This window comes from Convolutriloba macropyga, chromosome 1 (genome assembly GCF_964194025.1).
Source record: "Convolutriloba macropyga chromosome 1, txConMacr16.3, whole genome shotgun sequence".
NCBI lineage: Eukaryota > Metazoa > Xenacoelomorpha > Acoela > Convolutidae > Convolutriloba > Convolutriloba macropyga.
In genome coordinates, this window is record NC_134468.1 from 51,306,680 (window position 1) to 51,450,858 (window position 144,179).

A 144,179-nucleotide genomic window follows, 5' to 3' on the forward strand; every position below is an offset into this window, starting at 1 on the left:
CAGCTTTACACTGTCTGCTCAAAATGTAGAAATGTCTCCTTCTCTCTCTCTCTCTCTCTCTGTGTGTGTCTCTCTCTCTCTCTCTCCCCTTCTCTGTCTGTTTCTATCTCTCATTCAGCAAAGAATCAAATTTTCATTTCAGTGCTCCTTTTAAGTACACTCAATCCTCACAAAATGCATGAGCTGATTCGGTTCCTTTTATATGGACTTCTCATATGAACACAATTCGAAAAGATTTGGGAGATTTACTTCCAAACCTTCGGAAGAGCCAGTTGTGGCACCTTGAAAAATACCAACAACTGTGAATAGTGGACTATGATTTTCAAAAATTCTGCTTCTTCAAGGAAGATCTAGTAATGGGAGACATGGGGATGAAAACCAAATTCAATTCGACTACGATGCTAGCGTGGAACGCTTTCTGGAACAGTGTCACAAAGTGGGAGAGATTAGCATTGGACAAAATCCCAGACTATTTGTTATTTTACTTCAAAACAATATAGGAAAATCCAGGGTCAACTTGTGAACAAATTCGACTCTTTTATCGAAAGAGAACAACGACTTGAAACTGGTGACGTACGTCAGCTATACTGTGGAAGAATTCAGTGAGTTCATTCAAAATCGGAAGGAAATTTCTAAAATTCAACAATGTACATTTCAATTAAGGTTGTGTTGCCCACACGTTTGTCTTTTGAATTTACAATTTTTTGTTCACTTATTTATTTTTTCAACCTGAAATTGACATGGAACAATGTTTCCTCTAGAATTATTTTTATTTCTACTAATAACTCTACGAACTAACAAAATCTTCTTATACAGCTCTGGAAGCTTTAAGTTTTCCCAAAATTGGAAAAAAATTTCAGTGATTCCAATTTCGCGGAACTTGAGTCGATTATGTATAATGGACAACGACGTACTACTTTAAAGTTTCAATGTGATAAACAAGAAATTTCCATTTCAAGACACCGTTGTAACGAAATTCAATGCAGGCTTTTCAACAAAAACTGAAATAAAAAGAGGAAAACGAAAAATTGTCGGATCACCTTTTTCATCTTTTTTCTCATCTAGAGTTTATCAAAAAGACTAGTATCACCTTAGACAACTAAACAGAGTTGGACACTTTCACACTTTTAAACAATTTTAATTGTTTCAGTAAAAATTTGCCACTGCTTCTCAACAGCGAAAAACAAAGAAATTGACTGCTGGCAGAAAGTGAAATTCGGGACCAAAAGATCAACTTAGACGAAATTGATCAACATTTTCCCCGCGTAGGACTTATTGGACAAGATATCACAATTCTGGACTTTTTTCTAGAAAGACCTAAAGTATTCCGTCTACATGTAATATTACACGAATCTACTGGAGCTGTATAAGCAACAACAAAAAATGGGCCTGGTTATTGTTACATGTTACCTCAATTTCTGAGCTCATGTCTCTTGTGACACATTAGCGGACTTTTCCTTTGCATCTATGGAAAATACTTTCATAATCGTTTTTTCCAGATACTAGAATGTTGATCATTTTTCTTAATATTCTAGAAAGAATGCTATTCGTTGTACTAGATACTGAACGTTTGGAAAGATTAATTGTTAAAGAGGAGAAATTTTATGGACGGCATTGCACTTGGATACAGTTGTGTCCCATCTGAAGACTACAAAAAACAGCTTGATTATCCAGCGTTGACTTCTTTTATATATCAACCTTTCTCACCAACAACATTTTGCAAAATGACTTGAGATGTGCAAAATTTATCACCATACTTGTGGAAGGATGTGGAAAAACTTGACGTTCTCGTTTGCCAGAAGTTTTTAAAGCTACTAGTAAACAATGGTGCTGATTGGGATTGCAGCAACTATCCATATCGACCCAAAATTTTGCGTGTTGAAGAAAATGCTTACGCTTACAGGATATAGGTTTTGAATTTTTTGAAAGTACCTAATACTTGCAAGTTAAATACTTGTTAGTTGTATATATGATTGTAATTTTCGTATTTTTAGTTAGTTGTTTTCTGAGTTGTGTCAGAGAATGAACCGGTTAAAAAAGATCTACAACTGTTGCACTCTCCTGATTTTTATTCATTCTTAATCTTGCTGCTGATTCTGGAACTTTTTTCAATTTATATGCTTCTTTTCAGCGATTCTTATAATGAAACAGTTTTTTGGTTGTGTGTTTTGTTCATTTCATTGACATATTCATTACTAACTACCATTTTTTTTGTGTGCACGTTTCAATTCAGTTGCACACTTTCTTTATTTACACTCAATACTCACCAAAAGCAGGAACTGATTCGGCTCGTTTTTATATGGACTTTGGACCCAATTCAAAAAGATTTGGGTTCACAAACAGACAAATTCATACTGGACAAACCTTCCAAGTCTTTAGAAAATCCAGTTGAAGCAATTTTGAAAATACGAGTATTTGCCAATAGGGGACTACAATTGTCAAAAATTCTGCTTCCTCGAGGAGGATCTACTAAAATGAGAAATGATGATGAAAAAAAACCTCAATTTAACAAGGATACAAGCATGGAACGCGTGCTGGAACAGTGTCACAAAGTGAAAAAGATTAGCATGGGACGAAATCTCAGACTGTAGGTTATTTTCCTCAAAAAAGTTAATGTCAGTCCATGTTCAACTTGTGTGCATATTCGAATGTTCTATCGAGAGGAGAACAACAATTTGAAACAGGTGACCTATGACAGCTACACTGTGGATGAGTACAGTGAGTTAATTCAAAATCTGAAGGACATTTCTAATATTCAACAATGTTCATTTCAATTAATGCTGTGTTACCCACACTTTGGTCATTTGAGTTTCCAAGTTTTGTTCACTTTTTTTCAACCTGAAAATGAGTTGGAAAAATGTTTCTTCTAGAAATTTTTTTACTTCTACCTGGAACTCTTAAGAAAAAAATCAATAGCATTCCATGTTAAACTTCACTACGAGCTAAGAAAGTCTTCTTATAAAGTTCGTGAAGCTTTAAATTTTCCCAAAATTGGAAAATATGACAGTGAATCCAATTTCTCAGAACTTGATTCGATTATGTATAATGGACTACGACGTACTAATTTAAAGTTTCAATGTGATAAACAAGAAATTTCCATTTCAAGACACCGTTGTAACGAAATTCAATGCAGGCTTTTCAACAAAAACTGAAATAAAAAGAGGAAAACGAAAAATTGTCGGATCACCTTTTTCATCTTTTTTCTCATCTAGAGTTTATCAAAAAGACTAGTATCACCTTAGACAACTAAACAGAGTTGGACACTTTCACACTTTTAAACAATTTTAATTGTTTCAGTAAAAATTTGCCACTGCTTCTCAACAGCGAAAAACAAAGAAATTGACTGCTGGCAGAAAGTGAAATTCGGGACCAAAAGATCAACTTAGACGAAATTGATCAACATTTTCCCCGCGTAGGACTTATTGGACAAGATATCACAATTCTGGACTTTTTTCTAGAAAGACCTAAAGTATTCCGTCTACATGTAATATTACACGAATCTACTGGAGCTGTATAAGCAACAACAAAAAATGGGCCTGGTTATTGTTACATGTTACCTCAATTTCTGAGCTCATGTCTCTTGTGACACATTAGCGGACTTTTCCTTTGCATCTATGTAAAATACTTTCATAATCGTTTTTTCCAGATACTAGAATGTTGATCATTTTTCAAAATATTCTAGAAAGAATGCTACTCGTTGTACTAGATACTGAACGTTTGGAAAGATTAATTGTTAAAGAGGAGAAATTTTATGGACGGCATTGCACTTGGATACAGTTGTATCCCACCTGAAAACTACAAAACAACTTTTCAAGCAAAAGGGAACACAAAAATGCACGGCATCAATTGGAATAATGGAAAGCTTGATTATCCAGCGTTGACTTCTTTTATATATCAACCTTTCTCACCAACAACATTTTGCAAAATGACTTGAGATGTGCAAAATTTATCACCATACTTGTGGAAGGATGTGGAAAAACTTGACGTTCTCGTTTGCCAGAAGTTTTTAAAGCTACTAGTAAACAATGGTGCTGATTGGGATTGCAGCAACTATCCATATCGACCCAAAATTTTGCGTGTTGAAGAAAGAATGCTTACGCTTACAGGATATAAGTTTTGAATTTTTTGATAGTACCTAATACTTGCAAGTTAAATACTTGTTAGTTGTATATATGATTGTAATTTTCTTATTTTTAGTTAGTTTTTTTCTGAGTTGTGTCAGAGAATGAACCGGTTAAAAAAGATCTACAACTGTTGCACTCTCCTGATTTTTATTCATTCTTAATCTTGCTGCTGATTCTGGAACTTTTTTCAATTTATATGCTTCTTTTCAGCGATTCTTATAATGAAACAGTTTTTTGGTTGTGTGTTTTGTTCATTTCATTGACATATTCATTACTAACTACCATTTTTTTTGTTGTGCACGTTTCAATTCAGTTGCACACTTTCTTTATTTACATTCAATACTCACCAAAAGCAGGAACTGATTCGGCTCGTTTTTATATGGACTTTGGACCCAATTCAAAAAGATTTGGGTTCACAAACAGACAAATTCATACTGGAACAACCTTCCAAGTCTTTAGAAAATCCAGTTGAAGCAATTTTGAAAATACGAGTATTTGCCAATAGGGGACTACAGTTGTCAAAAATTCTGCTTCCTCGAGGAGGATCTACTAAAATGAGAAATGATGATGAAAAAAAACCTCAATTTAACAAGGATACAAGCATGGAACGCGTGCTGGAACAGTGTCACAAAGTGAAAAAGATTAGCATGGGACGAAATCTCAGACTGTAGGTTATTTTCCTCAAAAAAGATAATTTCAGTCCATGTTCAACTTGTGTGCATATTCGAATGTTCTATCGAGAGGAGAACAACAATTTGAAACAGGTGACCTATGACAGCTACACTGTGGATGAGTACAGTGAGTTAATTCAAAATCTGAAGGACATTTCTAATATTCAACAATGTTCATTTCAATTAATGCTGTGTTACCCACACTTTGGTCATTTGAGTTTCCAAGTTTTGTTCACTTTTTTTCAACCTGAAAATGAGTTGGAAAAATGTTTCTTCTAGAAATTTTTTTACTTCTACCTGTAACTCTTAAGAAAAAAATCAATAGCATTCCATGTTAGACTTCACTACGAGCTAAGAAAGTCTTCTTATACAGTTCGTGAAGCTTTAAATTTTCCCAAAATTGGAAAATATGACAGTGAATCCAATTTCTCAGAACTTGATTCGATCATGCATAATGGAATACGACTTACTTCTTATAAATTTCAATGTGATAAGCAAGAAATTCACATTTCACGACTCCGTTGGAACGGAATTCAATGGAGTCTTTTTTGACAATAACTAAATTACAAAGGGGAATAAAATAATTGTTGGGTCACCCTACTGATCTTCTTGCTCATGCAGATACTATCAAAAAGACTAGTATCACTTTAGACAAATAAACACTACGAGTTTTCATTTAGAATTGTGATTTTTGTGCATAATTGCCCATTTTGCTGTTGATTAGTTTTGGTAAATTGTCGCATTCCTTAACAATCTTAAAAAACTTTACAAAATATGTAACTGAACATATTTATTGGTCTGATAACTTATGGTTTTAAGAGCTGCGCCACCGGTCTTTTGCAGAATTTGATAGAGTTTTTGTTTTTGCCATGCATTTCGTTAATTTTTGTGGTCGTATGCCAAATATTGGGTAATTAAAGGTCTCAATGGCCGACGACAGACACAAATGAACTTAATAGCTGATATCGGTATATAGCTAATGGTTTTATTGAGTTTCAGTTTAACTTCTTTCAAAAAAAAAATAAAAGTTTTCAACTTATCGGTTTTTGTTCTGGTTTGCGTTTTTTTCGTATTTAACAATTTTGTACCATTTTAGTAACAGCTGCATTATTGAGTGATCTCTTCAATGTTTTGTTGAACCAAACAAAAAATTTTCTGTTGGTTAAACTTTTTAACTGATGTCTTCAGGGCTTAGACAATTTGTTTCAGAAGAATATTGTGAAATTTAGATAATTTTCAAATTTTGTGCTTTTTGGTGTCATTATGAAAATCGTTTTAAAAGAAGCCTTTTTAATATTTAAAGAAGATGCAGATACAGATTTAATTTTCTTGTGGTTACTTTTCAGAAATTTAATGGTTTCATAACTTTGGTTTCGTAAAGTTTTTTTGTGAAATTTGTTTAGCTCAATTTGTGTTTAATGTTATTTTTTAGTCTTATGACTAAGTCACACTAATAACAGAACAATTAGATTTCGAATAGCTGCTAAATAAACTGTCTACTTTTTTAGTCCAAAGGCAATGGTGGCTATGAATTTTGAAATGGATTTTGCCAATCTCATTTCTGTTAACGTGTAGCTTGGTATCTCTATAGCCAAGTCACATCCATTATCTATTGAACTAGAATTCGCTCTTTATAAGGGTTTTAATTTACTCAAATGGTCTTTGTTCTTGGTACAACCAGTTTTCATAAAACATTCGTGCTTTTTGCATGTTCGCCCAATTTTGTAGGTTTTTTTTCTTTTTAAAGTATCACATTGATGGGCGGTCGTCTCATCATTTCAAACCCGCATTCAAAAATTCTGTTTGTTCAAATTATTTTCTTTTAGCCTGTATTTGTCGTTCTTTTGTAGTCGTTTGAAATACCCTGGATAATGAAGGGTCTCAATCGCTCTCTATGGAGGAACAGAAGAATCTCTCAATGATTTCAATTGATGCATGAAGTTTCTAATTAGTTTGACATTAATTCTTCGTTAAAAACGCATCGTTTCATTAAACTTTGCCCTGGCGCTCATTTCTTGTCGACTTGTAACCAATTCGCATTCAGGAAAAGTCCCATATTTTTTGTTATGAAGTACAGGTTAATCTTTTGTTCATGTTTCATCTGACGCGATTTTCATTTAGTTATTAATGGTTGTCAAAAAATGCAGGTCGTAATCAATGTTTATTTGGTTAATCAATGTTTATTTAATTTTTATCGCCGTCTTTGCTGGTAGTCATATTATGGTAGTCACAGGTCTCATCGGCCCTCTAATTTAGATTGCTTTATTCATTTAGTAGTTTGTTGATCGATATGTTATATTGGTAGACAATTAAGTGGAAAACGTAGAGGAGCGGGGTCGGAACTTTGTGCGAAAGCACATCACCGCGCCTCCCTGTTTTTTGTTGCTTTAAGATAATAATCCGAAAACTTGTCCGTACACGAAAAGGTTACATGAGCTATTATATTTATCTTTTTAAGGAAAAAGGGAACCACAAATCGTTGAGTTAGGTTAACTTTCAGTTAGGTTAACGTACCATTTTGCAGAATGTAGAAATCAACTACGACAAACATAGTTGTAACCAGAAAAATAGATTTCAACACAGAATCTTAGAATTTCATTTCGGTGTGTTCTTTTTCAGTGCACATTATCCACGAACATGGGGCCTGTCATTTGTAGTTGAGATTAATTTTTCGGATGAAAGAATTCATAATGGAGGTATTTTTCGCTAAAAATGCAGAAAAACAAGAAATGCATTCTTTTTGTCATGCAAACAAGCATTCTCCATCCTTTTTAAGATAAACTGTTAACCTCTCTTCTTAATGGTTTCGGTTTAGGAATTAAAAGCGCGTTATTCTTGAGATGTCTTATTTAATGATCTTATATAGCTTCTCACCTGATCGGGATACCATTCTCTCCAAGGTTAATGTAGGAACTTTCTGCGCGCAGTACTGGGCAACCCGAATCCTCTTGTTTTAATTCTCTTGAGATTAAACACTACCCTAACAGATAACTGTTGCCAAAATAGACTGGACCAAACAATAAATTTTTGATCAATTTACATTTTGCATTGCTCATGAATGCGAAATTCGATGAGAAAATGAAGCAACAGAAATTTTTCAAAGCAACAAAGTGAGTTTATTTTATTTGCTATTCAAAGTTGTACTTTATCTGTTAGTAGAAGAAAGATAAATTTCAAGAACAAAGTTTTTTAATCAGCAGAAGATAAATGAGTCGCCGTCAAAGCGTGATCTGAATAAATAAATTTGATTACATTTAGGCCGATTTCAGTAAATCAGCCCAGACTTTAGCCTTTTCTGTGTATTCTTCATTTTGAATCTTGATGTGAACTTTCCATGGCAACTCGGATCCTTTTTCCACAACAACCGTCATGCTTCGGTCTTCGCCTGTTACAGCGTTATCTCTGATAATTTTTTCAATTTGCTTGTAACCATATCCGCCGTCTTTCTCCATAATTATATCATGCACCTCATTCAGAATAACTGGAATAGCCATCTTGCAAAAGCCATGGAAATCTTTGCTTAGGATTCTGAGAGAGGGAAGTTTCACATGGTCCACAAATCCATAGTCTATCATGCGTACTTTGTAATCATGTGAGTCATCTGCAGGAGTTTCCACAATCTCGGCTCTGTACCACACATCCTCATCCACCTCACTCTTGCAAGCAACAATTGCTCCTGGTTTTGCAGATTCTTCCCTCACTGCAAACTTGCAGGACTGGATGTCAATGGCAGCGTACTTCTCGGCCAAACCGCCTTGGATTGTGTCTACTATTTCGTAGTTGTCCTTCAGCTGGTAGTATGCGCATTCCAGTGCAAACGTCGAAATATCTCCCTCCATTTCTGAGCCACTTTCAATTTCTGGTATTTTTGTTTTTAGTTCCCATATCGGCTCTTGCAGACTCCGCACAAAACTGGCTACAGTCTCGTCTGTGTTTACAGTAGACAATTCAGCTTCAATGGGTTCTGAGGGTTTTTCGGACGTCACCTTGATCTTTAACTTTGCTATTCCCTCACTATCGGCAAGGAAGTCCAACAGATCGTCCTTAATTTCAGCAGAGAAACTTGGAACATTATTTGCAACTTTGAAGCAGAATTTTGGTAGAGATTTTGCCATTGTTTCCAATGCAGATCCAGGGACTACCTGGAAGCACTTGGTCTTGTCCACTTGGCTGAATTCTCCGTAATCAACTAACAACGCATTGATGACTTCCGTTTCACTTGCGATACTTTTAATCTCAGCTCTGTAATATTGCCCATCTGTGTGCATTACAATGCAATGCTTGCCCACTTTGGGTCTTCGGATTTGTTTCATCATTGCAGTCTCCTCGTCTTTCTTTTCCAAGATGAAATTATTGATGCACTCCAAGAACTCATCGGCTTTTCCTTGATACTCAATGGGTGATACAAAGAACGTTTCATTGTCCACGTCTTTGACTTCCACTTCCAACCAGGAATCTTCCATCTTTTTCAAGTTGTCCATTTGGATGCTAAATAGATCGAACACATTTGACTTTTGGCTATTCTGTTTGAAAGAAGCGAAGCCATATTCATCAACTGCAATCTGACATACACTTCTGTCGTCTTTAAGCAGGATATCAGCAACAGCAACTCGAGTACTTCCATCGAACAGAGCAATAGTCACATTCAACAGTTGATCTTCATACAGATTCAGAATATTGGACATTTGTTCACTATCCTCAGGTTCGATCCAGTCCTCGTCTTTCTCGTCCGGAACAATCGATGCCAATTCGACAATGATGCTTTGCGGTTCCATAGCTGTAACGAAGTCATCAACCAATGGGGCAATCTGACTCTTCTTAATGGTTTCTTTCGTTCCCCAGTCGTACATGAACACTTCTACTGTTTCTTCTTCTTCTGATTCGACCGCTTGTATTCTTTCCACAGAAGCACGATGCCACAATTCGTCAACATCGGACAGTGCCCCACACAGAGCACCAATTTTCAAGTTTCCCTCGAACTTTAATTGCTCTTTTAACTTATCGTTGGAGTAAAACACTTTCAAGTTCTGCTCAAGCTCGACCAATTGGTCATTGGTATCCGCAATTTGGAACAACACTCTACTTGGGGACTCGGCCTGTACCAACACGCACGACACGATTGATCCGTCAGTCACATTTCCACAAGATTCTGACAAGTCAAGAAACGACATTTTTGACACTGCAGCAACAGTCGCAAGTTTTTTCTCAATCAAAAATGTTGATAAATCTATTTTCTGGTCCATTTCTAATAAAACTTTTGGCACATTTGATGAGGGATCAGGTTGTAGTGATGACATGGGATAAAGCTGAACTTCGCCGGAGGCGGGAACAACGGAATTAACAAGTGCGGAGAACTGAGCACGGTCAGTGTTTGAATACCTGCGCCTTGACACATCTAAATCACCAGCTCCTTGTTCGCTTTCATCTTCTGACACCTTGCTTTCAATTCCGAAGAGGCACACTTCGATAGCAAATGCAGCATCTTTGCAGAACTCTGCTTTGAGCTTTTTCAAGGCACCTTTGTTTACAGTTGATTGAACTCCTGTGTCAATATCCATAATTTCAGCATTACTTTCCTCTCCGCCTTGGAGGTCAGCGATTTGACCTCTCTGCCATTTCCCTTCCTCATTTGAAGTCTCACAGAATGCACAGAAAGCATCTTTTACTGGATTAGCTAGAACTTGTCTTCCTGGTTGAAGCGCATTGTAAAATTTGTTCATTTCAGCAAGTAGTTTGTTCATTTTCTGCCATGATTCAGCAGCTTGAACGAACAGCTGATCAGGACAAATAGCAGAAGATATCATGCACTTCAATCTTGCATTGCTATCTGTCAGCTGGAAAGTTCCCTTTTCTGCAAAAGCAGCCTGGGAGTTTCCAGTAACAAAATCTTTTAGCGATTTTTCTCTGAAGGTTAAGCTTCCAATCACTACAGGGTAATAGCCTTCCAGGTCGATTGAGGTAATGTTGGCAGTTACTTCTTCGTCTTGGTTGAACACAATCACTTTCTGAAGCTCCTCCAATGAGTCAATGTCAATTTCGTCCAAATCTAAATCTTCAGTTGCCATGGACAACGCATAGCATGGCTTAGTGTACAGCCACTCAGGCATTTGCTTCACATCGTCTAAATTATCAATAAACTCACGGTGTCCAAAGTCTATTGCTCTCGCTTCAGCCCCCCTAATTCCTCCTTTCTCTACAATATCCAAGATCTCTACTCGGGTCCAACTTCCAACGATTTCAGATCGCACAAGACCAATTTTTCCTACTTTGGGACGTCTAAGTTTTCTGTATTTGGCACTGTTTTTTGTAATGGTTTCATTCATTTCGTTAAGGTCTGCATCGTTAGTATCGAGTTGTATCCACGCAAAGTTTTTGTCCAATCTTTGAACGTCTTTATTTTTATTTTCTGATTCATTGACTTTTTTCCATATACCGGGTGACGTTACAATTCCCTCTTCATTCTGCTCAAAATGCCATCGGAAGTTGGCAGGTTCAATGGCTGATACCCAAATGACTACCTCTGAATTATCTTCCAAACCAAACTGTGACTGGACTACTTTTCTCACTTCAGCTTCCGGACTTCCTGGTTTCCTAGCCACTTGTTCGTTTTCCAAATCTACCGCTAAGCTCTCACCATCCACAGTGACATCGACTAAATTAGCTTCACTTTGTAGAACAGAGGCCTGTTTCAGATTTATAGCAACGTTTGTAGCGTTAGACAGTATCTCCGAGAGAATTTCGTTGTCATCTTCAACCCACTGGCTACCTTCGAAGGGTATGACATTGTCCATTGTGCATTTGATTGCTTGCGGGGGCAGCTCACAGAACTCTTTCGGAATGTGTCGAAGTTTCTCAATCTTAACGTCACCAGTGTTGCCCCAGTCAATGAATTGCACCGTGGCTGATTCACTCTCTTCGTCCGCAGAAATCACAAGTGCTCTGTACCATTGCAAATCATCTATATCGGGAGACTCAGCCACGCATGTTTTTAATTCTTTCAAATTTTCCACATCTACCTCCGGGAAAAATTCTTTGGACGCTCTTAGATCTTCTTCCAGTATTTGCAACATCTCATTCGATTCCTGGATTTGGAATGTGATATCAGCCGGACTTTCGCTCAGAATGTATGTCACTGGAACGCTTGTTCTGCAATCGACATGTAGGTCCGGATACGCTGTCGGAGCCTCGGGAACTTGGACAATATCTTCCCCTATGAGCGTTTCCGTGAGTGTTTTTTCCTTAGATTCATCCAAGAAAATATCAACCGCTTGTGGTTTAGATGACCTGCTCACTACAACCACATTCAACGGAACTCGATCTACAGCTTTTACAAGTTGCAATACGCGAGAAGAAACAGTTGATTTATCGTCACTGGAATCTTGTACCTGGAACAATTTGCACTCGGTAACGAATGTTGGGGACTTTTGTGCAAATTCTTTGCTCAGTTTCCGGCACAGTTCAATCTTACAGTTACTCAAACAGGCGCCAGTGTCTAACAGTCTAAGATTGCATGTTTTATCTCCGGGAGATACCTTTTCAACAACAGCACGGCACCATTTATTATCTAACGGATTAGCATCAGGTATAACATTGTGGACAACGTGGCAACCAGGTAAGAAATCTTCCATTTCAATTTTTAACTCTTCGGGATTTGAAAGATGGTTGTAAAACTTGGTCATTTCTATGTTAAACTCTTCTCGTTTAGCCATATCACTTTGAAAAATGAGATTAAACTTGTCTACAGTTTCAAAGTTGACAAGCAATAAATCAGCTGCTTCCGATTCTGTGAATTTAGCTAACTCAACTTTCGGATGTTCTCTGATTTGATTAATTCTGTCAATCAACGGAACCTCATTCAAAACCAGGTCAACAACTATTGGCGAGTTTTCAGGAATTTCGTTAACTTTAATAAGACACTTTTCCGGCTGTTCCGCATTTAAGACTAGGGAATTTGTCAGCCCTTGAAGAACATCCCAGTTTATCAAGTTTTGAACATCTGATGAGAAATCGAACCTGATGCAACAGCACGGCACTTGGATTAAGTCTTGGGTCACTTCGTAAATTTCAGACTTTTTGCATATTTGTTTATTTCGGTAATCAAGGAAGACAACGTTCACAGTTTCATCTTCCGATAATCCAAGTATTCGAGCTCTGTAATATTGGTCATCTTCAGTAAATTTAGTGACACAGATTTTTCCAACTTTTGGTCGGCGAATCAAATTCTTCCGCAGAGATTCATGTTTTCTGTATTCGAGCAACAATTGTGCAACACGGTCTAGATTGTCACTAAATTGGGCATACAGACCTTCTTTGGTCAAAGCTGCAACACAGATCTCCCTCTGTTCTTGCATAGAAATCGCGTAGATATCTGTCGCTACGCCGTTGCCCTCCGCAATCGTGGGCCAGTCTACTTCATCAGTTCCAAAATTTCTGCAAATGCCAGCTTCAATTAACTGGTCTTTCAAATTAAGGTCTCGCGGACAGATCAAAACTCCAACAGCTGGTACGTCTCCTTGTTGCATTTCTATTTGGAAAACTTTCAATTCGTTCTCTCCCAGAATTTCTTCGATGACTGTTCCATCCGATTCTAAGTACTCTGTGTCTTCGTCAGGGACAATCCCATACAGTTGTGCCTTTAGAGCTTGAGGTCTCAGAACTTCAACAAAAGCCTTTTTGATTTGCTTCAATTTTTTAAGGTCTAGGGTCGCCTCCCTTGCCCAGTCAACCATGTATACTTCACACGAGGTTTCATTCACCGATTTCACTCGAGCTCTGCAGTAAGCTTCGAATTCTTCGTCGTTTGCTATTACGAGAACACCTTCGGAAATATTCTCGGCTGCGATATCAATCGATTCGTCCTCTGCTCCTTCGAACTGTTTGTAGAAGTGGTTGAGGTCCTCTTGCAAGATCGTGAACAAAGTATTCTCTTCACCTCCGATTTGAAAGGCTAAGTCTTTAGGGCTTTTAGTCGAAAGAGCGAAGCATGACAAGCTGTTTTTCTGCTCGGTAGGAAACTTTGCAATCTCAGGCAGTTCAACTCCTTCAGCATCTTCATCTTGAGCAAGTTCCAGCTCCTTCAGGGTATCGGTGATCCAGACGTCATCAATCAAAATATCCATTTTGTAAGGTACGGAGACTCTCAACTGCATTTCACAGGCAAACTTTTTCTCAATTGACTCTGAATCTTGAAGTAGTAAAGTTGTAGACAGATGCGATGCAAATTGTTCGACCTTCTCGTGCATCGGCACACAGTTGAATAGAGAACAGCATAATGCAAAGGCAGGTTGTTTGGCCAAATCGTGATCCAGTTTCCAACACTGATTAATAGGACAATCAATGGTGTTCCCGTAATCAATTAGCAACACCCGATACTCATTTGTATTGTCAAGTTTTTCAATCAGCTTAGCTCTGTAGTATTCTTCGTCTTCGCTCCATTTAACAACTAAATAATCACTTACTTCTATCACTTCAATCTGCAGTTTTTCGGGGTGAATATTTTCATACACTTCTCTAATCTTCTGCATTAACGAGTCCAGCTCAGCCGACACTGCAGTGTTTTGTACAAAAATAAAAACCTCGTTTTCCGCTTGTTCAACGTGAGTAACATTCACCTCAATAGACCTGCAACTACTCAAATCTTGAGCAGTAACAATTGGATTGCTGTTGACGAAATTTATGATATCTATTAGGTCCTTTCCTTGGAAAGCAACTTGCGAATCTAATGCTGCTACTTTTTCTTCCAACTGATTATGTTTGGTTGCAGACAAGGTCACTTTCTGTGACACCAGATTATCTTGGAGATAGTTGAGAACGTCCCAGTTCATCAAAGCACTCATTTGGGGTACACTTACCCTCAAAGCATGGCGCGGCTGCTCCAGCCATTCATTGCATAAATGCTTGTTCCATTCGCAAAGTTCACTCTGTTTTGTTTCCTCTGTGTTTCCAAAATCAACAAACCTAACTGTAACTTTTCCATCCTTTTCTGAATCGATTATTTCTGCTCGATAGAACGATTCATCTTCAGAAAACTTGGCTACACAAATTTTTCCTGGATGAGGACGCCTCAATTTAGCTTCTGGTTCTGCTATGTATGAATCAGTATAAATGGCCGCGATTCCACTTTGAATGTTTTCAATTTGCGACAATTTTTCATCGCATACTTGTAACCACAGGAATTCATTGTCAACGGCCGAAACAACCATTTCAACAGTATTGCTCTTAAAATCATTGCCAAACAAGGACCATTTGTATGAAGAGTTTGAAACTAGAGAACTAGCTTTCGATTCTTTGCTTGCGATTTCATTTTCAATTAAGTGAGTCGAATAACTCTTTCCGTTAAATAGAACACCTGAGCTTTCTAAGTCTTCGATGGCGCAGACGTGGCTCTTGACATGTTTCTCTGCTATTTTACTTTCGACCTCAACAAATGAATCACCCTCAATTGGTCCCAGCTCTTTGATTTCAAATTCGCAGCTCAGAGACGGAATTTGAGTTAAAAATCTGGGCAGCACTTTAAGTTGAACGTTTTCGTCAACGCAAATCTCTGTACCAAAATCGATCAAGCTCAATTTCATATCTTCACTCTCGTTGTCTGTAATACTACTCAGTTTTCCTCTGTAATACTTCTCATTCACAAAGCAAGCAAACATTTCACTTTCTGCAATGTTCTCTTTGTCAACATCACCAAGTGATTCCCAGCTCAATTCCATTTCAAGGCTTAAGTTGTTCAGTTCAGTTTCATTTCTCACTAAGCAGTATGAAAAATTAAGAGGTGTCGCAAAGTTTGTAATGTTAATTAGTTGTGCAGATTGGTCAATTTGTGGCAGCGTCGGATACGAGAATTCTTTTCCAGCTTCCACCACAGATTCGGCCTTCAAGTCCAAAGAGACAAGATTAACTCTTCCCAAATGCAGAAGAGTCATGTCAGTTTCGCTCCCCATTACATCACTCACCTTCTCCTTTTCTGTATCTACAAACGAACATAGCAAGACGAAAACGGGGCACTCCATTCCTGAGAACTGTGGCATCAATTTCCTCAGCATTTCTACCGAAACCACCTCAATTAGACCGAAATCCAAACTTACAACTTTCACTTTTTCGTCCCCAAGCACTGAGATGATTTCACATCGCTGATAATCCGGATTTCCTGGTCCAGACTGAAATTTGGCAACCACGAAAGCACCAACTGTCTTATCTTCTGGGCCACAAAGCAAGGGATTCAACAGCTGCGCGTTGGGAAGGTAGATTTCTTGATCATGTTTCTGATAGAAAGCGTTCAGTTGCTTCTGAACTTGATCACGTTTCTCGATGTATTCTGTTGGAATTGCCGATACTACTGCAGTTTCACTCTCGGCGACATCAGTACTAAGTCGCACTTCTCCAATGACTTTAACCTTGATTTGATCAGATTCGATAGATACGTTTTCAACAACTGGCTTCGAGCACAGCCGCAAAAGTAAATCTCCAAAAGCTTGGCCATTAACAGTTGCATCGGATAATTTCTTATTTGGATACGAAACAGTGTTGTTTACTTCAGGAAGTGAGAGGTAAAACATAGTGAATGGTGAAATTAACGAATGCAAGAAATTTGGCAAAATATTGACACACTTAGCAAGTACAGGCACAGATGCTATGCTCTGAGGATAGACATACACCTTTTCTGACATCTCGCAAACACCAGAATCAATAGCTCTCAAAATGTGAGAAGCTTCATTTGACTTTTCGCTGGAATGCAAAAGAACTGCTCGTTTCATGTTTGCCGGGGTTTCTTTCCCTGAGCTCAGCACCGTATAGATGTAACCAACTTCAGGCTTCTTGATTACATATTGGTCTAGATTGTCTATTTTTTGAACAAATGAGGTAATTTTAGAACGCAACTCTACCAGACCAGCTTCGTATTGCTCTGTAGCAACCCACAAGTTTTCGGAATCACAGGCCAAAATTTTTCCAGCAGTTGTGCGGTCATTTTCAGCTGTCTGGTCGATAAAAGGAATGACATTATGATTTGCGTTTTCGAGAGCGGCATCGGATTCTTGCATTACAGCCAGATTCTGTTCAAGCAATAACTCTGATACATTACCCAGGGGCGTTTTAATTTGGACAGTTACATAATTTGACTTGTCACGTGAGATAAACACAACATCGACGTCACATCTTTCCACGTAATTTTTGAACTTATTGAACCCTGTTAGCGTCCACTCACCAGCTGAATCATTCCAAGTAGTCGGTCCAATGACTCCGTGAAGGCGACACTTAATCGCTAGTTTGCACATTGCACTGAGGTCGTCGTTCAAAGACAAAAGCCTTTCGGGAGGAATGTTAGTCTTTCTGTAGCCTGCGTCGCAGTAAAACAAATCGCACTTTGCGGGCCCTGAGCTGCTGTTACTAGTGGTTGCTATAGCATCCGACAGAGGTTGGTCACTAAGCCTTCTGACTTCCACTCGACTTCCTTTACTGGGTCCCGATGGAAGCAAGTAAGAAAAACCAGGAGACACATTCTCGGGTCTGCACACTTTTGACGCTTCAACTGTTAAATACTTCTTAATAAACTCGTTCAGTTTCTCTAATTCACTGTTGATAACAACGTAAAAGCTTGACGGACTATCAATTTGAAATATCTTGCACTTGACTGTAGAATCAGTTGGCAGAAACAGGTCGTATTCGTAGATTGTCCTGCTTCTCCCAGTTTTCGGAACTACAGCACTAGAAGGCTTACTGTTGGAAGATTTGGGTGAAGCAAAAACACTTCCACTTTTATCAGAAGACGTGCTTGATTGTCTAGAGGATCTCTGATTTCTTCCGCCTCCTCTTCCACCGTCAAATCCACCGCCTGTATCACTCCCATTTCCAAATCCACGTCCACCATCACAACCGCCAAAGCCTCCACCACCTCTGTCACTTCGGCCTCCAGGGCCACCACCCCGTCCACCTCCAAATCCACCTCTTCCACCCTCAAATCCTCCTCTCCCACCAGATCCGCCCCTTCCTCCTTCAAATCCACCTCTTCCACCTACAAATCCACCTCTGCCACCTTCAAATTCACCTCTTCCTCCTTCAAACCCTCCTCTGCCACCTCTTCCGCCGTCAAATCCTCCTCTGCCACCTCTTCCGCCGTCAAATCCTCCTCTGCCACCTCTTCCGCCGTCAAATCCTCCTCTGCCACCTCTCCCACCTTCGAATCCGCCTCGTCCACCATCAACTCCTCTTGCACCAAGCCTTGCCGGATCAAACCCACCTCTATTACCAGTGAATCCTCCATCTTGTGGCTTCTGGGGTCTGTTAAACCCTGCATGGTCGCCTCCGAGCCCTCTAGTTGATCCATCGTTCTCATTTCTCCTGGGTGGTCTTCCACCCTGTTCTGAACCGGAGGAGCTCTGTCGGCTAAATCTGCCTCCATCCCCAGAATCATCACCCCGAGTATCTCCAAACCCACTACCCGCAGCATCAAACTCTCCCTTCCCTCCCTGGTCTCTCTGCCTATCAGATAGGAAGCCTCCTTGAACACCTCTGTCATTGCCAAAAGTTCCTCTGTCAGTTCTTTGCCCGTCAAAGCCACCAGTTCTTCTGTCAGCAAAGTTTCCGCGATTACTTGCACTTTCTCTATTGAAACCTTCAGATCCCCTATATCCACCTGGTTTTCCTGAAGGCGGCAGTCCATCACGATCACGGTTGAATTGAGATCGACCACCTTGTTCAGAGGGAGGCCCATCTCGTCTGGGGCGATCATCATCCGGAAACCCAGGCCCTCTACGTTCACTGCCCGATCCAAAGGCTGCATTGTCTCTATGAGGTCTATCACGCGGCTCAAAACCACCCGACCGCTGTCTGCTGTCAACCCCATTTGTTTGTCGGCTACTGCCAGAGGCACCAGGCCCAGAATCAGATCCTGCCAACTTTTTTACGGGACCGGGCGGGCTGTTCGTTTGGTTGAGAGGACCTAGGCGAGACGTATCGAAACCTTTCGGTGACAGCTGCTGTTTTCTGGTTTGATTGATAACTTGTCGAACATCGAAGCTCCCAGTAGGCGATAAATGTCCATTTTGTTTTGGACTTATTATCGGACTAGCTGGCTTTGTCAGTAGTTTCAGGACGTCTTCCCCAGAAGTGTCTGTAAGACTTACCAGAAATTTAGCACTTGCATCATCGTAAAGTTCAAACAGAACATTGAATTCCCGCTGGTCAATGTTTGCGAGGAATCGATCTTTCTTGGAGTCTTCCAACTGTTGCCAGAATGCTGGGCTGATCTTTTTGATTTGAGAATGGATAGCCAGTGGCGGGTACTGATACAAAGATCCGTCTAGCTTGCGTATATGTTCACATTCCACAACCTCTTTGTTACCGTAATCTATGAAATGTACCCACCATGTAGTTTCATTCGCAGAGTTAAGAACACGCGCTCGGTACCAGTTATCATCCTCTGTAAACTTTGCAGCACATACAACTCCAGGCTTCACTTCCATTCTGTTCCCATCACTGTTTCGGTAGATTCTCTCCATCTAAACAAAGTCTTGACAACTGTAAACGAAAGAACGGAAACAATGGGTTTAAATAAACTTAAGTAAACGAAAAAAGAAAACGAGAACGAAGTGGAGTAACAAATCCTTCCGTTAAGCGTTCAAAAATGGAACAAATTGCCCTCTTCAATAAGAACTTTTAACAGTAAAACCTGCTTTAAAAATGTTTTAACCGAGTTTTTGCTCGATCAACACAAGAAAGTACCCGTTAATAGACAAATAGGAGCCTTCAAATCCTATTTTTACCTATGAAAACGAACAGCCACAATTTGAAGATTATTATATTAACAACAATGCTGATTAATTTATTTAACATTTTAGAGCATGTAGATATCTAACCTTAGGGTTATAGTGTGAGTAATTTACATGTTTAAAAAAAAGTAGTAGTAGCTAAGCAAGAGTGGGGGGGGGGGGGGTTAAAAGGATGTACCTATATATTAACATTATGTATAGCCTCTTTTCATCCAATTTCCAAAGGTGTACCTAAAAAAGTGAGAACAATAGACCTGACATCTTATCATAATTATCCAGGGGTAATTATCTTAATTACCCCAGGAGAAATGCATCCAGTTCTGATTTTCTGCTCTAATGCACTTCAGCAAATCTTATATACTTAATGAAATCTATCTGCAGAACTTTCACTTTCATACACTTTATTTGCGCATAACCTCTTCAATTATAAAATTTGTGTTTGTTTTCGATATTTAATGAAGTTTTGTTCCGAATAATTTCATATTTTAGGAAGTTTATCACAAAAACTTCAAAAAATTTTTTTTTCAATTTGTTTTACTCATAATGATGTGAAAGCATGCAAGAAACGGATTTTTTGAAAGTTTCTGGTTTGTTTCTCGGTAGTTTCAGTTTCAAAAACCCGAAACAGTAAACGATTTTTTCATATAATGTTCAAATAATTGATTAAAGGTTTTTTAACGCTGATTTCAATGGAAAATAATAAAGCACCGAAAACCACCACTAAAAGTTATTTTTGTTTTTTTTTGTAGTTTCAGATTCCGAAACCTGTATCTATTTTTTGTCTTGTACGTTACAGTACAACTTTATAGAGTATTTATAAAGTATAAATCAATGCTGGTAATTTCACGTTCAATGATAGATTATAGGTTTGGGTTTTTTGTAGTTTGTTTCATACCTCAAACTACAAAATAATCTCCTCGAGAATGGTAGGCTATATTAACTGTCTATTGGTTGTTTATATACAAAGAACTTGGTGATTTGTTTAACCCTAAGAAGTTACACTTTTTGGTTTTTTCTAATTTTCAGCTTCTGAAACTTCAAACTATTTTTTTTGGAAATATGTGTTACAGTACATCTTAATAGCGTCATTTTAACGCAGAATCCAATGCTCATAATTGAAACGTCGAGAAAATAGTACACATTTGCAGTTTAATATTCTGAAACCTGAAACAAAAAAAATTTAAGCTATATGATCCAAATCAACGTTATATGTTTTTTTTTAAAGACAAAGACGACAAAATTAAAGTTGATAAATAGCTCCAAGTGATTGTATTTTTCAGTTTTCCAAACAATTTACTCTCCAATTACCCAACTCTAACCAAAAAACACCAAAAAATACCAAATGCATGCCAACAAAAACCCCAATTCACGCCCAAAAATAACAAAAAAAACCCAATTTCAAGTCAAAAATACCCAATCCAAGCCAAAAATACCCAATTCACGCCCAGAGACAATCAACTTATGCCAAAAATACTCAATTTCAAATCAAAAATTACCAAAATGAAAAAAGCGCCTAAATAATCGTTCTTTTGAGAATAAAATTCTTTGGAGAAAGCGATGGAGCAAAATGGTCTGGTAATAATTTTTAATTAAATTCCAAAAACTGAACATAGCTGGCAGATTGCCAGAAAATAGCCGCAATAGCTTCGTAGATCTGCAGTCTAAAAAAAAAACAGTAAAAGACAGGCCAAAAAATTCGACTTTTCATTGAAGGCTGATATGTTATATTTTTAATTACAATCTGTACAAGCTTTTGCTGCTTCTATTAGCTGCTCTCAATTAACCTTCACTTAGAGTGACACACCCATTTGACCTTACCTCTTTGAATTAAAGTAAATAAAAGTCAATTTCAAAGTGAGGAAGTCATTTTTGGGACTGAGGTAAGTCAAGTTTGACCAAAAATTTAATCACGCGAATGAACAAAAAACTTCGCTCCACAAAGAGTGAAAAATGAGGTCACGCACGCAATTCAGTTGAAATAGCATGAGCGAATGAACAAGAAGTGGCTGTGACGTCATATTGTCGTAACAAAAATCAAAAATCATGACGACGAAAAAAAAACATACAGGACAAGTCCTGACGTACAATTCAAAATATTTTCATTGACTAAACAAAAAAACTAGACCTAGACGGACTACGAGTGAATTGGGAAAACCATTTCTAAAAAAATCAGATAAAAAAAACAGAAAATCAATTTCAAAATGCCGCTAGCAAGAACAAACCTCTAGCGAGTAATGTCAATCTGATTCCAACAAAAACCAAGAACTCTGGACGGATTGGGAAAACCGTTTAGAAAAAAATCCGATCCAAGAAATCGAAAAAAACAGTAAAAATCAGAGTGAAATTGCCGCATGTGAACAAAAAACCACTAGCGAGAAAGCGAATTTTTGTTCAAACACCGTCTTCTCACTCCAAAATTAGAGCGAAAACATCACGCCAAAAAACCACTCGCTTTTTTGCTCCAATTTCTGTTTCGACGAGACCAAAATCACTACTCCAATTTGACTTTAAAATTCATGAAAATGTGTGAACAGATCTTAAAAAAACAGCCAAAAGAATTCCGGAAACGAATCGAAGGAGAAAATTGCCCATAATAATGACTGTAATATCCGTGCACTGTGTACGGTTACGGGTTGGTTTGGGGATTTTTCTAAAGCACTTTAAAACCTCCGGGTTACTGATGAAAATCTTCTAAGTCTAAGACTTTAATTAATTATGAAGCTGTAAATATTAAAACTGTTCAATATAGAGTTAGACTTATTGGTCGAAAATACAATAAGTTTCAAAAGATTTCAAGGTGTAAAGCTAATAAGAGAAAGGCAGCTCAAATATATGAGTTTCAGTTTTGAATACGGTCATTGGTTTCGGTCCTATCAATGGCTGATTAATCTCTTTGGGATTTTCTCAAAGTTATTTTCTACCGCACGGGTCCCTGTTAGTTAAACTAACAGATAACAGGTGTACCTGCCTGACTAATCCCGTCAAGAACAAACATTCCATGACGTCTCCCGCCAAGATGACATTCACTGATGATGCCCAACATTATTTATGATGCTTTCTTTATATTGTTAAAATCCGGTTTACTCTTAGTAACCATCTCTTTTTGTTCTCCCATTTATTGTGAAAATTTCGAATTGTGCGTTCACTATTTATTTTATGAGCATGTCATACTTTAAATTCAATGGTTTACTACACTGCCTCCCTCTTAGAAAATGTGAGTGTTCCACTCACTCACAAGAGTTTCAAAGGTCCATTTTTGAGTTAATATATTCCTCTGCTTTTTCAATCCCGTGCTTGTCATAAATATTACGGGCCTCTTCATCTTCCATAATTTTCTTTGCCTGAGGAATAATTTTGAACAGGTCTTCCCGACCACCCTTGTCCACATGACAGAGCATTGCCAACGTTTTGAAATGTCTCTGGATAGTACTGGTTGTGGCCCCCTGTGGCAGGAATAGAAGCTCATAAAAGTTCGGAGGTCGACTGAAAGGGCTCTGCGCGTTGATCGCCTCCAGTCTCCTCTGGATGACCTTCTTTGAGGTCTGTTCTGTTCTTACCTGGTCCTTAGTTTTCTGATATCTATCTAGGCATTCTCCCTCCAACTCCCGAGCTACACACTCCCGCTCATCCACCAGAGCGATACATTCTCTTGTCTTTGTTTCGGCTACATTCGTAACCTCCGCCAACTCTTTCTTCAAAATTTCCACCTGCTTCCTGCAGGATTCCCGCTGATTCCCAGCGAATTCAAGCAGTCGTTTGGTCTCAAGCAATTGATCGCTTAACCTTTGACTTTCAAGTTTTAACTGCCGGAGCTCCTCTTCGAGCCGAGCCCCAGCAGTTCCCAGCATCTTCTGCTGTTCCTCGATTCTCTGATGCATCCCATTTAACTCCATAACACTAATTGCGGCTCTATCCACTATATTGGGTGGTTGCAGCTCCGTCAATGGCACCACGTATCTTTTATTCGAGGTTACTCCAACAATCCGATACACTTGGTGCCTGACTATCGACCTGACCTCGAACAACTCGGGTAGACAGTAGCAATATTCGCCGATTTTTGGTTCTGCCATTCCTACATATCATACATTTAAATTAATCTAATGTGTCGATCTCAAATTCTGTCATATCTGGTACAGATTTAGCCTTTTTTTGCTTTTATAACTACAATGTCTATTACCATCACACAGTTCAACTGTTCTTTTTCTTGTCAATTTTTGTTCCTTAGTACGTTGTTTTAGAAGATTAAAAAAACCTAGTTCCCCCATTGGGTTAATGGGTTGCAGAGCAATCACAGGATTGGTGCCACTGGGTAGCATATCGATTAAAAAAACACACGTACCAAACAAAATATTTTTAATCCAAAAAAAATAGTCATCAAACTGATGGTTATTTCCCTGGCCACATGCCAAACTTGTTTCACTTGACTACCCAGGTATTCAAAAATCAGCAATTCATGCCACTGTTGATTGTACTTCCAGTCCGTGTTGATATACTCTAGAGTCTCATGCTCATACAAACCTCCTTGTCCCAGGAAAACTTCTCTTTCTGTAATCGTTTTGCTCGAATGCCTTAATCTTTGGGCCCTCTTGCTGAGTTCAAGGTCTTATTCATTGAAAAACCCTTTCATTGGCGCAGAGGTTGACAAATTGACGTTAACTCTGTAATTAGGCATATCATTGGGTTCTTGACAACTGTAAACGAAAGAACGGAAACAATGGGTTTAAATAAACTTAAGTAAACGAAAAAAGAAAACGAGAACGAAGTGGAGTAACAAATCCTTAATCTTTAAAAGCGTTCAAAAATGGAACAAATTGCCCTCTTCAATAAGAACTTTTAACAGTAAAACCTGCTTTAAAAATGTTTTAACCGAGTTTTTGCTCGATCAACACAAGAAAGTACCCGTTAATAGACAAATAGGAGCCTTCAAATCCTATTTTTACCTATGAAAACGAACAGCCACAATTTGAAGATTATTATATTAATAACAATGCTGATTAATTTATTTAACATTTTAGAGCATGTAGATATCTAACCTTAGGGTTATAGTGTGAGTAATTTACATGTTTCAAAAAAAAGTAGTAGTAGCTAAGCAAGAGTGGGGGGGGGGGGGGGGGGTTAAAAGGACGTACCTATATATTAACATTATGTATAGCCTCTTTTCATCCAATTTCCAAAGGTGTACCTAAAAAAGTGAGAACAATAGACCTGACATCTTATCATAATTATCCAGGGGTAATTATCTTAATTACCCCAGGAGAAATGCATCCAGTTCTGATTTTCTGCTCTAATGCACTTCAGCAAATCTTATATACTTAATGAAATCTATCTGCAGAACTTTCACTTTCATACACTTTATTTGCGCATAACCTCTTCAATTATAAAATTTGTGTTTGTTTTCGATATTTAATGAAGTTTTGTTCCGAATAATTTCATATTTTAGGAAGTTTATCACAAAAACTTCAAAAAATTTTTTTTTCAATTTGTTTTACTCATAATGATGTGAAAGCATGCAAGAAACGGATTTTTTGAAAGTTTCTGGTTTGTTTCTCGGTAGTTTCAGTTTCAAAAACCCGAAACAGTAAACGATTTTTTCATATAATGTTCAAATAATTGATTAAAGGTTTTTTAACGCTGATTTCAATGGAAAATAATAAAGCACCGAAAACCACCACTAAAAGTTATTTTTGTTTTTTTTTGTAGTTTCAGATTCCGAAACCTGTATTTATTTTTTGTCTTGTACGTTACAGTACAACTTTATAGAGTATTTATAAAGTATAAATCAATGCTGGTAATTTCACGTTCAATGATAGATTAAAGGTTTGGGTTTTTTGTAGTTTGTTTCTCATACCTCAAACTACAAAATAATCTCCTCGAGAATGGTAGGCTATATTAACTGTCTATTGGTTGTTTATATACAAATAATTTGGTGATTTTTTTTAACCCTAAGAAGTTACACTTTTTGGTTTTTTCTAAGTTTCAGCTTCTGAAACTTCAAACTATTTTTTTTGGAAATATGTGTTACATTACATCTTAATAGCGTAATTTTAACGCAGAATCCAATGGTCATAATTGAAACGTCGAGAAAACAGTACACATTTGCAGTTTAATATTCTGAAACCTGAAACAAAAAAAAATTTAAGCTATATGATCCAAATCAACGTTATATGTTTTTTTTAAAGACAAAGACGACAAAATTAAAGTTTATAAATAGCGCCAAGTGATTGTATTTTTCAGTTTTCCCAACAATTTACTCTCCAATTACCCAACTCTAACCAAAAAACACCAAAAAATACCAAATGCATGCCAACAAAAACCCCAATTCACGCCCAAAAATAACAAAAAAAAACCCAATTTCAAGTCAAAAATACCCAATTCAAGCCAAAAATACCCAATTCACGCCCAGAGACAATCAACTTATGCCAAAAATACTCAATTTCAAATCAAAAATTACCAAAATGAAAAAAGCGCCTAAATAATCGTTCTTTTGAGAATAAAATTCTTTGGAAAAAGCGATGGAGCAAAATGGTCTGGTAATAATTTTTAATTAAATTCCAAAAACTGAACATAGCTGGCAGATTGCCAGAAAATAGCCGCAATAGCTTCGTAGATCTGCAGTCTAAAAAAAACAGTAAAAGACAGACCAAAAAATTCGACTTTTCATTGAAGGCTGATATGTTATATTTTTAATTACAATCTGTACAAGCTTTTGCTGCTTCTATTAGCTGCTCTCAATTAACCTTCACTTAGAGTGACACACCCATTTGACCTTACCTCTTTGAATTAAAGTAAATAAAAGTCAATTTCAAAGTGAGGAAGTCATTTTTGGGACTGAGGTAAGTCAAGTTTGACCAAAAATTTAATCACGCGAATGAACAAAAAACTTCGCTCCACAAAGAGTGAAAAATGAGGTCACGCACGCAATTCAGTTGAAATAGCATGAGCGAATGAACAAGAAGTGGCTGTGACGTCATATTGTCGTAACAAAAATCAAAAATCATGACGACGAAAAAAAAACATACAGGACAAGTCCTGACGTACAATTCAAAATATTTTCATTGACTAAACAAAAAACTAGACCTAGACGGACTACGAGTGAATTGGGAAAACCATTTCTAAAAAAATCAGATAAAAAAACAGAAAATCAATTTCAAAATGCCGCTAGCAAGAACAAACCTCTAGCGAGAAATGTCAATCTGATTCCAACAAAAACCAAGAACTCTGGACGGATTGGGAAAACCGTTTAGAAAAAAATCCGATCCAAGAAATCGAAAAAACAGTAAAAATCAGAGTGAAATTGCCGCATGTGAACAAAAAACCACTAGCGAGAAAGCGAATTTTTGTTCAAACACCGTCTTCTCACTCTAAAATTAGAGCGAAAACATCAAGCCAAAAAACCACTCGCTTTTTTGCTCCAATTCCTGTTTCGACGAGACCAAAATCACTACTCCAATTTGACTTTAAAATTCATGAAAATGTGTGAACAGATCTTAAAAAAACAGCCAAAAGAATTCCGGAAACGAATCGAAGGAGAAAATTGCCCATAATAATGACTGTAATATCCGTGCACTGTGTACGGTTACGGGTTGGTTTGGGGATTTTTCTAAAGCACTTTAAAACCTCCGGGTTACTGATGAAAATCTTCTAAGTCTAAGACTTTAATTAATTATGAAGCTGTAAATATTAAAACTGTTCAATATAGAGTTAGACTTATTGGTCGAAAATACAATAAGTTTCAAAAGATTTCAAGGTGTAAAGCTAATAAGAGAAAGGCAGCTCAAATATATGAGTTTCAGTTTTGAATACGGTCTTTGGTTTCGGTCCTATCAATGGCTGATTAATCTCTTTGGGATTTTCTCAAAGTTATTTTCTACCGCACGGGTCCCTGTTAGTTAAACTAACAGATAACAGGTGTACCTGCCTGACTAATCCCGTCAAGAACAAACATTCCATGACGTCTCCCGCCAAGATGACATTCACTGATGATGCCCAACATTATTTATGATGCTTTCTTTATATTGTTAAAATCCGGTTTACTCTTAGTAACCATCTCTTTTTGTTCTCCCATTTATTGTGAAAATTTCGAATTGTGCGTTCACTATGTATTTTATGAGCATGTCATACTTTAAATTCAATGGTTTACTACACTGCCTCCCTCTTAGAAAATGTGAGTGTTCCACTCACTCACAAGAGTTTCAAAGGTCCATTTTTGAGTTAATATATTCCTCTGCTTTTTCAATCCCGTGCTTGTCATAAATATTACGGGCCTCTTCATCTTCCATAATTTTCTTTGCCTGAGGAATAATTTTGAACAGGTCTTCCCGACCACCCTTGTCCACATGACAGAGCATTGCCAACGTTTTGAAATGTCTCTGGATAGTACTGGTTGTGGCCCCCTGTGGCAGGAATAGAAGCTCATAAAAGTTCGGAAGTCGACTGAAAGGGCTCTGCGCGTTGATCGCCTCCAGTCTCCTCTGGATGACCTTCTTTGAGGTCTGTTCTGTTCTCACCTGGTCCATAGTTTTCTGATATCTATCTAGGCATTCTCCCTCCAACTCCCGAGCTACACACTCCCGCTCATCCACCAGAGCGATACATTCTCTTGTCTTTGTTTCGGCTACATTCGTAACCTCCGCCAACTCTTTCTTCAATATTTCCACCTGCTTCCTGCAGGATTCCCGCTGATTCCCAGCGAATTCAAGCAGTCGTTTGGTCTCAAGCAATTGATCGCTTAACCTTTGACTTTCAAGTTTTAACTGCCGGAGCTCCTCTTCGAGCCGAGCCCCAGCAGTTCCCAGCATCTTCTGCTGTTCCTCGATTCTCTGATGCATCCCATTTAACTCCATAACACTAATTGCGGCTCTATCCACTATATTGGGTGGTTGCAGCTCCGTCAATGGCACCACGTATCTTTTATTTGAGGTTACTCCAACAATCCGATACACTTGGTGCCTGACTATCGACCTGACCTCGAACAACTCGGGTAGACAGTAGCAATATTCGCCGATTTTTGGTTCTGCCATTCCTACATATCATACATTTAAATTAATCTAATGTGTCGATCTCAAATTCTGTCATATCTGGTACAGATTTAGCCTTTTTTGCTTTTATAACTACAATGTCTGTATTACCATCACACAGTTCAACTGTTCTTTTTCTTGTCAATTTTTGTTCCTTAGTACGTTGTTTTAGATGATTAAAATAACCTAGTTCCCCCATTGGGTTAATGAGTTGCAGAGCAATCACAGGATTGGTGCCACTGCGTAGCATATCGATTAAAAAAACACACGTACCAAACAAAATATTTTTAATCCAAAAAAAATAGTCATCAAACTGATGGTTATTTCCCTGGCCACATGCCAAACTTGTTTCACTTGACTACCCAGGTATTCAAAAATCAGCAATTCATGCCACTGGTGATTGTACTTCCAGTCCGTGTTGATATACTCTAGAGTCTCATGCTCATACAAACCTCCTTGTCCCAGGAAAACTTCTCTTTCTGTAATCGTTTTGCTCGAATGCCTTAATCTTTGGGCCCTCTTGCTGAGTTCAAGGTCTTATTCATTGAAAAACCCTTCCATTGGCGCAGAGGTTGACAAATTGACGTTAACTCTGTAATTAGGCATATCATTGGGTTTATCAATCAGTTGTATTTGTCTGCCATATGTTATCCATGACCCATTCTGCAGTTCAAGAGCGTTCGGGTACATGGGGTTGCAATTAATTAGTGTGAAATTTCTATAGAATACTCTAGAAATAGGGTCCATGTATCTAATTCCTCCGGAACTGTTGTCAGAAGACACCCTAATTGGTACTTCCTCGGTACAAAACTGGTTTTCGACAACATGTACGATAACTTTAGCGCACCTGTGGACATAAAGTATTCCTCCCGCTCTTTCTGCGTGTGTTCCCAGAGCTTTTTTAATGATTTAGGAAAATTTGATGTGAGTTTCCGTTAATTGGTGTCGTTAAAATCATAGCTCTGTGCAGTGTTTCTATGAGACAATTTAATAACTCTATTTGTTTCAGATTTTCAAACATGCCTCGAAAATCCCACACAAAAAGTTGGTCGAGTTTTATGTCCCTGAGATCTGTATCGGATATCTGTTGGCGAACAATTTTGTTCCGTGGCCGTCGTTTCCTTCTGTTTTGTCCTGTTTTTCAACTGAACAACTAAATTTCTTTCTGTCTAATGTGCTCGTCAAGGACTTTTTGTTCCCAGCAAGGACTATTTTTGCTGTTATCGAGTCTGAAAATTTAACTATCGTTAGGACAATTGGTTGTTTGTCTCGGTCAAAAAAAATGTACTGAATCTAATTCAAATGTGTCTCCTTGATATAACAAGGTCTGCTCCTGTTTCAGAGGGTCTTTAAAAAATAACAATGTTCCTTCATTCGCTTCTCTAGTTTCAATGAACAAAGTCTCCATGAAAATTTCAGCATTTATCATAATATTACCTTTCTGTGTTTCACCTTTTGGATTGATCCACTCCACGGGGTAGACATAATTCACTCCTTTTTCATCTCCGCCTTTCATGAATGTTTTTGATACCTTCTGAACAAACTCTGCGTCGGTTCTGTCAACATTCATCTCATTAAGGACTTCTTTAGGAGCATTGAATTCAAAGTCACCAAGACCCGGTAACCGCGCTTTGTGTCCCTGCCATAGGCTTTGGCAGACTGATTCTTTTATTGGGTAAAACGTTAGAATTATTTGTGATTTTTCGTTTAAGTAAACTGCGTCGTCATAACAACCACTTTTTTCAGCATACTTACCGTATATGCAGCCCTGTACATGCAGTATTTTAGTTTACTCCTGCTGCTCTCGGCGTAGATGAGTCCTCCTTTATTTAAATGCTCCTCATTTATGTGTGACGTTTTGCATTTTGTCCGTTCCGTCATGGCAAATTTTTGCATCTGCAGAATGTTCTCAAAATCATACCCCACAATCTCTAAGGATTGTGAAAAACCTACTATGCTATCCAACTGGAGACGTTTCCAGTTCAGCTGCACGTTCCAATGTGAGTTCCATGCCCTCTGACTGTTGTCGTATCACCTTTTAAAAAAATACATCATTATCAAATTTTTCATCTGAATCGTTATCCTTGAATAAGAAATAGTCTTTGAGTTTCGGTGGTCTTGTTATTCCCGACGTACTTCTTGTTTGATATCGTCGTTTGGTAACACTTTGCGAAGTAGAAGCCGTGCTTCTATTTGGAAATTCTTCGCCTTCACTCCTTTCGGATGTTGCCACCAGGCTATACCGCTTCTGCTGTGTGGCTACTTTAGGCGCAGGTATCTTTGTGCTTCTGCTTTTGTTGTTTGTGTTAGTATTTATTGATTCTCTTGTACTCCCACCCATTGGTGTTTCAAACAACTCCTCCTTGACTGTCTCATTGTGAGCTTCAGTACTATGATTAATTTGACTATTATTCTCTTCAGGATTCACTTCTCTTCTTCCTGTGTCATTCAATTTTGGAGTGACTACCTCAATTCCCACAAAATCATTGTCCTCCGTAAGGTCATTTTGGGATATTCTCTATTCACTTTTTGCCTTCTTAGGTTCTTTTATATCAGTGGTAGCACTTCTACTGTTAAAACGTTTGAGTCGATCGTAGTGGACCTTTTGTTGTTTTTTCGTTTTCACATCCTCAATAACAAAGTTTAGACCGTTGATTATTTCACGCATTACTTGCTGTCCACTCTAAAAGGATTAAAATTTCTTTGTCTGGCCAGTTTTTATTGTGGGGTTGAACACCATTACTAGATCACCTACTTCATATTGTGGTCCAAATGTGCTACGGTCATAGTAGGTTTTTTGTCTTTCTTGTTCCACATCCATGTTTTCCCGACCCAGTTTATGGCACGTCTGTAGTTCGTCTTTCAAGCAACCAGCGTAATCACTCAAGGTCGGGTAGATTTTGGTTTGTATTGTTTGATATATGCAATCAATCGGTAGCGCGCATGATCGTCCAAAAAGGAGGTAAAAGGGGCTGTACTTGGTAACAGAGTGAATTGATGATCTGTACGCCATCATTACTAGCGGAAGATAGTCGCTCCAGGTGTTGTGATGTTCACCCACAAGGTTTGCAAGGCTCTCTTCGATTGTTCGATTGGTGCGCTCTATCATTGCGTTTCCTTGAGGATGATAAGCTGTTGTTGATGTCCTGTTAATTCCCAGCTCTTTACACATGTTCTTGAAAAAATTCGACATGAAGTTACTGTCCTTGTCGCTAAGGAGATTTGCCGGACAACCAAACCTTGAAACCCATACGTTTAAAAATCCTTAGCTACCGTTGAAGCTTCTTGGTTGCTCATGGGAAATGCTTCATACCATTTTGTAAACTGATCTCCAATTAACAGAATGTATTTGTTTCCACTTGACTCAGGTAAAGGTCCCATAATGTCCAAGGCGACTTGCCAAAACGGATGACTTGGTTTCCACGTTGTCAGGCTGTGTATGTGTTTCTGGTGTGGAGACTTCTTTTGACAGGATACTTCGCAAGAACTTACCCACTCGTGAACATCCTTTTTCATCCCGGGCCAGTAGAATCGTTCTCGAACCCGATCAAATGTCTTGGCCATACCAAAATGTCCACAATGTTCATGAAGGAAAGGTAGAATTTCTTTTACAAGTGATCTTTGAATGACTATTTGTGTTTTGTTAAATTCGTCAAAACGTTTCTGTTTCTTGATTAGATCATTTTCAATTTGTAAGTTTCTGAAATCAGTCCAAAGTTTCCACAGGGCTCTAGAGGCTCCTGCCATGTTTTTCTTTGAGGGCGTCTCCCATTCCCAACCCAGTTTCTTAGTATAATGAGGTCGGCTGCATTTTTTTGATGCTCAACTAGTTGTTCAACAGATTTCCCTAGTCCAATGGACCAGATGTTTTTGTCTTCCGTATTTACTTGGTTCACTTGATCGTAGTTTTTGACTTGTTCTTCTGTCTATGGAACTCTCGACAGACAGTCTGCGTGAGGGATCTTTTTTCCCGCTTCGTGTTTGATTTCAAAATCAAACTTTCCGAGCTTTTCTATCCATCTGGCCAATAATCCGTCTGTTTCCTTAAAACTATATAACCATGTGAGGGCCCTATGGTCGGTAACATTTAAAAACTTTTGTCCCAGAAGATAATTTCTGAAGTGTTGAGTGCAATAAACTATTGCAAAAAGTTCTCGTTTTGTCGCAGAGTAGTTTCGTTGACTCTTGCTGAGCGTTTTGCTTGCGTATGCAATAACTCTTTCACCCCATTGATGTCTTTTGGGAAATAATTGCGCCAATGCCAAACAGAGGCGTCGGTGGTTAACGTATAGGGATCCAAGTCATTTGGATGACCCAATATTGGTGCTTTCTGTAATGCTTGTTTTAGTTGTTCAACTGCTGATTCACACTCTTTGCTCCAAGAAAAACGTTCTTTTTTGTTTAATAGCTTATAAAGCGGCTCTGCTATTTTTCCAATATCTTGTATGAATCTTCTGTAAAAACCAACTAGTCCTAATATTGCCCTCAATTCTTTTATTGTTCGTGGACTTTTCATTTTACTAACTGCCGCTACTTTCTCCGGATCCACTTCTAAGCCTTGATTTGATACAGTATGTCCCAGGAAATGAATTTTTTCCTGAAAAAATCTACATTTTTGAGCCTTTTATTTTCAATCCAGCGTCTTTAAGTCGTCCAAGTACGAGATTTAGACGGTTGAGATGCTCCTCAAAGGATCTACCGAAGATGATTATGTCATCCAGGTATACTAAAGCCACTTCATAAGAGAGTCCCACCATGATCAATTCCATTAAATTTAAGAAAGCTCCTGGCGCTGACGCCAAACCCATGGGTAGTCTCTTCCACTTGTAGAGTCCCATAGGAGTTACAAAAGCTGTAACGTTCTGCGACTCTTCATCCAGCGCCATTTGGAAATATCCCGATGTCAAATCGATATTGGAAAAGTAACAATTTCTGTCTAGAGAGTCAATAACGTCATTTATTCTTGGTAGCGGCCAACTGGTTTTCTCGATTTGTTTGTTCAAGCCTCTGTAATCTACAACTAGTCTGTAGCTGCCATCTTTCTTTTCCACCAATATTGATGGCACTGCCCAATACGAATGGGTTGGTTCAATTAATTTTGCGTCCTCTAGATCTTCGACAATTTTATTCATTGCTTTTCTTTTATCAAAACTCATACTGCAATAACTTCTGAATGGCTGTGCATCTTTGTTGAGTTTAATTTGGTGTTCAATTTTGTCACAATATCCTATGTCAATCGAGTTTTGGGAGAAAACTTGTTGATGTCTCATGAACAATTCCTGTACTTTCTCTTTCTGCTGCTTATGTAGATTAGAACCTTCCAAATTTGCGTGTTTTCACATTTGAAAAGTTTCCAATGTTTTTGGCTTATATTGATCTGTGAAAATTCCATTCACAACTAAGTTCTATTTGTTTTCAATATAAGTTCCTACTTTAGTGCTTTTATACACGGTCACTGGTGCGTCCGTAAGATTTAAGACTATCATACTAGAAGCATCTTTCATTGATATCATACAGGCGGCTAAAAGCAAACCAGTCTTTAGTTCAATATCTTCAATAGCTTCAACTAACCCTTCCACTCCCGGAATTTCTTCTCCGTTTTCATCAGCTAATCTAATTCTCATTAGAATTTCGTTTTTACTCTGTATATAAGTGTTTTGTCCCGCAACTGCAAAAACCTGAACACCTTGCGTTTTCTCTGTGGTAAGCGGTATTGAAAATTTAAAGTGACTGCTCTATAGTTTCTCTTCTTGTAAGTTCAATACACATTTGTTGGTTTTCAGGAAATCAATTCCCAGCAGACAATCTATACCTTTGTCTGGCGTTATCAAAAATTCTTGTTCACCCTCCGGTAGTCTTGGTTGCAACTGTACCAACAGCGTTACTCTTCCTATTATTTTGACAGCTGAGTTATTGGCTGTTAAAACTCGTTTTGTGTATGTTTGTACAATTCCCGGTTTGCCCAGTTTTTCGTATGTGGACCAGCTCAAAAGCGATATACTACTTCCACTGTCTATCAATCCAACCTATCTGTTCCCATGAAGTATGATTTCTTCGTTTAGACATTTAATTGTGTTTGTCGAACAAACTCTAATGACATTACAGTTCTCGGTGGCTTTCTTTTTAAAAGGGCAGTTTCTTTTCAAGTGTTGGGAACTTCCACATAGGAAACAATTTCGACTATTCCTCGAAATGTGTCCTTCTTGTCGACAGGCTCTGCACTTGAAACCCTGCCTGTCGTTCCTTCTAGACGGTTCATCTCTTCCGAAAGATCTGTCTCGGTGACTCGGTCCTGGCGTTGGCAATCGCCGCCGATCGTTGAACCCACGATCTTGTTTCTGTTTTCACGTCTGTCGTCACCCCACCGTCCCCGGGAACTGCTTCGCTCCCTAGATTGATTTCGACGGTTCTCTCGCTGTTTGTCATCTACTGACAATTGGTTCACAAGCCTGGTGACGGCCTCCACTAAATCTTTCATTTCATCCCGTCTTATTACCGCAACTTTTGGTGTTTGCTCTTCCTCTTCTATTCTTGTTACAGCTTCTAGATGCAATGCTCGTTCCAAAACTTTCAACTTTCATATCATTGTCGCCGATTTGCTTTCTGAGATCTAACCTCACCTGACTATGGTTGATTCCTTCTAGAAATCCTCTCAAAACGAGATGGTCTCTAATGTCTTGCGACTCCGTTGGGTAAGCTTTCAAAGCCAACTGCTTTAAATCTCCCAGAAAATCTGTCAGTTTTTCTGGTTGCTGTACGCGGCGAGCTAGCCGTCACCGGAAAACGACCGGTTTTTTGCTATAGAGTTCTCGAAAAGCTTTAACGCATTCATCATAATTTTCTTTTGTAGCTTGCGGTAGAGTGCGATAGAACTCTACGGCAGATTTTTGTAGCCTAAGTGCAAAGTGATTCGGCCGTTCATCAACTTCGCGGGCCGGATCTCCTTCAGTTCTTTTCCACTTTTGTAGTTCCGTTAATAGCTCAAAATGCGTCACGTAGCTTTCCAAGTCGTTTGAACCGGTAAACGCTTCAGGTAATAGCATTCTAGAGGTCAAGCCCGTTGCCATTTTACTGTTCCCCTACTTGTATCGTGCCCTTTTCAAACTTTGTTTAGTTGTTGAAAATAATAGTTTCTATAAAATAATTACCAAGTAGATCGTCACTGGTAGGTGTTTTCTAATTTTATCTTTGAATTTCTATCACACTCTCTTTATTTTAATGTTTAAAAACTTTTGTTTATAAAACCTAACGCTTATTTCAATATGGTATTTCCTTTTTACTTATTATTTTTTTTCATAATTTTTAACAAAATTTTAATTTACAGTCTTATAATTGACTGTCTCACCTAAATTCTCTTTATTATTTTAATATGATACTAGCTGAATTCCGATTTTTCCTGTTTTATCGATGTTTATAATATACATATTTTTTCTAATTACGACAAGGATGATATTAGGTGCTTTAATTTTCTTTTATTTTCTCCTGCTTAACGTTACCTGATCAACTTTTTTTTGCTTTTTTTAATTAATGGTAGTTTCAGAAAAACTCAATATATAACTTTCAGAGTACAAAACAACGCAATTGCTTTAATTGATTTTACAACGCAAATATCCTGCAGTTTTTTTTCCGATTGCTATGCCGCTCGTTATCTACAAGTCACTTTCGCAACTAAGATCGTATGAGAAAAAAATTCCTAGACTAACAAGACTAACGCAGTGGCGATCAGTTTCGATTACCAACGACAACAACTAGAGAAAACTTTTTTTTGTACTCACTTGGTATGATGCGGTCTTTCCACGCAAAGAAATTTTCTCTATTCACCAACGAGAAGTTAGCCCCACGCGAGTAAATTCTCACTTGCGACTGATTCCGTTGTGACTTCTGCAACTGACTCCCACAAACTTTCGTGGAAATTGGTGGAACTGGTGATTTGTTATCACAAATCTTGTGTTTTCTCGAGATTAATTCTCGGGTTCTCGGGATTAAAGTGCTTTTTATTCGCGTCTTCCTACCGACAAATTTGTTACAAGTTTTCAAAATATTAACTTTTTTTAAATCTCTGTCTCCAGTGTAATATCCGTGCACTGTGTACGGTTACGGGTTGGGTTGGGGATTTTTCTAAAGCACTTTAAAACCTCGGGGTTACTGATGAAAATCTTCTAAGTCTAAGACTTTAATTAATTATGAAGCTGTAAATATTAAAACTGTTCAATATAGAGTTAGACTTATTGGTCGAAAATACAATAAGTTTCAAAAGATTTCAAGGAGTAAAGCTAATAAGAGAAAGGCAGCTCAAATATATGAGGTTTAGTTTTGAATACGGTCTTTGGTTTCGGTCCTATCAATGGTTGATTAATCTTAGGTTATTTTTACCCATTTTCTTTAATCTTTGGGATTTTCTCTAAGCTATTTTCTACCGCACGGGTCCCTGTTAGTTAAACTAACAGATAACAGGTGTACCTGGCTGACTAATCCCGTCAAGAACAAATATTCCAAGACGTCTCCCGCCAAGATGACATTCAGTGATGATGCCCATCATTATTTATGATGCTTTCTTTATATTGTTAAAATCCGGTTTACTCTTAGTAACCATCTCTTTTTGTTCTCCCATTTATTATGAAAATTTTGAATTGTGCGTTCACTATGTATTTTATGAGCATGTCATACATTAAGTTCTATGGTTTACTACATGACTAAACACCTAGAACAACTATTGTGAATCCTAAACCTCCACAAATGCCATAAAAAGTAAGCAAGAAAAGAAACGGCAATCAAAAACAAATTGACCAACAATACTAGAAAAATGATTCTTTTTAATATTACGAGGAAACATAAAGCCGAATAAAGTTGCATTGCAATTAGAGCAATGAAAAGCTCGCAAAATAATGGGCAAGTCATAATAGGCTATAAAACTTGTCTAAGATTTTAAAATACTGCAAAAAAGAAAAATGGTTGAAAATTTCTCAATTTTTCTGTCATTTTTCCTCAGAAAAAATGTATTATACCAACAAAACTTTAATCAATTGGTATCTGAAAATTCCTTAGGTAACAAGCTTCTATTCAAATCCCACTTAAAGCAGTAAAAAAACAGGCAAAAAATTCATTAAATTTCGTCTAAAATTCATCAAAACTGATCAAAAACCACCAAATTAGCATTAAACTCAAATTAACTAATTGAAACCTTCAATTCCCATCAAAACAAGCCTAAAACTAATACAATATCATAATCAAACCTTATAACCAAAAAAAGTTGCAAAAAAGTGCTTTTAAAAGCCGCACGTGAACAAAAAAATTTCGCTCGCTTAGAGAAAATTTTTTTACGCATCAATTTCTCGCTCTCTCAAAAACAGCGGTAAGAACAAACACCACTCTTTTCGCTCCGCTCTTCACTTTTGTTCAGCACCAAAATCACTCCACATTTTTTCACGCGTTTCATTTTTCACGTGTTTCATTCAAAAAACATACCCGGCAGATTGCCGGAAAATAGCCGCCGTTGATTCCAATAAGCATGATTGGGATTGAAATAACAGAAGATATTGAAAAAAAAAAGATTTTTGTTCAAAAACATTTTTTAAGTCCAATTTATTTCGATGGCATTTCGTAGTTGAACATACTTCTGTTTCTTAGAGAAAGGCTACAGGGGCTAGTATCAATGCCAATAAGCATTAGAGATGGTAAATAAGACTTATAGGAACGACGTTCAAATAGCGGGTATCTAAAATTGGGCTTTATGGGTTTATCTCGTGTCTATTTCTGACATCCATTTTTGTGCTAACTCTGTTCATTTTGAATTGCTTTGCTGAGCAACTGATGTTCAAAATCACTTTTAGCAGAATGAGAGAAGAGAGAAACTAGCCTAGAGAAGTCAAAAAGATTTCACGCAAAATGTTGAAAAGGCGGCAAAAATGAGGTAAAGCGAAACATTTTTTTTATTCGACGAATTAAAAAAAAACATAGCAGGACAAGTCTTGACGTACCATTCAAAGAATTTTCATTGACTAAACAGACAAACTAGACCTAGAATGGACGATGAGTGAATTGAAAAAACCATTTTAAAAAAATCAGATCAAAAAATAATTTAAAGAAAAACAGAAAATCAATGTCAAAATGCCGCATGTGAACAAAAAAACCACTAGCGAGAATTGAAAATTTAATTCAAACAAAAACTGGGCCTAGAATGAAATGTGAATGGATTTGAACCATTTAGAAAAAAATCCGATCCAAAAAATCGAAAAAACAGTAAAAATCAGACTGAAATTGCCGCATGTGAACAAAAAACCGCTACCGAGAAACCGAATTTTTGTTCAAACACCGTTTTCTCACTCTACTTTCAAATTAGAGCGAAAAAAATTCACGCCGTAAAACCACTCGCTTTTTCGCTCCATTTCCTGTTTCGGCGTGACCAAAATCACTACTCCAATTTGACTTAAAAATCATGAAAATGTGTGAACAGATCTTAAAAAAAAAGACAGCGCCCCAATACAATTCAAATTCTTTGAATTGTAAAAAATAGGAGCGCTATAATAGCCGGCTGAGAAGATGAGGGCGGCTATTAATCACTCAATAAAATTATTTAAAAAAGGACTTCTCCAATACTCCTCTTCGAGTCGTAAAAAAGACAGCACCCCAATACAATTCAAATTCTTGAATTGTAAAAAACCAAGAGAAGGCAAATAATAGCCCCAGCTATCGCTGTGCGGCTATTAAAAAGTGAGTTTAGTTTCTCAAAGATGTTTTCGAAGTACTTACTCGGTTGGCAATATTATCAAAATCAGAGGCGTCTCTCTCCAGCATCAGAAAGATGTCACTCGGAGTCACTGTGTAGACGACAGTCGCCTTTGCTTTGGACCCAACAGCTGGCAATGTTAGAGTAGGTAAATGAAAAGTTTTAGCAGCCTGTGCAGGTGGGACCTCAGTAGCAGATGCAGGAGAAGACGGAGAGCCTCTCAATCGACCACTCTGTCCAGTCTGTCGCTCCAGCAGCAGATTCAGTTTAGCAATCATCACCTCATTCACATTAATTACAGGCGTGACTGGATTTTTTGCAGTGGTGGGCTTCTTACTCTTGAGTATAACCGAATACACTCGATTTTGAACGGTATTTCCCGATTCCTGTACTACGCTGACTGATAAGTCGTTGCCAGCGTAACTCTCTTCGAGAAGTGTTTCCAACTCCCTGATAGCTGTATCTGATAGTCTGGGACCTCCTCGACCAGAGGAATCATAGTCAACACTGTGCAAAGTGCACTTCACTAACTCGGCTGTAGATCTCTTCACAAAAGTAATCGGCATTTCGAATAGTTCGTCCAATTGAGCAGTGAAGGAATCGCCATAGTCAATGTTAACCATATTGTACTAAACAGCGCAACATTAATTCAAACATTATGTCCTGCAGCTTAAGGCAATGTTACACCACGAGAAATAACTAAACGAAGGGATCTATTCTGTTCCCCCCCCCCCAGCGTTTTTTATGACCCCCAGTTACAAATTATATGTTGTTATATAGCACGTTACTATGTAACAAAATAGCACGTGCACCTGGGGGTCATAAAAGATTTATGCTCACTAAGCAAGGGGGGCAAAACAGATTAGATCCAAACGAAGATATACATCTACAATTTATGGTGATCTCCCTCCAAGATAAATTGATCTCCCACCAGTGAAGGTTCAGCGGCGAGGTGAAAACTGAATTGAAAGTTCTATGTTCATCGCAAAATGAACCAACGAGAGTTGAGATTTGTTTTTAACTTCAAACAATTCACAACTTAAACTGAAAATATAAAATATTAAATTTTGCACGTGCTCCATGGGTTGGCGCACCCGATTTAGTTTAAAAGTTTAAACTTTCCATTCCCAGTGCATTGAACCCCGGAAATCTTGCCAGGAAACACGTGAAACTTAACTTCACGGGTAAAATAGCGTGAAACCCGGAAATTTTTGGTTTCCACGGTAAACTTAACGGTAAATTGATTGGAAAATGTGACAGTTAAAAAAATCTCTAAAACTTAACAAATTGTTTAGCATCGAATGCTGGATCTATTTTTCGTATACATGCAACAAAAGTAAATGCCTAAATGCCAACAAGCACTTGTTTTGATATCAGAAAGGACGATTGGTTGATTTAATGCAGAAAAAACGGATCTTTTCCGTTTGTGCCCCCCAGTAGTAGATAAAACAGGGCTTCCAGCCACCAGCCCAATTTGGCCTATTCCCCCTCACAAATTCCGGGGAATAGACCAAATCGTCCTGCTAACTGGAAGCCCTGTTTTATCCACTACTATAAGCAAAACTAAAAACAAAATTAAAGTAAAAAAATAAGTCATAATCCGCAATACACACATACTACCTACTCTCCACATATACCACATTCACTTTCTACTCAAATAAAGCGCTTCCTTATGTGCTTTATGTGATCTATGTGCATTATTTAATATTTTCTAAAATTTTATATCATATATTATATCACATTATATTATATTATATTACATTATATTATATTATACATTTTATAATAATGCTAGTGCTAAATGATAATTAAAAAAATATGGCAATCTGTTCTTCTAATAAATTATCTATATCTATACCCTTAGCTTTTAATTTAGAGAGTAAGATAAGATTTTTAATATTCGGATTCATTAGACTTATGGGTCTTCGACCATGCTTCACCATCTATTGAATCAGACTTATCTATTGTAGTAGACTTATGGGTCTTCGACCCTTCTTCGCCATCTATTATATTGGACTTATGGTTCTTCGACCATGCTTCTCCATCTATTATATTAGACTTGTATATTATATTAGACTTATGGGTCTTCGATCATGCTGGGGAACCAGGGCCGGAGGCCCCTTCTCCTTCTATTGTATTAGATTTAATGAATTCATTAACAGGTTTTATTTTAGTAGACTCTAATTCTTTAGTTGAATGAACACCTCTGGGAAAAACTATTTCTTTATGAGCTTTTTTTATATGACCCTTTATCCCACTAAAACTAAATATAAAAGAACAATATTCACACCTCACCTTTGTTGCATTACATTCTTTACATATTGCCTTCTTTTTTTAATAAAAACATGTTATTTGTTTTATAACTCAACATCTATTACGAGTTTCATTTGTTATATCAAATGTGATATTAGTAATAGTAAATCTAGAAGTGGGGTTAGAGTTAGAAGTAGAACTAGGGATTGAACTAGAGTTAGAAGTAGGGTTAGAGTTAGAAGTAGAGATAGAGTTAGAAGTAAGGTTAGAGTTAGAAGTGGGGCTAGAGTTAGAAATAAAGTTAGAGTTAGAAGCAAAGCCAGAGTTAGAAGTAAAGTTAGAGTTAGAGCTAGAAGCAAAACTAGAGTTAGAGTTAGAAGTAAAGTTAGAATCTTATATCTAGTCAGAATTACAATTATATTATCTTACAGTTTCAATTGATTAATTATTTATTTATAAACTCTAATATCTAGTCAGAATTACAATTATATTATCTTACAGTTTTACATTTTTAGTATAGCCATAGACTTAGTCAGAGACTTGGTCATAGACTTAGTCATAGACTTGGTCATAGACTTGGTCATAGACTTGGTCATAGACTTGGTCATAGACTTAGTCATAGACTTAGTCATAGACTTGGTCATAGACTTATTCATAGACTTAGTCATATTAATTGTTTATTTATTTATTTACTTATTCATAGTTTTATATTTAATTATTTAATCATAGTTCTAATTATTTATTTATAGTTATAATTATTTAAAATCATAATATCTTATGATGTCCTATAATTTCAATTAAATCTTTAGTATAATCATTAGAGAAGGCAAACTTGGCCAGAGTTTCCATTCCCAACTTATTAGGTGTATTATATTTAAATCTTTTATCTAAAATCTTTTCTTTATCCAATTCAGCTTTATCTTCAACAAAATTTATAATCTCATCTTTAAATTTTTGATTATTTTTATATAGTTCATTTAAATCTTTTCTCCCCTTATTGCTTAAAGCTTCAGTCTCAATATATTCTTCTTGTATATCCCATGGTAAGGGTGAAGCTCTAATATATTCCCTATCCTCTTCAAATTGCTTTTCATAGTCGAAGTCTCTTCTTCCCCCAAGCAGAGTTGAAGAATGACCCCGTTCTATTTATAAAATGTCTTGTTTGTGTTGCCACCCGTGCTGCAGTTTTTACTGTTGGGTCAGGTTTCATATAACTATATATAGCTAAGAGTAAACTTCTACCCCATGCTATCCAACCCAAATACTTTGTCCCTTTTGCAGAAACCTTCTCTTGAGTTAGAACATCATTCTGAATCTTAATACCTGTTGAAGTAAGAAGTTTATTAACGTAGAATATATAGTTATCTTTATTAATAGTATTTCTATTTGTAGCATTATTCATTAGTGGTTTAATATAATCTATAAGTTTATCTATCTCATCATTATCTGGTTCATCTTTAAAACTAAGGGCCTTAAGGTTCATGAAACAAATTCTTGAGTCATATATAGTTGTTATTTTTATCAAAAATAATAAAATCATCAACTTTAACATTATACTTAATCAAACAATAACGAAGTGCTTCAGCTGTTTTATCCATACAATTATAAAAGCTTCTATTTAATTCAATAATTGTGCCATGGAAGTCATGCTTACATTTATATATTTCATTAAAATTTTTAAACAGATCAGCTCCATTATAAGTTGTTATATAAATAGTATCACAACTCATTCTTGCCGTATTAGCTATTTGAACCGGTTTATGTCCAATTACAATCATTTGAATATCATCATGTCTCCCACCAGCAAATTATTCAGCTATATCATCTTTTAACTTATTGCCCATATCATCAATAACTCTTACACAATTTTCAAAATAGTCTATTTATTGATGTAATCATATCTATACCACACATATTAAATCCGTCATAGGGCATTCCAGTTTCTGGATTTATCAACTCCTTCTCATCTTTACACACTACGATTATTTTCTTTTTATGTTCTTCCTCGTACTGTTGATACAAATTTAAGTATTGTTTAACAAAATAAGTCTTGCCTTTGTTACTAGCACCATAAACAATAGTATGCAATGGTGACTTTTCAGAGTCAAATCTAACTAAACTTTTATTTATAAACCATTCAAAGCTTTCTTCGCGTTTGGTATAATTACTTGGCAAATCATCATATATTAGATAACAAACTACTCCTATTAACACGAGTACAAATAGTACTCCTATTAACACGAGGGCCTGCCGCCATTTTTTTATATGAAATAAAGACTTAAAATTAGACTTAGACTTATAATTAGACTTATAATTAGACTTATAATTAGACTTAGACTTAGACATAGTCATAGACTTATAATTAGTCTTATAGACTTAGACTTATAATTAAACAATAATAATTATTATATAGAAATGCTTACCCAAACTTTTGAAGAATTTATTATTAGATTTAGCATTGATAATAAACCCATGAGTAATATGAAAATAGGAGATATCGGAAAAGATATAAGTATAACTCCGATTGAGATAGTAACGAGAGATCAGACTCCAGACAACATTAATGAGAATAACTTAAATATTATAGTAAATCTACACCCGTCTGATGGTACTCATTGGGTTCTAGTTATAAGAAGAGATGGTGAACAGATACATTACTTTGACAGTTTCGGTGTTAAGACTCCTCCTTTATTCTTAAAAGAATATGTTGATCTAGGCTCAGATGAAAGAATACAAGAATATGATGAATCTTATTGTGGGGCTTACTGTTTATACATGATCTATCTTATTGATAATTGTTATAGATTAAAGAGTGCTTTGATTACTCTACTTAATCAAGTTAAATCCCCTGAAGCATATAATAACTGTTTAGGTTGTAAAGTTAAAGGTAAACTTGTTGTTGAAGATGGTGTCAATGTCAATGACAATGTTAATGATAATGTTAATGATAAGGTTAATGATAATGTTAATCATAATATCAATGGCAATGACAATGACAATGCCACTGACAATGTCAGTGACAAAGGCTATGCTAATGACAAATGTTAATGTCAAGGTTAATGGTAAACAAGAATCTCCCTTATCAGATGATGATGACACAGTGTGGTCGAAGGCTCGTGAAAGCAAACAAAGAGATAAACCTTGTTCACAATGTGGTTCTGGATGTGGAAGGACCTCCGGTCTTGGTGGTGTAACAGGGCCAGGGGCCCCTTCCCTAAAGGTATCGAGGCTTGGTACACCAGTAAATAGTAAAGGGGCTTCCACCTCTGCTCCCTCATCTAATTTATTGATCGATGTTAATGGAAGTCTACAATCATGGATAACTGATACGAATATAACAGTCTAAGCCTTCTTCCCAGAAAACCTCAGATGTATAATATCTGGTCCTAGTGAAGGTGATAAGACAGTCTTATTAAAGAATCTATTTATACCCGGCATACAATTTGATAGGTTATATATCATTGGTCCTCCTGGTAAACAATATAATGATTTAGATTAAAGATATTGTGTTTATTAAGGATATAAAAGAATTATCCCACCCCGATAAACTACCAAAAGATCTAAAGAAACTCATGATATTTGATGATGTTATAGCTAAGGAACCAATTATGAAAGCATACTTTTGTAGAGCTAGACATGAAAATTGTGATATGATATATCTTAAACGAAATATATTCTCGGCAGATAGACCGAATGCTAGACAGAATTGTAATCTATTTATTTTCTTTGACCAAACAGGCAAAGCCGTCACTGCTACATATTATGATCACTTTACTCGATCTCAACTTTGTTATAATTTTTTAGTAATTATAAGGTCCAGGCCTTATAATTACATTGTCATTGATAAATCTAAAAAAAGATATGATTGTGGTAAACTAAGAATTAATTGGGATTGGAGACTTCTTATACTTTAATAAAATTTATGACTAAGTATAAGTCTAAGTCTAAGTATAAATCTAAGTCTAAGTATAAGTCTAAGTATAGGTCTAAGTATAGGTCTAAGTTTAGGTCTCAGTATAAGTATAAGTCTAAGTCTATAAGTCTAAGTCTATAAGTCTAAGTCTATAAGTCTAAGTATAAGTATAAGTTTAAAACTAAATCAGATGTAAAGGAAAACTCAACACATCACCATTGAAATTAATTGGTTTTCCATGCTAATCTTTTAAATGAAATTCAATATATTCTATTCTATCCTTTGTTACATTTCGATATAAGATATTAGTTGGTATAATATTTATCAAGTAACCTGGTGGTTCCGTTAGAGTAAAAGTATATAGTATTCTGTGTTATTACCATTATCTTTAACACCAGATATAACATTACCGTGAATGTTAATAGCACTAAATCCCAAAATATCAATAATCTTTTGAGATGTATATTTACCTTGTTCGTATACTATTTTTCTAAAGCCCAGTAATGGGGCTATTGAATTTTCTATGTCAAAGTTAATTGCACCTTGTTTTATTTCCATTAAACATTTAATTGCATTCTTATCGGGTTCTATGAAAACGTTACCATTAGTTTCCTCTTTAATTAATTCTGCTATTTCGATTAATTCATATGCACCTGGTATAACAGCTACAAAACGGGTATCTGTCCAATTTTCACCTTGGGTATCATATAAGAACTGATTATTCCTTCTATTCACATTAAACACTGAGTTATAAACAGATAATCTAATTAAACCTAATTTTGAAGAATTAAGTAAAGGTTCATTAAAGTTTAACTTTTCTGTTGACTTTATCATTCTAAAGTAAAGTGAATATTCCTCTTTAGTTTTAGTTAGAGCTTCATGTATCTTTTGTAGATCCCATAAGATTAAATTGTCAGTCATTTTTTATATTCAAATAATACTAATTATAGTTATAGTTATAATTATATTTATAGTTAGAGTTATGGTTATAATTATACTTTTCTGTGAACGGACTTCGTCCGTGGCATGCCAAGAAGATTCTCTGATAGTTATAGTTATCATCGAAGCAGGTTCCCTGATAATTAAATTGTTTCCTTATAAAAATGGACTTTAATTTGGATACAACTTATGGATATAATAATGATATACACAAAAGTAAGATTATAATATAATTCAAAAAATCTAGCAACAATGAAAACGGTTAATACTAACATTAATATCATTCTCAATAGAGAAGAGAACCATTTGAATATACATGATTCATATCTAGAGATAGAGTGTGTTGTATCAGATCAAGCTGGTGGCGTCTTTGCTAATAATACCAATATCATATTAGTCAATTCCAGTATGATGGCATTGTTTAGTTCATTTAAGCTTGAAACTAGTGGTGGAAGGACAATTGAATATATAGATAATTGTCATCCTAATCTATTAATGTATAAGTTATTAACTAGTACTGGTAATGTATATGAGAGTGGTTTTGTTAGAGATCAGGACATAAGATATAGCCAACTCGAAGGAGATCATCTAGATGCTGAACATGGACATATGTATATGATGATTTAGATGTGTGATCTATTTGGTTTTGTAAATGATTTAGAAAAGATTATATATGGACTAGGATTTAAACTACTATTAAAGTAATAATAACGATAGAGCTCTATATAGAGTTGGTGCTGGTGCTCATGCAGTAGCTAATGATGGTAATATAAAAATTAGAGATATATCATGGTGTGTGCCTAGTATTGATCCTAGTAATGATAATAGAATTATTGTACAGAAAGGATTAAAAAGAATAATATTGACTTCAGTTATTATGAAAGGAAAACATTTTACAAGAATGTACCCAATGCTAATAACTTCTTATTTGATCTTGGTATGGAAAGACCCCAATACATAATAATTGGTTACGAAAATAATAATGTTAATAAACAAACTCATGATGCAAGTATATTTGATATAATGAAGGTTACTGAATGTTATTGTAAGATTGGTAGTGAGTTTTATCCCGAAGCTAGAATGAATATTAATTATGGCACTAATAATGAGGCTTCTAAAGAGATTGTTAATTTCAACAAAGATTATAAAGGATTACCTCATAATATTAAACCATATATAAATAATAGAACATTTAAAAGTAGTTATAGAATATATGTATTTGATAATAGATATCAAAATCATCATATTGGTCCACAACCAATACAACTTAATTTTAAATTTAGAGCTGCAGTTGCAGATGTTATATGTTATGCATTGAAGGTTATTAGTGTGAATAGTGATGGTAACAAGATGGTTGATAAAATCTTGTAGTTAAAGTATACTTATATCTAATAGTATAGTTAAAGTATACTTATATCTAATAGTATAGTTATAGTTTCTTAGTTATAGCTATATACTTATACTTATACATAGCCATAGTAATATAAATAGCCATGGTGAAACATGAGCTCAGCCCTATAGCCATATACTTATCTTAATCAAACTATTTCCTACTAGTCTTAATAAAAACCCTCAGCAAAAAAAATATCCAGTTTCTTTTTATTCTCTAGAGAAAAACCCTTAGCTTCAAGCTTAGTGTTAGGCGTTGGTTTAGTCTTAACTTTAGGCTTAGGTTTATCTTTAGGTTTAGTCGTAGGCTTTAAAAAAGAACAGGCCCAACAAAAGGATTAAACATTTCAACTTCCATTATTTTTATAAAAATGAGTAACTTTAAGTTCAAAACTAATTCTTATTGTTTTGTGGTAGACATTATAGTGGTACTAATAATATAAGAGGGGTTGTCACAGCTAAAGGAACTAAGATGTTAGAGGGTAATTGTACTAAATGTAAAAGGAATAAATCAATGACTGTCAGTGATGCAACAATAGAAGCAGAAGGATTGAAGGATATCTTTAAAAGTGTTGGTAGAGCAACAGTTAACATTGGAAAGAAAGTTGGTAATAACCCAGTAAGAGCATTAGAAATAGCAAGTAAAATAGGAAGTGCAGCTGCAACTAGAAACCCGAGATCTGCTTTATCAGCTACACCTGATTTAATTAAATTTGCAACTACTGGTGAAGGTAAAAAAGTAGTACAGAAAGGTAAAGGGTTATATTTAGGTACAAAGAAAAGATAATTAATCATATTAGAGTTAAAAAATATATTTGTCTATCAGGAACTGCTTCGCAGATGACTATGACTATGACTATAAGTATAAATCTATTACTATGACGATGACTATAAGTGTAAGTCTATGACTAGATATATCAAATGGTAAATATTAATAGTAATATTATTATTACTAAATATATTATTAAAACTAAGCACTAATAACTTCAGAACTTCAGTTCAAAAAAATACTCAATTTACTTTTCTTGTTCTTCTTTTATTCTTCATATACCTAGACTAATTCATTCTATTTGTCATTATCTATTTTATTATCATTCATTGATTTAGTATATATTTTATTAAACTTATCACTAAACTGTTTATTTAAAAGATACATTTGTGAATAATTTATAATTTTATTTCTTATCTTAGTATTAATTGTTTTTGATAATGAACCACAAACAGTTGCTGCAGCAAAAGCTGTAGGTATAGAATAAGGCAATTCTATTCCTGTTAATGCAACTGATGTTGATGTCGCAGTTGTTGCTATTGATGATAATAATATTTCTGTTATCTCAGCAATGTTAATGTAATTCTTATTATAGCTATTAGTTTCAGTTTCATAAAAGTTTCTAATATCTTTTATAATGTTAATATTATTAAGTTTATTATTAGCTAGGATTTTATCGTTTATGTATTGTTCATTAACGGTTGTCAAGTTTGGGTAAAGTAATTTCTCACTCGGTGCTGATGATTGACTTATTTTCAGTAGTAAAATAACTATCAATATCTTTCATTATGTCTTCTTTATTAAAATCGTAATGCATCTCAAGACTTGCTTGTTCTTTATTGTACACCTGCTTACTTTCTAATAATATAGCTATTATATATTGTACTATTGTCTTTTTATTCTTTATAAGGGCTTCATCTATAAAAGAATTAGTCTCTTTATTAACTTCTTTAAATCCCCTTGGACCAGTAGTGAACATATCATCTAGGTGAATGTTAGTAATATTCTGATTAAACTTATTATCAAATTCTTGTTTTAATTGTTTATACTTAGACATAGTGTCAGAGGCAACCTTATTACAAAAGTTAACAGTATTTGTAACTTCATTTGCTGATTTAATAATCTCATCAATTAGTTCATCATTAACAGGTGTTTTATTTAGTTGTAATGTTTTAGTTGTAACTTTATCAAAGTCACCCTTTAGTTCAGTTATATTTTTACTTAAAATATTGATTTTATTAGAAGAGGATAATAAGTTATTGTCACAATACTCTTTATTAACAACATCTTTTTCATCTATGGGAGGGTGTACATTTGTAATTTTATAGATATCCTTCATGTCAATGTTATCATTATCTTCCAGGAATAAATCACGAGCCTTTCTTAGTGTTAAGTTGTTTGTTGAAGTTGATCCGAGAAGCGGGTTCCCCAATTGCTGTTTAGCTTGATTGAATCCATTTCTTGTCATCTTTGTATTTGTTTACAGAAAGAAACTATCTGCGAAGCAGGTTCCCTGATCTGCTACGCAGTAACTATGTTGATCTACTTTGTAGCTGACCGGAGGTCGATATTTAAAGATTATTAACCAAAACCTTATTATTAGATTCAAAATCAAACTCAGACTTTAACAGTTCCTGTCCATAATATTTACCTTCTATTATCTCACCATTAAAATCTTCTATTCTTTAAGTTGGTGGTTCGGTTCTTAGACCTTCATTAACTTTAAATAATTCTCTATTCCAGTTAGAAGTGTATCCTTTAGGGAAAATGTTACGTTTGTTTGCATTCCTAACATAATCACCAACCTTAAATTTGGGTATTGCTTTGGTAGATTGAACATAGTATTTAAATTTATCAGGATTATTAGAAGCATCAACGGGTGTCATATCAATTGTTGATTGAATGTTATTGTTATAGGTTATTACTGCATCATTTAATATATTTACCAAATTACCATCACCATTAATGAACATTGGTTTGATAATTATGTGTAATAGCGTTCTATTAAATATCTCTATGAATAGAGCCTTTAAATCACTATAAGTAGAATATAGTTCGATCAAGGAACCGTCTTTGCCGGTTTCATATTCCTAAGTAAACATTCGAAAGTTTTATTGTAAAACTCACTACCTCTATCTACCCATAACTTTTCTGTTTTTCTACTTTCAGAGCCACCCTGTGGTCCATCACCTATGACTATTTTAAAACCATTAGTTATAGATAAACCAGATTTATTCTTCAATGGAATAGCCCATGCATATTTTGTGAATATATCAATACCTGTTAAAATAAACTTACAATTATTATTGTATTTACTTAAAGACTTATCAATTAAATCGGCTGACCATGTTTTATCTTTATAAAATGGTATTATTCTTTCTCTTCTAAACTTTGTGATTTGGGGACTAAATACTTCTTTAGCTAGTAGTTGTTGTTTAGTTTTAATTGTGTCTTGCTGCTTTTCCACCATTATTTATTTACCATAAATAAAAACAAAATTGTCAAGTTGTTCTTGATTAACAATATTCATAGGTAATAGTTGTTTAGATATATTCAACATTTCATCATATAATCCATCATGACCAGCTTTTGTTTCTAGTACAAGTAGTTCTAATCTTTCTTTTAAACTATTGGGGTCAATGACAATGCCAATCAGGGAACCTTGGGGTACCAAGAGCGGAGCCCCTTCGCAGATGTCAATGCTATTTAAACCCCTACCAAATACTATCTTTTCCCAATATTATACTTTTTATTGTTCTATATCTACTGCTTTTCTTATCACCTTTTCCTATATCATATCCATTATCAAATAAAAACCTTTTAATTTTGTTTTCATCTTCATCGATATCACAATGTGTTACATTTGGGTTAGTGAGAAAGTTAATAAATCCTTCTGAGAATTCATAAATATTATCATTAACTAAAAATGCACCCTGCTCCAGAGTTGTATCACCTTTATTCATTTTATATCTAGTAGGTAAACCTTCGAGATTCAATTTTAATTGATGATTAGTTTGAGCCCCCATTAAATGAAGAAATTTGGTTGTGTTTGTATCAACATAAACTGGTGCTATATCTTGAGTTTCCATTGTGGTTTCCTCTAACGTTTCATTAATCTTGGAACAACGATCTCGGAACCAGCTTCCTGGATCTGCGAAGCAGCTTCATTAATAACTTTAGTTTGTTTATCTAACTGTTGATATTGCCAATCTATTACTCTTAATGTTTGTTCACCCAATGCTAGATTCTGTTCATTATAGGCACGCCATGTTTCACCATGGGTATTTAAAGTTTTAGTTAGAGGATCAAATAACTCTTCTACTTCACCATAATATTCTTGTTGTTTTAATTTATCTTCTTATCTATTTCTGTTTTGTTTTTCTAGACTGTTTAATTCTATAAGTTTATCTACCTTAGTCATTTTATATATAAAAAAGAAATAATTATTTTTTAAATAAAAATAATATGTACTATAGGAGAGATAATGATATATAATATACTAACTACTAATTATTTTTGTATTCATATTCATATTTATATTCACAGATCATTATATAATCTAATAGCAGCTCCAATTAACTTTCTATCATCATTAAGGGTTAGTTCTAGAATATTAACTATTAATGATTCTTTACTTGCATCTAACCCTAATATTATCAATAGCTCTATTGGAGTAGTATTAATCTTTTTAAAAAAATCTCATCATGAAGTTAGCTTTTAATCCTAGTTACATAAAATCTTTTATCATCAAATGTCTTTTGACTAATCTTACTCGTTTTTGTTGTCATGTTATCACCCACTTTTTGTATTCCACATTCGTCTACAGTTCTCTGTGAGTTATACATTAATGCAATATAATACTCTTCATGTTTTGCATTGTTACAATTCTTTATTCCTTTCTCTTCAGTTTAATTTGGGTAATATTTAAAGCTATATGTCTGTGGTGACAGGGCTATAAACTCTTCTATTATTCTACTTCTCAATTCATGTTTGAATTTACCTGGAACTTTATTATTAGTTTTGATTGGTTTTTCGAGAATACTTAGGTCCATGTGTTCATTGTCGACATTACCTTCAGTAAAGCTTAATAGGAAACTATCAGTTTCCATATAATGGAGTTGTAGATCTTTGAGAGATGGTTGAAGAATATTACAGAACAAATCATACATGTGCAATTTACTTAATTCTATAGTAACACCTACATATACTGGAGAATCATATTCTGTATTTTTCTTTATATATTCAACTTGTCTATAATCCTTATATCTAGTTATATTCTTAAATGGTGGTTTACTTATATTTTTCATTATCTTTTCTTCGTCATGTAAGAACTCGCTTTGAAGGAAGTGCAGAGGATTCATGCTCATTCTTCCATATAGTGAGTTGTTCATTAATTTCCGTACATCCTTTTCCGCTTGTTTTAGCTGTTGCTCTTTTATTGTTTTGAATAGTCTCTACATATGCAATCTTGTTTAAACTTAATTACTCTATGAATTTTAGTTAATTTTACACCCATCTTAACATAGAATTTTAAGATCCTATAATGAACCATATATTCTGTTTTGTTGTTTTGATCTAAGATTAATTTCTCTGATCTTGCATTGCCCGTCCCTCTTTTTATATAGCCCAACTCATTATCATTTATCTTTCTTTTATTGGGCATTAATGCTAATTGCTGTTCTTTCTTTACAACTCTTAGTATAATTAATATCGCAAACTATATAGTAACCATGATCACTATCATCTGGAGTTTTTAATTTTAATATAACATCTATAGATGTGTCGGTGTACTTGAAGTCCTTATAAAGTAACTTTTGCATCATTGCATAACCGTATAGGATGTTTGCATCTATTTACCATATGGATCTATGGGACTTCGTTCATGTTTCACCATTGTATTGTTAATATTAATAAATCTATCACCTATTTTTCCACATATACCATCTCTCTTTGCTTCAACGAAATCATCTAGCATTTGCTTATCTTTAATGTATCTAATGCAACACCACTTGACAATAACCAACAAACAAAACTATAACTCGTGAGACTAACATAGTGTAGAGGTTTGAGACCGAACTCTTTCATACTTAATTTTACATATTCATTCATTCAGCAGTCTGATATTTACACATCACTCTATAAATACTCTATAGTTAGATCTTTACCAGTTTTATGACTGTTGTCTTTATTGAAGTTATCGACTTCTTTTTGTCTTGGTAAATTATTAGATAGTGGGGATTTGAAGTCTTCTCTATTTAGACTACCTATAGAATTGTCGTAGTCATCTAAACCAAAGTATTCATATGGATATAATGTTTTAGTTTTGCACCCGTATATCTTTGCCATTTGATCTAGAGGCATAGCTAAGAAGTTATAACTATCTAAGAATTTAAGACCACCGATGCTAAACATCTTAGACTTACCAGCAGCTACAGGTATGCTATCTACTTTTCTTTTATCATTATTCTGTTTAAAGAGTTCACTATATAGTAGATTGAAATCATAACCACCACCATTATGGAATTTCATAGGATTGAAGTTTTGTTGTTTGTATCTTAGATTACACATTCTACATGCTGGTCCTCTATATTTACCAGTTTCATGACAATGATCTCTTACTTTATTAATACATGTTTTGCTGCATATATGACAAGTGTTATTGGTTTCATGATACAATTCATCTTCTTTATTAATTATCATTGGTTTGTTTAACTTGAAATTATTCTGTTTCTATTTCTAATAGATCTCTAGCAAATCTTTTGATGCAGTCTAGACAAAGTAGTATTTGAAAATACCTTGCCAGATGTAACCCACACTTTTTGGTATGTGTTGAGCTATTACATATATACAGTCATTAGTTGCGACTTCAACAATTCAACATTCTATATCAGCAGTTATAATATTTTTTATATTCTGACGCTTATGTTCATTTATAAAAGTAATTTTCTTTTTCTTAGGACAAACAATTTCTGGTTTGAAAGAGTTGCAACATATATGATTGTCATATTTAATTTGAGAGTTAAACCAATATGTACATCTATCGCAGTAATAGAATTTGATTCATTTTACTTGGGCGATTAGAGCACAGTGTTCCACTCCAGCATTTTTCCAAACCAATATTCTAACATCTTCTCTATCTTTATCAAAATCATCCACCAATTTGAGCAATTCAACTTTACCATCACCACAAGGTGTGTATATCCAAATATTAATATTACATAATTTTTGTATTCCTAATATATAGCCGAAGTCATCTCCATGTTGTTGTCTTGGTACAATTAGTTTATTTTCATATTTACTTTCACGTGTTGCGTGGTCCATGGCGGGATGTAGCCAAGCAGTAATAGTTAGTTGCAAGCAATTGTATTTGGAATTGCGTATATTTCTATATAACTGCCAATAGATGCTTTGGTGGGTTCAATATTTATCTGAATACTTCTGAATCCGAGAAACTCGAAGTCATAGCCATAACTCTAAAATATTCCTTTTTCAAAATCCAACCATTGTTTGAAGTCACCATCATTATATATTGCATTATTAATAATATAGTCAGCGTTGAAAAACATTTTAGTAGTTTTAACTTCTTCTTTGATTCTCTTCTTGTACTCACACTCGGCTGTGAACTTATAAAAACTTATAAAAACTTTACGAAACTGGTAACAGTTTTTAATTTCTTCTAAACAGTTATTAAAAGCTTCATCTATATTTTCAATGTAATTTCCGACTTTATCAGTAATTTAAAATTCTTTCATGTTCTGGCTAGAGTTTATATCAAAGTATTCTGTGTTTTCTAGATACTTGCGATTATGACTATGAGTGAGTAGTTAGGGCTATTTCTAAATTCTTCATTGCATTCTTCACATCTAAACTTAATTCTAGAGTAGATATTATCTTTAGGTTTAGCTTCAGCTTTAGTATTACAGTTAGTTTCAGTTTTAGTTTCAGTTTGGGGGACTAAGGGTGGGTTCCCTTTAGTTTCAGCTTCATCAAGATTCATAATCATATTCCTGGTTCTTTTCTTGTGACCACTTGATAAAGTATGTTTAAGAAAATCCTTCATTGAATTGAAAGTTAAATTGCAGACGACGCATTCGTTACTTCGCTTGACATCCATTTCTTTGGGGGAAAATGAATTTTCAAATTAAGAAAAATGCTTCCAAAGTGTCTTAACTGTCGGAATAAAAAGTGGAAAGACTGTTGCTATAAATGTAGAGAACAACCTTATGAATGTTTCATATGTAATGGTATCATTAAGGAGAGAGATAGAAATAGCCATATAAGTATGCATTATGAAGAATTATATCTATATTTAACTTGTAGTATGTTTAAGGTCAATAAACATATATCCTATTTTAGGTTTAAGACTAATAAGTGTAGATTGTGTGTTTATTTGCAAAGGTATAGGTTTGGGAGTACTAAGGACAGATTTAATGAATATTTTAAGATACATAGTATCAGTGAAGCAGGTCCCCTTTGATTTAGATCTATTGTATTTTTGGACAAGTTAGCGGCTTATAAGGCTTAATTTTGATTTTGGAAAAAAATATATAATCTTAGCTTTAGTAAATATATCTTCAGTTTTTTTCTCCCCGAATCTGGCAAATGATTAATGAGAAATTTCCAAGTTTGTCATACTATCACCAACAGCTGTGACTATTGCACTGAAGTCCTAGAATTTCTATTTGAAGTCTTATTAGGAAAAGACGAAATTCATTACTAAATTACATCAGATTCTTTACAATTGGTTGGGATTCAATCCGTTGTTTGTTCAGAATATTTGACAAAATTTTCGCATTGAAATAGTCAGTTGCTCTTGCTGGCTTCAGTGAAGCCTAAGCCCAGGTCGATATTGGAGTTATTGAATCCAATAGAGAGACTTCCCAATGTTAAAGTTAGAAAAAATATTATTGCTATTAGTTTTTCAATCTTGTAAAACCACCTGTTTAACAACTGCTAATTGTGGCGGGTTGAAACTTTGCAGATTTATAGCCAAGTTATATGACTACAATTTTTAGGAACGGGAATTTCTAAATTCGGTTTATAAATTGAGTTACTAACTAAGTTGGAGCAAAAAAAGTTTTATTCAGTAGAGGGATGTTAGTATTATCAATATTTATTGTATCAGTAGTAAGGATATCAATATTAAACTATCAGTAGTAAGGATATCAATTTTCATGTATTAGTAGTAAGGATATCAATATTAATGTATTAGTAGTAAGGATATCATTATCAATATTAAACATATTTCTCAATAACCAATCATTTGTTAATCATTATGAAAATTGTAATTCTGTCAAGCACCTAGACTGTAGCTGGCCATCCTTCTGAACTTCTGCTAAGAATATTGTCAGAAATTTTTTCCATTCCGAATAGTAGTCTGTTGAGACTAAGATCCCTGGATAGTTTTCACATGCTTGAGAGAAGCTTATATAACTCTGGATACTACAGTAGGAAAATCCTTTATCGTTCAGTAGTTGTTTCCAGGGAATATCCTTATTGTTCTCTTGATGATCTTATTTCACTTTCCCCATATGTATCCTCTGTCAGAAATTGTCAGTAGATATAAACGATTCAGCTTTCCCTCCATGTTATTGACTGTGGTGAGATAAGACTCAAATTCACCAACAATGAATGAATTCCTGAGTTTATCACGAAATGATAAATATTCTGGCACATTTACTTCAAACTTGTCAAGTGTTTCCTGATGCTCGTAATTTAGTAGGTCCTTCTTGAACTTGGATAAGAATAACTGGAAGAGTTTTGTTTTTGTTCGTTTTCCAGTCTCACTTTCGTGTTCAGTGGTGTTGTCGGGTATGCATTTGTTCTTCTTACAAAATGTAATCATTTGAGTTGTTAAATTAGTCAACTCGTTTAGATTTTCTGCAGATAAAGAAGTGCTTGTTAAAGCTCCAGTTATTAAAGTCTCGTCAAATGACGAAAATTGTTTAAAATTCTTTGCTAGTTTGTGTAGTGAAGTGAAAGTCATGATGAATAGCCAAAGGGCCGTGGAGAAAAAAGGTCCACTCATGGAGAATTATTCTAGAACATTATTTTTCTAGAATATTCGGACATGATTCTAACTTAAAATTAGTTATCCTTTCCTAAGTAATTACCTGTTTTAAAGTAAAATAATAATTAAATCCTTCTATTAAATTGAATGCTTTGTATAATCTATTAAAAATTAAATAAAAATTTTAATAAATACTCAACTTGCAAGCTAATATTTAAATATGTCTTATTTTCGAAATTTTCACTCGTTTGATATCATTCTGCTAATGGTGATGGTCATTTCTGTTAATGGTGGTGGCCATTTTAGCATGACATGCACTTTTCTTTTTCATCATTTAATGAACTATTTATAGACTGTGCAAAGTGAGCACGTATTGTGTATATAGTGGTGGATATAGTAGTGGATAAAACAGGGCTTCCAGTTAGCAGGACGATTTGGTCTATTCCCCCGAATTCGTGAGGGGGAATAGGCCAAATTGGGCTGGTGGCTGGAAGCCCTGTTTTATCCACTACCCCCCCCCCCCCGTTAGAGCACGTGCATTACATAGTAAATCGGCATGTAAAAATATGGCACGTGCTTCTGGGGGGGGGGGGGGGGTGCAAATAATATGCGCCCACCAAACATGGGGGGCACAAACGGAAAAGATCCGCAAAAACTAATTCAAGTCAGCCTTTATAATCTAATGAAAACTAGTGACGATTATGATATTCCACACTGCACCACGCAAAAAAAAAATCTTAACAAACTCTCTACAATGTCTGCTAATGCCACTTGATGTTATTTATTGACGTAACAGAGAGCTGAACTTTATCTGGCTTTATATCAAAGCCAAATATTTTCCGTTATGCACGCCCAACTTACTGAGCACGTGTCATTACACAGTGAATCATGATAAAAAACAGTCAGTGGGTACAAACAATATGCAGCCAATACGCTGAGAATCACAAACGATAAAGATCCCAAAAGCCGATATTACAATTTCAATCTTTGAGTTTGTTCCTTAAGTACCAGTTTCTCTTTAGCTTCATAAAATCATTCCAATCGGTCTTCCGACAATTGAGTCACTCTTTCACTACTAAATCCGTTGTCTCCATATATTCCTTAAGATATTTTGCCTACCTCGACAAGTAACGTAATTAAAACATTTCATTCAGTAGTCAATAAACAAAGCGAGATTAAAGAGCACCACTGAGGATTTCTGATATCTGATCAGTGCCAAAGTTTTCTTTAATCAACACCTGTTGCGATAATAGCAGTTAAATAAACTGCCAGTGTAAAAAATTTTAATGCCCGATCGACTCTGGAAAAACACTTAGACATTAGACTACGAGTTTATCACACTCTTTTATCGCACTCTATCTTTTATCACCCTCTTTAAGTAAACTGTGGCAATAAAAGAGAGATGATAAACTCGTAGTCTAATGATGGAAACAGTTTGATAAACTTGTAGTCTAAAAAACAAACATGATCGCAACAGTGGTTGATTTAAAATACCACACTGTTGTTATCACCATCGAAGTTATCATAACACCTCTGCCTCGCCTCGGAGTTTGATAACTTCTCGGTGGCGATAACAACCGTGTGGTAATATTGTAATATTCATTATCATATACGCAACTAAAATAAAACCCAAAAGGAACTTGTTCTGACAACGGAAACCACATTTGTTTGATTTACTGCAGATAAATCTTTTATTTAAGTTACTGCAGATAAATCTTTTAAGTCATTCCTTTTTGCCTCTTTTTAACCCAATAGAAAGTATCGCGATGAGAACGATATTCCAAATTGCGAAAATCCCTCTTCATCAATTCTCTACGCTGTCTACTATTGTCAACAAATGTAACTTTTGAAAAAAAAACATTTAGGCTTCATAAATTTTATGCCTGATCGACTCTGGAAAAACATTTAGACATTAGACTACGAGTTTATCACACTCTTTTACAGCACTCTATCTTTTATCACCCTCTTTAAGTAAACTGTGGCAATGAAAGAGAGATGATAAACTCGTAGTCTAATGATGGAAACAGTTTGATAAACTTGTAGTCTAAAAAACAAACATGATCGCAACAGTGTTGATTTAAAAAAATACCACACGGTTGTTATCACCATCGAAGTTGTTATCATAACACCTCTGCCTCGCCTCGGAGTTTGATAACTTCTCGGTGGCGATAACAACCGTGTGGTAATATTGTAATATTCATTATCATATACGCAACTAAAATAAAACCCAAAAGGAACTTGTTCTGACAACGGAAACCACATTTGTTTGATTTACTGCAGATAAATCTTTTAAGTTACTGCAGATAAATCTTTTAAGTCATTCCTTTTTGCCTCTTTTTAACCCAATAGAAAGTATCGCGATGAGAACGATATTCCAAATTGCGAAAATCCCTCTTCATCAATTCTCTACGCTGTCTACTATTGTCAACAAATGTAACTTTTGAAAAAAAAACCATTTAGGCTTCATAAATTTTATGCCTGATCGACTCTGGAAAAACATTTAGACATTAGACTACGAGTTTATCACACTCTTTTACAGCACTCTATCTTTTATCACCCTCTTTAAGTAAACTGTGGCAATGAAAGAGAGATGATAAACTCGTAGTCTAATGATGGAAACAGTTTGATAAACTTGTAGTCTAAAAAACAAACATGATCGCAACAGTGTTGATTTAAAAAAATACCACACGGTTGTTATCACCATCGAAGTTGTTATCATAACACCTCTGCCTCGCCTCGGAGTTTGATAAATTCTCGGTGACGATAACAACCGTGTGGTAATATTGTATAATTCATTATTATATACGCAACTAAAATCAACCCAAAAGGAACTTGTTCTGACAACGGAAACCACATTTGTTTGATTTACTGCAGATAAATCTTTTATTTAAGTTACTGCAGATAAATCTTTTAAGTCATTCCTTTTTGCCTCTTTTTAACCCAATAGAAAGTATCGTGATGAGAACGATATTCCAAATTGCGAAAATTCCTCATCAATTCTCTACGCTGTCTACTATTGTCAACAAATGTAACTTTTGAAAAAAAAACATCTAAGCTTCATAAATTTTATGCCCGATCGACTCTGGAAAAACACTTAGACATTAGACTACGAGTTTATCACACTCTTTTATCGCACTCTATCTTTTATCACCCTCTTTAAGTAAACTGTGGCAATAAAAGAGATGATAAACTCGTAGTCTAATGATGGAAACAGTTTGATAAACTTGTAGTCTAAAAAATTAAACATGATCGCAACAGGTGTTGATTTAAAAAAGTACCACACGGTTGTTATCACCATCGAAGTTATCATAACACCTCTGCCTCGCCTCGGAGTTTGATAAATTCTCGGTGGCGATAACAACCGTGTGGTAATATTGTAATATTCATTATCATATACGCAACTAAAATAAAACCCAAAAGGAACTTGTTCTGACAACGGAAACCACATTTGTTTGATTTACTACAGATAAATCTTTTATTTAAGTTACTGCAGATAAATCTTTTAAGTCATTCCTTTTTGCCTCTTTTTAACCCAATAGAAAGTATCGCGATGAGAACGATATTCCAAATTGCGAAAATCCCTCTTCATCAATTCTCTACGCTGTCTACTATTGTCAACAAATGTAACTTTTGAAAAAAAACATCTAAGCTTCATAAATTTTATGCCCGATCGACTCTGGAAAAACACTTAGACGTTAGACTACGAGTTTATCACACTCTTTTATCGCACTCTATCTTTTATCACCCTCTTTAAGTAAACTGTGGCAATGAAAGAGAGATGATAAACTCGTAGTCTAATGATGGAAACAGTTTGATAAACTTGTAGTCTAAAAAACAAACATGATCGCAACAGTGTTGATTTAAAAAAATACCACACGGTTGTTATCACCATCGAAGTTGTTATCATAACACCTCTGCCTCGCCTCGGAGTTTGATAAATTCTCGGTGGCGATAACAACCGTGTGGTAATATTGTAATATTCATTATCATATACGCAACTAAAATAAAACCCAAAAGGAACTTGTTCTGACAACGGAAACCACATTTGTTTGATTTACTACAGATAAATCTTTTATTTAAGTTACTGCAGATAAATCTTTTAAGTCATTCCTTTTTGCCTCTTTTTAACCCAATAGAAAGTATCGCGATGAGAACGATATTCCAAATTGCGAAAATCCCTCTTCATCAATTCTCTACGCTGTCTACTATTGTCAACAAATGTAACTTTTGAAAAAAAAACATTTAAGCTTCATAAGTTTTAATGCCCGATCGACTCTGAAAAAACACTTAGACATTAGACTACGAGTTTATCACACTCTTTTATCGCACTCTATCTTGTATCACCCTTTTTAAGTAAACTGTGGCAATAAAAGAGAGAGATGATAAACTCGTAGTCTAATGATGGAAACAGTTTGATAAACTTGTAGTCTGAAAAACAAACATGATCGCAACAGTGGTTGATTTAAAAAAATACCACACGGTTGTTATCACCATCGAAGTTATCATAACACCTCTGCCTCGCCTCGGAGTTTGATAAATTCTCGGTGGCGATAACACCCGTGTGGTAATATTGTAATATTCATTATCATATACGCAACTAAAATAAAACCCAAAAGGAACTTGTTCTGACAACGGAAACCACATTTGTTTGATTTACTACAGATAAATCTTTTATTTAAGTTACTGCAGATAAATCTTTTAAGTCATTCCTTTTTGCCTCTTTTTAACCCAATAGAAAGTATCGCGATGAGAACGATATTCCAAATTGCGAAAATCCCTCTTCATCAATTCTCTACGCTGTCTACTATTGTCAACAAATGTAACTTTTGAAAAAAAACATCTAAGCTTCATAAATTTTATGCCCGATCGACTCTGGAAAAACACTTAGACGTTAGACTACGAGTTTATCACACTCTTTTATCGCACTCTATCTTTTATCACCCTCTTTAAGTAAACTTTGGCAATGAAAGAGAGATGATAAACTCGTAGTCTAATGATGGAAACAGTTTGATAAACTTGTAGTCTAAAAAACAAACATGATCGCAACAGTGTTGATTTAAAAAAATACCACACGGTTGTTATCACCATCGAAGTTGTTATCATAACACCTCTGCCTCGCCTCGGAGTTTGATAAATTCTCGGTGGCGATAACAACCGTGTGGTAATATTGTAATATTCATTATCATATACGCAACTAAAATAAAACCCAAAAGGAACTTGTTCTGACAACGGAAACCACATTTGTTTGATTTACTACAGATAAATCTTTTATTCAAGTTACTGCAGATAAATCTTTTAAGTCATTCCTTTTTGCCTCTTTTTAACCCAATAGATAGTATCGCGATGAGAACGATATTCCAAATTGCGAAAATCCCTCTTCATCAATTCTCTACGCTGTCTACTATTGTCAACAAATGTAACTTTTGAAAAAAACATCTAAGCTTCATAAATTTTATGCCCGATCGACTCTGGAAAAACACTTAGACGTTAGACTACGAGTTTATCACACTCTTTTATCGCACTCTATCTTTTATCACCCTCTTTAAGTAAACTGTGGCAATAAAAGAGAGAGATGATAAACTCGTAGTCTAATGATGGAAACAGTTTGATAAACTTGTAGTCTGAAAAACAAACACGATCGCAACAGTGGTTGATTTAAAAAAATACCACACGGTTGTTATCACCATCGAAGTTATCATAACACCTCTGCCTCGCCTCGGAGTTTGATAAATTCTCGGTGGCGATAACAACCGTGTGGTAATATTGTAATATTCATTATCATATACGCAACTAAAATAAAACCCAAAAGGAACTTGTTCTGACAACGGAAACCACATTTGTTTGATTTACTACAGATAAATCCTTTATTTAAGTTACTGCAGATAAATATTTTAAGTCATTCCTTTTTGCCTCTTTTTAACCCAATAGAAAGTATCGCGATGAGAACGATATTCCAAATTGCGAAAATCCCTCTTCATCAATTCTCTACGCTGTCTACTATTGTCAACAAATGTAACTTTTGAAAAAAAACATCTAAGCTTCATAAATTTTATGCCCGATCGACTCTGGAAAAACACTTAGACGTTAGACTACGAGTTTATCACACTCTTTTATCGCACTCTATCTTTTATCACCCTCTTTAAGTAAACTGTGGCAATGAAAGAGAGATGATAAACTCGTAGTCTAATGATGGAAACAGTTTGATAAACTTGTAGTCTAAAAAACAAACATGATCGCAACAGTGTTGATTTAAAAAAATACCACACGGTTGTTATCACCATCGAAGTTGTTATCATAACACCTCTGCCTCGCCTCGGAGTTTGATAAATTCTCGGTGGCGATAACAACCGTGTGGTAATATTGTAATATTCACTATCATATACGCAACTAAAATAAAACCCAAAAGGAACTTGTTCTGACAACGGAAACCACATTTGTTTGATTTACTACAGATAAATCTTTTATTTAAGTTACTGCAGATAAATCTTTTAAGTCATTCCTTTTTGCCTCTTTTTAACCCAATAGAAAGTATCGCGATGAGAACGATATTCCAAATTGCGAAAATCCCTCTTCATCAATTCTCTACGCTGTCTACTATTGTCAACAAATGTAACTTTTGAAAAAAAAAACATCTAAGCTTCATAAATTTTATGCCCGATCGACTCTGGAAAAACACTTAGACGTTAGACTACGAGTTTATCACACTCTTTTATCGCACTCTATCTTTTATCACCCTCTTTAAGTAAACTGTGGCAATGAAAGAGAGATGATAAACTCGTAGTCTAATGATGGAAACAGTTTGATAAACTTGTAGTCTGAAAAACAAACATGATCGCAACAGTGGTTGATTTAAAAAAATACCACACGGTTGTTATCACCATCGAAGTTATAATAACACCTCTGCCTCGCCTCGGAGTTTGATAACTTCTCGGTGGCGATAACAACCGTGTGGTAATATTGTAATATTCATTATCATATACGCAACTAAAATAAAACCCAAAAGGAACTTGTTCTGACAACGGAAACCACATTTGTTTGATTTACTGCAGATAAATCTTTTATTTAAGTTACTGCAGATAAATCTTTTAAGTCCTTCCTTTTTGCCTCTTTTTAACCCAATAGAAAGTATCGCGATGAGAACGATATTCCAAATTGCGAAAATCCCTCATCAATTCTCTACGCTGTCTACTATTGTCAACAAATGTAACTTTTGAAAAAAAAACATCTAAGCTTCATAAATTTTATGCCCGATCGACTCTGGAAAAACACTTAGACATTAGACTACGAGTTTATCAAACTCTTTTATCGCACTCTATCTTTTATCACCCTCTTTAAGTAAACTGTGGCAATAAAAGAGATGATAAACTCGTAGTCTAATGATGGAAACAGTTTGATAAACTTGTAGTCTAAAAAAATAAACATGATCGCAACAGGTGTTGATTTAAAAAAATACCACACGGTTGTTATCACCATCGAAGTTATCATAACACCTCTGCCTCGCCTCGGAGTTTGATAACTTCTCGGTGGCGATAACAACCGTGTGGTAATATTGTAATATTCATTATTATATACGCAACTAAAACAAACCCAAAAGGAACTTGTTCTGACAACGAAACCACATTTGTTTGATTTACTGCAGATAAATCTTTTATTTAAGTTACTGTAGATAAATCTTTTAAGTCATTCCTTTTTGCCTCTTTTTAACACAATAGAAAGTATCGCGATGAGAACGATATTCCAAATTGCGAAAATCCCTCTTCATCAATTCTCTACGCTGTCTACTATTGTCAACAAATGTAACTTTTGAAAAGAAAACATTTAAGCTTCATAAGTTTTAATGCCCGATCGACTCTGAAAAAACACTTAGACATTAGACTACGAGTTTATCACACTCTTTTATCGCACTCTATCTTGTATCACCCTTTTTAAGTAAACTGTGGCAATAAAAGAGAGAGATGATAAACTCGTAGTCTAATGATGGAAACAGTTTGATAAACTTGTAGTCTGAAAAACAAACATGATCGCAACAGTGGTTGATTTAAAAAAATACCACACGGTTGTTATCACCATCGAAGTTATCATAACACCTCTGCCTCGCCTCGGAGTTTGATAAATTCTCGGTGGCGATAACAACCGTGTGGTAATATTGTAATATTCATTATCATATACGCAACTAAAATAAAACCCAAAAGGAACTTGTTCTGACAACGGAAACCACATTTGTTTGATTTACTACAGATAAATCTTTTATTTAAGTTACTGCAGATAAATCTTTTAAGTCATTCCTTTTTGCCTCTTTTTAACCCAATAGAAAGTATCGCGATGAGAACGATATTCCAAATTGCGAAAATCCCTCATCAATTCTCTACGCTGTCTACTATTGTCAACAAATGTAACTTTTGGAAAAAAAACATCTAAGCTTCATAAATTTTATGCCCGATCGACTCTGGAAAAACACTTAGACGTTAGACTACGAGTTTATCACACTCTTTTATCGCACTCTATCTTTTATCACCCTCTTTAAGTAAACTGTGGCAATGAAAGAGAGATGATAAACTCGTAGTCTAATGATGGAAACAGTTTGATAAACTTGTAGTCTAAAAAACAAACATGATCGCAACAGTGTTGATTTAAAAAAATACCACACGGTTGTTATCACCATCGAAGTTGTTATCATAACACCTCTGCCTCGCCTCGGAGTTTGATAAATTCTCGGTGGCGATAACAACCGTGTGGTAATATTGTAATATTCATTATCATATACGCAACTAAAATAAAACCCAAAAGGAACTTGTTCTGACAACGGAAACCACATTTGTTTGATTTACTACAGATAAATCTTTTATTTAAGTTACTGCAGATAAATCTTTTAAGTCATTCCTTTTTGCCTCTTTTTAACCCAATAGAAAGTATCGCGATGAGAACGATATTCCAAATTGCGAAAATCCCTCATCAATTCTCTACGCTGTCTACTATTGTCAACAAATGTAACTTTTGGAAAAAAAACATCTAAGCTTCATAAATTTTATGCCCGATCGACTCTGGAAAAACACTTAGACATTAGACTACGAGTTTATCACACTCTTTTATCGCACTCTATCTTTTATCACCCTCTTTAAGTAAACTGTGGCAATAAAAGAGAGATGATAAACTCGTAGTCTAATGATGGAAACAGTTTGATAAACTTGTAGTCTGAAAAACAAACATGATCGCAACAGTGGTTGATTTTAAAAAATACCACACGGTTGTTATCACCATCGAAGTTATAATAACACCTCTGCCTCGCCTCGGAGTTTGATAACTTCTCGGTGGCGATAACAACCGTGTGGTAATATTGTAATATTCATTATCATATACGCAACTAAAATAAAACACAAAAGGAACTTGTTCTGACAACGGAAACCACATTTGTTTGATTTACTGCAGATAAATCTTTTATTTAAGTTACTGCAGATAAATCTTTTAAGTCATTCCTTTTTGCCTCTTTTTAACCCAATAGAAAGTATCGTGATGAGAACGATATTCCAAATTGCGAAAATTCCTCATCAATTCTCTACGCTGTCTACTATTGTCAACAAATGTAACTTTTGAAAAAAAAAACATCTAAGCTTCATAAATTTTATGCCCGATCGACTCTGGAAAAACACTTAGACATTAGACTACGAGTTTATCACACTCTTTTATCGCACTCTATCTTTTATCACCCTCTTTAAGTAAACTGTGGCAATAAAAGAGAGATGATAAACTCGTAGTCTAATGATGGAAACAGTTTGATAAACTTGTAGTCTGAAAAACAAACGTGATCGCAACAGTGGTTGATTTAAAAAAATGCCACACGGTTGTTATCACCATCGAAGTTATCATAACACCTCTGCCTCGCCTCGGAGTTTGATAACTTCTCGGTGGCGATAACAACCGTGTGGTAATATTGTAATATTCATTATCATATACGCAACTAAAATAAAACCCAAAAGGAACTTGTTCTGACAACGGAAACCACATTTGTTTGATTTACTGCAGATAAATCTTTTATTTAAGTTACTGCAGATAAATCTTTTAAGTCATTCCTTTTTGCCTCTTTTTAACCCAATAGAAAGTATCGCGATGAGAACAATATTCCAAATTGCGAAAATCCCTCTTCATCAATTCTCTACGCTGTTTACTACTGTCAACAAATGTAACTTTTGAAAAAAAAATAGAAGCTTCATAAATTTTATGCCCCATCGACTCTGGAAAAACACTTAGACATTAGACTACGAGTTTATCACACTCTTTTATAGCACTCTATCTTTTATCACCCTCTTTAAGTAAACTGTGGCAATAAAAGAGAGATGATAAACTCGTAGTCTAATGATGGAAACAGTTTGATAAACTTGTAGTCTGAAAAACAAACGTGATCGCAACAGTGGTTGATTTAAAAAGATGCCACACGGTTGTTATCACCATCGAAGTTATCATAACACCTCTGCCCCGCCTCGGAGTTTGATAACTTCTCGGTGGCGATAACAACCGTGTGGTAATATTGTAATATTCATTATCATATACGCAACTAAAATAAAACCCAAAAGGAACTTGTTCTGACAACGGAAACCACATTTGTTTGATTTACTGCAGATAAATCTTTAAGTTACTGCAGATAAATCTTTTAAGTCCTTCCTTTTTGCCTCTTTTTAACCCAATAGAAAGTATCGCGATGAGAACGATATTCCAAATTGCGAAAATCCCTCATCAATTCTCTACGCTGTCTACTATTGTCAACAAATGTAACTTTTGAAAAAAAAACATCTAATCTTCATAAATTTTATGCCCGATCGACTCTGGAAAAACACTTAGACATTAGACTACGAGTTTATCACACTCTTTTATCGCACTCTATCTTTTATCACCCTCTTTAAGTAAACTGTGGCAAAAAAAGAGAGAAGATAAACTCGTAGTCTAATGATGGAAACAGTTTGATAAACTTATAGTCTGAAAAACAAACGTGATCTCAACAGTGGTTGATTTAAAAAATGCCACACGGTTGTTATCACCATCGAAGTTATCATAACACCTCTGCCTCGCCTCGGAGTTTGATAACTTCTCGGTGGCGATAACAACCGTGTTGTAATATTGTAATATTCATTATCATATACGCAACTAAAATAAAACCCAAAAGGAACTTGTTCTGACAACGGAAACCACATTTGTTTGATTTACTGCAGATAAATCTTTTATTTAAGTTACTGCAGATAAATCTTTTAAGTCATTCCTTTTTGCCTCTTTTTAAACCAATAGAAAGTATCGCGATGAGAACAATATTCCAAATTGCGAAAATCCCTCTTCATCAATTCTCTACGCTGTCTACTATTGTCAACAAATGTAACTTTTAAAAAAATAGAAGCTTCATAAATTTTATGCCCGATCGACTCTGGAAAAACACTTAGACATTAGACTACGAGTTTATCACACTCTTTTATAGCACTCTATCTTTTATCACCCTCTTTAAGTAAACTGTGGCAATAAAAGAGATGATAAACTCGTAGTCTAATGATGGAAACAGTTTGATAAACTTGTAGTCTGAAAAACAAACGTGATCGCAACAGTGGTTGATTTCAAAAAAATGCCACACGGTTGTTATCACCATCGAAGTTATCATAACACCTCTGCCTCGCCTCGGAGTTTGATAACTTCTCGGTGGCGATAACAACCGTGTGGTAATATTGTAATATTCATTATCATATACGCAACTAAAATAAAACCCAAAAGGAACTTGTTCTGACAACGGAAACCACATTTGTTTGATTTACTGCAGATAAATCTTTTATTTAAGTTACAGCAGATAAATCTTTTAAGTCATTCCTTTTTGCCTCTTTTTAACCCAATAGAAAGTATCGCGATGAGAATGATATTTCAAATTGCGAAAATCCCTCTTCATCAATGCTCTACGCTGTCTACTATTGTCAACAAATGTAATTTTCGAAAAAAAAACATTTAAGCTTCATCGCGCTTTATGTGAATAACTTTAAATATACCAGTTCTTACTATGTGCTTGTTCTTCGTTTATCCTTTGCCTCAAAATATCATTACGATCAGTCTACAGTCACTAACAGCCCCTCCACTTTCAAATCAGTCGTGTTGTACACATTCGACGATATACCTGCTTGAACTCGGCCACAGAAAAGTAAAGAAAGGGAAATAAAACAGATTTTTTAAGTATTCACTAAACAAAGTGGGTTTAATTATGATCAATGACAGTTTTCGATATCCGTCAACTCCGAATTGATCTGTTTATTACACCAAAATAAACAAGATCCTATAAGAGATTTCTATTGAGAACCAAACCACATATGGTTGATTTATTGCAGAAAAATCTATTACAGCCTTCTTCCGCTTTTTAACCTAACGAAAAAGATTGTGATGAGTATCACATTCAATGCACTAAAAGCCATTTTTATCAACTCTACAATTTACAATTTCTGCTTATGTCCCTTGATTTTATTTATTCGAACAGCAGAGAGCTGAACTATCTGGCTTTATACGACGTAGTGTGCTGATGGTTCACATTGCGCGTTTTTCGTATGAAAAATCATTGTAAAAAACAAATCAATGTAGCTCTTCGACATTATAAACAGCAAACCAAACTTAATTTCTTTGCTAAATTTCCCGTTTGTTGTTCCGACCTACTTTAGTGGGGAGGGGGACCTATATACTCAGCTGTATTTTCTTTTGATCAGTCTATTTTTGGCGATTGACTGAATTTTTATTTTACGAGATGTGTGTGGTATCATTAGAAAGCTTGTCAAGCGTAGTTTCATATAGTACAATTTTTTTTGAACTTCGCTTTTTCGAGGAGTTACGAAGGATTCAAGAAATGTGAACGTGAGCCTAACCACCGTTGTTTTATTCACATTTATTTGTAACGTTTGCTTAATTTTTGATCAATTTTATGATTTTGAATATGATTTCTTGCTAAAAATGTGATGAAATTGTTAACGATAGTCTCATTGTTTTTACGTTTGAAGATAGATGAGAGTTGATGAATAGTTTGAACCAACTCTTTTGGCAAAACTTTCAGCGTTTTTACTGAACACTCTTTTGGAAGCATTTTTCTTTCATAAAAATGTCATCAAATATGGCTATTTGTCACACTTGGTGCTAATTGACTGTCGGCGCAGACATCAAAACTGGTGACACAATCTTCCTTTATTCAGATATGGGCTATTTTTGCCTTGCGTTCCTGAGAAAGCTTTCTCAAATTAACATTTGCGGTTTTCGCTAAATTAAACCGATATTTATGAAAAAAATGTATAGTTCATTTTTCATATAAAGCTTTCCGTTTGCCAAAAAGCTATTAGGCAATTTTGTAGTACAAAGCAGTTATTTGGCAGCCACACAGCAAAGATAAGGCCAGTTTTGGTCTCATTGTTAATTTTTGCAATGAAAAAGGATTATGATTGTAATTCGGGTGTCAATTTTAAATATTTTTCTGTATTTTTTCATCCAATTAAAAGAATCTTTTTTGATTTAAAGTTTCAATTAATAAGAGGTTCCTCAGTGTTCAAATAAGGTCGAATGAAAGAATTTTGTACTTGACGAGCAAAGCTTAAGGTTTTTATAGCCTTGGACAGGAAGATTGGTATCAGTAGAAAGCTTGTCAAGCTAGTTTCAAATCTAAAAAATTTAAATTTCTCTTTCATATTTGCTAAAATATGACAAAAATTGTTAACCATAGTCTCATTGGTTTTACGTTTGAAGATAGAAGAGGGTTGATGAATAGTTTGAACCAACTCTATCGGCTAAATTTTCAGCGTTTTTCCTGAAAACTCACCAATTTCTTTTTTTCATATAAAATGGCAACAAATATGCCTATTTGTTCCACTTTTTCCACTTTGACCGTTGGTGCAGACATTAAAACTGGTAACACAATCTTTTTTTTTCAGATATGGGATAAATTTACGTTGGGATCCTAAGAAAGCTTTCTGGAATAAACATTTTTGCGGTTTTTTACTGATTTAAACCAATATTCATTTTTAAAAAATGTATAGTTTAGTTTTGATATATTAAGATTTTCAATGGCAAAAAAAATTTTACGCAATTTTTTTGTACAAATGAGTTTTTTGGCAGTCGCTCAGCAATACCATGGCCAGTTATGGTCTCAATTTTGATTTTTGCAATGAAATAGGATTATAATTGTAATTTGGATGTCATTTTAAAGTACTTTTCTGTAATTTTTCATCCCAATTAAAAGAATCTTTTTGATTTAAAGTTTCAATTAATAAGAGGTTCCTCTATGTTCAAATAAGGTCGAATGAATCAATCTTGTTTTTGATAAGTAAAGCTCAAGGTTTTTATAGCCTCGGACAAGAAGATTGTGGTATCAGTAGAAAACTTGTCAAGCTAATTTCAAATCTAAAAAAATTTTTAAATCTCTTTTCCGAGTTACGGAGGTTTCAAGAAATGTGAACCTGAGCCTAATTTCCGTTGTTTTGTTAACATTTTTCATAACTTTTGCTTAAACTTTGATCAATTTTGCTAAAATATGATAAAAATTGTTAACCATAGTCTCATTGGTTTTACGTTTGAAGATAGAAGAGGGTTGATGAATAGTTTGAACCAACTCTATCGTCAAAATTTTCAGCGTTTTTCCTGAAAACTAATCAATTTCCTTTTTTCATATAAAACGGCATCAAATATGCCTATTTGTTCCACTTTTTCCACTTTGACCGTTGGTGCAGACATAAAAACTGGTGACACAATCTTCCTTTTTTGAGGTATGGGCTAAATTTACGTTGGGATCCTAAGAAAGCTTTCGGGAATCAACATTTTTGCGGTTTTTTGCTGATTTAAACCGATATTTATTTTTAAAAAATGTATAGTTTAGTTTTGATATATTAAGATTTTCAACGGCGAAAAAATTTAACGAAATTTTTTTTTGTACAAATGAGTTTTTTTGGCAGCCGCTCAGCAATACCATGGCCAGTTATGGTCTCACTTTTGAGTTTTGCAATGAAATAGGATTATAATTGTAACTTGGATGTCATTTTAAAGTACTTTTCTGTAATTTTTCATCCCAATTAAAAGAATCTTTTTGATTTAAAGTTTCAATTAATAAGAGGTTCCTCTATGTTCAAATAAGGTCGAATGAATGAATCTTGTTTTTGATAAGTAAAGCTCAAGGTTTTTATAGCCTCGGACAAGAAGACTGTGGTATCAGTAGAAAACTTCTCAAGCTAATTTCAAATCTAAAAAAATTTTTAAATCTCTTTTCCGAGTTACGGAGGTTTCAAGAAATGTGAACCTGAGCCTAATTTCCGTTGTTTTGTTAACATTTTTCATAACTTTTGCTTAAACTTTGATCAATTTTGCTAAAATATGATAAAAATTGTTAACCATAGTCTCATTGGTTTTACGTTTGAAGATAGAAGAGGGTTGATGAATAGTTTGAACCATCTCTATCGTCAAAATTTTCAGCGTTTTTCCTGAAAACTAATCAATTTCCTTTTTTCATATAAAACGGCATCAAATATGCCTATTTGTTCCACTTTTTCCACTTTGACCGTTGGTGCAGACATAAAAACTGGTGACACAATCTTCCTTTTTTGAGATATGGGCTAAATTTACGTTGGGATCCTAAGAAAGCTTTCGGGAATCAACATTTTTGCGGTTTTTTGCTGATTTAAACCGATATTTATTTTTAAAAAATGTATAGTTTAGTTTTGATATATTAAGATTTTCAACGGCGAAAAAAATTTTACGCAAATTTTTTTTGTACAAATGAGTTTTTTTGGCAGCCGCTCAGCAATACCATGGCCAGTTATGGTCTCACTTTTGAGTTTTGCAATGAAATAGGATTATAATTGTAACTTGGATGTCATTTTAAAGTACTTTTCTGTAATTTTTCATCCCAATTAAAAGAATCTTTTTGATTTAAAGTTTCAATTAATAAGAGGTTCCTCTATGTTCAAATAAGGTCGAATGAATGAATCTTGTTTTTGATAAGTAAAGCTCAAGGTTTTTATAGCCTCGGACAAGAAGACTGTGGTATCAGTAGAAAACTTGTCAAGCTAATTTCAAATCTAAAAAAATTTTTAAATCTCTTTTCCGAGTTACGGAGGTTTCAAGAAATGTGAACCTGAGCCTAATTTCCGTTGTTTTGTTAACATTTTTCATAACTTTTGCTTAAACTTTGATCAATTTTGCTAAAATATGATAAAAATTGTTAACCATAGTCTCATTGGTTTTACGTTTGAAGATAGAAGAGGGTTGATGAATAGTTTGAACCATCTCTATTGTCAAAATTTTCAGCGTTTTTCCTGAAAACTAATCAATTTCCTTTTTTCATATAAAACGGCATCAAATATGCCTATTTGTTCCACTTTTTCCACTTTGACCGTTGGTGCAGACATAAAAACTGGTGACACAATCTTCCTTTTTTGAGATATGGGCTAAATTTACGTTGGGATCCTAAGAAAGCTTTCGGGAATCAACATTTTTGCGGTTTTTTGCTGATTTAAACCGATATTTATTTTTAAAAAATGTATAGTTTAGTTTTGATATATTAAGATTTTCAACGGCGAAAAAAATTTTACGCAATTTTTTTTTGTACAAATGAGTTTTTTTGGCAGCCGCTCAGCAATACCATGGCCAGTTATGGTCTCACTTTTGAGTTTTGCAATGAAATAGGATTATAATTGTAACTTGGATGTCATTTTAAAGTACTTTTCTGTAATTTTTCATCCCAATTAAAAGAATCTTTTTGATTTAAAGTTTCAATTAATAAGAGGTTCCTCTATGTTCAAATAAGGTCGAATGAATGAATCTTGTTTTTGATAAGTAAAGCTCAAGGTTTTTATAGCCTCGGACAAGAAGATTCTGGTATCAGTAGAAAACTTGTCAAGCTAGTTTCAAATCTAAAAAAAATTTTAAATCTCTTTTCCGAGTTAAGAAGGATTCAAGAAATGTGAACGTGAGCCTAATCACCGTTGTTTTATTTACATTTTTTTGTAACGTTTGCTTAAAGTTTGATCAATTTTATGATTTAAATATGATTTCTTGCTAAAACTATGATGAAATTGTTAACGATAGTCTCATTGTTTTTACGTTTGAAGATAGATGAGAGTTGATGAATAGTTTGAAATTGCCTAGAAATTGAATAATTTGTTGTTTTATTCACATTTTTTTGTAACGTTTGCTTAAATTTTGATCAATTTTATGATTTAAATATGATTTCTTGCCAAAAATATGATGAAATTGTTAACGATAGTCTCATTGTTTTTACGTTTGAAGATAGATGAGAGTTGATGAATAGTTTGAACCAACTCTTTTGGCAAAACTTTCAGCGTTTTTCCTGAACACTCTTTTGGAAGCATTTTTCTTTTTTCAAAAAAATGTCATGAAATATGGCTATTTGTCACACTTGGTGCTAATTGACTGTCGGCGCACACATCAAAACTGGTGACACAATCTTCCTTTATTCAGATATGGGCTATTTTTGCCTTGCGTTCCTGAGAAAGCTTTCTCAAATTAACATTTGCGGTTTTCGCTAAATTAAACCGATATTTATGAAAAAAATGTATAGTTCCTTTTTCATATAAAGCTTTCCGTTTGCCAAAAAGCTATTAGGCAATTTTGTAGTACAAAGCAGTTATTTGGCAGCCACACAGCAAAAATAAGGCCAGTTTTGGTCTCATTGTTAATTTTTGCAATGAAAAAGGATTATGATTGTAATTCGGGTGTCAATTTTAAATATTTTCCTGTATTTTTTCATCCAATTAATGAATCTTGTTTTTGATAAGTAAAGCTCAAGGTTTTTATAGCCTCGGACAAGAAGATTGTGGTATCAGTAGAAAACTTGTCAAGCTAGTTTCAAATCTCAAACAATTTTTAAATCTCCTTTCCGAGTTACGGAGGTTTCAAGAAATGTGAACCTGAGCCTAACTTCCGTTGTTTTGTTAACATTTTTCATAACTTTTGCTTAAACTTTGATCAATTTTCCTAAAATATGATAAAAATTGTTAACCATAGTCTCATTGGTTTTACGTTTGAAGATAGAAGAGGGTTGATGAATAGTTTGAACCAACTCTATCGTCAAAATTTTCAGCGTTTTTCCTGAAAACTAATCAATTTCCTTTTTTCATATAAAACGGCATCAAATATGCCTATTTGTTCCACTTTTTCCAATTTGACCGTTGGTGCAGACATAAAAACTGGTAACACAATCTTCCTTTTTTGAGATATGGGCTAAATTTACGTTGGGATCCCAAGAAAGCTTTCGGGAATCAACATTTTTGCGGTTTTTTGCTGATTTAAACCGATATTTATTTTTAAAAAATGTATAGTTTAGTTTTGATATATTAAGATTTTCAACGGCGAAAAAAATTTTACGCATTTTTTTTTGTACAAATGAGTTTTTTGGCAGCCACTCAGCAATACCATGGCCAGTTATGGTCTCACTTTTGATTTTTGCAATGAAATAGGATTATAATTGTAATTTGGATGTCATTTTAAAGTACTTTTCTGTAATTTTTCATCCCAATTAAAAGAATCTTTTTGATTTAAAGTTTCAATTAATAAGAGGTTCCTCTATGTTCAAATAAGGTCGAATGAATGAATCTTGTTTTTGATAAGTAAAGCTCAAGGTTTTTATAGCCTCGGACAAGAAGATTGTGGCATCCGTAGAAAACTTGTCAAGCTAGTTTCAAATCGAAAACAATTTTTAAATCTCTTTTCCGAGTTACGAAGGATTCAAGAAATGTGAATGTGAGCCTAACCACCGTTGTTTTATTCACATTTTTTTGTAACGTTTGCTTAAATTTTGATCAATTTTATGATTTAAATATGATTTCTTGCTAAAAATATGATGAAATTGTTAACGATAGTCTCATTGTTTTTACGTTTGAAGATAGATGAGAGTTGATGAATAGTTTGAACCAACTCTATCGGCAAAACTTTCAGCGTTTTTCCTGAAAACTCACCAATTTCCTTTTTTCATAAAAAATGGCAACAAATATGCCTATTTGTTCCACTTTGACCGTTGGTGCAGACATTAAAACTGGTAACACAATCTTTTTTTTCAGATATGGGCTAAATTTACGTTGGGATCCTAAGAAAGCTTTCTGGAATCAACATTTTTGCGGTTTTTTGCTGATTTAAACCAATATTCATTTTTTAAAAATGTATAGTTTAGTTTTGATATATTAAGATTTTCAATGGCAAAAAAAATTTTACGCAACTTTTTTTGTACAAATGAGTTTTTTGGCAGCCGCTCAGCAATACCATGGCCAGTTATGGTCTCACTTTTGATTTTTGCAATGAAATAGGATTATAATTGTAATTTGGATGTCATTTTAAAGTACTTTTCTGTAATTTTTCATCCCAATTAAAAGAATCTTTTTGATTTAAAGTTTCAATTAATAAGAGGTTCCTCTATGTTCAAATAAGGTCGAATGAATGAATCTTGTTTTTGATAAGTAAAGCTCAAGGTTTTTATAGCCTCGGACAAGAAGATTGTGGTATCAGTAGAAAACTTGTCAAGCTAGTTTCAAATCTAAAAAAATTTTTAAATCTCTTTTCCGAGTTACGGAAGTTTCAAGAAATGTGAACCTGAGCCTAACTTCCGTTGTTTTGTTAACATTTTTCATAACTTTTGCTTAAACTTTGATCAATTTTGCTAAAATATGATAAAAATTGTTAACCATAGTCTCATTGGTTTTACGTTTGAAGATAGAAGAGGGTTGATGAATAGTTTGAACCAACTCTATCGGCAAAATTTTCAGCGTTTTTCCTGAAAACTAATCAATTTCCTTTTTTCATATAAAACGGCATCAAATATGCCTATTTGTTCTACTTTTTCCACTTTGACCGTTGGTGCAGACAAAAAAAACTGGTAACACAATCTTCCTTTTTTCAGATATGGGCTAAATTTACGTTGGGATCCTAAGATAGCTTTCGGGAATCATTTGCACTTCTTTTGTACAAATGAGTTTTTTGGCAGCCACTCGGCAATACCATGGCCAGTTATAGTCTCACTTTTAAATTTTTGCAATGAAATAGGATTATAATTGTAATTTGGATGTCATTTTAAAGTACTTTTCTGTAATTTTTCATCCCAATTAAAAGAATCTTTTTGATTTAAAGTTTCAATTAATAAGAGGTTCCTCTATGTTCATATAAGGTCGAATGAATGAATCTTGTTTTTGATAAGTAAAGCTCAAGGTTTTTATAGCCTCGGACAAGAAGATTGTGGTATCAGTAGAAAACTTGTCAAGCTAGTTTCAAATCTAAAAAAATTTTTAAATCTCTTTTCCGAGTTACGGAAGTTTCAAGAAATGTGAACCTGAGCCTAACTTCCGTTGTTTTGTTAACATTTTTCATAACTTTTGCTTAAACTTTGATCAATTTTGCTAAAATATGATTAAAATTGTTAACCATAGTCTCATTGGTTTTACGTTTGAAGATAGAAGAGGGTTGATGAATAGTTTGAACCAACTCTATCGGCAAAATTTTCAGCATTTTTCCTGAAAACTAATCAATTTCCTTTTTTCATATAAAACGGCATCAAATATGCCTATTTGTTCCACTTTTTCCACTTTGACCGTTGGTGCAGACATAAAAACTGGTAACACAATCTTCCTTTTTTCAGATATGGGCTAAATTTACGTTGGGATCCTAAGATAGCTTTCGGGAATCATTTGTACTTTTTTTGTACAAATGAGTTTTTTGGCAGCCACTCAGCAATACCATGGCCAGTTATAGTCTCACTTTTGATTTTTGCAATGAAATAGGATTATAATTGTAATTTGGATGTCATTTTAAAGTACTTTTCTGTAATTTTTCATCCCAATTAACAGAATCTTTTTGATTTAAAGTTTTAATTAATAAGATGTTCCTCTATGTTCAAATAAGGTCGAATGAATGAATCTTGTTTTTGATAAGTAAAGCTCAAGGTTTTTATAGCCTCGGACAAGAAGATTGTGGTATCAGTAGAAAACTTGTCAAGCTAGTTTCAAATCTAAAAAAATTTTTAAATCTCTTTTCCGAGTTACGGAAGTTTCAAGAAATGTGAACCTGAGCCTAACTTCCGTTGTTTTGTTAACATTTTTCATAACTTTTGCTTAAACTTTGATCAATTTTGCTAAAATATGATAAAAATTGTTAACCATAGTCTCATTGGTTTTACGTTTGAAGATAGAAGAGGGTTGATGAATAGTTTGAACCAACTCTATCGGCAAAATTTTCAGCGTTTTTCCTGAAAACTAATCAATTTCCTTTTTTCATATAAAACGGCATCAAATATGCCTATTTGTTCCACTTTTTCCACTTTGACCGTTGGTGCAGACATAAAAACTGGTAACACAATCTTCCTTTTTCAGATATGGGCTAAATTTACGGTGGGATCCTAAGATAGCTTTCGGGAATCAACCTTTTTGCGGTTTTTTGCTGATTTAAACCGACATTTATTTTTAAAAAAATGTATAGATTAGTTTTGATATATTAAGATTTTCAACGGCGAAAAAAATTTTACGCAAATTTTTTTTGTACAAATGAGTTTTTTGGCAGCCACTCAGCAATACCATGGCCAGTTATGGTCTCACTTTTGATTTTTGCAATGAAATAGGATTATAATTGTAATTTGGATGTCAATTTTAAGTACTTCACTGTAATTTTTCATCCCAGTTAAAAGAATCTTTTTTGATTTAAAGTTTCAATTAATAAGAGGTTCCTCTATGTTTTAATAAGGTCGAATGAATGAATCTTGTTTTTGATAAGTAAAGCTCAAGGTTTTTATAGCCTCGGACAAGAAGATTGTGGTATCAGTAGAAAACTTGTCAAGCTAGTTTCAAATCTAAAAAAATTTTTAAATCTCTTTTCCGAGTTACGGAAGTTTCAAGAAATGTGAACCTGAGCCTAACTTCCGTTGTTTTGTTAACATTTTTCATAACTTTTGCTTAAACTTTGATCAATTTTGCTAAAATATGATAAAAATTGTTAACCATAGTCTCATTGGTTTTACGTTTGAAGATAGAAGAGGGTTGATGAATAGTTTGAACCAACTCTATCGGCAAAATTTTCAGCGTTTTTCCTGAAAACTAATCAATTTCCTTTTTTCATATAAAACGGCATCAAATATGCCTATTTGTTCCACTTTTTCCACTTTGACCGTTGGTGCAGACATAAAAACTGGTAACACAATCTTCCTTTTTCAGATATGGGCTAAATTTACGGTGGGATCCTAAGATAGCTTTCGGGAATCAACCTTTTTGCGGTTTTTTGCTGATTTAAACCGACATTTATTTTTAAAAAAATGTATAGATTAGTTTTGATATATTAAGATTTTCAACGGCGAAAAAAATTTTACGCAAATTTTTTTTGTACAAATGAGTTTTTTGGCAGCCACTCAGCAATACCATGGCCAGTTATGGTCTCACTTTTGATATTTGCAATGAAATAGGATTATAATTGTAATTTGGATGTCAATTTTAAGTACTTCACTGTAATTTTTCATCCCAGTTAAAAGAATCTTTTTTGATTTAAAGTTTCAATTAATAAGAGGTTCCTCTATGTTTTAATAAGGTCGAATGAATGAATCTTGTTTTTGATAAGTAAAGCTCAAGGTTTTTATAGCCTCGGACAAGAAGATTGTGGTATCAGTAGAAAGCTTGTCAAGCTAGTTTCAAATCAAAAAAAAATTTTAAATCTCTTTTCCGAGTTACGAAGGATTCAAGAAATGTGAACGTGAGCCTAATCACCGTTGTTTTATTTACATTTTTTTGTAACGTTTGCTTAAAGTTTGATCAATTTTATGATTTAAATATGATTTCTTGCTAAAACTATGATGAAATTGTTAACGATAGTCTCATTGTTTTTACGTTTGAAGATAGATGAGAGTTGATGAATAGTTTGAAATTGCCTAGAAATTGAATAATTTGTTGTTTTATTCACATTTTTTTGTAACGTTTGCTTAAATTTTGATCAATTTTATGATTTAAATATGATTTCTTGCTAAAAATATGATGAAATTGTTAACGATAGTCTCATTGTTTTTACGTTTGAAGATAGATGAGAGTTGATGAATAGTTTGAACCAACTCTTTTGGCAAAACTTTCAGCGTTTTTCCTGAACACTCTTTTGGAAGCATTTTTCTTTTTTCAAAAAAATGTCATGAAATATGGCTATTTGTCACACTTGGTGCTAATTGACTGTCGGCGCACACATCAAAACTGGTGACACAATCTTCCTTTATTCAGATATGGGCTATTTTTGCCTTGCGTTCCTGAGAAAGCTTTCTCAAATTAACATTTGCGGTTTTCGCTAAATTAAACCGATATTTATGAAAAAAATGTATAGTTCATTTTTCATATAAAGCTTTCCGTTTGCCAAAAAGCTATTAGGCAATTTCGTAGTACAAAGCAGTTATTTGGCAGCCACACAGCAAAAATAAGGCCAGTTTTGGTCTCATTGTTAATTTTTGCAATGAAAAAGGATTATGATTGTAATTCGGGTGTCAATTTTAAATATTTTTCTGTATTTTTTCATCCAATTAATGAATCTTGTTTTTGATAAGTAAAGCTCAAGGTTTTTATAGCCTCGGACAAGAAGATTGTGGTATCAGTAGAAAACTTGTCAAGCTAATTTCAAATCTAAAAAAAATTTTAAATCTCTTTTCCGAGTTACGGAAGTTTCAAGAAATGTGAACCTGAGCCTAACTTCCGTTGTTTTGTTAACATTTTTCATCTTTTGCTTAAACTTTGATCAATTTTGCTAAAATATGATAAAAATTGTTTACCATAGTCTCATTGGTTTTACGTTTGAAGATAGAAGTGGGTTGATCAATAGTTTGAACCAACTCTATCGGCAAAATTTTCAGCGTTTTTCCTGAAAACTAATCAATTTCCTTTTTTCATAAAAAAAGGCATCAAATATGCCTATTTGTTCCACTTTTTCCACTTTGACCGTTGGTGCAGACATTAAAACTGGTAACACAATCTACTTTTTTCAGATATGGGCTAAATTTACGTTGGGATCCTAAGAAAGCTTTCTGGAATCAACATTTTTGCGGTTTTATGCTGACTTAAACCGATATTTATTTTTAAAAAATGTATAGTTTAGTTTTGATATTAAGATTTTCAATGGCGAAAAAATTTTACGCAATTTTTTTGTATAAATGAGTTTTTTGGCAGCCGCTCAGCGATACCATGGCCAGCTATGGTCTCACTTTTGACTTTTGCAATGAAATAGGATTATAATTGTAATTTGGATGTCAATTTTAAGTACTTCACTGTAATTTTTCATCCCAGTTAAAAGAATCTTTTTTGATTTAAAATTTCAATTAATAAGAGGTTCCTCTATGTTCAAATAAGGTCGAGTAAATGAACCTTGTTTTTGATGAGCAAAGCTCAAGGTTTTTATAGGCTCGGACAGGAAGATTGTGGTATCAGTAGAAAGCTTGTCAAGCTAGTTTCAAATCAAAAAAATTTTTTTAAATCTCTTTTCCGAGTTACGGAGGTTTCAAGAAATGTGAACCTGAGCCTAACTTCCGTTGTTTTGTTAACATTTTTCATAACTTTTGCCTAAACTTTGATCAATTTTGCTAAACTATGAAAAAAATTGTCAACCATAGTCTCATTGGTTTTACGTTTGAAGATAGAAGAGGGTTGATGAATAGTTTGAACCAACTCTTTTGGCAAAACTTTCAGCGTTTTTACTGAACACTCTTTTGGAAGCATTTTTCTTTCATAAAAATGTCATCAAATATGGCTATTTGTCACACTTGGTGCTAATTGACTGTCGGCGCAGACATCAAAACTGGTGACACAATCTTCCTTTATTCAGATATGGGCTAAATTTACGTTGGGATCCTAAGATAGCTTTCGGGAATCATTTGTACTTTTTTTGTACAAATGAGTTTTTTGGCAGCCGCTCAGCAATACTATGGCCAGTTATAGTCTCACTTTTGATTTTTGCAATGAAATAGGATTATAATTGTAATTTGGATGTCATTTTAAAGTACTTTTCTGTAATTTTTCATCCCAATTGAAAGAATCTTTTTTGATTTAAAGTTTCAATTAATAAGAGGTTCCTCAGTGTTCAAATAAGGTCGAATGAAAGAATTTTGTACTTGACGAGCAAAGCTCAAGGTTTTTATAGCCTCGGACAAGATTGTGGTATCAGTAGAAAACTTGTCAAGCTAATTTCAAATCTAAAAAAATTTTTAAATCTCTTTTCCGAGTTACGGAGGTTTCAAGAAATGTGAAACTGAGCCTAATTTCCGTTGTTTTGTTAACATTTTTCATAACTTTTGCTTAAACTTTGATCAATTTTGCTAAAATATGATAAAAATTGTTAACCATAGTCTCATTGGTTTTACGTTTGAAGATAGAAGAGGGTTGATGAATAGTTTGAACCAACTCTATCGTCAAAATTTTCAGCGTTTTTCCTGAAAACTAATCAATTTCCTTTTTTCATATAAAACGGCATCAAATATGCCTATTTGTTCCACTTTTTTCCACTTTGACCGTTGGTGCAGACATAAAAACTGGTGACACAATCTTCCTTTTTTGAGATATGGGCTAAATTTAGGTTGGGATCCTAAGAAAGCTTTCGGGAATCAACATTTTTGCGGTTTTTTGCTGATTTAAACCGATATTTATTTTTAAAAAATGTATAGTTTAGTTTTGATATATTAAGATTTTCAACGGCGAAAAAAATTTTACGCAATTTTTTTTGTACAAATGAGTTTTTTTGGCAGCCGCTCAGCAATACCATGGCCAGTTATGGTCTCACTTTTGATTTTTGCAATGAAATAGGATTATAAGTGTAATTTGGATGTCATTTTAAAGTACTTTTCTGTAATTTTTCATCCCAATTAAAAGAATCTTTTTGATTTAAAGTTTCAATTAATAAGAGGTTCCTCTATGTTCAAATAAGGTCGAATGAATGAATCTTGTTTTTGATAAGTAAAGCTCAAGGTTTTTATAGCATGGCCAGTTATGGTCTTTTTGAAGTTAATGCGTTAAAAAGTTGTTTTTGCCTCCCAATAAATTGTTTGACTGAAGTGATTTCTAGTTACTGTTCCAAGTAAATCTTTTCGAAAACTTGATAGTTTCCTCGAGAACTAGATTAGTTTGAAATATTGAAATTCCCATCTTTACGTGAAGGCGAAATATCTAACCAAAATGTTTTTTTCTAGGCTCCTTATCTCCCCCAGAATCTGGCTAAACACTTGTTGGAGTTGGATATCTTACTAAAAAAATTTTAAAAACTCGCAGTTGCGCAATTTTTTTGAAACTAGTTCTGGTAGCTTTGGTACATTTTCTGCAACCACATACAACAGAGTGTGCTGAAGGTCCCCATTGCGCGTTTTTTTTTTTTAAATTTTTGTAAAAGGCGAATCAATGTAGCTCTTCGACATTACAAACAGCAAATCACACTCAATTTTTTGGCATATTTCACGTTTGTTGTTCCGACCCACTTTAGTAGGGGCAGAAACTATATACTCAACTGTTTATTTGTTCAGTCTATTTTTGGTGATTGACTGAATATTTATTTGAGGAGATATGTGTGGTATCATTAAAAAGCGTGTAAGGCGTGGTTCCAAATTAAAAGATTTTTTGAATTTCGCTTTTTTTAGGAGTAACGCAGGTTTCAAGAAATTGGTTTTACGTTTGAAGATAGAAGAGAGTTGTTGCATAGTTTGAACCAACTCTTTCGGCAAAATTTGCAGCATTTTTCTTGAAAACTTCTTTTTTTTTAATAAATGGCACCAAATCTGCCTAATTTTTACACTTTGTCCATTCTGACCGTTGTACAGACATCAAAGCTGGTGACACAATCTTCCTTTATTCAGATATAGGCTAATTTTACCTTGGGTTTCCAAGAACGTTTTCTGGATTTAACATTTTTGCGGTTTCTCGCTAATTTAAACCGATTTTTAAAAAAATTTGTCGTTAATTTTTGATATATCAAGATTTTTTTTGCCAAAAAAGCGAGTACGCAATTGTTTTAAGTACAAATGAGTTTTCTGACAGGCCAAGGCCAATTTTGGTCCCATTCTCGGTTTTTGCAATGACAATTAATTATGATTGTTTTTGGGTGTCATTTATGAAATTTCGTTTTGCATTTTTCATCCCAATTAAAAGAATCTTTTTTAGAGTTTCAATTAATAAGAGGTTCCTCTAGGTTCTAATCAGGTCCAATGAAACAATTTTGTGTTTGATGAGTAATGCTCATGGGTTTTTATAGCCTCGGACAAGGAGATTGTGTGATATCATTAGAAAGCTTGTCAAGCGTAGTTTCAAATTAGATTTTTTGAATTTCGCTTCTTTGAGGAGTTAAGCAGGTTTCAAGAAATGTGAACCGGAATCTAATTTCCGTTTTTTTGTTCACATTTTTTGTAACGTTTGCTTAAATTTTGATCAATTTTTGCTGAAATAGGATAAAGGAGTTTACGACAGTCTCATTGGTTTTACGCTTGAAGATAGAAGAGAGTTAGTGAATAATTTGAACCATCTCCTTTGGCAAATTTTTCGGCATTTCTAAAAACTCAGCAGTTCTACATATAAAATGGCATCAAATCTGCCTATTTGTCCAGTTCGACCGTTGGTGCAGACATCAAAACTGTTGACAGAATCTGCCTTTTTTAAGATATGGGCTAATTTTACCTTGAGTTCCCAAGAAAGCTTTCTGGAATTAAAATTTTTGAAAAAGTTAATCCTTTGCCTCAAAATATCATTACGATCAGTCTATATTCACTAACAGTCACTCCTCCACTTTCAAATCAGTCGTGTTGTACACATTCGACGATATACCTGCTTGAACTCGGCCACAGAAAAGTAAAAAAAGGAAAATAAAACAGATTTTTTTAAGTATTCACTAAACGAAGTGGGTTTAATTATGATCAATGACAGTTTTCGATATCCGTCAACTCCGAATTGATCTAACTCCGAATATTTTTCTAACTTCTCATTACAATTAAAAGAATCTTCTTTCATTTCAAGTTTCAATTAATAAGAAGTTCCTCTTTGTTCCAATAAATTGCAATGAAACTTTTATGGGTTTGATGACTAAAGTTCATGGTTTTTATAGCCTCGACAAATTGTTGTCATCGATTTTTACTTAGTTCTTGATTTTTGCCAGCAATTGATGTTCTTTGACTGAGTCTAAATAATCAATTGTCTAATTCGGTATCAAGGTAGCAATTAAAAAAATAGCTAAACAAATAGCTTTCAGTTGAAACAATGCTTTTTTGCTAACATAACTCAAAAAGTATCCAAAATTCATCAATTATTGATGGTACCTTTTGGTCAAACAAGCTATACCGGTACAATTGGGACATTTTGTGTTGCAATGAAGAAGCAGTAAGAGCAGAGGAATTAGTTCTGGTTGTGGAATTAGTCGGTGTGTGTAAAATTAATCGGATTTTAATGGCGGCGCCCAATGTATTTTTTGAAAAAATTTTGTCTGTGTTTTTTCTATGTTCGTTACAGACCACAATGATTTCAAATCTAACCTCAAATTTTGACAGGTCAGACTTACGTGCAATGGGAGGCCAATGAATATGCATGATAACTTCAGCAAAAAACAGATTTTTTTGGCTTCAACACCATTTGCATAAAATTGTTCGTGATATTATGTCCTGCCTGTATTCATGGTTAATGTGTAGTATTTTGACTTAGTCTCACTGATGACTTGCACAATTGGTTTCCTGAGCAATACCAATTCAAACTATTTACCATAAGTTGAAAGCTTACGGTTGTTCTGCCTCAAGCCTTTGAAAAATTTGTTTAAAATAGTAATTTGAGATTTGCCAATTTCAATTGTATTCCGCAAATTATCACTTTAGTCTCAGCAAAGAGAGACGTCACATTCTTTTTCAAGAGCTATAATGTAGTCGGCATTGCTGTTTTTTTAATAATAAACAATGGGTTTTTCCGTCGATACTACCAGTTTTCACAAATTTTTTCTTTTGATTGTCTTTTCCAATTTTTGAGGTTCTCTTTTGCCATGTTGCCCAGTCATTACATTAACGTCACTTTAATAACAAGTCGCATAACACATTTAGTGCGCTGAATTAAGGCGCAATGAGGAAGGGATAAAACTTTCAAAAATGACTAATTATTCAAAAAAATCTAGTCTATCCATTCAAAAACCTCTTCAAACTCAAACTAGTATACAAAATAATCAATAATACATTAGATGACCATTGACACCTGTCACAAAGGAGTGCTAGAGACAAGCTAAAAAAATCAAAAACAACAACAATTACTTACGACCAAAGCTCAATGTCTATCTATTTTTTCTTAAAAAGCTTCACGAAAAACTCAAAATAGAATCAGATAAAGACAAATCTAAACCAAATGACGCGCAATTCACCAAGAAAGATATGGGGCCTGTTTTTATTGAGAACAATTAGCAAGTAGACAAAAAGTGCAAAATAGAAAAAACGTTCACACTTGGTAAAAAGTGAACTCAAAGTCCCGAAAGCAATTAGCTATTAAACGAAATCATTCACTAGCTTCATACAAAATTATTAGGACCTGCATTTATTCAGAATGTCATACTACAACAAAAAGAGCAAATACAGGCAAAAATCAAAAAGTCACATTTTTTTTTCAGAAAACCGTGTCGAAACTAAAAAATTGTAAAATGTCAGTAAATAAAAAAAATTACGAAAACTGGTGTCGGCAAAAAACCCATTACTTATACTTAACAAAAAAAGCAAAGCAGACTACATGATAGTTCAATTGCAAAAGAATGCGACATCGCTCTTTGCTGAGACTAAGCTGAAGAGTTGCAGAAAAGAATTTGAAAATCTCAAATTACTATTTTAAACAATTATTTCAAAGGCTTGAGGCAGAACAACCGTAAACTTTCAACATATGATAAATAATTTGAATTGGTATTGCTCAGGAAACAAATTGTGCAAGTCATTAGTGAGACTAAGTCAAAATACTACACATTAACCATGAATACAGGCAGGACAGAATATCACGAACAATTTTATGCAAATTGTGTTGAAGCCAAAAAAATCTGTTTTGCCATGAAGTTATCATGTATGTTCATTGGCCTCCCATTGCACAAAAATCTGACCTGCCAAACTTTGAGGTTTGATTTGAAATCATTCTCGTCTGTAATGAACATACAAAGAGACGAAAGTATTTCAAAAAATATACAGGGCCCTATTACAATCCGATCAATTTTTGGAATAATACCACAACCAGACAAACACTGATCCTGCTCCTACTGCTTCTCCATTACAAGCAAAAATGTCCCAATGTTACCGAAATATCTAATTTGACCAAAAAAGTCATATCAATAAGGGATGAATTTTGGATACTTGTATTAGATAAAACAGTTGTGTCAAATGAAGACATTAGCTAGTTTTTTAATAGCTCCCTCGATACCGAATTATGCCATTCATTATTTAGAGTCAGTCACAAGACTACAAAAAACATCAAATGCTGGCAAAACAAGAATCAGGAAAAAAAAATTATGGAAACAATTTGTCGAGGATATAAAAACCATGAGCAAAACCATCAAAAAAATTGTTTCAATCGACCTTATTGGAATATAGAGGCCCCTCTTATTAATTAAAACTCAAAAAGAAAAAAGATTCTTTTAATTGTGATTAAAAATGTAAAAAATTTCAAAAATGACATCCAAAACACAGTCATAATCCTTTTTCATTGCAAAAAACGACAATGACACCGAAACTGTTCTTGCTATCGCAGCGCGGCTAACAAAAAACTCATTTGTACTAACGACAAAAAACGTACTAGCTTTTTTTCACAGAAGAAAGTCTTGATATATCAAAAACAAATATATTTTTTATAAATATCGGTTTAAATTAGCGAAAAACCGCAAAGATGTTAATTCAATAAAACTTTCGATGTCTGCACCACCGGTCAAACTGGACAAAGTAGAAAAATTAGGCAGATTTGATGCCATTTTATATATATAAAAAAATAAATCTACTGAGTTTTCAAGAAAAATGCTGAAAATTTCGCTAAAAGAGTTGGTTCAAACTATTTATCAACTCTCTTCTATCTTCACACGTAAAACCAGGGGGACTATCGTCAACAATTTCATAATATTTTAGCAAATATTGATCAAAATGTAAGCAAAAGATTCAAAAAATGTTAACAAAACATCGGAAGTTAGGCTCAGGTTCACATTTCTTAAAACCTCCGTAACTCCTCAAAAAAGCAAAATTCCAAAAATTCAAATTTGAAACTACGCTTGACAAGCTTTCAAATGATACCACACATAATCTTGGCCGAGGCTATAAAAAACCATGAGCATTACTCATCAAATGCAATATTGCTTCATTGGACCTGATTAGAACAGAGGATCCTTTAATTAACTGGAACTCTAATGAAAAAAGATCCTTTGAGATGAAAATTGCAAAAAATTTCAAAAATGACACCCAAAAACAATCAAAATCATTTGTCATTGCAAAAATCGACAATGAGACCAAAATTGGCCTTGCTGCGCGCCTAACAAAAAACTCATTTTTACTTAAAAAAACGCACTAGCTTTTTTGGCAAACGAAAATCTTAATATATCAAAAATAAACTACACATTTTTTGAATATCGATATTAGCGAGAAACCGCAAAAAGGTTAAGTCCAGCAAATATTCGTAGGAACCCAAGGTAAAATTAGCCCACTCTTGAATAAAGGAAGATTGTGTCACCAGTTTTGATATCTCATGCCATTTTTTTTAAAAAAAAAAGAAAAATGCTTCCAAAAGAGTTTTCAGGAATGTTCTGCTAAAAGAGTTGGTTCAAACTATTCATGACCTCTTTTCTATCTTCAAACGTAAAAACGATGAGATTATCGTTAACAACTTTATCATATTTTCAGCAAAAAAAAATATTTAAATTTAGTAGAAATTGATCAAAAAACGCAAACATAACGAAAAATTTGAAGAAACTACGCTTGACAAGTTTTCTAATGATACCACACACATCTCGTAAAATAAAAATTCAGTCAATCACCAAAAATAGACTGAACAAAAAGAAACAGTTGAGTATATAGTTCCTCCCCCACTAAAGTGCATCGGTACAACAAACGGTAAATTTACCAAAGAAACTGAGTTTGGTTTGCTGTTTATAATGTCGAAGAGCTACATTGATTTGTTTTTTACAATGATTTTTCATACGAAAAACGCGCAATGAGGACTATCAGCACACTACGTCGTATAAAGCCAGACAGTTCAGCTCTCTGCTGTTCAAAGACATAATATCAAGGGACATTAGAAGAAAGTGTAGAGTTGATAAAAATTGCTTTTAGTGCTTTAAATGTGATACTCATCACAATCTTTTTCGTTAGATTAAAAAGCGGAAAAAGGCTGTATAGATTTTTCTGTAGTAAATCAACCATATGTGGTTTTGGTTCTCAGTAGAAATCTCTTATGGGATCTTGTTTATTTTGGAGTAATAAACAGATCAATTCGGAGTTGACGGATATCGAAAACTGTCATTGATCATAATTAAACCCACTTTGTTTAGTGAATACTTAAAAAATCTGTTTTATTTTCCTTTTTTTACTTTTCTGTGGCCGAGTTCAAGCAGGTATATCGTCGAATGTGTACAACCCGACTGATTTGAAAGTGGAGGAGTGACTGTTAGTGAATATAGACTGATCGTAATGATATTTTGAGGCAAAGGATTAACTTTTTCAAAAATTTTAATTCCAGAAAGCTTTCTTGGGAACAAGGTAAAATTAGCCCATATCTTAAAAAAAGGCAGATTCTGTCAACAGTTTTGATGTCTGCACCAACGGTCGTACTGGACAAATAGGCAGATTTGATGCCATTTTATATATAGAAGAACTGCTGAGTTTTTAGAAATGCCGAAAAATTTGCCAAAGGAGATGGTTCAAATTATTCACTAACTCTCTTCTATCTTCAAGCGTAAAACCAACGAGACTGTCGTAAACACCTTTATCCTATTTCAGCAAAAATTGATCAAAATTTAAGCAAACGTTACAAAAAATGTGAACAAAAAAAACGGAAATTAGATTCCGGTTCACATTTCTTGAAACCTGCTTAACTCCTCAAAGAAGCGAAATTCAAAAAATCTAATTTGAAACTACGCTTGACAAGCTTTCTAATGATATCACACAATCTCCTTGTCCGAGGCTATAAAAAACCATGAGCATTACTCATCAAACACAAAATTGTTTCATTGGACCTGAATAGAACATAGAGGAACCTCTTATTAATTGAAACTCTAAAAAAGATTCTTTTAATTGGGATGAAAAATGCAAAACGAAATTTCAAAAATGACACCCAAAAACAATCATAATTAATTGTCATTGCAAAAACCGAGAATGGGACCAAAATTGGCCTTGGCCTGTCAGAAAACTCATTTGTACTTAAAACAATTGCGTACTCGCTTTTTTGGCAAAAAAAATCTTGATATATCAAAAATTAACGACAAATTTTTTTTAAAAATCGGTTTAAATTAGCGAGAAACCGCAAAAATGTTAAATCCAGAAAACGTTCTTGGAAACCCAAGGTAAAATTAGCCTATATCTGAATAAAGGAAGATTGTGTCACCAGTTTTGATGTCTGTACAACGGTCAGAATGGACAAAGTGTAAAAATTAGGCAGATTTGGTGCCATTTATTAAAAAAAAAGAAGTTTTCAAGAAAAATGCTGAAAATTTTGCCGAAAGAGTTGGTTCAAACTATGCAACAACTCTCTTCTATCTTCAAACGTAAAACCAATGAGCCTATCGTCAACAATTTTATCATATTTTAGGGAAAATTGATCAAAATTGAAGCAAAAGTTACGAAAAAAGTGAACAAAACAACGGAAGTTAGGCTGACGTTCACATTTCTTGAAACCTGCGTTACTCCTAAAAAAAGCGAAATTCAAAAAATCTTTTAATTTGGAACCACGCCTTACACGCTTTTTAATGATACCACACATATCTCCCCAAATAAATATTCAGTCAATCACCAAAAATAGACTGAACAAATAAACAGTTGAGTATATAGTTTCTGCCCCTACTAAAGTGGGTCGGAACAACAAACGTGAAATGTGCCAAAAAATTGAGTGTGATTTGCTGTTTGTAATGTCGAAGAGCTACATTGATTCGCCTTTTACAAAAATTTAAAAAAAAACGCGCAATGGGGACCTTCAGCACACTCTGTTGTATGTGGTTGCAGAAAATGTACCAAAGCTACCAGAACTAGTTTCAAAAAAATTGCGCAACTGCGAGTTTTTAAAATTTTTTTAGTAAGATATCCAACTCCAACAAGTGTTTAGCCAGATTCTGGGGGAGATAAGGAGCCTAGAAAAAAAACATTTTGGTTAGATATTTCGCCTTCACGTAAAGATGGGAATTTCAATATTTCAAACTAATCTAGTTCTCGAGGAAACTATCAAGTTTTCGAAAAGATTTACTTGGAACAGTAACTAGAAATCACTTCAGTCAAACAATTTATTGGGAGGCAAAAACAACTTTTTAACGCATTAACTTCAAAAGGAAAGAAGTCACATTTTGTTAGTTGAAGTTATTCTAACCTAAATATAGATTGCCAAATCAGGGTTTTTGTTTTTCTTAGAACCAACTGATTTTTTCATTGAAAATCTAATCAAGATAGTTTTTCCGTATCATAGAATCATTCTTATGTATACAAGGGATTTTAATTCTTGAATAAGTAGGGGAAAATAAAGTATTCAAAAAGTTTTCCACCAAAACTTGAAATTGTCTCCCGAAAATTGAAACGGTCTCTTGAAGTATCGGCTATTTTTCACGGGCTTTTTAGTGGTACGACTTTTCTGAAGATATTGATTGCCCGAAATTGACTGAAATCGAGATAAATTATTAACACCTATAATAAGGCACCTACTTTATTGACCTAACATTTTTTTAGCAGGCATCATTTCGTCCTCAACTTAAATTGAACCGACTTTGCCTCCTCTATAAAGCTTTTTTAGTGAAGTTAAGTCATTCGTGGCCCAACTTCTAGGTCCAACGCACGAACCGGAAGACTTCGGAAACGAACCGAAGCTTTCTTCCAACTAAAATCCCAGTCAACTATTGCATTTTAGAACTCCGTTAGAAATGACACAAAGAAAAAAACGAAGTGTTCACCTTCATAAGGCAACCGACTAACGTTCAACTAATTGCTCTCGAACGACACGCGGGACCGTTGTACCGCATCCTGTTTCACTAAAAGGGGGACGGGGTCACTAAATGGGAATTCGAATGCCGAGATCATTATAGACCATTTCTGTAAGCCAAGAGAAAATGAAACCAATTTTGGCGCAATCTTCAATTGAATTTTATTAGTAAATTGAAAGAGCACTTTTTTAAATCACCCAAAACTCAAAAGGTCAATGACGTAACAGTCACCCAAGAAGTCAAATCGGTCAGATAAAAAATTTAGGCAAAAAAGACACGAGACAATAATTGCTTCTATCTTTGTTTGAGAGATTATAACGCCATTTACTTTGTACAAGCGCTTAAGAATGGGCAAGCATTAAAGGTAATATAGCCTTCACTCACAGTTCTGTTTGCAGACACTGATTGTACAAAGCAGCGCGCCCACTCTGATTCCTCATCTTCAATGTACACAGCAAACACGTCACCTGCATAACGTAACAAATTAAACATAGCTGCCAGATTGCCAGAAAAGAGCCGCAGTAGCTTTGTAGATCTGAAAAAGTTAAAAAAGTAAAGCTTTGTCTCAAAAAAAGACACCAAAAAATAAATTTATTCTTTTGATTAAGGGCTGAGATGTTCAGTTTTGATTAAGAATCTGTATAACTTATTGTTGTTTCTATTAGCTGCTCCTAAATAACCTTCAATTAGAGTGATACACACTCACTTGATCTTATCTCTTTGAATTAAAGGAAAGAAAACTCAATTTCAGAGTGAGGAAGTCATTATTGAGAGCGAGTTAAGTCACGTGTGAATAAAAACTTAATGCCGCGAATGAACAAAAAACTCGCTCCACTAAGAGTGAAAAATGACGCCACACACGCAGTCCAGTTGAAATTGCATTAACCAATGAACAAAAAGCAGATTTCGAGTGATTGTGAAGTCATATGGTCGTAACAAAAATCTTGACAAAATGAACATAGGAGACATGCGTGAATTGGGAAAAACATTTCGAAAAAAAAATCAATAAGTAAAAACTGAAAATCATTTTCAAAATGCCGCATGTGAACAAAAAACATCTAGCGAGAACGCGAATTTTTCTTTTAAACACCGTTTTCTTACTCTACTTTAGAGTGAAAAATTTTCACGCCACAAAACCACTCGCTTTTCGCTCCACTTCCTGTTTCGGTGTGACCAAAATCAATACTGCAATTTGACTTCCAAAATCATGAAAATGTGTAAACAGATCTTTAAAAAAAGACCGCCCCAATTCAATTGAAGTTTTTTGAATTGTAAAAACCAAGAGAAGCCCAATAGGCTCAACTATTGCTTCCCGGCTATTAACTAGTACCAACGTTTTTACTAGTCATTTCAACGACTTTCATATTTTGTAGCATTCAAATATTGCCTTGTTAAAATGATTTCTTCAATGCTTGGAGCGGGAATATCTGCGATAAAACAATCGCCACACACAACTTGAAAAAACGCAGTAATTCTTATTGATTACTTGCAGTTGTACAATATTGATATGACTATATATATAACCGCCTATATGACTGTATATGACTACATAATTGCAATAGGGAGGGGGGAAATATTTACATGGTATTTTATAAAATATTTATATAAGATTGGTTATCAGCATTCTTAAAAACGAGTCCTACTTTGCATTTTCCGGCTCGTAGTTATTTTCATAAAAAACCCACAGAGATTAGTTTGTATCCTATATGAAAAAACGTTTGACCTCTATTTACTGAGAATAAGCTAAAAGTCGACAGAAATCAGATAAAAAGTTCAAAAAATCACTGAAATTTTCTTAAAAGAAATATATTCAATGTCATAAAAGCCATTATATTACAACTGAATGCATTGTACAGGTTCACTTATAACTCTTGAAAAAATCATTTGGATTTTCGATTGGTTAGACTTAGTAATTAGACTGCAAAAAGAATAACAATTGGAGGCAAAACACAAGAACTCAGTTAAAGTTTACTAAAACTCTTCTTCAATGCCATAAAAACGACTGGGTTCACCGAAAACATTCTATTCAACACTTGACCTCATATTTACGTAAACGGGAGCTGTTATTAATTGAGCCTTGAACTGAAAACTTTGACAGTAATTAACATTAAAAAAAAAAGCAAAACATTAAAAAAAGGCAGCACCAAAATGAAAACTAAAAAGATTCGAATAATAAGGAGCCAAGATAATATCAAACCTATCCCTGATTTTACCGGTCACCCAAATGTTTGTTACGTGAAAAATTTCAAAATCAAAAAAACAATGAGGCATTTTTATAATTATCGAGTTAAATTTGCAAAGCGGCAGAATTTTGATTCCAGAAGACTCTTATAGGGCACCGAATTTCATCTACCTCTCTTTCTGAGTTTACGGAGATTGTGTCAGCGGTTTGTAGGTCTCCACCGGCAAACCTAAACAAAGTGGACCAAAAAAGCATAATTTGTGCAATTTTTCATGAAAAGTTCTGAAAGTTATCAACATTTTTAGCCAAAAAAACTCCAATCAAACAATTCAGCAACGGTCTTCTATCTCTAATGGTAACAATAAAAAAATACAGCTAAAAATTTACAGCTAACTTATTCTAAAATATATTAGCAAAATTGAGCCAAATTTTTGCAATTACGGAAAATGCGAATAAAAACTCTCGAATATTCAAACTTCAAAACCTCGATAACTCCATGTAAAAAAAAGAAAAATCTTTTTAATTCCATCTTCCAGGATGTACCTGCCGTTTAAAGATACCCCTCACAACTCGCTACGAATACATCGATCGGCCAAAATTGACTGAACAGAAAAAACTCATTTGAGGATATAGACTTGACAAATGTAAAGCAGATCCTTATTTTTTTCAAACCTGTAAATTAATAATATAACCAAAAGGTTAAAGTTTACATGCCTTCAGAATAATCAGGAATATTTATTGAAATAATCAAAATTATACATTAATCTTCTGGTTATTAATTGATGTTACCCATTAAGCTGTTCGTTCCACTATATATATAATATAAGACACGAATGATCCTAACTGTCTATCTATTGGAAAATTTTCATGCTGACGCTGCAAAAACTGTTGGTTTTTTTTGAAAAGTTTTGATCTCCGTCGCTCTTACGTTAAAGGATAACTTATTCCATTTTTGTATGCTCTTCAAACTCAAGATCTTTTGCTCTGCTTAGTATACTTTTGCGTTCTTATTATCAGCTGTTTTGTCTGTTTGTTCTGTTCTAACTATAGGCGGTTTGCACAATTATTAACTGTTTCTGATACTATCCTCTGATTCAAGTCTGTGGAGACTCAATATACTAAACTTTGAAAAAAATAATTCAGCTGGTAGGACATGCGATTTGAGAAGGATATCACGACAATGATCGAATTTACGACGCATATAACATATTTTTATGCCCCAATTAATCTGTCGATTTATACGCTGTATGTTTTCTGCTGACAATGTCTGTAAATAAACTCCACTGAATGACAAATTAGACAGGACTAAAGATTTGAAAACTTGCAACTTTACTTCCAAGGGTATATGGTTTCTTACCAGATATACTGAGCGAATGGCCGCCGCCACTTTTTTAAAAACTACATTAAGATGTGCTTCAAAAGTCAATTTTGAGTCAAGGCGTATTCCTAGATAGCGACAACTCTCATTAGATTTTATTAAATTTCTGTTAAAAGTAACTTTTGGTTCTCATTCGTCCCTGGTAGAAAAATAAAGTAGTTCTGTTGTATAGTTCCTCCCTCCTCATTAAGTGAGGGTCGGAACAAAAAAGGAAAAGCAGAACTCTTCCGCTATTTTCCTTTGCTTGCCTTTTGTGACGTCAACTTTTTTGCAAACGGTTTTGAAGCAAGATTTCGCAAGAAAAATTGTTATCTTGCAATGTTCTGGCAGAACGAATGGTTATCTTGCAAGATTCTTGTGAAACGAAATGTAAGCTGGGAAGATCATGCAAGATAGCCATTCGTTTTCGACATGGGTACTGTGATTTTCAAGCAATGAGATAATTTTAATAAACATAGCTCGCAGATTGCCAGAAAATAGCCGCAATAGCTTCGTAGATCTGCAGTCTAAAAAAACAGTAAAAAGACAGACCAAAAATATTCGTCTCTTCATTAAAGGCTTATATGTTATATTTTGATTAAAAATCTGTATAACTATTTGCTGCCTCTATTAGCTGCTCTCAAATAACCTTCATTTAGAGTGACACACACCAATTTGACCGTATCTCTTTGAATTAATTAAATAAAAGTCAATTTCAAAGTGAGGAAGTCATTTTTGAGAGTGAGTAAGTCAAGTGTGATCAAAAAATTAATCACGCAAATGAACAAAACTCGCTCCACTAAAAGCGAAAAATGACGTCACACGCACTTCAGTTGAAATTGCATGCATGAATGATCGAGAGCAGATTTGAAGTGGTACAATTCAAAGAATTTTTATTGACTAAACAGAACAACCAGATCTAGAATGGACTATGAGTGAATTGAGAAAACAATTTCAAAAAAAAATCAGTTAAAAAAATAAGAAAAAAACAGAAAATCAGTGTCGAAACACCAAATGTGAACAAAAAAAACTAGCGAGAAATGAAAATTTAATTCAAACAAAAAAAACAAGGCCTAGAATGAGCTGTGAATGTATTGGAAAAACCATTTAGAAAAAATCCGCTCCAAAAAATTGAAAAAACAGTAAAAATCAGAGTGAAATTGCCGCATGTGAAATAGCCACTTGCTTTTTCGATCCATTTCCTGTTTCGTCGTGACCAAAATCACCACTCCAATTTGACTTCAAAAACGATGAAAATGTGTGAACAGATCTAAAAAAAAAGACAGCGCCCCAATACAATTCAAATTCTTTGAATTGTAAAAAACCAAGAGAAGGCCAATAATAGCCCCAGCTATCGTTGTGCGGATATTAACAATGTTTTTAATAGCTTTTCAACAATTTTTCGAGTAGTTAAAAGGTAATATGCAAAAACGCATCAAGTATTCTCCATTTCCTAACCAGGTTTCACGTTCTCAATTTGGACAGCCATCCGGTTTCGATTCTGTCGAACTCCATAGAACTCCAACATCGCCATTTTAAGAGCCTCAAAGGCGTCACTGTTGCTAGTCAGTTGAACTCAAAAACTGGTCAGTGATACCAACGACACTGGCAATTCACTTCCTATCATCAAAATTTTCGGCATGAAGTCACTTATTTTGGAACGCACGCTTGTAGGAATCGCGCCCGTTTTCTAAGGGCTCCGTAGTCCGGGCGGCGTCTCAGCCACCGCTGAAGCATTAGGACGAACAGTAGCTTTCTGCTGAGTCGTCAGCCCTTCTTGTTCCGGTCTGGTTACGCCAGGAGCTGTCATTGGCTCCACCTTAATTTGATATTTGAACTCCGGGTATGAGCCAGTTGATGATAGTACTCTGAAACACCACGATTTTCACCTATCAATTCTCTGGACAGGTAACATTTAAGAGATCCTTCACAGGCGAACGACTTTGAGCATTTGATATTTTGAATGTTTTCCTTTTAATTACTAGCGGGTTTAAGATATTCATTTGAAAAGGAAGTAACAAACCTTGGCCACAAACAAAACATTCACGCGGAAAATTTTTTTTAAAAAGTGGACTGTTGATGTGCTGAAATCATCATGTTCATTTTAGATTTAGCATGTGTCAAGGACACACTGACTTTTGCTCGATTTTGGAAAAAAAATCCCGCAAAAATCGACAAAACAGTCACCTCAAAACCTGGCGGAAGTAATCGACTTTTTCACTGCAACAAAACAAGCGAAATAAAAGGAAGTAATTTTAATCTTATTTTTAATAGTACGAATTCATAATTGTCCTGAGGCCATTCCCCCTCCCAACATAAGTTATTCACTTTTTTGACTCCCAACCCAACAGCTTCGAAAACACACCTAAAGCTAACTATTGTTTTGTAAAAAAAATAGATTTCGCAATGAGCTGAACAGCTGTGCATCATGATTTTTTTCATCATAAGATTAGAAATTAGAATTGTTAAGTGAAATAATTCAAAATCAAAAAACAATGAGGCATTTTTATAAGTATCGAGTAAAATTTGCAAAGCGGCAGATTTTTGATTCCAGAAGACTCTTATAGGGCACCGAACTTCAACTACCTCTCTTTCTGAGTTTACGGAGATTGTGTCAGCGGTTTGTAGGTCTCCACCGGCAAACTTAAACAAAGTGGACCAAAAAAGCATATTTTGTGCAATTTTTCTTTTAAAAAATCTGAAAGTTTTCAACATTTTTAGCCAAAAAAACTCCAATCAAACAATTCAGCAACGGTCCCCTATCTCTAATGGTAACAATAAAAAAACTACAGCTAACAATTTAACTTATTCTAAATTATATTAGCAAAATTGAGCCAAATTTTTGCAGTAACGGAAAATGTGAATAAAAACTCTCGAATATTCAAACTTCGAAACCTCGATAACTCCATTTAAAAAACGAAATTCGAAAAATCTTTTTAAATCCATCTTCCAGGATGTACCTGCCGTTTAAAGATATTTTGAAGATTTTGAACAGAAAAAACTCATTTGAGTATATAGACTTGACAAATGTAAAGCAGATCCTTATTTTTTTTCAAACCTGTAAATTAATAATATAACCGAAAGGTTAAAGTTTACATGCCTTCAGAATAATCAGGAATATTTATTGAAATAATCAAAATTATACATTAATCTTCTGGTTATTAAATGATGTTACCCATTAAGCTGTTCGTTCCACAATATATAAGACATGAATGATCCTAACTGTCTATCTATTGGAAAATTTTCAAGCTGACGCTGCAAAACCTCTGTTCAAGGTTAACTTATTCCATTTTTGTATGCTCTCCAAACTCAAGATCTTTTACTCTGCTTAGTATACTTTTGCGTTCTTATTATCAGCTGTTTTGTCCGTTTGTTCTGTTCTAATTGTAGGCGGTTTGCACATTTTTTATATGTTTCTGATACTATCCTCTGATTCAAGTCTGTGTGGAGTTTCAATATATTAAACATACCCGGCAGATTGCCGGAAAATAGCCGCCGTTGATTCCAATAAGCATGATTGGGATTGAAATAACAGAAAATATTGAAAAAAAAAAAGATTTTTGTACAAAAACATTTTTTAAGTCCGATTTATTTTGATGGCTTTTCGTAGTTGAAGATAACGTACTTCTGTTTCTTAGAGAGAGGCTACAGGGGCTACTATCAATACCAATAGGCATTAGAGGTGGTAACTAAGACTTATAGTAACGACGTTCAAATAGCGGGCATCTAAAATTGGGCTTTATGGGTTTATCCCGTTTCTACTTCTGACTTCAATTCTTTATACTGACTCTGTTCATTTTGAATTGCTTTGCTGAGCAACTGATGTTCAAAATCACTTTTAGCAGAATGAGCGAAGAGAGAAACTAGTCTAGAGAAGTCAAAAAGATATCACGCAAAATGTTGAAAAAGCGGCAAAATGAGGTAAAGCGAAAAATTTTTTTATTCGACGAAGTAAAAAAAAAAAAAAAGTAGGAGCGCTATAATAGCCGGCTGAGAAGATGAGGCGGCTATTAATAAACATTGAAATAATTAATTCAGCTGGTAGGACATGCGATTTGAGAAGGATATCATGAACAATGATCGAATTTACGGCGCACATTACACTTTTATGCCCCAATTAATCTGTTGATTTATACGCTGCATGTTTTCTGCTGACAATGTCTGTAAACAAACTCCAATGAATGACAAATGAGACAGGACTAAAGATTTGAAAACTTGCAATCTTACTTCCAAGGGTATATGGTTTCTTACCAGATATAGTGAGCGAATGGCGGCCGCCATTTTTTAACGACATTTCGATGTGCTTCAAAAGTCAATTTTGAGTCAAGGCGTATTCCTAGATAACGACAACTCTCAGCAGATTTTATTAAATTTCTGTTAAAAGTAACTTTTGGTTCTAATTCGTCCCTGGTAGAAAAAAAAAGTAGTTCTGTTGTATCATATAGTTCCTCCCTCCTCACTAAAGTGGGGGTCGGAACAAAAAAGGAAAAGCAGAACTCTTCAGCTATTTTCCTTTGCTTGCCTTTTGTGACGTCAGCTTTTTTGCAAACGGTTTTGAAGCAAGATTTCGCAAGAAAAATTGTTATCTTGCAATGTTCTGGCAGAACGAATGGTTATCTTGCAAGATTCTTGTGAAACGAAATGTTTGCTGGGAAGATCATGCAAGATAGCCATTCGTTTTCGACATGGGTACTGTGATTTTCAAGCAATGAGATAATTTTAATAAACATAGCTGGCAGATTGCCAGAAAATAGCCGCAATAGCTTCGTAGATCTGCAGTCTAAAAAAAACAGTAAAAAGACAGACCAAAAAAATTCGTCTCTTCATTGAAGGCTTATATGTTATATTTTGATTAAAAATCTGTATAACTATTTGCTGCCTCTAATAGCTGCTCTCAAATAACCTTCATTTAGAGTGACACACACCAATTTGACCATATCTCTTTGAATTAATTAAATAAAAGTCAATTTCAAAGTGAGGAAGTCATTTTTGAGAGTGAGTAAGTCAAGTGTGATCAAAAAATTAATCACGCAAATGAACAAAACTCGCTCCACTTAAAGCGAAAAATGACGTCACACGCACTTCAGTTGAAATTGCATGCATGAATGATCGAAAGCAGATTTGAAGTGGTACAATTCAAAGAATTTTTATTGACTAAACAGAACAACCAGATCTAGAATGGACTATGAGTGAATTGAGAAAACAATTTTTAAAAAAATCAGTTATAAAAAATAAGAAAAAACAGAAAATCAAAATGAGAAATGAAAATTTAATTCAAACAAAAAACTAGGCCTAGAATGAGCTGTGAATGAAATGGAAAAACCATATAGAGAAAAATCCGATCCAAAAAATTGAAAAAACAGTAAAAATCAGAGTGAAATTGCCGCATGTGAACGAAAAACCACTACCGAGAAACCGAATTTCTGTTCAAACAGTTTTCTCACTCTACTTTCAAATTAGAGCAAAAAAAAGTCACGCCGCAAAACCACTCGCTTTTTCGCTCCATTTCCTGTTTCGGCGTGACCAAAATCACTGTTCCAAGTTGACTTCAAAAATCATGAAAATGTGTGAACAGATCTTAAAAAAAACAGCGCCCAAATACAATTCAAATTCTTTGAATTTTAAAAAACCAAGAGAATACAAATAATAGCCCCAGCTATCGCTGTGCGGCTATTAACAATGTTTTTAATAGCTTTTCAACAAATTTTGGGGTAGTTCAAAGGTAATATCCAATAACGCATCCAGTATTTTCCCATTTGCTAACCAGGTTTCACATTCTCAATTCGGACAGCCATCCGGTCTCGATTCTGTGGAACTCCGTAGAACTCCAACATCTCCTTTTTCAAAGCCTCAAAGGCGTCACTGTTGCTAGTCAGTTGAACTCCAAAACTGTTGAAACTTGTCAGTGATACCAACGACACTGGCAATTCACTTCCTATCATCAAATTTTTCGGCATGAAGTCACTTATTTTGGAACGCGCGCTTGTAGGAATCGCGCCCGTGTTCTGAGGGCTCAGTAGTCCGGGCGGCGTCTCAGCCATCGAAGCATTAGGACGAACAGTAGCTATCTGCTGAGTCGTCAACCCTTCGTGTTCCGGTCTGGTTACGACGCCAGGAGCTGTCATTGGCTCCACCTTAATTTGATATTTCAACTCCGGGTATGAGCCAGTTGATGATAGTACTCTGAAACACCACGATTTTCACCTATCAATTCTCTGGACAGGTAACATTTAAGAGATCCTTCACAGGCGAACGACTTTGAGCATTTGATATTTTGAATGTTTTCCGTTTAATTACTAGCGGGTTTAAGATATTCATTTGAAAAGGAAGTAACAAACCTTGGCCACAAATAAAACATTCACGCGGAAAATTTTTTTTAAAAAGTGGACTGTTGATGTGCTGAAATCATCATGTTCATTTTAGATTTAGCATGTGTCAAGGACACACTGACTTTTGCTCGATTTTGGAAAAAAAATCCCGCAAAAATCGACAAAACAGTCACCTCAAAACCTGGCGGAAGTAACCGACTTTTTCACTGCAACAAAACAAGCGAAATAAAAGGAAGTAATTTAAATCTATTTTTAATAGTACGAAATCATAATTGTCCTGAGGCCATTCCCCCTCCCAACATAAGTTATTCACATTTTTTGCCTAAAGCTAACTATTGTTTTATAAGAAAATAGATTTCCCAATGAGCTGAACAGCTGTGCACCAGGATTTTTTTCAATATTTCAGAATATCAAAAGATCAGAAATTAGACTTGTTTCAAAACAATCTGACCATGGTGGGTTTAACAACTCAAAAGAAATAAAGACAGATCAAGATTAAAACATTCAAGTTTTTTTCGATATTCAACTTTGCTTACTGCTTCTCCTGGGGTTTTACCCACACCGAGCACCCCCTTCTGGTTGGTCGCTTCCCTCAACACCCGCCTTCTTTCCGGTTCTGTGTTTTCACCAACCGCAAGGATCCCTTCTGGTTCGTCGTTTCCCCAACCCCTCGTCCGCCTTGGGCTTTTTATGGGGTTTCACCCACCCCGAAGACCCCTTCTGGTTGCTAGTTTCCCCAACCCCTCGCCTGCCTTCCGGTTCTTCAGGGGTTTTACCAACCCCGAGGACTTTCTGGTTGGTCGTTGCCCCAACCCCCGCCTGCTTTCCACATCTGGGGTTTCAACCAACTCAAGGGCCCCCCTTCTGGTTGGTCGTTTCCCTAACCTTGCCTCACTTTCCGGTTTTTCGGGAATTTTACACAGCCCGTGGACCCCTTCTGGTTGGTCGTTTCCCCAACCCCCGCCTGCTTTCCGTTTCTGGGATTTTACCCACCCCGTTGAACTACCTTCTGGTTGGTCGTTCACCAAGCCGCGCCTGCTTTCGGATTCATCTGGGTTTTACCCACCCCAAGGTTCCCCTCAACAGGTATTTCGATAGGTAGGTACTGGTAGGTTCTGGCATCTGGCTGGTAACAGTACTGATAGGTATTCGTTTAGGTAGGTATTGTAAGGCTCTGGTCTTTGGTAGTTAAAGGCTACGTAGGTAACGGTATAAGCAGGTATAGGTAGGCAGGTAATGGTATAAGTAGGGCAAGTATAGCAGTAGGTAGGCTATTGGTATAAGTAGGGCAGTTTTAGTAGGTAGGTAGGTATAGGTATCGTAGAAATAACGATAGACATACTGTTATCAGGAAACTCTTATCAAGCCATACTGTTTTCAGGATATACATCTGGCACCTTGAAGCACACATCATCCTTAGTGATAAGTAATCATTGCTATTAATTACTAGCCATTGCTTGGTAAAGACCAATACCTTTCAGTATGGAAAATCTTTGTCTTTTGCTATATTTTCATAGTCTACGTTAATGTTTCAAACACACAGCAGTTGACCTGGCATGAGTTCCATCAAACTAGAGCCACCTGTACAAAAATAGAGAAATCTGAGGCAATGAAAAGTAAATCGAAAATCCCGATCCGGCAAGCAAAAAATGCATAAAAATTCAGTTCGAAAACAATTCAGAGAAATCACTCAAACGTAAGCAGAAAAACGTTTCACTTATTGACAGGAAAATCAGAATCAATCCAATTGCATTCTATAACGAAGCGCAGCTTGTGCTTGATTGCTAAAAATCTTATTGCCATTTGAACAAAAAAGAGGCGCAAAAGATGCCAGGAAGTCATAAGAAGACAATGAAATACAAGGAAGGAAAGCAATAGTGTACAAACAACGATTCGAGAATTCCGTTTACACAAGGACGTTGACAGCAACCACAGTTTCCCAGATTAGTTTGTGCGTACCTGGATTGCAACTCTGCAGCACTTCTTGGAGCCGACTTGGTGGAAGCGGTATTATCAGCTTTGACCGACCAGCGTTTCCCGCTCAGAAGTGTACGCCTGGAAAGATTCAACGGTAACACTGTTGGTTGCAAGAGTTTCCACAAAAAGGGAACCAGTTGGTTGCCAACCGTGTTGCAAAAATTGAAAACATCATTCCAGGCTTCAATTAATTCATCCCTGGGATATTGATCGACATTGTTGTAACCAGTCGGATTCTTATCACCAAAGACTGTTGTTGCACCAAATTTGTGGCTGAGGTTTCTCTTAATGCGCAATCAGAATGATTCTCCTCCGTAGACGCAAAATTCTATTTGCTCGTTGGAATTATGTTCTGAATTCCAACACGGTAGGCAACATCATTCCCACGAGCAAATAAAACTTTGCGTCTACGGAGGACAATCCTGTTGATTGCGCATCAAGAGGAACCGAAGCCACAAATTTGCCGCAACACAGCCTTCGGCGGTGTAGAACCGACTGGCTACACAAATGTAGATCAATATCCCACGGATGAACCAATTGAAGAAAATCAGCCGGCATTGGAAGACGGACTGCAAATAGAAAGAGCGAAGCAAACCAATATGGTTGTAATTCAGAACAACAATAGTTGAACTGAGTCAGAGAACATCTTTGAAAAACTTGTTCGAATTCAACTAAAATGAACCCAGCACAAAAACGACGTCAGCGAAAGATTAAGGAAGCCGCCACAGCACCTAAACCATTCATCTTACAAACTCAGCTGTCTTGAGATCTATATCCGGGACGATTGCCTTAAACAGCCTAATTCAACTTTTCTTGCAGGAGTTTGCTAGTCAATAGTTTCCATCAATTGAAAAAGAACAGGAAATATCAGCTCAAGCAATGCGGATGCCTTAGATTATTTGGGACTAATCAAAATGATGCCAGGAGAAATTAAGGTAAAAACTGGTAAAACGAGGTAGGTAACAATTTTAAGGTACAAGACGCGGAAGTTAATGCATGTAAGATTGACGTAGGTAAAGTTGATAAGTTTCAGGCAGGAATAATTGGTTATGATCCGCTAGAGCATATGGATAAGCCAACAGGTTTCAACACATTCGATTCAAAAAAGTCGTTCGCGTGGTTGGACGACTAGCAAATTTGACATACAATTAACAAGAAATTCCCAAAACTCATTCCTAAAATTTTACCCATCAAACTTCTGATCAGAAGCTCATGTCAGGAATTTACATGAAGGACTACAATTGGCATTGTTCTCTCTTCGAAAAACAGTTTGGACAAACCCGGAGGACTATCATCTGTAAAAAAATGTTGGGAAAAAACTGTGGGAACAATAAAGATCTCTTGTATTTCATCACTCAAATTGAGGCCATCCTCAATTATAGCCAATAACAGCCCATTCTAGTGATTTCACGGACCCGTTAGCACTAACGCCAGCTGATTTCCTCACTAGACGCCGATCAACAGCATTGCCCGAGCCATCCCATGATGACAGCAGAACACTAAGCAGAAAGTTACAAGGCATCAACAGAATTTTCAGACAATTTTGGAAAAAGTGGTCCGTGGACAAGTCAGATGACTTGACGACACTTCAACATAACCCGAAAGATCATGATAACAAACAACAAAACGCCGTCAACAACATTGTTAGCATCAAGTAAGATAATGCTCCTCATATGCTGTTGCCACTAGCGAGGAAAACAAAAATATTCAATGCAAATGGCAACATAATGCAAGTTGTTCGAGTAATACCTCGAAAAGGGCTCCACATACGACCAATAGGAAGACATGTGCCTTTGCAAAGGGAGAAATGCGATTATCAGTTACCCGAATGAAATACAGCAGGGGATTCAATGGACGAGGACCAACATGAAAAAGCAAGAAAGGCATATTCAATTTTGACGCAAACAGACCTCGGCAATAAAATAGGAGTACCTTTAACAATGTGTACACAAAACTCGGTTTAATTTTTCAGCAATCAACAATTTCAACTCTTTCATGTCCATGTTTAGTCATTCACCTTCAAGACCACAACGATATTAGTGATGACGACGACAAGGCAGAGGGAACGACCAGCTTTCAAGACCCAGCTTAAAAACATCTTCAGGAAACAACTTCTCTTTAAAATTTAGTATGAAAAGAGTTTGCGCAACTCTAACAATTTAGGTTTGAGCTCGTACAAGGAGGTCGGAATATGTTGCGGTGATTAACCCTTTCGTCTTCAAACTTTGGGAACCTGACAACTTCAATTCAAGATGACTTCTTCAACAAATGGAACAAATTACCACGTGATTTGAAGTAAGAAATCAATTTCATCTGATTTCATTATAAACACTTGTTTCCTTTTGAGCTTGAGTTCTTCTTATACATAAAGCATTTAAGTCTTCAAAGCGAGTCGAGATGGGTACGCTCAACCAACTAAAAATGAATGCAAGTAAAACCGAGTCACATTCAACTGTTAACCAAGTGCAACGGATGCACATCGCGAATGCTACCCCTTTCTCCAATATGAATACAACAGCACGGAAAAAGCCTACAACCTGTCATTTCTGTGGATCTAGTTGGACATCTGACCACCGTAATAAATGTCCCGCTCGGGGAAAAAGATGCAATAACTGTGGTATTGAAAACCACTTCGCAAAGGTTTGTCGCAAACCTAAAGATCCCAATTCGTACCCAAAACCTAAGCCGCGGGTCAATAACGTAGAAAAAGATGATCAAAATGAAGATGTCAATCAAATTTCGGCCAATTTTGATCCTGATTTGGAGTCAAACTATTCTTCAGATGAAGATAATTGTGTAGCAGTAGTATCTTCAACAGATTCCACAACTTCGGTGGACGCAATCAATCTTCCTGTAATTTTCGGCAATACATCAGCAAATGTTTTGGTGGATTCGGGCAGCGTATGCACAATAATAAATGAATCCTTGGCGAACTCCATCATTTCCTATGACTCAAAATCGAAGTGGATACGCGAATCCTAAACAATTGAAAACATTTTCAAACGAGCCTATTCATACGGTGGGCATTCTCCAAACTTCAATTCAAAGCAGCAATTGGTACGCGAATCCAATAGAAATTCAAGTAGTGGCGGATGGACATCGTTCTCTATTGGGTAGAGATTTGTTTACAGCTCTTGGACTCTCAATACAACAATCAAATAATCATATAACAATCAATCAGGTAGATCAAGAATATTGCCCAATCAAAAAACAGATTGCTACTGATTTTCCTGACCTAATCTCCAGAATTGGTAAGTCCAAAGTACATACAGTTCGTTCAAATTTCCACAAACATTATACTCCATCACACCAAAAAGGCCGCCGTGTTCCTATAAACTTATTAGACAAAGTATCCGCTGAGCTAAAGAAACTTTCTGAACAAGGACACATTGAAAAACTACAAGAATGTTCGGATAAAAACTTCATTTCTCCCATTGTGATTACGGTCAAAAAGGACAAATCTGTAAAATTAGCTCTTGATTCGAAAATATTAAATAAAGCGATCCACAAAAACAAGTATCAAATGCCAAATATAGATAGTCTTATCGATTCAATTTCACAAAATATTAATAATTCAAATCTGGGAGATAATGTCTATTTTTCAACGATCGATTTAAAATATGCCTATAGCCAACTAAAGCTGCATCCGGATACCGCACGTCATTGTAATTTTAATATCATTTGCGGCGAAGCAACAGGTACGTATCGTTTTAAAACGGGATTTTATGGCCTTACGGATATGCCGGCCGAGTTTCAAAAGGCAATGGATTACACATTGGTTGGGCTGACTAACACATACTGTTTTCTGGATGACATAATTGTAGTTAGCAAAGGCACCAAGGAATCGCACCTCAAATACGTGTACAAATGTTTGCAAAAACTCGAAGCGGATAACCTTAGAATTAATTTAAGCAAATGTCACCTTGCAAAACATCAAATAAATTGGCTTGGCTTCACATTCTCACAAAGTGGTGTTAAACCTATAGAATCTAAAACAGCGGCAATTGCGGAAATCAAAGCTCCAAAAACATTGAAACAATTACGGTCATTCTTAGGTAGCGTTCATCATTTAAGCAAATTTATACCTAATCTTGCCAAAATATGCCACCCTCTTCGGCCCCTATTAAAGAAAAACGAAAAATTTATTTGGAATGAAAATCATCAATTACATTTTGAACATATCAAAACTGTTATTGCAAACGCTACAGAAAATACTCATTTTAACCCAACACTGGAAACGCGAATCAAATGCGACGCATCCCGCCAAGGCTTAGGCGCTGCGCTTGAACAATTAGATTGTGAAGGGTGGAAAACAGTAGCTTTTGCATCTCGTTTTCTTAATAGCAATGAAGAACGCTATAGTATAAATGAACTCGAATTACTTGGGGTGGTTTGGGCCATTGAATATTTTAAATATTATCTATTTGGGAAGACTTTCACAGTTTTAACAGATCACAGAGCACTTCTTTCAGTCTTAAAATCACACCGCTCTAATAAATCCTACAACAGTAGATTAACACGATGGATTGACCGTTTGTTACCATTTGATTTTAATATCGAACATATTCCTGGTACTAGAATGGGCTTAGTTGATTATATTTCGCGACAACCAAATCAAAACGCTAAAAGTGTCAATCAATACGATGAGGAATTCATGGTAGCAACAATTTCCCGTTCTGCAACGCAATTACATCTTTATTTAGTCACGCGAATAAAATTCCTTTCCAAAAGCGGCACATAACCAGTAATTATAAGCAACAAGTAAACAAGACGCGCGTCCACTTTTGCAAACCTGCTAAAATTAGCACGAATAATTCAAATGCCTCAATTAATCCACTCATTACTCGAGCACAAGTAAACAATTACAATTCCGAATTCATTTCTAACTTTAATTGCCGTGCAAATCAATTGATTCAAAACACTACTGCATCCGCATCGTAAATCCAGTCAAATAATTTTAATTGTAATTCAGCCGCAAAAGCAGAAAATAAAGTAAACCACATAATAATGTCTGCAAAAGAAGTGCCTCAATCTAACCCCCCAACTCCTACTAATGCTCCCAAAGTAACTTTCCGCACTCAATCAACCCCAATAGCGACAACTAGCACGAGCCCTAACATTCATACCCCAATTTCATCATCACCCGAAATTCGAGACATTGAATTGTCCAGAGAGGAAATCTTTGAAAGTAACTTAAATCAACTCTTTACAAAATCATTCCTAGCGGTTCTAACAAGTAAGGACGCAGTATTAAAGGAAATTAGAGATTGTGTCCTCCAAGACGACGAGAACCGCTGTAAAGAAGTCAGCCCTTACATACATTCCTTTTGGAAGGACCTTCACGTGAGGTCCGGTTGCTTGTGTGTTGACGAGCGCGTCGCCATACCCAATTCGATAAAGGAAGCGGTACTGGAATCCATTCACAAACCCACCCTGGTAGTTGGGGCATGATTTCACTGTCTCAGTATGCATGGTGGCCATATATGCATAGAAATTTTGGCTAAAGCATCGGATTGCGTTCCATGTACTGATATTGGTAAGAATTTAAAACCTATTATACCAAAATCTAAATGGTATCCACATAAGGCTTGCCAAGAACCAAATGAAGAAATTCAAATTGACTTTGGAGGTCCGATAACAAATGAAAAAGATAAAGATATTTATTTTTTGGCATGCATTGACCGTTATTCAAAGTATCCGACATTTAGAATTTTTGAAAAAGCTAATGGGACGAACGTAGTAAAATTTCTCCGTAATTACGCTTATACTCATGGAATTCCGCGAACAATCCGTTTAGATCAAGCCACTTGTTTAGTAGGTAAACAAGTTACAAACTACTGTAATGAAAATAATATTAACATTCTGGACGCGCCGGTCGGAGATCATAGAGCAATTGGATTAGTGGAGCGAATGATACAGACAATTAAACGGCGGTTATCCTGTATGAAAACTGAAAATAAAGATTCATTTTCAACATCTAAAGCAATTAAACAAATAATTTCTGACTTACGAGTAACAAGACAGAAAACAACACAGATAACTCCGTTTGAAGCTCATTTTGGTCGTCCGGTGAATACTCCTTTGAGCAATATTAGCACATATCCATCAAGTTTAAACTTAACATATCAAAAAATATTTAATCACTATTTAGATGCTGATACAGTTCCTGTAGACAACTACCTCGATGATGCTGGATGGGTCAATCCTGAGAGAAGCGATCTGGAAATTGAGACAGCGATGAATAAGGCACAACAAGATGCAGGCTCCCGCTACCGTGACTCCGACAATAAGGAATCGCGGTTCATAATACACCCCAAACTCACGAACCCCATTCCGAGAACGGAAAAGTCATTAAATGTGAAGCTAGCGCGAAAACTACCAAACAAAAAGAGGACGAAAAGACAGCTCGCTGGGCTATACGAAGTTTTAAAACCCGGATCATTCGTCACTAAATCCTCCCCCACGACAACAATAATTAACGAACCGGGGCGATCACCAGTTAAAGTCAGAGATAGTGATTTGGCAAAGTTTGGCACCAAAGCTGAAAGATCCACTTATCTCTGGGCATACGCACAAAGGCGTCCTGAGCCCTATGAGCAAACAACAGAAATAAAGATTGCCAAACACAGCAACGACATTAAGAAGCAAAAGCGAGGGGAAACCAAAATTCGACACCGACATCGAGACACTACTTCAGTTGTTTCCTCTGTCAACTCAAACGTTTCTCGAGCCCTCACCGTACGCAAACCTACAAAACCGCAGCCCAAACGACGTCGAAATGCAGCTTCAATCAACGACAATGATAACGCGACAGCTCAGGAACAACAACTGATATCAATAGTACCCGCTCCACAAATGTCTTCTTCTCAAAACCAGCAGAATCAAGACACACATTCCGACCCGCAAGAAAAACAAGGAACCCGAAAACGAAATCGGCCCCAATTTTACGGCTTCACAGACGCGGATATTTCACCAACCAGTTCTCTGACCTCTACTAGTTCAGGCAAACAGAAAAAACGCAAATCGAAAAAAGAAAAGAAGGATGCAGCAAACGCGAATACAGTGGTAGCCATGATTCAAAGTGCGGAACATTCAAGAATCCCCTCTCCCCCAAGACCGGACATTCAAATTGGCCAAGTTTCGCCACCAGATTCAAGAGTTAGATATCACGAATATGAACAAGAAAGAGAACTACCTGTTTGGGATGCAGAAAATGAAATTTAAGCTAAAAACTCAGTAAAACTGTCATAAACTACAATCACTTATTTAGTCTTGTTCCCACTTCTTTAATCTAATTTTAATGTTAACCTTGCTTTTAATTTATTACAGTTGCTCTTCAATTGTTAGTCTTAAATTCATTCAAGTATTCGCCCTGCGAATCCATTTATTACTGTGTGTGCACTTAAATTGTTCAGTGTAATGTATTCAGTTTACATGTTGAGAATTTTAAAGCGTATTCGCTTCACGATTTCAAAATTATTGAACATTTAGAATTTTATGTGCTGTAATTGTCTGTCAAGTGGTGATAATTTACATTCATTAGCATACACAACCCATGTACGATTGAAAGTCCTCAGACTTATAAGCCTCGCATATACTTAAAATTTAATCGTTGTTATTCTTAAATTTAACATTGTAGTACCTCTACAATTTTGAGTTAAGTTATGTTCATCCCACTCGTTTGCATGTTTTGTGTTGATTCTAAAAAATTGTAAATACATTAAAATTTTTTTTGTCACGAGGGAAATGTGATACGTATGGATACCTAAATATATATCGAAACCTTTATGTGTACTAAATTATTTATCCTCTATATCTGTAATTATATCATGCGTTTTTATAACTAAAAGTTATGACTTCTATTTATTCACCTATATTAATATTCCCGTTAGTCTACTAAATTATTTCATATTTTGTTCATGCTAGTTTATTATAAGTAATCATAGTTTCACTTAATCGGTCTGAATTCAAGTTGCTCTGCAAACGCTCTTCATATTCCTGAGTTAAACTTAGCAGTGGATTCGCACCGCGTTTCCAATAATCAGAATTCGTAATACACAATTATTTGTGTATTCGCTCAGCAATCCCTAACACATTCTTGAGACAAAGTATTCGCAACGCGAATCCTAAACTATTCGATAAGATAAAGTATAACAAATACCATGGTTTGAAACAACAAAAACGAAAAATGAGCATACTTGAAGTAAAAGTCGACATTCAAAGGAAATTTGGCATCAAACTGTGCCCTCTGCTCTGGTGTCCATTGTCTCTTAAAGTCGAAGGTTGCCTCGAAGCACAATTTTGGCACCTTTAGCATCTCTCGAAACGGCGAGAAAACTTGGTTCAACGGAACTTCATCGTAGTTGCCATAGTCACAGAAGAAGACCTACAGCAACATCAGGTGAAAGAAGCTGTTTTAAATTTGTGATTTTGTCATGATTAGCTTCAAATTTTCACTTCACACCACCTCAGTCCGATAGATTAATAAAAAATCATTTGAGAACCTGTATCGCCGGGCTATTATGAGACAGTCCAATCATTGTGGCCCGATAAGGATTGCCGTCTTCTCTGTATATACACATCAGTGCCTCCCCCTCTTGAGGCACATTTTGAATAGGCTGCATATTTCGTTGGAGCGACTTGAGCAAGGTCATTAACGATTCTAACTTGGGGAGCTCATCTGTCAGTTGAACGTAGAATTCGCCTGAAGCATGAAAGTTGACTAATAATAAAAAGCTAAACAAAAAGCATCCCACTTCACCCATGCATTAATACTGACTAGTCCTGGGTTGTCCCAAGCTTACATTCATCTGATTAATTGTGAAAATTTGCATTACCTGGCCCAGCCGAGTGCGAAATTCGCCCAACCCTTGTTTCATTAAACGGCAGTAATATGGGCTTATATGTTAAGTCCTCCATTTTCAATCCATCCTGAAGCAAACAACTCAGTTAGAAAAACATCAATGATGAAGATTGACCATTAAGAGTGAATTATTGTTCTCGAGGCGACAGTTTTCAAACTAAAGTAAAGAGACAAAAAAAACATCTACCCCCACTGGGCGAATATGATAAAAAAAGGAACATTGTTAATTTCCTCTGGTACACATAAGTATAAAAAGCAAGTGGTAAAAGAGGCAATGCAAAGTTAAGAATATAACATTATGTAAAATTATAAAATCATTAAATTAATTAATTAAAAATTTGACCTTACATTATTAAAAAAACGGCCTAAAATGCGAGCATAAAATGTTCTCACAATTTTATATGTACATCGTGAAGATTAAAAATGAAAATTAAAATCTAATGCTCTCAATGTCATCTTTTATATCTGTTACTTTTGGGTCCTTCAAAAATTCTTTCCAAAAATATTCTTTAAGTTCTTTTTTTAAGGAAGCTTTCGATGTTGTTTTCAGTCTAATATTAGAAGGCAGACTATTATAAATTGGAATGGCTTGTGCAACAAAAGAATCAGTTAAAAACTTATTGTTCTTATATCGAACGTTACTTTTTTGACCTGTCATGTTGTTTTATTCTCATGATAGAGAGAGGTTCAATTTTATATGCTGGAAGATCGTTACTGAGTAAGTGAATAAAATATTTTGAGCAACGATATTTCAAGAGAAAAGAAACTGGTAGTATTTTGTTGCGAAGTTTGAAATCTGTAGACCGATCGTATTTTCTATTAAAAATGGATTTTATTCCCCAATTCAATTGTTTTTCTAAAGTTGTGAGTAATGACTTTTACAACCCTATTAGAATTAGCGCGGAATAATGTAGATGACTTATTACTATTGCATTAAGTAATAAGACTTTCGTTTTCTCTGGTAAACTTTTACTTAGTGTATTCAAAACATTTATTCCACAAGCCATTCTCTGAAGAATCTTTTTCACTTCTCCATCAAATTTTAGTTTGCTGTCTATAATTACGCCAAGATACTTCACACTATTTGATTCTGCTATTCTTTCATTGTCAACATTCAGAACAGTATTTGTTAACCTCTTCCTGGTGCTTAACACAATATATGAGGCTTGCAGTTCCTCGGTCTCGAAAACTGCAAGCCTCATATGGCCAACTATACGTTATATATCCCACTAACATGCGTAAAAATGTCAAGTTCGCTTCGGAGTATAAAAGATATTTGACCAATACGGGGGCGATGATGAAAACCACATATTTGATCCACGGACAACCGCAAAGTTATAAAAACAGAAAGGACATCAATTAGGGCTTTGGGGAAAGGATTTACATAGCGGTTACTAGCACTTAAATTCCAGACAAAAGGAGATTGACGATTGGTGTGTGTGTTACAGTCCTCGCGTCCGGACTTTCCGCTTCAGTCGGGATTTTTTCAATATTTTCTTTCCATTTACTGAAGATTTTCAGTGCCTCATCTGGGTCTGTTCTCAGAAACGGAAAACTCCAGTTGTTCGTTTAGGAGTGTCTCATCGCTGGGCAGTCAGACATGGTGTGTTGGACCACCTCTTTTGCGAGAGAGATTGCAGAGTCGGCAGCCGCTGTCTGCTTCATCCAAAAGTATCATTTTGGCTCTCCAGCCTCTTAGCTCTGGGTGATGGCCACTTCTTAATCTGGAGATTGCTGTTTGTTCTCGGCAGGTGAGGTTCTTGTCTCTAGGGTATTTTTTAGCCCCGTCGTTGTCAAGATACACTGCAGCCGTATCATGAGCTGGTAAACTCCTCCGTGACTTTGGTCACTTTCTTAGCAGAGTCGAAGGGCACTTCTACTTCTGCTTGGGGTAGATGTCATCCCTCTCCTGCAGCTTTGTCTGCAGTTTCATTTCAATCTACACCACTGGCACGGGCACCACACAATTTCCAATGGGTCCTTCATTGGTTCTCGTAGTTCAACGAGGGTTTCAAAAACCTCTTTCTCGGCCCAGCTGTTACACTGTTTCATATTTCCTAAGTTCCGTACTCTCTGAACCAGGGACAACGAGTCGGTCACTATTCTTGCCTTGTTAACCTTATTTGTACTCAGGTGATGCAGGGCTTCCTTTAGGGCTACGAGTTCTGCTTGGTAACTGCAGCAATGCTCTCCTGCCGCGAGCGAGATCGTTTCTCCTATCTTGAAACCAGATGAAACACCCGATGATCCGATGAAACACCCGGCTCCACCGTTGCTTGTGCCGTTTACTGCAGACCCATCTGTGAAGATGGTAAATCGTGTATCAAAGCTGCCAGGAACTCAGCGGCTTTCAGTTTTTGTTCGTTCAAGTCAGCTTATTTAGTAGTTGGCACCATCCGTGTCACTAGTTCTACTGGTTGCTTCAAGGGCCCGGAATTTGGGGGAAAGGGCCAAGGTTCACTTTCAGTGAAGATCTGGTTCCAAACTTGTTTTGCGTTGTTCCTCCAGTATGGCTTCTTTGATCTCCGTTTCGGTCCGTGGGAGGCAATTTTATGTCTTGGATTGGGCGTGTGCAGGTGTAAAGACTTTTCGTGTGCTTTCAATGCCAGCTGGATGGATCTCGTTTCCATGGGAGGAAGATCACATTCCACTAATATGGCGTTATGGTGTTGTTATATGGTGTTGTTTTCAGAAGACCACAAATCCTCCTGCCTGCGTGTCTCTGTGCGCATTCTAGTTTCTCCAAACTCGTGCTAGACATCCATGGGTGCCATGCTGCGGCAGCGTATTCAGCAAGAGCTCTTCCAGTGGCCACGTAGGTGCTTCTCTGCGTTCTGATTGTGTGACCCGAATCCGTTCCCGACAATCTGGCAAGGCTGTTTGATTTGATCTTCATACGCTTCGCAACATCCCACTTTTTAACATATTAAAAAATTATTATTGCACTGGCCAAAGGGGCAACTGAGTCTCTATTAACAAATGTTAGTTTCAGAGCAGTTTTCAAAAATTTTCCAGTATATCTTATTCAAGTCAATTTTAGTTTTTTCTAAGAACTCAGTCATACGATATATATCTAGACTGTAAAACAGCGTTCAATAAAATTCCTATTCAAATTTTGCTGAGTAAAGTCACTCGCTTTGATTTTGACGAAGATTTGATTATTTGTTTCCAGTGTTATGTTTGGTAAATTCAAGTATCAAAGGTGAATAATTTCTCATCTTCTGTGCAAAAATTGCTGAGTGGTGTACCACAGGGGTCAGTACTGGGCCCTTTTATGTTCTTGTATTTTATAATTGATCTGTCATGCATTTTTCTTGATTGATACACTGATGTAGAAACTAATTTGTCAAAATAAAATTAATTGATATTTAAAACAAACGTTTTCGAACTTTACGTTCATAATCAATTTAAAACTGTTTCACAAAATGTTAAAGGATAAATTACTGTATTTACATCTGTCTGAGACAATTTAAACAATTCAAGGATCTATTTTAAAAATAAATCTAAAATTCTGCCTATATACAATATTTAGCCTATTTCAACTTCACGTTTACATCTGTTATTAATTTCTTTAAAAAACGTTCCTATTTCGGAATTTTCTATTTTGGCTATGTTTTCGTATTTCTAGGGAAAACACGAATTTTCCCCTACCCTAAGTATCCCTTTTGCGGGGGATTGGCTAATTTCTTTTTGTCATGCACAAAATACATTTTGCTAAATTTTTCTTTTCCCTGGTCAAAATTATGATTTGAATTAATGTTTTAGCGTGAATTCCCTCCCCTACATTAGTCGCATAAATCGCTTACTCCCTGGTGCAAATTGCTGATGTATTTTGCTTCGATGGTCATGAGTTTCTCTACTGGGCGACCGGTATCGAGTTTTTGATTCGATGTCATTCGTGGAGCCACCACATTCAACATGATGCTGACCCATCTTTAACTCCTTAATTTGATGTTTTGATATCCTAGTGAAAACAAACCGGAAATTATTTTTGTTTATCATGAGAACCAGTTTGGTTTTTTAATGCTCTCTTGATTTTGTTTTAATTTTATATTTACTGCCAATTATCATCTTTTCTATTGCCTGGTTTACAGTTTTCGGAGAACATTTATCTGGATACTGATTTTTGGTCCATAATGATTTGTTCTTTTCAAACGCCAAAAATGTTGCGTTAGAAACTTTGTGAACCATCCCCTGAATCATATTTTTTATGCTGAAGCGGTGCACAGCTGCGAAATTTCAGTAATTTCCCTGTCTCAATTGGTTTTTGATAACAATGACAGGTATTTTTATTTTTGTTGCTCACATTTAGGTTTGTATCAAGAAAGGCCGAATCCTCTTCCATGTTAAGTTTTTTCAAAGTAAATATCAGGGTTTTATGTAGAGAATTTGCAAATTTTAAGGACTCATCCGGGTCACCACGGACTCTGCAGATACTGTCATCCACATACCTTTTGAAAAGTTGTTCCCCCTCAAAATTGTGCTCCTCTGTCTGTTGATTGCTGCAATACGTACAAACCTAAACAACATCATGCATGTTGGCGTTTTCTTCATTTGTTATTTTTGCAATTTGCATGAAGCCAGTTTTTGCATGACTCAGATTCTACTACTTTTCCCGGGAAAGTCACTCTCTAGTTGCAGTATTTGCCTTCCCGTTTTTGATCAGATCTCAAAACATAACTGAGCCACGTATTTGGCTGCAGCAATCAGATACCTGAAAAAGCTGATGGAAAAGGGGCAAAGCAATCCGATTGTCCCGGAGCTCCGCCTCGGTCTTTGTCTGTTGTACCCCCATTGCCTTGGCACTAGCTTTCCAATGATTTTTTGCGTACGTCCTTGCCTTTTCTGTTCCTGAGCAGCCCTTTTAAATCGTTTTGGTGGTGAAAAACAGTCTCCAAGGTCTTAATCTCCAATTCAGCTGCCTGATGCAGTTCGCATTTTTTTGGGCTGCGTCTTACTTTTCCTTCTCGAAATTAGATGCTTCGTTACGCTTAGCACCAGTACCTTAGACTTCAGCAACTCCATGAGAACTATCTTCTGTGCTAATCTTGCGACAGTAAACAATAACACTGAAGTAGTCTTTGTTAGATTTTAAGAACATTGTTAGGTCCAGCACGCTGCAGGGTAGGTAGTTGTTTGACTTGTGGCTTTATATCGTGTTTTTTCTCAGATCGTTCCAAACTACCAAGTCTTTCCTAATGCTCTGATGACCGTTTTCTTGGAGATTTCTTGCGTTTTTGAACTGTTTTTGGAGTTTGTGTTGACGGAAAATCCGGAAATGGATGTCACTTTCCCTAAAAACTGCTTTACTATTTACAGCGTTGTGACGCCAAATGACTTCCAAAAAGTGCACCATCTCGGTGAATCTATAAAACTCATACCTGCTAAAACGCTAAGACACTGAAAACTTCCCAAAGTGTTTTGCAGTTAGCCTTTCCCTAGGTTCTGTCCCAAACAATTGACAAACTAAATTATGCAGAAAAAACTACATTGACAAATTAAAATTAATTCTTGTATTTTATAAAAAAAACGTTTTCGAACTTTACGTTCATCGTCAGTTAAATACTGCGTCACAAATTGTTAGAGGATAAAATGATAATGTATTTAAATTTGTCTGAGAAACTATACTAAAAAAAGTCAAAAGTTTTACCTATATACAGAATTTATTCTATATACAAAGTTTAGTCTATCAATTTCTTTAAAAAACGTTCCTATTGCGGATTTTTTAGCCAAGTTTATGTTTTTCTAGAGTAAGCCCAAATTTGCCGTAACCCTAATCATCCAACTTGTGGTGGTTTGGATAATTCCGTTTTGTCATGCACAAAATATTGTTTGCCCAAACTTCCTATTGACCTGACAATTCGATCACAGCACATGGGATCATTGCAAACTGTATGTAATATCTCACTCTGTAGATATGCAATAGTGTTGTCATTGGATCTCCAACTTTGTAACTTGGATTCGCGGCACGAACCCATTGTCAATTATTTAGTTTAGATTAGAAGCTCTGAGAATGTTATATGGAATTCTGACACATTTCCAATTACCATCTGTAACATGGAAAGCGGCTGCGTATCCACTAACAGATTCTCTTGGCTTCAAAACTAGAGGTTTTGAAAAGCAACTGTATTAAACGAAGATTACAAGAAGAGTGATTTAAGGCAAAATTAAGGAAATGGGGTGATATGAACGAGTTGAACAGTTCACTTTACAGAAGGAGGTAAATTATTGATTAGTAAACTACTAGAAGTCGTTAACATATGATACTAAAAGATGGAGGTCAATACAATTTAGTACAATTTTTTAATCGAAGTGTCACATATCCCTGGCTTTACACAATTTTACTGATAAAGACATGCAGATAAAACATTTGCTGCTTATTAAAAATATTAAATTACTGAGTGAAGAAAGTGCAAATCAGACTTGTCAACGTTTAAGAAAAACATGAACCAAGTTTTAATACGCAAACGAGCTTGTATTCATGGATAATAAATTAACAGGTAATTGTGGCCCATGACAAAATTAACTGAATAACAAAACACAAAATGAACTGGAAAGGTGTCACGAATGAATGACAAATATAACGTGAAACAACTGAACTAAGATAACATCATTGGAAGTTAAATAAAAACTAAATTGTTTGTTGATAATGAGTTTGATCATTATATTTGATTTTCAGCATCGATTACGCTCATGCTGATTTCCTTCTCATAATCAGCATAATCGTGATCCAGATATGAACTTGTAAAGGGACGTTCTTGCGAGTTAGGGGGACTGAGCACAGGCTGTTCGAAGCATGCTTCTTTGAGGGGGGCTGTGTCGACTCCTCTTGGATAATCGTCTCGATCATTGGGATATTGGATTAGTGGTTCGTTGTTTCTTTGGAGTTCGTAAGGATTCAGACTCCTGACCAAACAAACAGAGCTCTCAAAACCGTAATAATCCGGGGCACTTCTATTTCGTTTGCCCGTTGATGTAAATGGTGTCGAAGTTGACAAGGCTATAGAGGTGTTGGGAGTGATTGTATTTCTACTACTTCTCGTTCAGTTAGCTATTGATTGGGGTATGACTGGTTTTCTAAAAGTCTTCGCCTTTGATATATTGTTGTTTGCCAATGAGACACTAGAAACGCTGTCACTGTGTCTATGTCTTATGTTGAAGTTTCCTCCGTTTTTTATTATTTTCATCGAATGAATATCAATTTTCATCTCTGTTGTCTCTTCATACGGGAGAGGGCGTCCTTGGGCGAATTTCCACAAAGAAGTACTTCATTAGCTACTTCATTAGTACTTCAAAGGGAAACCAGTCTCTTGTATAACTGTTGTGGTAAGTGAAGTACGGAAAACAGTAATTCTGGGTGCTAGTGTGTCCCAAAGGCATCTCAAATACTTCTTGATCCACTTTGTCACCTTTCTTGCAAGTTTCAATTCGAGTGAAGTTTCCGAGCGGGGAATCGGGTTAGTGATTTTCGGGTGGATGATGAAACGGGAGACAGACTTGTTTTTATCGCACGGCTGTTGTATCGCCAGCCTGCGTGGACTTGCGCCTTGTTAATCGCTTCTTCAATTAATATGTCGCATCTGTCTCCTGACATCCATCCGTTTTCATCCAGATAGTTCTGAACTGGGACAATGTCGGAGTTTAAATAGTGGTTCAATATTTGTTCATATGTTAGGATTGAAGATTTTGGAACTGTATTTATATTACTTAGTGGTGTGTCGGCTTTCGTCCAAAAAATCCTTAGAAAGATGCTACAATTGTCATCTTTTGATTGCATATCCGTAATTTATACACTATTGATTTTATTGATACTTTAATTGTAAAAATGTTGTTTTTATTAGCTAATTTAATGCAGCCTACGCGTCGTTTAATAGTTTGTATCAAGCATTCCACTAATCCAATGGCTCGATGGTCATTTCTAGGTGCTGTTATTTTGTTAATTTTATTGGAGGTTGTGAGTCCTTTGTTTGGGGATCGTGTGGTATTGACTTCTGAGTTTGGCGTAGGTTGAAAGATCACTCATCTGGTGGTTCCAAATGGGTTTTTTGGAGAAGTATTAGTGTTGCTCTTGTTGTCAGATTTGAGATGGTGGAATTGAGCTTCGGTTGCAGAGTATAAATTTAGCAACTGAGTTGTGCGGGAGATTTAAGCAGAAAGCAATTTCAAATGGGTTATTGGGTGAGTATTTGCGGCACGTGTCGAATGTGTAGTAGTTACCCCGTTAATGTGGTGTGATTGACAGTTTACTGGTGCGGAATTGATATAAACTGCTGCAATCGCGTCACCAATGCGGTTAATTGTCACAAATGCAATTTCCTCATCATATTTGTTTGTAACTTTTGCTTTTTGGTTTGTTTGGCAAGAAATGGAATCTACCGGTCCCATTTTCGCACATGGTATGTGTTCAGTATAAAAATCGAAAGGTAATAATCAATCTACTCAACGTATTAGACGACTACCATAAGATTTATTAGATCTATGCTCTTTCATGATGGATATGAATGCTCTGTCATTAGTAATGACAGTAAAAAACTTTCCGAATAAACCATCGACAGATCAAATCACACCTAATAATTCTAATTCGTTGACACTATACTAATTCGTTGACACTATTTTAAATCGTTGACACTATAATTCTAATTCGTTAGGGTTAAGGAATCGTGATCCAAATGCTATTGTATGCCAACCTGTAGGTGATCGTTGTTCTAAGGCGGCACCTAGGCCTGCTCGAGAAGCGTCTGATGCGAGTTTCCATGTGTGCAATATAGTTTGTGTTTTCAGTGGCGATTGCTACTTGATTTTTAATATGCTGGAAGGTGTGTTTCTAGTACATTATTCCAAATACATTTTGTGTTCTTCTTAAGAGTTGGTCGAAGTGGATGACATAAATGTGAGAGTAGGTGATGTGTGATTAGGTATGAATTTTCCTAATTAGTGTACCAATCCTAGGAAAGAACGTAATTGTTTTAAATTTTTCGGTGCGAGAAGATTTAGAATTGCTGATGTTTTTTACTCTAGTGGTGAAATGCCGCATTGACTAAAATTATAACCTAACCATTCTATTTCTGTTTTGCCAAAGTGACACTTAGGTAGGTTAATTCTCAGGTTTTCCTCGTCCAGTTTCTTCAAACAATGATAGACTTATTTTAAATGGTCTTCTCCAGATCCTCGACTGACGATAATAATTTTGCCAAAAAAGCTTTGAGTGTTTTTATGTCCAACTAGAGTATAATCCATTATATTTGGAAATGCAGCTGGCATGTCAGTATGACCGTAGAACCCAGTAATGAAACAATATGTGCCTGTAATAATAGGCTGCTTCATTCGAAGCATTTGTGTTGATATTTCATTGGATTGTGTCTAATAAATTATCAATATTAGCTATTTGCAATTTTTTTATGAATCGATTTGCTTTAAATATGCTACTTTAACGGTTTTACCCTTTTTAACTGTTGTGAAGATTGGAGACATAGATTTTCTATCAGAGCAACTAATGAGTTTTTTTAGGTGTTTTTATCTATTAGTACTTTAGGTTTTGCATTTACTAAGGGTTGAAGATTAATTGATGCTCCTCTTTCTTTCTGATGGGTTGGAATGAAAATTTTTTGAAATGTTGATTTTACAGTGTGTTTGTGAGATTTACCCATTCTGCAGATGAGACTTGTAAAGTCGAGAGCTACTTGTTGTGTTGTTTGAACGGGCATTGATTTTGATTTAAAATTCGTTTGAGGATCGTGTGGTTCTGACTTCTGAGTTTGGCGTAGAACGAAAGGCCACTCGTCCGCTGGTTCCAGATGTGGTTTGCGGTAAGGTATTAGTGTTTCTTGTGTTGTCAGATTTGAGAGGGTGGAATTGAGCTCCGTTTGCAAAGTATAAATTTGGCAACTTAATTCTACGGGAGTTTTAAGCAGAAAGCAAATTCGAATGGTTTATTTGGAGAGTATTTGTGGCAGGTGTGGAATGTGTAGTGTTTATCCCGTTAATGTGGTGTGATTTGACAATTTACTGGCGCCGAATTGATATAAATTGCTGCATTCGCTTCACCAATAAGGGTAATTGTGGCAACCGCAAATTCCTCATCATATTGGTTTGTAACTTTTGCTTTTGAATTCGTTGGCGAGAAAAGTAATCGACCAGTCGCAATTTAGCACCTGGCATGTGATCAATATTAAAATCGAAAGGTAATAATCGATCAACACAACGTGTGAGACGACTATTAAAACAGTACTAGATCTACGTTCTTTCATGATGGATAGTAATGCTCTATTATCAATAATCACAGTAAAAGAATTTCCACCTATATAATGAACCTGCCAAATTACACCTAATAGTTTTAATTCGTATATACTGTACCATTCCTCATTAGAGTCGAGGCTTCTGTGATCCAAATACTATTGTATGCAAAACTGTAGGTGATCGTCGTTCTAGTGCGGCACCTAAGCCTGCTCAAGAAGTGTCGCATTTGATGCGGGTTTCCAAGTGTGGATAATAGTGTGTATTTTTAGCTGCGTTTGCTACTTTTGATTTTTAATATGTTGGAAGTATGTTTGTAGTTCATTATTCTAAATAAACTTTGTGTTTTTTAAGAAGTGATCGAAGTGGATGACATAATTGTGAGAGATTAGGTAGGAACTTTCATAAATAGTGTACTGATCTCAAGAAAGAACGTATTTGTTTTAAATTTTTCAGTGCTGGAAGATTTGGAATTGCTGATGTTTTTGATTTTGAGTCTAGTGATGAAATGCCAGATTGACTAAATTTACAACCTAACCATTCGATTTCTGTTTTGGCAAAATAAAAATTAGTGGGGTCATTCTGAGGTTGCCCTCGTCCAATTTTTTTTAAAAAAATTGTAGACTAATGTTAAATGGTCATCTTCAGATCCTCGACTGACGATAACAATATTATCAAGAAAACATTTTTTAGAATACATGAATTGATTTGTTTAAGAATTTAAAATCTAATGTTAATTTAACGGTTTCATCTCTTTTAACTGTTATTACGATTGGAGATATAAAAATTTCATCAGAGCAACTCTCGAGTTCTATGATGTCTTTTTTATGAAGAGTTGGAGTGAAATTTTTATGAAATTTGGATTTTACACTGTGTTTGTGAGATTTACTATTCTGGAGATGAGACCTGGAAAGTCGAGAGCTATTTGTTGTTTGATCGGGCATTGATTTTGATTAAAATTTAGTACTTGTTTTGCCTGAGTAAAATGATAACACAAGACTTGGGAAGAGATCTCGTCCTTTTATTGCTTGATGTTCATCTTCGATAAGGGTAACTTCGACGTCCTTGGCCAACAAGTCATTTCATTTCACTGTGGTATTGATAACACCGATTATCTTGATTAAATCATTTGAAAAAATTTTTATATCGTGTACTTCCGATGGCTGTGTCCAATAGCTATCTTTGTTGCACAAATACCGTTTTGATCGGCTTTTGTGGATGATTGTGCAAACGTTACCGGAATCCACCAATGCTTTAGTCTCTATGTCCAACAATGATTTAGTCTGCAATGTTTCCGATTTGCATTTGCATTTTGACTGGTTCTACTTCTCTCAAATGGTTATCGTCGGTAATGACTGCTACGCAGTTGTCATCTAGATTGTCATAGTTGGAGTCGTAATTCTCGTCATAGGAGTTATGCTTTTTTAGTATAGAATCTACTTGGATTATATGCTCTTCTACTGTTGCATATGTTCCCACTGTAGCGGCTTCTGATGATATGTCATCTACATTATTGACTGTTTTAGTTTTATTGGGTTCTTTAATTTGCTACAGTGTGTTTGTGAGATTTACCAATTCTGCAGATGAGACTTGGAAAGTCGAGAGCTACTTGTTGTGTTGTTTGAACGGGCATTGATTTTGATTAAAAATTCGTTTGAGGATCGTGTGGTTCTGACTTCTGATTTTGGCGTAGAACGAAAGGCCACTGGTCCGGTGGTTCCAGATGTGGTTTGTGGTAAGGTATTAGTGTTTCCCGTGTTGTCAGATTGGAGAGGGTGGAATTGAGCTCCGCTTGCAAAATATAAATTTGGCAACTGACTTCTACGGGAGTTTTAAGCAGAAAGCAAATTCGAATGGTTTATTTGGAGAGTATTTGTGGCAGGTGTGGAATGTGTAGTGTTTATGCCGTTAATGTGGTGTGATTTGACAATTTACTGGCGCCGAATTGATATAAATTGCTGCATTCGCTTCACCAATAAGGGTAATTGTGGCAACCGCAAATTCCTCATCATATTGGTTTGTAACTTTTGCTTTTGAATTTGTTGGCGAGAAATGTAATCTACCAGTCGCAATTTAGCACCTGGCATGTGTTCAATATTAAAATCGAAAGGTACTAGGTATTAAAACAGTACTAGATCTACGTTCTTTCATGATGGATAGTAATGCTCTATTATCAATAATCACAGTAAAAGACTTTCCACCTATATAATGGACATGCCAAATCACACCTAGAAATTTTAATTCGTTTATACTGTACCATTCCTCATTAGAATCAAGGATTCTGTGATCCAAATGCTATTTTATGCCAAACTGTAGGTGATCGTCGTTCTAGTGCGGCAACTAAGCCTGCTCGAGAAGTGTCGCGTTTGATGCGGGTTTCCAAGTGTGGATAATAGTGTGTATTTTTAGCTGCGTTTGCTACTTTTGAGTTTTAATATGTTGGAAGTATGTTTGTAGTTCATTATTCTAAATAAACTTTATGTTTTTTAAGAAGTGATCAAAGTGGATGACATAATTGTGAGAGATTAGGTAGGAACTTTCAAAAATAGTGTACTGATCTCAAGAAAGAACGTAATTGTTTTAAAATTTTCAGCGCTGGAAGATTTGGAATTGCTGATGTTTTTGATTTTGAGTCTAGTGATGAAATGCCGGATTGACTAAATTTACAACCTAACCATTCAATTTCTGTTTTGGCAAAATAAAAATTAGTGGGGTCATTCTGAGGTTGACCTCGTCCAATTTTTTTTTAAAAAATTTATAGACTAATGTTAAATGGTCGTCTTCAGATCCTCGACTGACGACAACAATATTATCAAGAATACATTTTTTATTGAATTGATTTGTTTAAGAACTTAATATCTAATGTTAATTTAACGGTTTCATCTCTTTTAACTGTTATTACGATTGGAGATATAAAAATTTCATCAGAGCAACTCTCGAGTACTATGATGTCTTTTTTATGAAGAGTTGGAGTGAAATTTTTATGAAATTTGGATTTTACACTGTGTTTGTGAGATTTACTATTCTGGAGATGAGACCTGGAAAGTCGAGAGCTATTTGTTGTTTGATCGGGCATTGATTTTGATTAAAATTTAGTACTTGTTTTGCCTGAGTAAAATGATAACACAAGACTTGGGAAGAGATCTCGTACTTTTATTGCTTGATGTTCATCTTCGATAATGGTAACGTCGAGGTCCTTGGCCAACAAGTCATTTCATTTCACTGTGGTATTGATAACACCGATTATCTTGATTAAATCATTTGAAAAAATTTTTATATCGTGTACTTCCGATGGCTGTGTCCAATAGCTATCTTTGTTGCACAACTACCGTTTTTGAACGGCTTTTGTGGATGATTGTGCAAACGTTACCGGAATCCACCAATGCTTTAGTCTCTATGTCCAACAAGGATTTAGTCTGCAGTGTTTCCGATTTGCATTTGCATATAGACTGGTTCTACTTCTCTCAAATGGTTATCGTCGGTAATGACTGCTACGCAGTTGTCATCTAGATCGTCATAGTTGGAGTCGTAGTTCGCGTCATAGGAGTTAAGCTTTCTTAGTATAGAATCTATTTGGATTATATGCATTTCTACTGTTGCATATGTTCCCACTGTAGCGGCTTCTGATGATATGTCATCTACATTATTGACTCTAGGTTTTAGTTTTATTGGGTTCTTTAATTTGCTACAAAATTTCGCAAAACGATTAGCGATGCAACAAGTTTTGCAAATTTTTCCTCGTTCTTGGCAGTTTTGACGGTGGTTGGGTGACCAATAGCCACAATTCGGACAGATGGAGGGCATGATATTGTTTGTTTTTGTGCTTGGATTGATCCACTTTTTCTGATTACTGTTAATTGAACAGTTAGCGATTTGGTTAGATACTGTATAAGCAGGAATCCGCGAAATAATTAGTTGGCTTTGTATGCCCATTTCTACGTTTTTCGCTAGTTCTGGTACCTTCTTTTGAGTTCTATTAAAGGTTCGCGTTGGATTTCTCCATCTTGAATATTAGCAATAAATACATCTCGGATGGTTGATTCTTCATGGCTGCGAGGTCACAATTTAGAGATAGTTCGCGTAGCTATCCGTGGGAAATTTTCCACTGGTTTTTTTCTTAATTTTTTCTATTGAGAAAAGTGTAACGATCGAAGGTTATACTTCTTTTTATTGGTTAATACGTTGTCAAAAGTAACCCACAAATCTTTTGTTCAAATTTGATCAATCTGAACATTTGGTTCCCGTGAGCCAAAGATCCATCGGCTTTCCATGCCTAAACTGATGTATGCAAGTGAGACGGCTTTGCTGTCACAGAAGTTTGAGGCATTTCATCACATAGAGTTCCTCAGCCACAATTTTTTGGCATTTGTTGAGCCAAGCATTTTTCAATTGTTTTTTTTTCCGGATTCGGCAATCACGTTCCTCGTATATCGGTTCAGCTGGCAATGATACTTTGTCGGAGGGTGCTTCTCGTAAGATGTTGATTGAAATTCCCTCTTTTGCCAGTGTTGCTAACTTCAGTTCAATTCTCAATCTTTCCCATCTCAATAGGGGTTCCAAGGTTGCTCGTTACCAGAGCGGTTCTATACCTAATAGAGCGCATTCGGTGGATGCTGAAGGCGCCATGTAGTATCTCTCTCCGTAAGTAATCAATAGCGTTTTTTTTTGCTTGTCCAAACTTAAAACCTGGATTCGCAGAACGAGTTCACTTTCAAATGTTTCGTTTATATTAGAAGCTCTGAGAATGTTTTGTGGAATTCTGAAACAATTCCAATTACAGTCTCTAAATTGGCAAGCGGCTGCGTCTCCACTAACAGATTGTCTTGGCTCCAGTAATAGAGGTTTTGATAGCCAACTGAATTCAACAAAGATTATGAGAAGAGTGAGTTAAGGCAAAATTAAATTGGGTGATGTGAACGAGTTGAACAATTCACTTTACAGACGGAGGTAAATTATTGATTGGTGAACTATTAGAAGTCATCACATCTATCACCTCCAACACAATCGCCGCCACCTCCACCACCTCCACCAACTCTACCAACTCTACCAATTCCACCAACTCCACCACCCCACTACTTCCAACAGTGGTGGAAGTAGATGAGGTGGTGAAGTTGGTGGGAGTGTTGGAAGTACTGGAGGCGGTGGGGGTGGTGGAAGAGGTGGCGGAAGTGGTGGATTTAGTGGAGGTGGTGGAGGTGCTGGAGGAGGTTGAGGTGGTGGAGGTGGTGAAGGTATGACTGTTATGACGATTGGAGATTTAATGTTTTCATCAGAAAAACAATCAATTTTTATGATTTGTTTTTCATCTATTAGTTTTCTAGGTTCTGCGTTTAATAAGGCTTGACGATTAATAGTACTCCTCTTCCTTTCTTATGGGTTGTAGTGGAATTTTTATGAATTATGAATTTAACGGTGTGTTTGTGAGATTTACCAATTCTGGAGATGAGAATTGGAAAGTCGAGAGCTATCTCTTGTTTCGTCGGGGCCTGATTTTGATTAATATTTAGTACTTGCTTTGACTGAGTTATTGACCAAGACGTGGGAAGGGATCTCGTATTTTTATTGGTTGATGTCCATCTTCGGCAACGATAATTTTGACGTCCTTGGCCGCCCAGTCATTGTTTTTCACTGCGGTATTGATAACACCGATTATCTTGATTAAATCATTTGAAAGCGTTTTTAAATCATGTACTTTGTCCAAATAGTGTACTTTGTCCAATAGACGGCTTTGTCCAATAGCTATCTTTGTTGCACAACTACCGTGTTTGATCAGGTTTTTTTGGATGATTGTGCAAACGCTACTGGAATCCAACAATGCTTTAGTCTCTATGTTTCCGAATTACTCTTGGTTTATTTGCTCTTCTACGGTTGCAGGTGTTCCCACTGTAGCGGCTTCTGATGATATGTCATCTACATTATTGACTCTAGTTTTTTTTTATCCGGTTCTTTGATTTACTTTCACAAAACGATTAGCGATGTGACAATTGTTGGAATTTTTTTCTCGTGCTGCGCAGTTTTGACGGTGTATGTTGGGTGTCCAAGAATAGCCACAATTCGAACAGATGGAGGGCATGAAATTGTTTATAGTTGTCCTTGGATTGATACATGATTTTGATTACTGCAAACCGAAGGGTTAGCGATTTTGTTAGATGTATAAGCAGGGGTCCCCGAAATTATTAGTTGGTTTTGTATGCTCATCTCTATGTTTTTGGCTAGTTCTTGTGCCTTCTTTGGAGTTCGTGTTTCTACTAAGGGTTCGGGTTTTCCATCTCGAATTTTTCCATCTAGAATATTAGCATTGAATACATCTCGGATGGTCGATTCTTCATGGCTGCCGATGTCACAATTTCGAGATAGTTCGCGTAGACATCCAGAGAACTTTGCCACTGGTTTTCATTTAATTGTTTTCTTGTGAGAAAAGTATAACGATCGATGGTTATATTTGTTTGTTTGGTGAATACGTTGTCAAGAGTATCCCACAAATCTTTTGTTCAAATTTGATCAATCTGAACATTTGGTTCCCGTGAGCCAAAGATCCATCGGCTTTCCGTGACTAAACTGATGTATGCAAGTGAGACGGCTTTGCTGTCACAGAAATTTAAAGGCATTTCACCACATAGAGTTCCCGCAACCTCAATCTTTTGGCATTTGTTAAGCCAAGCATTTTTCAATGGTTCTTTCTTCCGGATTCGGCAATCACTTTCCTCGTAGATGGGTTCAGCTGGAAATGATATTTTCCGGTGGGTGCTTCTCGTAAGATGTCGATTGAAATTCCCTCTTTTGCCAGCGTTGCTAACTTCAGTTCAATTCTCAATCTTTCCCATCTCAATAGGGGTTCCAAGGTTGCTCGTTACCAGAGCGGTTCTATACCTAGTAGAGCGCATTCGGTGGATGCTGACGGCGCCATGTAGTATCTCTTTCCGTAGATATTCAATAGTGTTTTTATTGCTTGTCCAAATTTAAAACCTGGATTCGCAGAACGAGTTCACTTTCAAATGTTTCGTTTATATTAGAAGCTCTGAGAATGTTTTGTGGAATTCTGAAACAATTCCAATTACAGTCTCTAACTTGGCAAGCGGCTGCGTCTCCACTAACAGATTATCTTGGCTCCAAAACTAGAGGTTTTGATAACCGACTGAATTCAACAAAGATTATGAGAAGAGTGAGTTAAGGCAAAATTAAATTGGGTGATGTGAACGAGTTGAACAATTCACTTTACAGACGGAGGTAAATTATTGATTGGTGAACTATTAGAAGTGATCACATCTATCACCTCCAACACAATCGCCGCCACCTCCACCACCTCCACCAACTCTACCAACTCTACCAATTCCACCAACTCCACCACCCCACTACTTCCAACAGTGGTGGAAGTAGATGAGGTGGTGAAGTTGGTGGGAGTGTTGGAAGTACTGGAGGCGGTGGGGGTGATGGAAGAGGTGGCGGAAGTGGTGGATTTAGTGGAGGTGAGGGAGGTGCTGGAGGAGGTTGAGGTGGTGGAGGTGGTGGAGGTGGTAGAGGGTGCGCTGGTAGAGGTGGTGGAGTAGGTGGTCGAGGTGGTAGGGAGATGGAGGTTGGGGAGTTGGTGGAGATGGTGTTGGTGGAGGAGGAGGTGGAATTGGTGGAGGTGGTAGAGGCTGTTGTGGTGCATTTGGTGGAGGTGGTGGAGTTGGTGAATGTGGTGGAGGTGGTGAATGTAGTGGAGGTGGTGGAGATGGTATAGGTGGTGGAGGTGGTGGAGTTGGTGAAGACGGTTGTACTTGAGGAGATGGTGGAAGTGGTGGAGGTGGTGAAGGTAGAATCCAGTAATGAAACGATATGTGCCTGTACTTATAGCAGTAAAGTCCCCACTTATAATATTAAAGTTGCAATGGCGCGAGGTTTCGGGGTCTAAATTTATTTGATTGTAGGCGTAGTTTAAATCCAATGTTGAAAAATAGGCGGTTTCATTCGAAGCATTTGTGTTGATTTTTTTTGGATTGTGTCTATTAAATTATCATTATTAGGAACCGGACATATTTTTATGAATTGATTTGTTTAAAATTTTAGAATCTAAAGCTAATTTAACGGTTTTATCTCTTTTAACTGTTATGACGATTGGAGATTTATTGTTTTTATCAGAAAAACAATCAATTTTTATGATTTGATTTTCATCTTTTAGTTTTCTAGGTTCTGCGTTTAATAAGGCTTGACGATTAATAGTACTCCTCTTCCTTTCTTTTGGGTTGTAGTGGAATTTTTATGAATTATGAAATTAACGGTGTGTTTGTGAGATTTACCAATTCTGGAGATGAGACTTGGAAAGTCGAGAGCTATCTCTTGTTTCGTCGGGGCTTGATTTTGATTAATATTTAGTACTTGCTTTGACTGAGTTATTGATCATCCAAGACGTGGGAAGGGATCTCGTCCTTTTATTGGTTGATGTCCATCTTCGGCAACGATAATTTTGCCGTCCTTGGCCGCCCAGTCATTGTTTTTCACTGCGGTATTGATAACACCAATTATCTTGATTAAATCATTTGAAAGCGTTTTTAAATCATGTACTTTGTCCAAATAATGTACTTTGTCCAATAGACGGCTTTGTCCAATAGCTATCTTTGTTGCACAACTACCGTGTTTGATCAGGTTTTTTTGGATGATTGTGCAAACGCTACTGGAATCCAACAATGCTTTAGTCTCTATGTTTCCGAATTACTCTTGGTTTATTTACTCTTCTACGGTTGCAGGTGTTCCCACTGTAGCGGCTTCTGATGATATTTCATCTACATTATTGACTCTAGTTTTTGATTTTATCCGGTTCTTTGATTTACTTTCACAAAACGATTAGCGATGTGACAATTGTTGCAAATTTTTTCTCGTGCTGCGCAGTTTTGACGGTGTTTGGGTGACCAAGAATAGCCACAATTCGAACAGATGGAAGGCATTAAAGTGTTTATAGTTGTCCTTGGATTGATACATGATTTTTGATTACTGTAAATCGAAGGGTTAGCAATTTTGTTAGATGTATAAGCAGGGGTGGCCGAATTTATTAGTTGGTTTTGTATGCTCATCTCTATGTTTTTGGCTAGTTCTGGTGCCTTCTTTGGCGTTAATGTTTCTACTAAGGGTCCGCGTTGGATTTTTCTATCTCGAATATTAGCATTGAATACATCTCGTATGGTCGATTCTTCATGGCTGCCGATGTCACAATTTCCAGATAGTTCGCGTAGACATCCGGAGAACTTTTCCACTGCTTTTCTTTTAATTGTTTTCTTGTGAGAAAAGTATAACGATCGAAGGTTATATTTATTTGTTTGGTGAACACGTTGTCAAGTGTATCCCCAAATCTTTTGTTAAAATTTGATCAATCTGAACAATTGGTTCTTGTGAGCCAAATATCCGTCGGCCTTTCGTGCCTAAACAGAGTTATGTAAGTGAGACAGTTTTGCTGTCACAGAATTTTAAAGGCATTTCACCACATAGAGTTCCCGCAATCTCAATCTTTTGGCATTTTTTAAGCCAAGCATTTGTCAATTGTTCTTTCTTCCGGATTCGGCAATCACTTTCCTCGTAGATCGGTTCAGCTGGAAATGATAATTTCCGGTGGGTGCTTCTCGTAAGATGTCGATTGAAATTCCCTCTTTTGCCATTATTGATAACTTCAGTTTGATTCTCAATCTTTCCCATCCTAATAGGGGTTCCAAGTTTGCTCATTAATAGAGTGGTTCTTTACCTAGTAAAGCGCGTTCGTTGGATGCTGACCGCGCCATGTAATATCTCTCCCCGTATATATGCAATAGTGTTATCATTGCTTGTCCAAATTTAAAACTTGGATTCGCGGAACGAATTCACTGTCAAATGTTTAATTTATATTAGAAGCTCTGAGAATGTTATGTGGAATTCTGAAAAATTCAAATTACAGTCTCTAACTTGGCAAGCGGCTGCGTCTCCTCTAACAGATTGTCTTGGCTCCAGTACTAGAGGTTTTGATAACCAACTGAATTCATTAAAGATTATGAGAAGAGTTAGTTAAGGCAAAATTAAATTGGGTGATGTGAAGGAGTTGAACAATTCACTTTACAGACGGAGGTAAATTATTGATTGGTGAATTATTAGAAGTCATCACATCTACCACTTCCACCACAATTGCAGCCACCTCCACCACCTCCACCAACTCTACCACTTCCACAATCTCCAACATAACCACTACTTCCAACAACTCCACCACCTCATTTTACAGACGGAGGTAAATTATTAACTACTGAACTGTTCCACCACATCCTCAGCCATCATCAGGTGGTAGAGATGGTGGAAGTAGAGTTGGTAGTGGAGATGGTGAAGTTGGTGGAGGTGTTGGAAATAGTGGAGGTGGTGAAGCTTGTGGAGGTGGTGGAAGTAGCGGAGGTGCTGGAGGTGGTGGAAGTGTTTGAGTTGGTGGAGTTGGTGGAAGCAGAGGAGGTGGAGGAGATTGTGGATGAGGCGCAGGTTGTTGAGGTGCTATAATTGGTGGTGTTGGAGACGGTGGAGGTGGTGGAGTTGGTGGAGGTGGTGCAGTTGGTTGAGGTGGTGGAATTGGTGGAGGTGTTGGAGATGGTGGAGGTGGTGAAGTTGGTGGAGGTGGTGGAAGGAGTGCAGGTGCTGGAGGTGCTGGAGGTATTGGGGTTGTGGAGTAGGTGGAAGAGGTGGAGTTGGTTGAGGTGATTGAGTTGGTGGAGGTGGTGGAAGTGGTGGAGTTGGTGGAGATGATTCAGTTGGTGGAGTTGGTGGAGGTGGTAGAGTAGGCGTAGGTGGTTGAGGTGGTGAAATTGGTGGAGGTTTTGGAGTTGGTGGAGTTATTGGAGTTGGTGGAGTTGATGCAGGTTGTTGAGGTGGAGGAATTGATGGAGGTGCTGTAGATAGTGGAGTTGGTGAAGGTGGTGGAAGTAGTGGAGGTGCTGGAGGTTTTGGGAGTTGTGGTTGTGGTGCAGGTGGTAACGGATTTGGAATTGGTGGAGATAGTTGTAGTGGAGGAGGTGGTGAAGGTGAAAGAAGTGGTGGTGTTGGTGTAAGTTGGTGGAGGTGGTTGAGGTGGTTCAGGTGGTGGAATTGGTGGAGATGTTGGAGGTGTTGGGGGTTGTGGAGGCGGTGGAGGTGGTGGAGTTGGCGGGGTTAGTGGCAGTGAGGGAGGTTGTGGAGGTGATGGAAGTGGTGGTGTTGGTGGAGGTGGTTGATGTGGTTGAGGTGTTGGAGATGGTGGAGGCGGTGAAGTTGCTGGAGGTGGTGGAAATAGTGGAGGTGCTAGAGGTGTTGGGGGTTGTGGAGGCGGTGGAGGTGTTAAAGGTGGCGGAGGTGGTGGAGTAGGTGGAGACAGTGGTAGTGAAGGAGGTGGTGGAGGTGATGGAAGTGGTGGTGTTGGTGGAAGTGGTGTAGGTGGTTTAGGTGGTAGATCTGGTTGTGTTGGTAAGTGTGTTGGAGTTGTTGGAGATGGGGGATGTGGTTAAAGTGGTGGTGATGGTGGAAGTGGTGCAGGTGATGCAGATCGTGGAGTTGGGGGAGGTGGGGAGGCTGTGGAGGTGGATGAATTGAAGGAGTTGTTCGAGATGGTTGTAGTGAAGGAGATGGTGAAGTTGTTGAGGTGGTGGAGTTGATGAAACTTGTGGAGGTGGTGGAAGTAGTTGAGGTGGTGGAGGTGGTAGAAGTGGTTGAGTTGGTGGCGTTGGTGGAGGCAGCGGAGGTGGAGGAGATGGTGGATGTGGTGCAGGTTGTTGAGGTGCTGGAATTGGTGGTGTTGGAGTCGGTGGAGGTGGTGGAGTTTTTGGAGGTGGTGCAGAGGGTTGAGGTGGTGGAATTGGTGGAGGTGTTGGAGATGGTGGAGGTGGGGAATTTGGTGGAGGTGGAGGAAAGAGTGGAGATAATGGAGTTGCTGGAGGTTTTGGGGGTCGTGGAGGTGGTGGAGGTGGTAAAGTAGGTGGAGGTGGAGTTGGTGGAGATAGTGGTAGTTGAGGAGTTGGTGGAGGTGAGTTAGCAGAGGTGGTTATAGTGGCGGAGTTCGTCGGAGGCAGTGAATGTGGTTGAGGTAGTGGAGGTGATGGAAGTGGTGGAGTTGGTGGAGGTGATTGAGTTGGTGGAGGTGGTGGAGGTGGTGGAGTTGGCGGAGCTTTTGGGGATGGTGGAGTTGTCGCAGTTGGTTGAGGTGCTGGAACTAATGGAGGTGCTGGATATGGTGGCGGTGGTGAAGTTGGTGGAGGTGGTGGAAAAAGTGGAGGTGCTGGAGGTGCTGGAGGTTTTGGGAGTTGTGGAGGTGGTGGAAGTATTTGAGGTGGTGGAGGTGGTAGAAGTGGTTGAGTTGGTGGCGTTGGTGGAGGCAGCGGAGGTGGAGGAGATGGTGGATGTGGTGCAGGTTGTTGAGGTGCTGGAATTGGTGGTGTTGGAGTCGGTGGAGGTGGTGGAGTTTTTGGAGGTGGTGCAGAGGGTTGAGGTGGTGGAATTGGTGGAGGTGTTGGAGATGGTGGAGGTGGGGAATTTGGTGGAGGTGGAGGAAAGAGTGGAGATAATGGAGTTGCTGGAGGTTTTGGGGGTTGTGGAGGTGGTGGAGGTTGTAAAGTCGGTGGAGGTGGAGTTGGTGGAGATAGTGGTAGTTGAGGAGTTGGTGGAGGTGAGTTAGCAGAGGTGGTTATAGTGGCGGAGTTCGTCGGAGGCAGTGAATGTGGTTGAGGTAGTGGAGGTGATGGAAGTGGTGGAGTTGGTGGAGGTGATTGAGTTGGTGGAGGTGGTGGAGGTGGTGGAGTTGGCGGAGCTTTTGGGGATGGTGGAGTTGTCGCAGTTGGTTGAGGGGCTGGAACTAATGGAGGTGCTGGATATGGTGGCGGTGGTGAAGTTGGTGGAGGTGGTGGAAGTAGTGGAGGTGCTGGAGGTGCTGGAGGTTTTGGGAGTTGTGGAGGTGGTGGAGGTGGTAAAGGAGGTGGAGTTGGTGGAGATAGTTGTAGTGGAGGAGGTGGTGGAGGTGATGGAAGTGGTGGTGTTGGTGAAAGTTGGTGGAGGTGGTTGAGGTGGTGGAATTGGTGGAAGTGTTGGAGTTGGTGGAGATGGTGGAGGTGCTGGAGGTGCTGGATGTGTTGGGGGTTGTGGAGGCGGTGCAGATGTTAAAGGTGGTGGAGGTGGTGGAGTAGCTGGTGGATGTGGTGAAGGTGGTGGAGTTGGTGAAGCTTGTGGAGGTGCTGGAGTTGGTGGTGTTGGAGATGGTGGAGGTGGTGAAGTTGGTGGAGGTGGTGGAAGAATCGCAGGTGTTGGAGGTGCTGGAGGTGTTGGGGTTGTGGAGGGTGTGGAGGTGGTAAAGGCGGTGGAGGTGGAGTTGGTGGAGATAGTGGTAGTGGAAGAGGTGGTGGAGGTGAGTTAGTAGAGGTGGTTATAGTGGCGGAGTTCGCGGGGGCAGTGAAGGTGGTTGAGGTATTGGAGGTGATGGAAGTGGTGGGGTTGGTGGAGGTCATTGAGTTGGTGGAGGTGGTGGAAGTGGAGGAGGTTTTGGAGTTGGTGGAGGTATTGGAGTTGGTGGAGTTGATGCAGGTTGTTGAGGTGGAGGAATTGTTGGAGGTGCTGGAGATTGTGGAGTTGGTGAATGTGGTGGAAGTAGTGGAGGTACTGGAGGTTTTGGGAGTTGTGGATGTGGTGCAGAGGGTAAAGGAGTTGGAATTGGTGGAGATAGTTGTAGTGGAGGAGGTGGCGGTGGTGAAAGAATTGGTGGTGTTGGTGGAAGTTGGTGGAGGTGGTTGAGGTGGTTGAGTTGGTGGAATTGGTGGAAGTGTTGGAGATGGTGGAGATGGAGGAGGTGCTGGAGGTGCTGGAGGTGTTGGGGGTTGTGGAGGCGGTGGAGGTGGTGGAGTTGGCGGAGATAGTGGTAGTGAGGGAGGTGCTGGAGGTCATGGCAGTGGTGGTGTTGGTGGAAGTTGATGGAGGTGGTGGAGGTGGTTGAGGTGTTGGAGATGGTAGAGGCGGTGAAGTCGCTGGAGCTGGTGGAATTAGTGGAGGTGCTGGATGTGTTGGGGGTTGTGGAGGCGGTGCAGGTGTTAAAGGTGGTGGAGGTGGTGGAGTAGGTGATGGATGTGGTGAAGGTTATGGAGTCGGTGAAGCTTGTGGAGGTGCTGGAATTGGTGGTGTTTAAGTCGGTGGAGGGGGTGGAGTTGGTGGAGGTGTTGCAGTTGGTTGAGGTGGTGGAATTGGTGGAGGTGTTGGAGATGGTGGAGGTGGTGAATTTGATGGAGGTGGTGGAAGAATCGCAGGTGCTGGAGGTGCTGGATGTGCTCGGGTTGTGGAGTGTGTGGAGGTGGAGTTGGTGAAGATAGTGGTAGTGGAAGAGGTGGTGGAGGTGAGTTAGTAGAGGTGGTTATAGTGGCGGAGTTCGTGGGGCAGTGAAGGTGGTTGAGGTATTGGAGGTGATGGAAGTGGTGGGGTTGGTGGAGGTGATTGAGTTGGTGGAGGTGGTGGAAGTGGTAGAGTTGGGGGAGTTTTTGGGGATGGTGGAGTTGTCGCAGTTGGTTGAGGCGCTGGAACTAATGGAGGTGCTGGATATGGTGGCGGTGGTGAAGTTGGTGGAGGTGGTGGAAGTAGTGGAGGTGCTGGAGGTGCTGGAGGTTTTGGGAGTTGTGGAGGTGGTGGAGGTGGTAAAGGAGGTGGAGTTGGTGGAGATAGTTGTAGTGGAGGAGGTGGTGGAGGCGAAAGAAGTTTTGGAGGTGTTGTGGGTTGTGGAGGCGGTGGAGGTGGTAAAGGCGGTGGAGGTGGTGGAGTTGGCGGGGTTAGTGGCAGCGAGGGAGGTTGTGGAGGTGATGGAAGTGGTGGTGTTGGTGGAGGTGGTTGAGGTGGTTGAAGTGTTGGAGTTGGTGGAGGCGGTGGAGTTGCTGCAGGTGGTGGAATTAGTGGAGGTGCTAGAGATGTTGGGAGTTGTGGCGGCGGTGGAGGTGTTAAAGGTGGCGGAGGTGGTGGATTAGGTGGAGACAGTGGTAATGAAGGAGGTGGTGGAGGTGATGGAAGTGGTGGTGTTGGTGGAAGTGGTGTAGGCGGTTTAGGTGGTAGATCTGGTTGTGTTGGTAAATGTGTTGGAGTTGGTGGAGGTGGTTGAGTTGGTGGAGATGGGGGAGGTGGGGAGGCTGTGGAGGTGGATGAATTGAAGGAGTTGCTGGAGAGGGTTGTAGTGAAGGTGGTGAGATGCTGAAGTGGTGGAGGTGGTGGAGTTGGTGGAGGCAGCGGAGGTGGAGGAGATGGTGGATGTGGTGCAGGTTGTTGAGGTGCTGGAATTGGTGGTGTTGGAGTCGGATGAGGTGGTGGAGTTTGTGGAGGTGGTGCAGCTGGTTGAGGTGGTGGAATTGTTGGAGGTGTTGGAGGTGGTGGAAGTAGTTGAGGTGTTGGAGGTGGTAGAAGTGGTTGAGTTTGTGGTGTTGCTGGAGGCAGCGGAGGTGGAGGAGATGGTGGACGTGGTGCAGGTTGTTGAGGTGCTGGAATTGGTGGTGTTGGAGTCGGATGAGGTGTTGGAGTTTGTGGAGGTGATGCAGGTGGTTGAGGTGGTGGAATTGGTGGAGGTGTTGGAGATGGTGGAGGTGGGGAATTTGGTGGAGGTGGTGGAAAGAGTGGAGATGCTGGAGGTGCTGGAGGTTTTGGGGTTGTGGAGGTGGTGGAGGTGGTAAAGTCCGTGGACGTGGTGTTGGTAGAGATAGTGGTAGTTGAGGAGTTGGTGGAGGTGAGTTAGTAGAGGTGGTTATAGTGGCGGAGTTCGTGGAGGCAGTGAAGTTGGTTGAGGTAGTGGAGGTGATGGAAGTGGTGGAGTTGGTGGAGGTGATTGAGTTGGTGGAGGTGGTGGAGGTGGTGGAGTTGGCGGAACTATTGGGGATGGTGGAGTTGTCGCAGTTGGTTGAGGTGCTGGAATTAATGGAGGTGCTGGATATGGTGGCGGTGGTGAAGTTGGTGGAGGTGGTGGAAGTAGTGGAGGTGCTGGAGGTGCTGGAGGTTTTGGGAGTTGTGGAGGTGGTGGAGGTGGTAAAGGAGGTGGAGTTGGTGGAGATAGTTGTAGTGGAGGAGGTGGTGGAGGCGAAAGAACTGGTGGTGTTGGTGGAAGTTGGTGGAGGTGGTTGAGGTGGTTCAGGTGGTGGAATTGGTGGAGATGTTGGAGGTGTTGTGGGTTGTGGAGGCGGTGGAGGTGGTAAAGGCGGTGGAGGTGGTGGAGTTGGCGGGGTTAGTGGCAGCGAGGGAGGTTGTGGAGGTGATGGAAGTGGTGGTGTTGGTGGATGTGGTTGAGGTGGTTGAAGTGTTGGAGTTGGTGGAGGCGGTGGAGTTGCTGCAGGTGGTGGAATTAGTGGAGGTGCTAGAGGTGTTGGGAGTTGTGGCGGCGGTGGAGGTGTTAAAGGTGGCGGAGGTGGTGGATTAGGTGGAGACAGTGGTAATGAAGGAGGTGGTGGAGGTGATGGAAGTGGTGGTGTTGGTGGAAGTGGTGTAGGCGGTTTAGGTGGTAGATCTGGTTGTGTTGGTAAATGTGTTGGATTTGGTGGAGGTGGTTGAGTTGGTGGAGATGGGGGAGGTGGGGAGGCTGTGGAGGTGGATGAATTGAAGGAGTTGGTGGAGAGGGTTGTAGTGAAGGTGGTGAGATGCTGAAGTGGTGGAGGTGGTGGAGTTGGTGGAGGCAGCGGAGGTGGAGGAGATGGTGGATGTGGTGCAGGTTGTTGAGGTGCTGGAATTGGTGGTGTTGGAGTCGGATGAGGTGGTGGAGTTTGTGGAGGTGGTGCAGCTGGTTGAGGTGGTGGAATTGTTGGAGGTGTTGGAGGTGGTGGAAGTAGTTGAGGTGTTGGAGGTGGTAGAAGTGGTTGAGTTTGTGGTGTTGGTGGAGGCAGCGGAGGTGGAGGAGATGGTGGACGTGGTGCAGGTTGTTGAGGTGCTGGAATTGGTGGTGTTGGAGTCGGATGAGGTGGTGGAGTTTGTGGAGGTGATGCAGGTGGTTGAGGTGGTGGAATTGGTGGAGGTGTTGGAGATGGTGGAGGTGGGGAATTTGGTGGAGGTGGTGGAAAGAGTGGAGATGCTGGATATGGTGGCGGTGGTGAAGTTGGTGGAGGTGGTGGAAGTGGTAGAGGTGCTCGAGGTACTGGAGGTTTTGGGAGTTGTGGAGGTGGTGGAGGTGGTAAAGGAGGTGGAGTTGTTGGAGATAGTTGTAGTGGAGGAGGTGGTGGAGGTGATGGAAGTGGTGGTGTTGGTGAAAATTGTTGGAGGTGGTTGAGGTGGTGGAATTGGTGGAAGTGTTTGAGTTGGTAGAGGTGGTGGAGGTGCTGGAGGTGCTGGAGGTGTTGGGGGTTGTGGAGGCGGTGGAAAAGGTAAAGGCGGTGGAGGCGGTGGAGTTGGCGGAGATAGTGGTAGTGAGGGAGGTGGTGGAGGTGATGGAAGTGGTGGTGTTGGTGGAAGTTGGTGGAGTTGGTGGAGGTGGTTGAGGTGTTGGAGATGGTGGAGGCGGTGAAGTCGCTGGAGGTGGTGGAATTATTGGAGGTGCTGGATGTGTTGGGGGTTGTGGAGGCGGTGCAGGTGTTAAAGGTGGTGGAGGTGGTGGAGTTGGTGGTGGATGTTGTGAAGGTGGCGGAGTTGGTGAAGCTTGTGGAGGTGCTGGAATTGGTGGTGTTGGAGTCGGTGGAGGTGGTGGAGTTGGTGGAGGTAGTGCAGATGGTGGAGGTGGTGGAGGTGGTTGAGGTGTTGGAGATGGTGGAGGCGGTGAAGTCGCTGGAGGTGTTGGAATTAGTGGAGGTGCTGGATGTGTTGGGGTTGTGGAGGCGGTGCAGTTGTTAAAGGTGGTGGAGGTGAGTGTGTTAGAGGTGGTGGAGGTGGTGGAGGTATTGGAGGTGGTGGAGGTGTTGGAGGTGGCAAAGGTGATGGAGGTGGTGGAGTTGTTGGAGATGGTGGATGTGATTGAAGTGGTGGAGATTGTGGAAGTTTTGGAGGTGATGCAGGTCGTGGAGTTTGTGGATGTGGGGGAGGCAGTGGAGGTGGTTGAAGCGAAGGAGTTGTTGGAGATGGTTGCAGTGGAGGAGATGTTGAAGTGGTGGAGGTGGCGGAGTGGGTGGAGGTGGTGGAGTTGGTTAAGGTGGTGGAGATTGTTGGAGTTGGTGGAGGTGGTGGAGTTGGTGGAGGTGATGGAGGTGGTTGGGTTGGTGGAGATGATGGATGTGATTGAAGTGGAGGAGATGCTGAAGTGGTGGAGGTGGTGGAGTTGGTGGAGGCAGCGGAGGTGGAGGAGATGGTGGACGTGGTGCAGGTTGTTGAGATGCTGGAATTGGTGGTGTTGGAGTCGGATGAGGTGGTGGAGTTTGTGGAGGTGATGCAGGTGGTTGAGGTGGTGGAATTGGTGGAGGTGTTGGAGATGGTGGAGGTGGGGAATTTGGTGGAGGTGGTGGAAAGAGTGGAGATGCTGGAGGTGCTGGAGGTTTTGGGGTTGTGGAGGTGGTGGAGGTGGTAAAATCCGTGGAGGTGGAGTTGGTAGAGATAGTGGTAGTTGAGGAGTTGGTGGAGGTGAGTTAGTAAAGGTGGTTATAGTGGCTGAGTTCGTGGTGGCAGTGAAGGTGGTTGTGGTAGTGGAGGTGATGGAAGTGGTGGAGTTGGTAGAGGTGATTGAGTTGGTGGAGGTGGTGGAGGTGGTGGAGTTGGCGGAGCCATTGGGTATGGTGGAGTTGTCGCAGTTGGTTGAGGTGCTGGAATTAATGGAGGTGCTGGATATGGTGGCGGTGGTGAAGTTGGTGGAGGTGGTGGAAGTAGTGGAGGTGCTCGAGGTGCTGGAGGTTTTGGGAGTTGTGGAGGTGGTGGAGGTGGTAAAGGAGGTGGAGTTGTTGGAGATAGTTGTAGTGGAGGAGGTGGTGGAGGTGATGGAAGTGGTGGTGTTGGTGAAAGTTGGTGGAGGTGGTTGAGGTGGTGGAATTGGTGGAAGTGTTTGAGTTGGTGGAGGTGGTGGAGGTGCTGGAGGTGCTGGAGGTGTTGGGGTTGTGGAGGCGGTGGAAAACGTAAAGGCGGTGGAGGTGGTGGAGTTGGCGGAGATAGTGGTAGTGAGGGAGGTGGTGGAGGTGGTGGAGGTGGTTGAGGTGTTGGAGATGGTGGAGGCGGTGAAGTCGCTGGAGGTGTTGGAATTAGTGGAGGTGCTGGATGTGTTGGGGTTGTGGAGGCGGTGCAGGTGTTAAAGGTGGTTGAGGTGAGTGTGTTGGAGGTGGCAAAGGTGATGGAGGTAGTGGAGTTGTTGGAGATGGTGGATGTGATTGAAGTGGTGGAGATTGTGGAAGTGGTGGAGGTGATGCAGGTCGTGGTGTTGATGGATGTGGGGGAGGCAGTGGAGGGGTTTGAAGCGAAGGAGTTGTTGGATATGGTTGCAGTGGAGGAGATGTCGAAGTGGTGGAGGTTGCGGAGTGGGTGGAGGTGATGGAGTTGGTTAAGGTGGTGGAGATTGTTGGAGTTGGTGGAGGTGGTGGAGTTGGTGGAGGTGCTGGAGGTGGTTGGGTTGGTGGAGATGATGGTTTTGATTGAAGTGGTGGAGATTGTGGAAGTGTTGGAGGTGATGCAGGTCGTGGAGTTGGTGGATGAGGGGGAGGCAGTGGAGGTGGTTGAAGCGAAGGAGTTGTAGGAGATGGTTGCAGTGGAGGAGATGCTGAAGTGGTGGAGGTGGCGGAGTGGGTGGAGGTGGTGGAGTTCTTTAAGGTGGTGGAGATTGTTGGAGTTGGTGGAGGTGGTGGAGTTGGTGGAGGTGCTGGAGGTGGTTGGGTTGGTGGAGATGATGGAGGCGGTGAAGTTGATGGAGGTGGTGGAAGTAGTGGAGGTTCTGGAGGTGGTGGAAGTAGTGGAGGTGCTGGAGGTGTTGGGGGTTGTGGAGGTGGTGGAGTTGGTGGATATAGTGGTAGTGGAAGAGATGGTGGAGGTGATGGAAGTGGTGGTGTTGGTGGAAGTTGGTGGAAGTAGTTGAAGAGGATGAGGTGGTGGAATTGGCGGAGGAGGTTGGTGGAGTTGGTGGAGGTGGTGGAGGCGGTGTAGGTGGTGGATCCGGTTGTGTCCGTAAGTGTGTTGGAGGTGGTAAAGGTGATGGATGTGTTGGAGTTGGCGGAGACAGTCGTAGTGGAGGAGGTGGTGATGTGATGGAAGTGGTGTTGTTGATGTAAGTTGGTGGAGGTGGTGGCGATGGTTGAGGAGGTGGAGTTGGTGGAGATGGTTGTAGTGGAGGAGATGGTAGAAGTGGTGAAGGTGATGCAGGTCGTGGAGTTGGTTGAGATGGTGGTTGCGATGAAATTGCTGGAGGTGGTGGAATTAGTGGATGTGCTGGAGGTGTTGGATGTTGTGGAGGTGGTTGAGGTGTTAAAGGTGGTGGAGGTGCTGGAGTCAGTCGAGATAGTGGTAGTGGAGGAGTTGGTGGAGGTGATGGAATTGTTGGTGTTGATGGGAGTAGTGGAGGTGGTGTAGGTGGTGGGGGTGGTGGAGGTGTTAAAGGTGATGGAGGTGGTGGAGTTGGTGGAGATGGTGTTAGAGCAGGAGGCTGTGGAATTGGTGTAGGTGTTGGAGTTAGTGGAAGTGGTGGCGTTGATGGAAGTTAGTGGAGGT

General features: G+C 36.8%; 1 protein-coding gene and 1 pseudogene across 1 annotated transcript; both read right to left on the reverse strand.

Moving 5' to 3' along the window:
• Positions 1-7,803: 7,803 nt before the first annotated feature.
• On the reverse strand, positions 7,804-113,610 carry LOC142340229 (uncharacterized). Its single transcript, XM_075390755.1, has 7 exons — positions 113,374-113,610; positions 113,041-113,240; positions 112,735-112,922; positions 101,995-102,413; positions 93,076-93,158; positions 39,327-39,932; positions 7,804-19,290 (listed from the first exon to the last, which is right to left on the reverse strand). Exons 1-7 carry the CDS (start codon positions 113,453-113,455, stop codon positions 8,050-8,052), a joined length of 12,819 nt encoding a protein of 4,272 aa, XP_075246870.1. The 5' UTR covers positions 113,456-113,610; the 3' UTR covers positions 7,804-8,049.
• Positions 113,611-140,840: 27,230 nt separating this feature from the next.
• Positions 140,841-144,179, reverse strand: part of LOC142342717 (uncharacterized) — a 5,072-nt pseudogene continuing 1,733 nt past the window's right edge.

Coding starts and splice junctions, on each gene's coding strand:
- LOC142340229 (XM_075390755.1), bottom strand. CDS start 113,455: ATGGAGGACTTAACATATAAGCCCATATTACTGCCGTTTAATGAAACA. Junction 93,159..101,994: donor AATTGAGAATGTGAAACCTG/GTTAGCAAATGG, acceptor TACGTTATGCAG/GTGACGTGTTTGCTGTGTAC. Junction 19,291..39,326: donor TTGATAATATTGCCAACCGA/GTAAGTACTTCG, acceptor GACTTTGTTTAG/ATGGAGAGAATCTACCGAAA.